Raw genomic sequence first — 111,537 nt, 5'->3', positions numbered from 1 at the left:
GATCCCGGCAATCTACCAAGATGCTGGCACCCCCAGCACTTGTGATGCTGGCCGTGTGTCCACTGTCGCCCCCCACCAATGGCGACGAGGAAGACGGACCCCTGCAGCACAATCTGTTGCCCGCAGGAGAAAGAAAAGGAAGCAGCACCCACTGCCACAAGAAAAGGAGAGAGTGGATGCCCAGTGACCCACCGGCAGACCCTCCCTGGCCGCAGCCGTGTGTGAAGAGGGTGCTTGTGCAGCCGGAGTGCGGGTCAGCCTGCAGCACTGCGGCATCGGCCATCAAGTGTTTTGCCTGCTCCCGCCGAGGGAGAAAGTGCCCAGCTCCGCGATAGCAGCTCCAAACCAGAACACGCATGAAGCAGCATCCGCTGCAAAAGTAAAATGCAGAAGAGGCGGCATCCGCCGCCGGTCAGAAGAAATGTGCCCCAAGAAGAGAGTAGATGCTAAGGGACCTCTGCCGCCTTACAGAGGGAGAGCGCGATGCTGCAGCGTGGGTGGCGCTACCGTAATCAATAAATAAATCTCCTGCCGGAAAGTGGGAGGAAGTAAGGTGCACACCAGTCTTCAAGAGGTCAGATGTTTCTGTACGGTTTTCGCACTATTCTTTTGCAAAGGACCAGGTGTCTCCTGGAACAGCTACAGCGAAGCAGGGCCTCAAGAATCGGTTGGATGATTATACTTGTGATGAGACAAAAGAGCTGAAAAGCAAGGGTTCAGTGGGTACTATGTAACAGTTTTTAATCTAGAGATCATGCTAGACTCAACAGGGACACATTCCATGGAGCATCGATAAGTGGAGGAGTACCTAAGAAGAGCAATAGAGGCACATAAATCCGCGGATTAATAGCTCATAACTCCACCACTAGTGCAGAGCTACCAAAGCCCAATGATAGAAGAAAGTGAAATTAGAGTGTGTATGTGGTTGTGCAAAGTGCAGACACTAGCCACAGTCTACGCATTTGTACATGCGTACATACATGCATGTGTCTGCTTCCACAGCAAGTGTACTGCAATGAGATCTAGTCGCTCAGAGGCTGTGATGGGCCACTATCCTTGATGTGGTTTGCCCTTATATGCCAGTATCCATACATAAGAACATAGTCCTGCTGACGTTGTCAGTAAAAATGCCATGCCACAATAAGAAAACATGTCACGACTGGCTGCACCCATATATGCCAGTATAGCGATATAGGAACGCTCATCATACTGGCTTTAATTTACCCTTGATGCCAGTAAAAATGCAATGCCATGTCAGAAAATAGCTTCAGGCAGGATGCAACCAAATTAGCTAGTCTAGCCAAGTAATAACACTTACCATTCAGTATAAATCCCTTTTGTTTTCCAGTTCAGTCCACTTTATTTCCTCATGCATTCTTCAATTATGTCCCCACTCTTTTGCCTTCTCATTCTGAATCCTGTCTCCCTGTACTGAAATCTTTTTTTTCTCTGTATCCCTCTGTGCATCTCTATCACATCACAACTCAGATAACTTGGTTGGGGAGGGGGGCGCTGTAGCTCTCATAGAAGATGGCCGCCTGATTGTGAACTCCGCTTCGTGGGGCGCCTTCCTGTTTGAATCCTCCTTTGGTGCCCTATTAAAACCTGGGCCAGCCACCCTATTAAATTGCTGCAGGACCCGGGCGTGTGCTGCTCGAACCCCGCGTCCTGAATCAACCCTATCGCAGAGATCCAGTGCTTTGAAATTGGGCCGGGAGCTGGCGCCGTTCTGCCCCGCTCCTCTGCTCCAGAGTCATTTGGCTTGACTCTGAGGATCCGGGGCCTACTGGGGGGAGGGGCACTGTGCGGTGCGGCGTCACCTTCTCCCCACTCCTCGAGGAACCGTTGCGGCCTGTGCGCAGACACCAGCCCCCTGACTGGACCCCGGGGTGCAACCCCAAATGTAGAGCTGTTGCTCCGCCGCCTCTCCCAGGGCGGCGTGCTGCCTATCAGTGCCTCTTGTGGATCCGGAGAGGAGGCTTCCTGTTCTGGGACCGGATTGCGGGACGCTCCCGCTCCTGGCTACTGCGGTGAGTCCCTTCGGGTCCCACCAGACACTCTGCCCATCCGCACTGTAGTGCTGCCGGTGCTGGCACGCGTCGCCTCCCTCCCTGGACTCACGACCGGAACCTGGACCTTCTGTGCCGGGACCCACTGTGGCTGTCGTCACGCTCCGCTGCCCTGCTACCCTGCCAGACGCACAGGGCCCCCGCTCCTAACGCGACCTGGTGGGCCCTGTCGGGGGGGACACAGACTCCTCGGGCGCCGTCATCTATTAACCCGTGCACCACTTAGGTGTTGGCACACGCTGCCCGCTGCTGGCCCTTGGATTGGGACCTCTTCTCTTGGTGTGGATCCTACTGCTCTCCACCGTAGTGCCTGCATGGGGTATTCGCCGTGGTGATACACCTCCCGCTCATTGCGCCACATATATCAGTTGGGACACCACACAGACCATGGTTAGTGGTGCACCAGGCTGGTCCCCCCTACCGCGGCGCGCAGTGACTGGACCCTCTGCTTTACTTGGATATACTGGGATCGAAGACCCCTGCAGTGACTGTCTCCTCGCTGCCTGGCCGTGGGCGTCCTGCTAACCCCTCTGTGGTCCACCACTGCCTTGCTGGGAGCCTTGGCGGACCTCTCCTCCGACACAGGAAGTGGACTCCCCAGTTTGCTCAACCACATCAGTGCCCATAGCTGCTCCTACTTCCACCCCTGTCACGGCACACTGATCTCCGGTTCTTGGCCTTCACCCGTGATCTTCGGGGCGGTCGACACCAGGGGATCCACTCACTGACCACTCAGTGCCCTCACACCACTGCCGGCCAGGGAGAATCCCCCCGGACCTGCGAACTGGCGGGCAGTGGTGACCAGAGACTCCACATCCTATTACAGCACTACTTTCCACTTCAACCCTGTCGTCCTCTGGGCGCCCGAATGCTCTGAATAGCCTGTCCGACCATCCTCTGTGTCCTGCCCTCTGCCTCCCGACCTGCCTCGACACTCCTGCCGCCCGCCCAGGCCTTCGGGCCCACCCTCCGCCTGGTGCCATGACCAAGGGAGCTGGAAAGAAGCAATGCTCAATTAACATTTTCACAAAAACCCCGTTGGGGCCGGTGGGGGAGGTGTCCGGGTAGGAACCATCTAACCCCTCGACCTCGGACCCGGCAGACGCTCAAAAAATGATGGAATACATCCGGGAGGTGTTCACCACGCTCCACAGAGAGCTTGACGACATGAATGGCACTATATCCTCTATCAAGGCTCATATGGAGAGGACCGACGGCCGGGTTGCCGAGATCGAGACACGAGTGAGTACCACCAAGGATAACTTGAGCTCTCTAAGGGCGGAGGTCTCCACACTTTCTGGCCGTGTCGCCGAGGTTGAGAAAAAGAACGAGGACCTCGAATCACGCTGGAGACGTAACAACCTCCGCATTATCGGAGTACCCGAAGATGGCATAAAGGTACCCATGGAGGATTACTTAGAGTGCACTCTACTAAAATTGTTAGACTCCAAAACTCTCCCCATAGTTCGCGATCGAGAGAGCCCACCGTGCCCTCACTGCAAAGCCCAGACCGGGTGCACCACTACGACCCATTATAGGTAGAGTTCTAAACTTCCGTGACCGTGACGCCCTGCTCAGGCCGGCTAGAGCCAAGGGTGAACTCATTCTGGGCGCTGCCAGGATCCATCTATATCCTGATTTCTCGGTGGCAGTCCAACGTGAACGCAAAACCTTCCTGGCAGTAAAGAGGAGGCTTCGAGACCTGCAGGTCAAATACTACATGTTATACCCCGCTAAATTGAGCATTGAACATTCCAACCAGGTCTACTTCTTCACAATCCCTGAGGAGGCCTCCAGATTTATCGATGAACATTTCCCCGGCTGACCCCCTTTTGAAACACACATTGTCAATGTTATGTTTATTGGCTGATTGTTCATGATTTGGGACTCCGACTTGGTACAGAAATGTCTACCCGGTGGATGAGCGTGAGAAGGGGCTGTCTTCCGCCTACTCGAGTTTTTCGGTCTATGACATGTATGTTCTGGTCCTTAGGGCTGGCCTCATAATCCCATGGGAGACTCTCGTAGTTATCACTGAACGCCTCTCTGGTTCAATTTCTCTCCGCAGCGCTCATCCACTGTTGCTAGTTTACTCTATTAGTTGCTGTTAAATTCAGTCACCTTCCTGGTCTAGTTGATTGATTAGGGGGCTACTTCCCCCATACGTGAGAAAATTGTTTCTATATTTTGCGATCATGCCCTTTCCACCCAGGTGGAGTCCTACCCGGGTGGCACAAGATGTCATCACTAGGCACCATGCTTATCCTTAAATTGCCTTCCGGTCCGGAGCACCGCCGCCAGGCCAGCTCACAGGCCCCCCGGCGTTGATGCCATTGGTTTGGATTTGGTTGTTTGGGCATGGGGTTGTCATTCCTCTGTTTGTTTGGGGGCGGGACGTCGGAGGGGGTGGGCGTTGTTGGGTTTTATGTTAAAAAAGGCTTGGTATCCACAGGGGAGGTAGAGTATGGGGCAATATTGTTCAGTTATTATTGCAAGGCTGATCAAATGGTGCACCGATCATGGGGAGCACCACCCCGTTAATCCGTCACTTCTAATGACCACCTCTGGACTGTCAACTGAGGATAACTTGACATTCATGAGTTGGAATGTGCGGGGGCTGGGAAACTATAAGAAGATGAAACAACTACAGCTTCAGGCCAAACGCCATTGGGTCAAAATACTGTTTTTACAAGAAACGCACGCCTACACCGAGTATTGTGAAAGATTTGCCAAAATGTGGGGCCCTCAGAGGTACTTTACTAATTATTCTACCCAAAGCCGGGGAGTTATGACTCTAATTCACAGGAGCCTTAAATGTAACCCCATATCTACACAGATCGACCCCCTGGGCAGATATGTGTTAGTCCATGGTAGTCTGCAGAATAAGGAGGTGGTCCTATTAAACATCTATGGATCCAATATCGACGACCTGGAGTTCTATTCACATCTCACGTCTCTCCTTGACAGCTTCCTGCTAACAATAATCCTCTGGGGAGGTGATTTTAATACGATATTTGACGTAGACCTTGACAGATACGGCTCCAGACCTCGCCGACTTTCCAAAGCAGCCTACACTACACTGTCATCTCTCCCCAGTCTTTCCCTGGTGGACGCATGGAGGCTTCTCTATCCCGACTCCCGCTCCTACTCCTTCTACTCTTCGGTGCATGACTCATATTCCTGAATCGATAGATGGCTAGTGTGTGACATACTTATAAGGAACATATCTCACCTATCGATCCTTCCCAGAACCCTCTCTGTTCATTCACCGGTGACTATTACCCTTTGTTGGGGCCCGGATCGTGACCGCAGCAGACACTGGATAATGAAACCTCACTCTCTCCTCGACCCCGTCTTCAGCTCAGAGCTGGAGACCGCCATTGAGGAGTTCTTCGAAATTAACACCAACACAGTGTCCTCACAGGCCACCCTCTGGGAATCTTTCAAAGCTTATATAAGAGGTATTGCCCTGTCTAAGGAGAACAGCATCCTTAAAACAATTCACAGAAATATTGCTGAAAGCAAAGCTATGCTGTCCGCACTGGAAGCTCAATGCTCGCTACACCAAACTCCGGAACTCCTGGCATCAATCGGTACGGAACTTGACACATTCCGTTTTCTTGCGGACCGCGAACTGAGGTTCCTGGACAGCCCGGGACTTGCGAGGAAATACGGCGAGTGTCAACGCCCAGGCCATCTTCTGGCCAGGCTTCTCCACCGAGAATTTGGTGCCCCTCCCATCCCTGGAGTGGAGAGACCCGATGGTACCCTAGCCACGTCCCTGCAAGATATTAACTCTGAATTCCTCTCTTTCTACGAATCCCTATATGCCAATGCAGACAATGTCCCGACAGGGGAGATCTAGTCTTCCCTAGATAAGCTTCCCCTCTCGATCCTCTCCCCTGAGACCATTGGATGTCTCGAGAATCCATTCACCACCGGGGAATTCTTGGATGCCATAGACTCACTCTCATCAGGGAAATCCCCAGGCTCAGATGGCATTCCCGTTGAATTCTATTAACACTTCAAATCACTCCTACTCCCTCGCCTAATGGCCCTCTGGGAGGAATCAGTGGAGGTAGGTCTGTTTCCCCCTTCGCTCTGTGAAGCCACAATAACCGTTTTGCTGAAGCCCGGTAAACCCCCCACTCAATGCTGCTCTTATAGTCCACTCTCGCTTATCAACGGGTACGCCAAATTACTAGCCCTACGCCTTGCCCCCTACATGCCGCATATCATTCACCCCGATCAAGCGGGATTTATTCCGGGACGCTCCACCTCTCTGAACCTGAGGCGTCTCTTCAACATTATAAGCAGGATTAACCCAAATCTGCATGCAGTAGCAGTGGCACTCGATATGCAAAAAGCCTTCGATTCTGTCTCGTGGGAGAATCTCTGGCGGGTTCTTAAAAAATGCAAATTCTGCCCCGCTTCCTTTCCTGGGTCGGGCTGCTGTACTCCAACCCAGTGGCCAGGGTTCGTACTGAGGACCGATGCTCCCCCCTTTTCCAAATAACTAGGGGCACTAGGCAGGGCTGTCCCTTCTCTCCTCTGGTCTTTGCCATAGAGATGGAACCTTTAGCGGACATAGTATCCCTGTATGCTGATGATGCCCTTCTCTTCATCCGTTCCCCCGACACCAATTTGGCTCCGATATTGGAAGATATCCTTTTTGGACAAGTTTCTGGCCTCAAAGTAAATTGCTCTAAATCTACCCTTTTGCCGCTCACTGCCTGCACACGCCCCCCTCCTGATACCCAGCGATTCACATGGGCCCAGTCAAGCTTTACCTACCTGGGCATAGTAGTGTCTCGCCGATTCGAACAGGTTTTTGAAGAGAACTACCAAAAATACCTCACTAGCCTTACGACAAAAGTCGCTGGAGTAGGCTCCCGATCTCACTTGCCGGCAGGATAGGGATACTAAAAATGGTAGTATTACCCCAGCTTCTGTACAGGTTCGCCAATATCCCCCAGTGGCCGAGCGGCTGGTTCTTCCGGGTGCTGACTCGTACCCTTAATACCTTTCTTTGGCACTCAGACATGGTCCGGCTTAAACTCAAGACCTTGACCATCCCGATGGAGGTTGGCGGCTTCGGTGCTCCTGACTTCCTTAAGTACTGGCTGGTGTCCCAACTCCAATACACTTCACACTTGTTTAAAACATTGGAACCCCCACCTCATGTCAGACTCGAAAAGCTATCGATCAGCGATCGTGATATTTGCTCCCTGGTTATCACGCCCATGCCGAGGGTATTAGACTCACTTGACCCGGCGGCCTCTACTTCTCTGGCCCTATCTAAAACATGGTAATTACTAGGCATCGCCCACCCCTTTCATGGTAACTTTCCACTTTGGAACTTCCTCCCGGAGGTCCCACATGTACCTCCCGTCATCGTTCGCCGGTGGGCAGAGCCTGGATATGAACAACTATGGGACTTCTTCGAACAGGGTAACTTCATAGAGTGGCCAGATCTTCCACTGTCCTTGAAGCGGAGACCATCCGCTTGGCTTCAGTAGTCACCCCTCCGGAAAATCCTTAAACACAAATACCCCAGTTTCCCAGTGCTGCCACCTGATGAACCTGCAGTTACGGAGCTTACCTCTCCCACCCCCATGAGGGGCAAAGTTTCCAGACTCTACACCCTGGTACAGGCTAGATCGGCCCCTACATTTACCAAGTTAAGACATACCTGGGGGGATGACCTTGGTCTCGAAATCACAGATGAACGATGGGCCCGAATGTGTGCATGTATTCATCAGGTATCCTTTAACTCCCGCTTTAAATTGATCCAATTCAAGGTGCACCACAGATACCACTACACCCCGAGCAGACTACACCACATTTCAAATGACTTGTCCCCAAGGTGCCCCAGGTGTGGCTGCGACAACGCTGGCTATATCCACATGATTTGGTCCTGCCCCCGTCTCACTCAATTTTGGAGCGCAGTATGTGCTACTATGTCAGCTATCCTCGATCACCCTATTACCCTATCCCCAATGAGTTGTCTTTTCCATGACTTTTCTGAGCTCCGCTGAGATTCCAAAAACCTGGCTGGACTTTGCATGCCACTTGCTGTACGCTCTATTTTACTCTGCTGGCTTCGGCCTACCACACCCACCCATGCACAGTGGCTCAGGGCGGTCACATGGGCATCGGACACCGAAGAATCCTGGGCTATACAACAGCCAACCCACTAAAGACCCAGAGATGTTTGGTCAAGGTTTCGTTCATACATGGCTCCCATTGATTCTGCCTCGGACTCTACATCTCCAGTCCTCTCCCCCTGCTATTCCCGCACAACCTCCGGAATTGTTCACTCACTGCCCCCACACCCACCTTGGATGTCTGCCACATGTGCACAAACTGGTTTTGAATTTGCTTTATATGTTTGTATTACCTGCATTGCTCTGATTATACTTGTCCTGTATGTAGCTCACCTGTTCCTGTGCTGCCAAGCTAAATAAATAAAAGTAAAAAAATAAATAAAAAAAAGATAACTTGGTGGATGGGACAGAGAGGAAGAGGATGTGGGCAGCGGCAGACCCTAGACGGGCCTGCCACCTCCCCTCACTCACCTAAGTGTGCCAGCACTGAGAGGCAGACACTGTTGCCACCTAGATCCTTTATTACTTTGGGCTATTAGGTGGCACCCACCTATATGCTGAAACTATTGCATTAGAGTCCAGATCGGGGAAAAAGGCATCTGAGGAGGGAACCAAAGCTTGTAAGTGTTGTTTAGTTATTTGCCCACCCATTGACTGCCATGGCCATGTGGCCATTCCCACCCAGTCCTGCCCCTCCAGACCCAAAACTCCTAATTATGGGAACTCTTTGAGTTAACTTTAATCAAGACTTACCATCTAGCTTTGCACTCGAAATGTCTGCCAGTGTTTTTTCAAAGCAGTCTTCTGAGGGCTAATGTCTTAATTGCAGGAGTAAAGTGCCACCGGTGTAATTAAAATGTCGTAACCAAGTCTACATTCACAAGCACCATGCGTGTCCTTCACTGAAGTCTTGATAAAAACATGCATTGACAAAGCCTACTGTGATGGCTTGTGTTTTAAGATTTAAGTATTAGACGTTTGCCGGCACTATTATTAGATACCCAGGTACACACACCATTTTGCTGCTGGTACCATCAGTGGCCAGTTAATACCACTAGGGTGGTGCCTGGCAAGTGCCTTTCCCAGGCCTAGATAAAAGTCCAAACTGTTGGCATTGCCAGTGCTTGTTTAAAAGCAGCAGCACATGGTGCCAAGCAGTCACGTGGTGGTGCTTTGCTATTGGATCGGCCCTCTGTGGCACAACACCAGTGACACATATTCCTGCTAGTGAAGCCAGCTGTAATCCCTGAAAATCGATATTCTGCGGACAGAGATAAAACAGAAGAAAGATTGTGGGAAGTTCGCTCTATACCAGGTGATGAGAATGTGGTGGCAAACGAAAGCCTGACACATTCCTTCTGATTTCTGTGGCGAGGCGAAAGAGGAAACATCCCAAAGTAGAACAGAGATAGAGAATGAAAACAGTTCCCACATACAAAAAACTCCGTGCCGACTCTAACATTAGTGGAACGTTATCGTAAAGGGATGTAGCACAGCCACCAGCAGTCCCTATAGCAGAAACAATCTCGGTCCTGCATCGATTATCACTTTCGATTTCACTGCCGAACCTTTTCTACAAACTAGATTTCATTTGCAGAATTACTGGGCCGAGGGTCGGACGGCACAGATATTACGATGGTGTGTTTTAGGTGAGGGGATGTAGCTCAGTGGTAGAGCGCATGCTTTGCATGTATGAGGCCCCGGGTTCAATCCCCGGCATCTCCAGGTGCATATATTTTTTGGGGTACGCATGAACGCCAACATTTAAAGGATATACTGTTACATCCTCTTTGGGTTTCTGGTAAAGAGGACTATAATTTTATGTCGCATCTCACTACATTGAACATATTCCGTCGCTCACGTTTCAAGACTATCCTTCTTGTGACTAGTTCACATTACCAGACTGGGGCCCTGTCTAGACAACAAACAGCCGGAGCTGCCTCAGCAATACCGCGAATGGGGTTCACAGTAAACAAAACCCCTGGAGAGATGGTGACTGACAAATATAGATAGCATAGAACAAAGTGATCATGGGAAGCAGCAGCAGCAGGCAGGATTGGGCAGGCAAACATTCCACGTGACTTCTCTGAAGTGCCTCGAAGGAGTTCTTTAAAAGGGAAAAATAGAATTCATTAAATGTTTTCTTTAAAAATAGCTGTAAATTATCATAACCTATTCGTTGATGTGTTTTTTTTAAACTTTGTTTCAACGCTCTTAACATGTACATAGTCAAAGTAAAACTGTGCACTTGATTCGCCGCCGTCTGCAAGCAGTAGTACATTCATTTCAGCATACGGCAATACATAACGCCTCACTGTGGCAGTGCACAAGGATCTTATAGCATAGCACAGGCATGTTTTATTGCATGTATGTATTGTGTTTTGTATGGCACAAACCTTGCTGGGGCATAACAGAAAATTTTACATTCGGGGTGACGAAATGACTATTGCTCTGTAGGAGCACAGGGGTGAGTAGTGTCCAAAACACCTACTCAGCCCCAGACTGCTACTAAACCAGCAATGAGCGCAGTCATAAAGGGGAAGCCGACACACCCGACAGGTATACCCCCTATGCCTCTTTTGGTAACTGTGGCAAAGGGCAGTCTAAATTCTTTCTGAGGCGTTTGAGCTGTTACATTTGCACACAAACACCAATAGTATGGTGGTACCAACATGAATAAATGCCCAACCAAGGTTCTACAAAAACAGGAACTTTAGGAAATACGTACAGTGCATACAACAAATTAAAAACAATAAAGACCCACCTCTCTAAAGGAAACGGAGAGAATACACACTATGGGAATAAAGGGGCATTCAGTGTGAAGACAGGGGTGCTGGCCAATGATTTTAGCAGCACATTTCAATGTTCAAGGATATGTCTTTTAAATGGCTAAGAAAGGTGGCTTAAAAGTTACTGAGGTGCCGAGGCAGACAAGGGGGACAAAGATTCTTCAAATGCGCATGTCTATTGTGATTGGGGCTCAGCAGCATCGAGTCAGGCTTATTGGAGCTCTTTCTGGATCGAGTCAGTGTCAAGCCGTTTCAATTGGTGGTCCCACGAGATCATGGGCGCTGAGACAGGTTGAGTCCGCTCGAAGTGCTCAAATGGTACAGTGCAGACTTTTCAAAAATGATTGGCTAGATTGCGCAAGCTGGTCACCCCAAATGTGCCCTTGGGTGGGTTAGATAGTAGAGCTTGCCTCTGCCCTGAAGCCTTCTGTCTTCAGCTCTATGGCAGAGAACTTTGGTATAAACTAACCATTCCCAACACATTTCCAATGAATCCTTCCTCTCCTTCTTCTGAGAATCCAAAGATGAATCAACTGAGGACCACATTTCCTGCCTTTATAAAGGCAACATTCTACAGCAGATTGGCCCAAAACAAGAATGTAGTCAGTGTCCAATCCAGGCTGCTATGACATGTGTACCTTGTCTTCCAATGTCATATATAGAGTGCCTGTGTCTGCAGAGAGTGGGGAGAGGGAAGGATGCGTAGGGAGGCCTGACAGAATCCAAAACAGTAAAACCCCTCTCTTGACCTAAGCCTGATCTCGTGGTACTCTAACTGCACCCACTATCCATGTCTGCATGCTTCAAAATGACTCTGGTGATCGACACCCTAATGTGACAGTGGCTTTGTCATATCAGGGCTGCCGGTGAAACACTCTTTCGCAGGGGACCTCCCGGTAGAGAGTTCCAGTACGCTGATGGGAGGTGTTAACATCTTCAGAGGCATAATAAGAAGAGCTTCCTGGGACAAGGTCCCACATGGATTGCCGGGTGGAGGTCAGAGAGCCGCTACTGGGTGAAGAGTGACCCCCAGAGACAATAATAACCCATCTGGGGGGGAACGATGTGGCACAGCTGGGAAGAAGGCAGCTGCTTAAGGAAATGTGCGCCACGTTCTGGGCATTGAGCGAGGAAGGGGGCGCTTGTGGACTCATATGGCCAGAATCGTGCCCAGATAAATATGGAGGGGTGCAAATTCACACATGGCTGTGGAGAAGTGCCAGAAAAAATGGAATATGGACATGACAAAGTTTTGCAGGGGAGCATGTTTCTCAATGTTTAGGGATGGCCTAATAAATTGGGGTGTACCAGGATACTACGATAAAGATGGGGTTGACCTATCTCAGGTGGGCTCAGACATATTATTGAATTTTAACGACGGATTGAGAGAGCATGGTTTTATTAAAAGAAAAAAAGAAGAAGCAAAGAGGAGGAGGATGGGGGCAGCGAAGGGGCGACAACCCCTTCTGGCCGTTGCGGCCAGTCAAAAGTAGTACAATGTTGAAAAGAGAGCTGATGGCATTAGAATGAGCTGGGTGCTGGAGGACAGAAGTGTTGAAGCACGTACGCTACTGATCGTCTGTGTGGACTTGCATGTTGAATATTAATATTTTGTAAATAATTATGCCTGGGCTTAATTTGTTATGGGCTTCAGGCGAGGATAAATGCCAGGCCAACAGCAGGTTAAAGCTCGGGATGAGGGCATAGCAGCACCCGACGTCATATGTTAGAGAGATGGCACACCCACCCTGAAAGGGGGGCATGAGGGCACCAGGCAATAACATAGTGGAGGGCCAAGGCCCCTCCAACTCCAATTCACAGGGCGGCAAACACAAGGGTCACAAAGCAAAGGTAACCCAGGTGGAGAAAGGCAGCAGGACAGGAAGGGGTGGCTGTCCCGAGGGAGAGGGACTCACGATTGGAAGGGCAAGGTCTTCTTCACACCTTCCAGGTGACTTCAGAGACCCGGGGGCCATTTTGTTTATGTCTTGTCAGCGATGGATGTCACACCAACGATCGAGCAGAGAAACATCCTCTTTACAGAGGAAATGACCATGAGCAATTAGCCCCGTGTTTAGCCTAACACGGCAGGTGGACACATAGGGCTGGAAAAAGAGCAGCCCCCGTTTGCAGTTTCCAGCCCCGGCTGGTGAAAAGAATTAGATAATGTCACTCCCCACAGCCCAAAACCAGAGATACACAATTCGTCCTGAGCGGGAGGTTCAGGAAGGTTGCAGGAGTGAGACCTGGATTTTGGAAACAGTTAAATATTTTCAGCTGCCAGTCCCCAGCCCTGGCCTGCAGGCCCACACCATGTGATCACGGTCCGGCAGGTCTCGCTGGTCTGGGCCTCCTGCATCAGCATGGTGCCCTGGGTCCGCCCAGGCCACCCTCCACCCAGGATGCTCCCGGCATCCACAGTGCCCCCGGCACCTCAAGCCCATGTCCCCATGGGCCATCATGGTCCCGGCCTGCAACAATAGTAAGTTCGGGTGATCCTGGCAAACTACCAAGGTGCTGGCTCCCCCAGCACGTGAGAGGCCGGCAGTGTGTCCACCTGCGGCCCCCCAACAGTTAAGTACATTCCAAATATGTAAATGTCACACATACATAGACTGAAAACTTGGCAGCTGGGCAAGGGGGTGGGGGTGTCCCAAGAATGCTGAATCTCTACTGGAACAAGATGTGGGGCTTTAAGGAGGCTCAGCAGGCATGGTTCAAAGGGAGGCTGGCTCTTTACTGAAACATATGGGGTACGTGCCTGGGATCTTCACTCCGTTTTGAACCAAGCAATGGGTTCTAGTGAGATTGCCTTTGTGCTAGACCAATGGGTGGGCACTGGGGCAGCCTGGTGTACTCGGCAGAAGAGCCAACAACCCAGTCCACCCCAGCAAGAGTCTTTTCAACTATTCCTTACATTATTCCTATTTCATTGTAGTAAGGCCAACACATCATACTGTTGTGTATAATCCACACTCATACAATCATATCAATCTTTCACAAGCTGTAAAATTCGAAATGTTCAGAGACTGTGCTAGATACTAAATTGCCTAATCTCACTTGGAGATATGGTAATTGAGGAGAAAACCCAAGAGTCTTTTCTGAACAGAGCCCAATGCAACAGCCATTTCAAGTCATTTTCCAGAATGGCATCATGACGGCAATGGGGAATTAACATAATTTTCCAGGCCTGTATTCTATGAGTGGTCCAAAGGCAAGAAAGAGTCATGAAATCCCATGCAGGTGAGATGGTAAGGTGCATATGTTAAGGGGTTTCAACCTCTGCTCAGTGCTCCCTGAGGTACTCATTCTCCGTGACAAGCTCTTTACAAAGACATAAGTATAATACAAAGTCCCAATGATTAAGAATTACTGATATCGGGAAAGGGTGCATTAGGCTATCATAAATCTCGTAGTACTGCAGATTTCAGGGCACCTGTGCTTAGCTAAAAATTAGGGGTACCGTGGCACTAAGTGTATGGTTCCATGGTGTAATGGTTAGCACTCTGGACTTTGAATCCAGCGATCCGAGTTCAAATCTCGGTGGAACCTCACATTTTTCACTGAAATGAGACGCTTTTCGGAATCTCAATTTTATTTCCCTTTATTTCATTCATTCCCGCTCCTAGTATTTACAATTCGAATACATCATGAACGAAAGTCGGTCTTAGTTTCGTCTGACTTTATTTTGTTCCGTGTTCTTTACATACTATCACTATAAAAAATGTAATCTGTATTAATTTTGCTACTAAATAGTTTTTAAAATAGTGTTCGTTCATATCACGTTGTGCATATGGACTTCACTATGGAAGATGAAAAGTGAGGATTAAAGAGGCTTTCGCTAAAAGTGTTTCCGCCCGGTTTCGAACCGGGGACCTTTCGCGTGTGAGGCGAACGTGATAACCACTACACTACGGAAACGGAACTGTACGTGTGCTTTTCTTTCCCATTATTATGATAGCGCATGGAAGGGGGTGCTGAAGCACGGCATATCAACACAGTAACATTTTAGCCAGCTGGCTCCTTCCATGCCAGTGAAGTCAGACAGATCATTGTACACTGGATTAAACTTGCGACCAAGATCCCGTTAATATATATGTCTTACTCCATGGACACTCCCCATCTTTTGAAGTTTTAAAGGAATGTATTGTTTCATTTTGAGTGCCCCAAATCAATCCAAAATCCTTTGTAAACGTGGATCTGTCTCCAGTGCTGCATCAACCACCTGTGCCCGCACCTGGCACAGGTGAGTGTCCCTGTATTAGATCACTACCACCACCTATGCACCTCATACCATGCGCCACACACCTGAACGATTTATCAGCAACAGAAGAGATATTGTTTTCCCTGGAAAATGCAATGCCCAGAGAGCCACATGAATTTGAATCACACACCCAAAGAGGACGACACATAGGGGGCCCAGTATGACACAGGGGGCGCAGGATGGCGGCTATAGCACAGCAGTGCACGTGCCAGAGGAAGACAGAGAGAAGCACGTGGATGCGGTGCTTTAAAGACATGCATCCTGTTTGAGCTTCCAGCATCACATAGACTCAATAGACAGCTGTGCGACTGTCTCCCAGGTGTCCTCTGCCATGTGTTGGTTTGGGGCTCTGCCGATGCAATTACCACAGAGCAGCCAGAAGGCACCCCAGTAACTCAGCAGCCCAGGAACGCCATTGGTTGAATGTCATCACTTGTCTCAGAGAAAATGAATATCGTTAGAGGGCTTGAGCATGCGTGTGTGAAGTGTATTTCTGGTTGTGCATATTGTGACCAACCCTACAGATGTATCAACCTGTGACCGATAATGGCATTTTAACGAGTTGGTTGCAAGAGGGTGCCTGGGCAGTATGGCTGTGTGCTGGCCACAGCAGGCCTGAGCAATCTTATGCAAGGGAATTGTCTTTATTATTGTTATTTAGTATTGTGAACACTTTTCCCGCCCAAAAGGAACCAGAGGGCAATTTCCAGAGAAATAGAGAACTGCAACATACACGTACTAAATAATCACAAATACAGTAATTTCTTAATAAATCCAAAACATCCAATTGCAATTCAAGCTGCAGGAGCACTCCTCAAAAAGTCTTTTAAAACATGGTGGACGAGAATTCAGAGTGCACGGTAACAGTGCACAGCACAGGTTCAGATGCGTTCCACACTGCACAAGCCCCCTTAGAAAAGGAAAGGATCCACTTTTTAATGTTTGTTTTTAATAGAGAATCAACGTTTTTCTTCTAGATGACCTGATTACATATAATATGAATTAATCCAAATAGACAGAAACACTGGGCTGAACAGTTGTAAAGTTTTTAAAACAATATAGAGCTTTATTTATCATGTTGCTTGCCCCCCATTGTGACGCAGTGACCAGGAGAAATTTGACCTAACATCCTTAATGCATATACAAGCAGGGCTTCAGTATGTTAGACCGCCTTAGGGGTGCCAGATTTGACTTTGCGTGGAAATACAGAAGATAATTCATACAGTCCACTCTTAATCACACCAGTCCCTGAACTACTGTCCTAAAACCATCTTTAGGCAAAGAGGTGACATACATTTCAGTAGCTGTAGATTTTGTTCATCAGATTAGATAGTGAATACAACATGCTTTGCAAGGGACAGTCTGGGAACACAAAGAAGCCCAGGACTTAACTGTAGAATATATTGGCGCAGAAACAATATGTAAAGTGAACTCTCCCAGGCAGAGCTAAGGGATAGAACAAGAACTGAGTCTTGGAAGGGCTGCGTTTGTCCTCTTCCAGTCTCTAATGTTCTGGGAGGGTTGTTTGAGCTGCCGGATGCTCTCCTCGGTTGACACCATTAGATAAATATGGGCATCTTGCACACACTGCTTCATGAAGAATCCCAGCTGGTCAACCATCATCACCAGTGGCTCCATACATAGAGTTTTACTAACGGCTGACTCCTAGGAAACCTAAGCTGGTGTAGGGCTAGAGGAGAGCTGTTACTCCGCACCCTGACCAGTTCAGACAGCTTTGGCCATAAAGAAGATTAACCAGTCCCTCAAGCTCTTTCACTTCCAATACGGGCAGGAGTATGTCAGTCCAAAAGACATTGGGCCTCATTATGAGTTGGCCGGTAACCCGCCTGAGCCACCGGCCGGCTACCAGCAAACTCACCTTACCATTACCGGTGCCTGAAATCCGTGTGTTACCGGGATATTACGGGTGCCAGCAACGGTGGTAAGTTCCCATTCTCGGGAGTCCCATAGGGGCCCCCCAGTTCAGCATGGTGCCCTGGGTCCACCCAGGCCACCCTCCATCCAGGATGCTCCCGGCATCCACAGTGCGCCCAGGCCCATGTCCCCATGGGCCATTGGGATCCTGTCCTGCAACAACAGAAAGTCTGGGTGATCCCGGCAATCTACCAAGATGCTGGCACCCCCAGCACTTGTGATGCTGGCCGTGTGTCCACTGTCGCCCCCCACCAATGGCGACGAGGAAGACGGACCCCTGCAGCACAATCTGTTGCCCGCAGGAGAAAGAAAAGGAAGCAGCACCCACTGCCACAAGAAAAGGAGAGAGTGGATGCCCAGTGACCCACCGGCAGACCCTCCCTGGCCGCAGCCGTGTGTGAAGAGGGTGCTTGTGCAGCCGGAGTGCGGGTCAGCCTGCAGCACTGCGGCATCGGCCATCAAGTGTTTTGCCTGCTCCCGCCGAGGGAGAAAGTGCCCAGCTCCGCGATAGCAGCTCCAAACCAGAACACGCATGAAGCAGCATCCGCTGCAAAAGTAAAATGCAGAAGAGGCGGCATCCGCCGCCGGTCAGAAGAAATGTGCCCCAAGAAGAGAGTAGATGCTAAGGGACCTCTGCCGCCTTACAGAGGGAGAGCGCGATGCTGCAGCGTGGGTGGCGCTACCGTAATCAATAAATAAATCTCCTGCCGGAAAGTGGGAGGAAGTAAGGTGCACACCAGTCTTCAAGAGGTCAGATGTTTCTGTACGGTTTTCGCACTATTCTTTTGCAAAGGACCAGGTGTCTCCTGGAACAGCTACAGCGAAGCAGGGCCTCAAGAATCGGTTGGATGATTATACTTGTGATGAGACAAAAGAGCTGAAAAGCAAGGGTTCAGTGGGTACTATGTAACAGTTTTTAATCTAGAGATCATGCTAGACTCAACAGGGACACATTCCATGGAGCATCGATAAGTGGAGGAGTACCTAAGAAGAGCAATAGAGGCACATAAATCCGCGGATTAATAGCTCATAACTCCACCACTAGTGCAGAGCTACCAAAGCCCAATGATAGAAGAAAGTGAAATTAGAGTGTGTATGTGGTTGTGCAAAGTGCAGACACTAGCCACAGTCTACGCATTTGTACATGCGTACATACATGCATGTGTCTGCTTCCACAGCAAGTGTACTGCAATGAGATCTAGTCGCTCAGAGGCTGTGATGGGCCACTATCCTTGATGTGGTTTGCCCTTATATGCCAGTATCCATACATAAGAACATAGTCCTGCTGACGTTGTCAGTAAAAATGCCATGCCACAATAAGAAAACATGTCACGACTGGCTGCACCCATATATGCCAGTATAGCGATATAGGAACGCTCATCATACTGGCTTTAATTTACCCTTGATGCCAGTAAAAATGCAATGCCATGTCAGAAAATAGCTTCAGGCAGGATGCAACCAAATTAGCTAGTCTAGCCAAGTAATAACACTTACCATTCAGTATAAATCCCTTTTGTTTTCCAGTTCAGTCCACTTTATTTCCTCATGCATTCTTCAATTATGTCCCCACTCTTTTGCCTTCTCATTCTGAATCCTGTCTCCCTGTACTGAAATCTTTTTTTTCTCTGTATCCCTCTGTGCATCTCTATCACATCACAACTCAGATAACTTGGTTGGGGAGGGGGGCGCTGTAGCTCTCATAGAAGATGGCCGCCTGATTGTGAACTCCGCTTCGTGGGGCGCCTTCCTGTTTGAATCCTCCTTTGGTGCCCTATTAAAACCTGGGCCAGCCACCCTATTAAATTGCTGCAGGACCCGGGCGTGTGCTGCTCGAACCCCGCGTCCTGAATCAACCCTATCGCAGAGATCCAGTGCTTTGAAATTGGGCCGGGAGCTGGCGCCGTTCTGCCCCGCTCCTCTGCTCCAGAGTCATTTGGCTTGACTCTGAGGATCCGGGGCCTACTGGGGGGAGGGGCACTGTGCGGTGCGGCGTCACCTTCTCCCCACTCCTCGAGGAACCGTTGCGGCCTGTGCGCAGACACCAGCCCCCTGACTGGACCCCGGGCTGCAACCCCAAATGTAGAGCTGTTGCTCCGCCGCCTCTCCCAGGGCGGCGTGCTGCCTATCAGTGCCTCTTGTGGATCCGGAGAGGAGGCTTCCTGTTCTGGGACCGGATTGCGGGACGCTCCCGCTCCTGGCTACTGCGGTGAGTCCCTTCGGGTCCCACCAGACACTCTGCCCATCCGCACTGTAGTGCTGCCGGTGCTGGCACGCGTCGCCTCCCTCCCTGGACTCACGACCGGAACCTGGACCTTCTGTGCCGGGACCCACTGTGGCTGTCGTCACGCTCCGCTGCCCTGCTACCCTGCCAGACGCACAGGGCCCCCGCTCCTAACGCGACCTGGTGGGCCCTGTCGGGGGGGACACAGACTCCTCGGGCGCCGTCATCTATTAACCCGTGCACCACTTAGGTGTTGGCACACGCTGCCCGCTGCTGGCCCTTGGATTGGGACCTCTTCTCTTGGTGTGGATCCTACTGCTCTCCACCGTAGTGCCTGCATGGGGTATTCGCCGTGGTGATACACCTCCCGCTCATTGCGCCACATATATCAGTTGGGACACCACACAGACCATGGTTAGTGGTGCACCAGGCTGGTCCCCCCTACCGCGGCGCGCAGTGACTGGACCCTCTGCTTTACTTGGATATACTGGGATCGAAGACCCCTGCAGTGACTGTCTCCTCGCTGCCTGGCCGTGGGCGTCCTGCTAACCCCTCTGTGGTCCACCACTGCCTTGCTGGGAGCCTTGGCGGACCTCTCCTCCGACACAGGAAGTGGACTCCCCAGTTTGCTCAACCACATCAGTGCCCATAGCTGCTCCTACTTCCACCCCTGTCACGGCACACTGATCTCCGGTTCTTGGCCTTCACCCGTGATCTTCGGGGCGGTCGACACCAGGGGATCCACTCACTGACCACTCAGTGCCCTCATACCACTGCCGGCCAGGGAGAATCCCCCCGGACCTGCGAACTGGCGGGCAGTGGTGACCAGAGACTCCACATCCTATTACAGCACTACTTTCCACTTCAACCCTGTCGTCCTCTGGGCGCCCGAATGCTCTGAATAGCCTGTCCGACCATCCTCTGTGTCCTGCCCTCTGCCTCCCGACCTGCCTCGACACTCCTGCCGCCCGCCCAGGCCTTCGGGCCCACCCTCCGCCTGGTGCCATGACCAAGGGAGCTGGAAAGAAGCAATGCTCAATTAACATTTTCACAAAAACCCCGTTGGGGCCGGTGGGGGAGGTGTCCGGGTAGGAACCATCTAACCCCTCGACCTCGGACCCGGCAGACGCTCAAAAAATGATGGAATACATCCGGGAGGTGTTCACCACGCTCCACAGAGAGCTTGACGACATGAATGGCACTATATCCTCTATCAAGGCTCATATGGAGAGGACCGACGGCCGGGTTGCCGAGATCGAGACACGAGTGAGTACCACCAAGGATAACTTGAGCTCTCTAAGGGCGGAGGTCTCCACACTTTCTGGCCGTGTCGCCGAGGTTGAGAAAAAGAACGAGGACCTCGAATCACGCTGGAGACGTAACAACCTCCGCATTATCGGAGTACCCGAAGATGGCATAAAGGTACCCATGGAGGATTACTTAGAGTGCACTCTACTAAAATTGTTAGACTCCAAAACTCTCCCCATAGTTCGCGATCGAGAGAGCCCACCGTGCCCTCACTGCAAAGCCCAGACCGGGTGCACCACTACGACCCATTATAGGTAGAGTTCTAAACTTCCGTGACCGTGACGCCCTGCTCAGGCCGGCTAGAGCCAAGGGTGAACTCATTCTGGGCGCTGCCAGGATCCATCTATATCCTGATTTCTCGGTGGCAGTCCAACGTGAACGCAAAACCTTCCTGGCAGTAAAGAGGAGGCTTCGAGACCTGCAGGTCAAATACTCCATGTTATACCCCGCTAAATTGAGCATTGAACATTCCAACCAGGTCTACTTCTTCACAATCCCTGAGGAGGCCTCCAGATTTATCGATGAACATTTCCCCGGCTGACCCCCTTTTGAAACACACATTGTCAATGTTATGTTTATTGGCTGATTGTTCATGATTTGGGACTCCGACTTGGTACAGAAATGTCTACCCGGTGGATGAGCGTGAGAAGGGGCTGTCTTCCGCCTACTCGAGTTTTTCGGTCTATGACATGTATGTTCTGGTCCTTAGGGCTGGCCTCATAATCCCATGGGAGACTCTCGTAGTTATCACTGAACGCCTCTCTGGTTCAATTTCTCTCCGCAGCGCTCATCCACTGTTGCTAGTTTACTCTATTAGTTGCTGTTAAATTCAGTCACCTTCCTGGTCTAGTTGATTGATTAGGGGGCTACTTCCCCCATACGTGAGAAAATTGTTTCTATATTTTGCGATCATGCCCTTTCCACCCAGGTGGAGTCCTACCCGGGTGGCACAAGATGTCATCACTAGGCACCATGCTTATCCTTAAATTGCCTTCCGGTCCGGAGCACCGCCGCCAGGCCAGCTCACAGGCCCCCCGGCGTTGATGCCATTGGTTTGGATTTGGTTGTTTGGGCATGGGGTTGTCATTCCTCTGTTTGTTTGGGGGCGGGACGTCGGAGGGGGTGGGCGTTGTTGGGTTTTATGTTAAAAAAGGCTTGGTATCCACAGGGGAGGTAGAGTATGGGGCAATATTGTTCAGTTATTATTGCAAGGCTGATCAAATGGTGCACCGATCATGGGGAGCACCACCCCGTTAATCCGTCACTTCTAATGACCACCTCTGGACTGTCAACTGAGGATAACTTGACATTCATGAGTTGGAATGTGCGGGGGCTGGGAAACTATAAGAAGATGAAACAACTACAGCTTCAGGCCAAACGCCATTGGGTCAAAATACTGTTTTTACAAGAAACGCACGCCTACACCGAGTATTGTGAAAGATTTGCCAAAATGTGGGGCCCTCAGAGGTACTTTACTAATTATTCTACCCAAAGCCGGGGAGTTATGACTCTAATTCACAGGAGCCTTAAATGTAACCCCATATCTACACAGATCGACCCCCTGGGCAGATATGTGTTAGTCCATGGTAGTCTGCAGAATAAGGAGGTGGTCCTATTAAACATCTATGGATCCAATATCGACGACCTGGAGTTCTATTCACATCTCACGTCTCTCCTTGACAGCTTCCTGCTAACAATAATCCTCTGGGGAGGTGATTTTAATACGATATTTGACGTAGACCTTGACAGATACGGCTCCAGACCTCGCCGACTTTCCAAAGCAGCCTACACTACACTGTCATCTCTCCCCAGTCTTTCCCTGGTGGACGCATGGAGGCTTCTCTATCCCGACTCCCGCTCCTACTCCTTCTACTCTTCGGTGCATGACTCATATTCCTGAATCGATAGATGGCTAGTGTGTGACATACTTATAAGGAACATATCTCACCTATCGATCCTTCCCAGAACCCTCTCTGTTCATTCACCGGTGACTATTACCCTTTGTTGGGGCCCGGATCGTGACCGCAGCAGACACTGGATAATGAAACCTCACTCTCTCCTCGACCCCGTCTTCAGCTCAGAGCTGGAGACCGCCATTGAGGAGTTCTTCGAAATTAACACCAACACAGTGTCCTCACAGGCCACCCTCTGGGAATCTTTCAAAGCTTATATAAGAGGTATTGCCCTGTCTAAGGAGAACAGCATCCTTAAAACAATTCACAGAAATATTGCTGAAAGCAAAGCCATGCTGTCCGCACTGGAAGCTCAATGCTCGCTACACCAAACTCCGGAACTCCTGGCATCAATCGGTACGGAACTTGACACATTCCGTTTTCTTGCGGACCGCGAACTGAGGTTCCTGGACAGCCCGGGACTTGCGAGGAAATACGGCGAGTGTCAACGCCCAGGCCATCTTCTGGCCAGGCTTCTCCACCGAGAATTTGGTGCCCCTCCCATCCCTGGAGTGGAGAGACCCGATGGTACCCTAGCCACGTCCCTGCAAGATATTAACTCTGAATTCCTCTCTTTCTACGAATCCCTATATGCCAATGCAGACAATGTCCCGACAGGGGAGATCTAGTCTTCCCTAGATAAGCTTCCCCTCTCGATCCTCTCCCCTGAGACCATTGGATGTCTCGAGAATCCATTCACCACCGGGGAATTCTTGGATGCCATAGACTCACTCTCATCAGGGAAATCCCCAGGCTCAGATGGCATTCCCGTTGAATTCTATTAACACTTCAAATCACTCCTACTCCCTCGCCTAATGGCCCTCTGGGAGGAATCAGTGGAGGTAGGTCTGTTTCCCCCTTCGCTCTGTGAAGCCACAATAACCGTTTTGCTGAAGCCCGGTAAACCCCCCACTCAATGCTGCTCTTATAGTCCACTCTCGCTTATCAACGGGTACGCCAAATTACTAGCCCTACGCCTTGCCCCCTACATGCCGCATATCATTCACCCCGATCAAGCGGGATTTATTCCGGGACGCTCCACCTCTCTGAACCTGAGGCGTCTCTTCAACATTATAAGCAGGATTAACCCAAATCTGCATGCAGTAGCAGTGGCACTCGATATGCAAAAAGCCTTCGATTCTGTCTCGTGGGAGAATCTCTGGCGGGTTCTTAAAAAATGCAAATTCTGCCCCGCTTCCTTTCCTGGGTCGGGCTGCTGTACTCCAACCCAGTGGCCAGGGTTCGTACTGAGGACCGATGCTCCCCCCTTTTCCAAATAACTAGGGGCACTAGGCAGGGCTGTCCCTTCTCTCCTCTGGTCTTTGCCATAGAGATGGAACCTTTAGCGGACATAGTATCCCTGTATGCTGATGATGCCCTTCTCTTCATCCGTTCCCCCGACACCAATTTGGCTCCGATATTGGAAGATATCCTTTTTGGACAAGTTTCTGGCCTCAAAGTAAATTGCTCTAAATCTACCCTTTTGCCGCTCACTGCCTGCACACGCCCCCCTCCTGATACCCAGCGATTCACATGGGCCCAGTCAAGCTTTACCTACCTGGGCATAGTAGTGTCTCGCCGATTCGAACAGGTTTTTGAAGAGAACTACCAAAAATACCTCACTAGCCTTACGACAAAAGTCGCTGGAGTAGGCTCCCGATCTCACTTGCCGGCAGGATAGGGATACTAAAAATGGTAGTATTACCCCAGCTTCTGTACAGGTTCGCCAATATCCCCCAGTGGCCGAGCGGCTGGTTCTTCCGGGTGCTGACTCGTACCCTTAATACCTTTCTTTGGCACTCAGACATGGTCCGGCTTAAACTCAAGACCTTGACCATCCCGATGGAGGTTGGCGGCTTCGGTGCTCCTGACTTCCTTAAGTACTGGCTGGTGTCCCAACTCCAATACATTTCACACTTGTTTAAAACATTGGAACCCCCACCTCATGTCAGACTCGAAAAGCTATCGATCAGCGATCGTGATATTTGCTCCCTGGTTATCACGCCCATGCCGAGGGTATTAGACTCACTTGACCCGGCGGCCTCTACTTCTCTGGCCCTATCTAAAACATGGTAATTACTAGGCATCGCCCACCCCTTTCATGGTAACTTTCCACTTTGGAACTTCCTCCCGGAGGTCCCACATGTACCTCCCGTCATCGTTCGCCGGTGGGCAGAGCCTGGATATGAACAACTATGGGACTTCTTCGAACAGGGTAACTTCATAGAGTGGCCAGATCTTCCACTGTCCTTGAAGCGGAGACCATCCGCTTGGCTTCAGTAGTCACCCCTCCGGAAAATCCTTAAACACAAATACCCCAGTTTCCCAGTGCTGCCACCTGATGAACCTGCAGTTACGGAGCTTACCTCTCCCACCCCCATGAGGGGCAAAGTTTCCAGACTCTACACCCTGGTACAGGCTAGATCGGCCCCTACATTTACCAAGTTAAGACATACCTGGGGGGATGACCTTGGTCTCGAAATCACAGATGAACGATGGGCCCGAATGTGTGCATGTATTCATCAGGTATCCTTTAACTCCCGCTTTAAATTGATCCAATTCAAGGTGCACCACAGATACCACTACACCCCGAGCAGACTACACCACATTTCAAATGACTTGTCCCCAAGGTGCCCCAGGTGTGGCTGCGACAACGCTGGCTATATCCACATGATTTGGTCCTGCCCCCGTCTCACTCAATTTTGGAGCGCAGTATGTGCTACTATGTCAGCTATCCTCGATCACCCTATTACCCTATCCCCAATGAGTTGTCTTTTCCATGACTTTTCTGAGCTCCGCTGAGATTCCAAAAACCTGGCTGGACTTTGCATGCCACTTGCTGTACGCTCTATTTTACTCTGCTGGCTTCGGCCTACCACACCCACCCATGCACAGTGGCTCAGGGCGGTCACATGGGCATCGGACACCGAAGAATCCTGGGCTATACAACAGCCAACCCACTAAAGACCCAGAGATGTTTGGTCAAGGTTTCGTTCATACATGGCTCCCATTGATTCTGCCTCGGACTCTACATCTCCAGTCCTCTCCCCCTGCTATTCCCGCACAACCTCCGGAATTGTTCACTCACTGCCCCCACACCCACCTTGGATGTCTGCCACATGTGCACAAACTGGTTTTGAATTTGCTTTATATGTTTGTATTACCTGCATTGCTCTGATTATACTTGTCCTGTATGTAGCTCACCTGTTCCTGTGCTGCCAAGCTAAATAAATAAAAGTAAAAAAATAAATAAAAAAAAGATAACTTGGTGGATGGGACAGAGAGGAAGAGGATGTGGGCAGCGGCAGACCCTAGACGGGCCTGCCACCTCCCCTCACTCACCTAAGTGTGCCAGCACTGAGAGGCAGACACTGTTGCCACCTAGATCCTTTATTACTTTGGGCTATTAGGTGGCACCCACCTATATGCTGAAACTATTGCATTAGAGTCCAGATCGGGGAAAAAGGCATCTGAGGAGGGAACCAAAGCTTGTAAGTGTTGTTTAGTTATTTGCCCACCCATTGACTGCCATGGCCATGTGGCCATTCCCACCCAGTCCTGCCCCTCCAGACCCAAAACTCCTAATTATGGGAACTCTTTGAGTTAACTTTAATCAAGACTTACCATCTAGCTTTGCACTCGAAATGTCTGCCAGTGTTTTTTCAAAGCAGTCTTCTGAGGGCTAATGTCTTAATTGCAGGAGTAAAGTGCCACCGGTGTAATTAAAATGTCGTAACCAAGTCTACATTCACAAGCACCATGCGTGTCCTTCACTGAAGTCTTGATAAAAACATGCATTGACAAAGCCTACTGTGATGGCTTGTGTTTTAAGATTTAAGTATTAGACGTTTGCCGGCACTATTATTAGATACCCAGGTACACACACCATTTTGCTGCTGGTACCATCAGTGGCCAGTTAATACCACTAGGGTGGTGCCTGGCAAGTGCCTTTCCCAGGCCTAGATAAAAGTCCAAACTGTTGGCATTGCCAGTGCTTGTTTAAAAGCAGCAGCACATGGTGCCAAGCAGTCACGTGGTGGTGCTTTGCTATTGGATCGGCCCTCTGTGGCACAACACCAGTGACACATATTCCTGCTAGTGAAGCCAGCTGTAATCCCTGAAAATCGATATTCTGCGGACAGAGATAAAACAGAAGAAAGATTGTGGGAAGTTCGCTCTATACCAGGTGATGAGAATGTGGTGGCAAACGAAAGCCTGACACATTCCTTCTGATTTCTGTGGCGAGGCGAAAGAGGAAACATCCCAAAGTAGAACAGAGATAGAGAATGAAAACAGTTCCCACATACAAAAAACTCCGTGCCGACTCTAACATTAGTGGAACGTTATCGTAAAGGGATGTAGCACAGCCACCAGCAGTCCCTATAGCAGAAACAATCTCGGTCCTGCATCGATTATCACTTTCGATTTCACTGCCGAACCTTTTCTACAAACTAGATTTCATTTGCAGAATTACTGGGCCGAGGGTCGGACGGCACAGATATTACGATGGTGTGTTTTAGGTGAGGGGATGTAGCTCAGTGGTAGAGCGCATGCTTTGCATGTATGAGGCCCCGGGTTCAATCCCCGGCATCTCCAGGTGCATATATTTTTTGGGGTACGCATGAACGCCAACATTTAAAGGATATACTGTTACATCCTCTTTGGGTTTCTGGTAAAGAGGACTATAATTTTATGTCGCATCTCACTACATTGAACATATTCCGTCGCTCACGTTTCAAGACTATCCTTCTTGTGACTAGTTCACATTACCAGACTGGGGCCCTGTCTAGACAACAAACAGCCGGAGCTGCCTCAGCAATACCGCGAATGGGGTTCACAGTAAACAAAACCCCTGGAGAGATGGTGACTGACAAATATAGATAGCATAGAACAAAGTGATCATGGGAAGCAGCAGCAGCAGGCAGGATTGGGCAGGCAAACATTCCACGTGACTTCTCTGAAGTGCCTCGAAGGAGTTCTTTAAAAGGGAAAAATAGAATTCATTAAATGTTTTCTTTAAAAATAGCTGTAAATTATCATAACCTATTCGTTGATGTGTTTTTTTTAAACTTTGTTTCAACGCTCTTAACATGTACATAGTCAAAGTAAAACTGTGCACTTGATTCGCCGCCGTCTGCAAGCAGTAGTACATTCATTTCAGCATACGGCAATACATAACGCCTCACTGTGGCAGTGCACAAGGATCTTATAGCATAGCACAGGCATGTTTTATTGCATGTATGTATTGTGTTTTGTATGGCACAAACCTTGCTGGGGCATAACAGAAAATTTTACATTCGGGGTGACGAAATGACTATTGCTCTGTAGGAGCACAGGGGTGAGTAGTGTCCAAAACACCTACTCAGCCCCAGACTGCTACTAAACCAGCAATGAGCGCAGTCATAAAGGGGAAGCCGACACACCCGACAGGTATACCCCCTATGCCTCTTTTGGTAACTGTGGCAAAGGGCAGTCTAAATTCTTTCTGAGGCGTTTGAGCTGTTACATTTGCACACAAACACCAATAGTATGGTGGTACCAACATGAATAAATGCCCAACCAAGGTTCTACAAAAACAGGAACTTTAGGAAATACGTACAGTGCATACAACAAATTAAAAACAATAAAGACCCACCTCTCTAAAGGAAACGGAGAGAATACACACTATGGGAATAAAGGGGCATTCAGTGTGAAGACAGGGGTGCTGGCCAATGATTTTAGCAGCACATTTCAATGTTCAAGGATATGTCTTTTAAATGGCTAAGAAAGGTGGCTTAAAAGTTACTGAGGTGCCGAGGCAGACAAGGGGGACAAAGATTCTTCAAATGCGCATGTCTATTGTGATTGGGGCTCAGCAGCATCGAGTCAGGCTTATTGGAGCTCTTTCTGGATCGAGTCAGTGTCAAGCCGTTTCAATTGGTGGTCCCACGAGATCATGGGCGCTGAGACAGGTTGAGTCCGCTCGAAGTGCTCAAATGGTACAGTGCAGACTTTTCAAAAATGATTGGCTAGATTGCGCAAGCTGGTCACCCCAAATGTGCCCTTGGGTGGGTTAGATAGTAGAGCTTGCCTCTGCCCTGAAGCCTTCTGTCTTCAGCTCTATGGCAGAGAACTTTGGTATAAACTAACCATTCCCAACACATTTCCAATGAATCCTTCCTCTCCTTCTTCTGAGAATCCAAAGATGAATCAACTGAGGACCACATTTCCTGCCTTTATAAAGGCAACATTCTACAGCAGATTGGCCCAAAACAAGAATGTAGTCAGTGTCCAATCCAGGCTGCTATGACATGTGTACCTTGTCTTCCAATGTCATATATAGAGTGCCTGTGTCTGCAGAGAGTGGGGAGAGGGAAGGATGCGTAGGGAGGCCTGACAGAATCCAAAACAGTAAAACCCCTCTCTTGACCTAAGCCTGATCTCGTGGTACTCTAACTGCACCCACTATCCATGTCTGCATGCTTCAAAATGACTCTGGTGATCGACACCCTAATGTGACAGTGGCTTTGTCATATCAGGGCTGCCGGTGAAACACTCTTTCGCAGGGGACCTCCCGGTAGAGAGTTCCAGTACGCTGATGGGAGGTGTTAACATCTTCAGAGGCATAATAAGAAGAGCTTCCTGGGACAAGGTCCCACATGGATTGCCGGGTGGAGGTCAGAGAGCCGCTACTGGGTGAAGAGTGACCCCCAGAGACAATAATAACCCATCTGGGGGGGAACGATGTGGCACAGCTGGGAAGAAGGCAGCTGCTTAAGGAAATGTGCGCCACGTTCTGGGCATTGAGCGAGGAAGGGGGCGCTTGTGGACTCATATGGCCAGAATCGTGCCCAGATAAATATGGAGGGGTGCAAATTCACACATGGCTGTGGAGAAGTGCCAGAAAAAATGGAATATGGACATGACAAAGTTTTGCAGGGGAGCATGTTTCTCAATGTTTAGGGATGGCCTAATAAATTGGGGTGTACCAGGATACTACGATAAAGATGGGGTTGACCTATCTCAGGTGGGCTCAGACATATTATTGAATTTTAACGACGGATTGAGAGAGCATGGTTTTATTAAAAGAAAAAAAGAAGAAGCAAAGAGGAGGAGGATGGGGGCAGCGAAGGGGCGACAACCCCTTCTGGCCGTTGCGGCCAGTCAAAAGTAGTACAATGTTGAAAAGAGAGCTGATGGCATTAGAATGAGCTGGGTGCTGGAGGACAGAAGTGTTGAAGCACGTACGCTACTGATCGTCTGTGTGGACTTGCATGTTGAATATTAATATTTTGTAAATAATTATGCCTGGGCTTAATTTGTTATGGGCTTCAGGCGAGGATAAATGCCAGGCCAACAGCAGGTTAAAGCTCGGGATGAGGGCATAGCAGCACCCGACGTCATATGTTAGAGAGATGGCACACCCACCCTGAAAGGGGGGCATGAGGGCACCAGGCAATAACATAGTGGAGGGCCAAGGCCCCTCCAACTCCAATTCACAGGGCGGCAAACACAAGGGTCACAAAGCAAAGGTAACCCAGGTGGAGAAAGGCAGCAGGACAGGAAGGGGTGGCTGTCCCGAGGGAGAGGGACTCACGATTGGAAGGGCAAGGTCTTCTTCACACCTTCCAGGTGACTTCAGAGACCCGGGGGCCATTTTGTTTATGTCTTGTCAGCGATGGATGTCACACCAACGATCGAGCAGAGAAACATCCTCTTTACAGAGGAAATGACCATGAGCAATTAGCCCCGTGTTTAGCCTAACACGGCAGGTGGACACATAGGGCTGGAAAAAGAGCAGCCCCCGTTTGCAGTTTCCAGCCCCGGCTGGTGAAAAGAATTAGATAATGTCACTCCCCACAGCCCAAAACCAGAGATACACAATTCGTCCTGAGCGGGAGGTTCAGGAAGGTTGCAGGAGTGAGACCTGGATTTTGGAAACAGTTAAATATTTTCAGCTGCCAGTCCCCAGCCCTGGCCTGCAGGCCCACACCATGTGATCACGGTCCGGCAGGTCTCGCTGGTCTGGGCCTCCTGCATCAGCATGGTGCCCTGGGTCCGCCCAGGCCACCCTCCACCCAGGATGCTCCCGGCATCCACAGTGCCCCCGGCACCTCAAGCCCATGTCCCCATGGGCCATCATGGTCCCGGCCTGCAACAATAGTAAGTTCGGGTGATCCTGGCAAACTACCAAGGTGCTGGCTCCCCCAGCACGTGAGAGGCCGGCAGTGTGTCCACCTGCGGCCCCCCAACAGTTAAGTACATTCCAAATATGTAAATGTCACACATACATAGACTGAAAACTTGGCAGCTGGGCAAGGGGGTGGGGGTGTCCCAAGAATGCTGAATCTCTACTGGAACAAGATGTGGGGCTTTAAGGAGGCTCAGCAGGCATGGTTCAAAGGGAGGCTGGCTCTTTACTGAAACATATGGGGTACGTGCCTGGGATCTTCACTCCGTTTTGAACCAAGCAATGGGTTCTAGTGAGATTGCCTTTGTGCTAGACCAATGGGTGGGCACTGGGGCAGCCTGGTGTACTCGGCAGAAGAGCCAACAACCCAGTCCACCCCAGCAAGAGTCTTTTCAACTATTCCTTACATTATTCCTATTTCATTGTAGTAAGGCCAACACATCATACTGTTGTGTATAATCCACACTCATACAATCATATCAATCTTTCACAAGCTGTAAAATTCGAAATGTTCAGAGACTGTGCTAGATACTAAATTGCCTAATCTCACTTGGAGATATGGTAATTGAGGAGAAAACCCAAGAGTCTTTTCTGAACAGAGCCCAATGCAACAGCCATTTCAAGTCATTTTCCAGAATGGCATCATGACGGCAATGGGGAATTAACATAATTTTCCAGGCCTGTATTCTATGAGTGGTCCAAAGGCAAGAAAGAGTCATGAAATCCCATGCAGGTGAGATGGTAAGGTGCATATGTTAAGGGGTTTCAACCTCTGCTCAGTGCTCCCTGAGGTACTCATTCTCCGTGACAAGCTCTTTACAAAGACATAAGTATAATACAAAGTCCCAATGATTAAGAATTACTGATATCGGGAAAGGGTGCATTAGGCTATCATAAATCTCGTAGTACTGCAGATTTCAGGGCACCTGTGCTTAGCTAAAAATTAGGGGTACCGTGGCACTAAGTGTATGGTTCCATGGTGTAATGGTTAGCACTCTGGACTTTGAATCCAGCGATCCGAGTTCAAATCTCGGTGGAACCTCACATTTTTCACTGAAATGAGACGCTTTTCGGAATCTCAATTTTATTTCCCTTTATTTCATTCATTCCCGCTCCTAGTATTTACAATTCGAATACATCATGAACGAAAGTCGGTCTTAGTTTCGTCTGACTTTATTTTGTTCCGTGTTCTTTACATACTATCACTATAAAAAATGTAATCTGTATTAATTTTGCTACTAAATAGTTTTTAAAATAGTGTTCGTTCATATCACGTTGTGCATATGGACTTCACTATGGAAGATGAAAAGTGAGGATTAAAGAGGCTTTCGCTAAAAGTGTTTCCGCCCGGTTTCGAACCGGGGACCTTTCGCGTGTGAGGCGAACGTGATAACCACTACACTACGGAAACGGAACTGTACGTGTGCTTTTCTTTCCCATTATTATGATAGCGCATGGAAGGGGGTGCTGAAGCACGGCATATCAACACAGTAACATTTTAGCCAGCTGGCTCCTTCCATGCCAGTGAAGTCAGACAGATCATTGTACACTGGATTAAACTTGCGACCAAGATCCCGTTAATATATATGTCTTACTCCATGGACACTCCCCATCTTTTGAAGTTTTAAAGGAATGTATTGTTTCATTTTGAGTGCCCCAAATCAATCCAAAATCCTTTGTAAACGTGGATCTGTCTCCAGTGCTGCATCAACCACCTGTGCCCGCACCTGGCACAGGTGAGTGTCCCTGTATTAGATCACTACCACCACCTATGCACCTCATACCATGCGCCACACACCTGAACGATTTATCAGCAACAGAAGAGATATTGTTTTCCCTGGAAAATGCAATGCCCAGAGAGCCACATGAATTTGAATCACACACCCAAAGAGGACGACACATAGGGGGCCCAGTATGACACAGGGGGCGCAGGATGGCGGCTATAGCACAGCAGTGCACGTGCCAGAGGAAGACAGAGAGAAGCACGTGGATGCGGTGCTTTAAAGACATGCATCCTGTTTGAGCTTCCAGCATCACATAGACTCAATAGACAGCTGTGTGACTGTCTCCCAGGTGTCCTCTGCCATGTGTTGGTTTGGGGCTCTGCCGATGCAATTACCACAGAGCAGCCAGAAGGCACCCCAGTAACTCAGCAGCCCAGGAACGCCATTGGTTGAATGTCATCACTTGTCTCAGAGAAAATGAATATCGTTAGAGGGCTTGAGCATGCGTGTGTGAAGTGTATTTCTGGTTGTGCATATTGTGACCAACCCTACAGATGTATCAACCTGTGACCGATAATGGCATTTTAACGAGTTGGTTGCAAGAGGGTGCCTGGGCAGTATGGCTGTGTGCTGGCCACAGCAGGCCTGAGCAATCTTATGCAAGGGAATTGTCTTTATTATTGTTATTTAGTATTGTGAACACTTTTCCCGCCCAAAAGGAACCAGAGGGCAATTTCCAGAGAAATAGAGAACTGCAACATACACGTACTAAATAATCACAAATACAGTAATTTCTTAATAAATCCAAAACATCCAATTGCAATTCAAGCTGCAGGAGCACTCCTCAAAAAGTCTTTTAAAACATGGTGGACGAGAATTCAGAGTGCACGGTAACAGTGCACAGCACAGGTTCAGATGCGTTCCACACTGCACAAGCCCCCTTAGAAAAGGAAAGGATCCACTTTTTAATGTTTGTTTTTAATAGAGAATCAACGTTTTTCTTCTAGATGACCTGATTACATATAATATGAATTAATCCAAATAGACAGAAACACTGGGCTGAACAGTTGTAAAGTTTTTAAAACAATATAGAGCTTTATTTATCATGTTGCTTGCCCCCCATTGTGACGCAGTGACCAGGAGAAATTTGACCTAACATCCTTAATGCATATACAAGCAGGGCTTCAGTATGTTAGACCGCCTTAGGGGTGCCAGATTTGACTTTGCGTGGAAATACAGAAGATAATTCATACAGTCCACTCTTAATCACACCAGTCCCTGAACTACTGTCCTAAAACCATCTTTAGGCAAAGAGGTGACATACATTTCAGTAGCTGTAGATTTTGTTCATCAGATTAGATAGTGAATACAACATGCTTTGCAAGGGACAGTCTGGGAACACAAAGAAGCCCAGGACTTAACTGTAGAATATATTGGCGCAGAAACAATATGTAAAGTGAACTCTCCCAGGCAGAGCTAAGGGATAGAACAAGAACTGAGTCTTGGAAGGGCTGCGTTTGTCCTCTTCCAGTCTCTAATGTTCTGGGAGGGTTGTTTGAGCTGCCGGATGCTCTCCTCGGTTGACACCATTAGATAAATATGGGCATCTTGCACACACTGCTTCATGAAGAATCCCAGCTGGTCAACCATCATCACCAGTGGCTCCATACATAGAGTTTTACTAACGGCTGACTCCTAGGAAACCTAAGCTGGTGTAGGGCTAGAGGAGAGCTGTTACTCCGCACCCTGACCAGTTCAGACAGCTTTGGCCATAAAGAAGATTAACCAGTCCCTCAAGCTCTTTCACTTCCAATACGGGCAGGAGTATGTCAGTCCAAAAGACATTGGGCCTCATTATGAGTTGGCCGGTAACCCGCCTGAGCCACCGGCCGGCTACCAGCAAACTCACCTTACCATTACCGGTGCCTGAAATCCGTGTGTTACCGGGATATTACGGGTGCCAGCAACGGTGGTAAGTTCCCATTCTCGGGAGTCCCATAGGGGCCCCCCAGTTCAGCATGGTGCCCTGGGTCCACCCAGGCCACCCTCCATCCAGGATGCTCCCGGCATCCACAGTGCGCCCAGGCCCATGTCCCCATGGGCCATTGGGATCCTGTCCTGCAACAACAGAAAGTCTGGGTGATCCCGGCAATCTACCAAGATGCTGGCACCCCCAGCACTTGTGATGCTGGCCGTGTGTCCACTGTCGCCCCCCACCAATGGCGACGAGGAAGACGGACCCCTGCAGCACAATCTGTTGCCCGCAGGAGAAAGAAAAGGAAGCAGCACCCACTGCCACAAGAAAAGGAGAGAGTGGATGCCCAGTGACCCACCGGCAGACCCTCCCTGGCCGCAGCCGTGTGTGAAGAGGGTGCTTGTGCAGCCGGAGTGCGGGTCAGCCTGCAGCACTGCGGCATCGGCCATCAAGTGTTTTGCCTGCTCCCGCCGAGGGAGAAAGTGCCCAGCTCCGCGATAGCAGCTCCAAACCAGAACACGCATGAAGCAGCATCCGCTGCAAAAGTAAAATGCAGAAGAGGCGGCATCCGCCGCCGGTCAGAAGAAATGTGCCCCAAGAAGAGAGTAGATGCTAAGGGACCTCTGCCGCCTTACAGAGGGAGAGCGCGATGCTGCAGCGTGGGTGGCGCTACCGTAATCAATAAATAAATCTCCTGCCGGAAAGTGGGAGGAAGTAAGGTGCACACCAGTCTTCAAGAGGTCAGATGTTTCTGTACGGTTTTCGCACTATTCTTTTGCAAAGGACCAGGTGTCTCCTGGAACAGCTACAGCGAAGCAGGGCCTCAAGAATCGGTTGGATGATTATACTTGTGATGAGACAAAAGAGCTGAAAAGCAAGGGTTCAGTGGGTACTATGTAACAGTTTTTAATCTAGAGATCATGCTAGACTCAACAGGGACACATTCCATGGAGCATCGATAAGTGGAGGAGTACCTAAGAAGAGCAATAGAGGCACATAAATCCGCGGATTAATAGCTCATAACTCCACCACTAGTGCAGAGCTACCAAAGCCCAATGATAGAAGAAAGTGAAATTAGAGTGTGTATGTGGTTGTGCAAAGTGCAGACACTAGCCACAGTCTACGCATTTGTACATGCGTACATACATGCATGTGTCTGCTTCCACAGCAAGTGTACTGCAATGAGATCTAGTCGCTCAGAGGCTGTGATGGGCCACTATCCTTGATGTGGTTTGCCCTTATATGCCAGTATCCATACATAAGAACATAGTCCTGCTGACGTTGTCAGTAAAAATGCCATGCCACAATAAGAAAACATGTCACGACTGGCTGCACCCATATATGCCAGTATAGCGATATAGGAACGCTCATCATACTGGCTTTAATTTACCCTTGATGCCAGTAAAAATGCAATGCCATGTCAGAAAATAGCTTCAGGCAGGATGCAACCAAATTAGCTAGTCTAGCCAAGTAATAACACTTACCATTCAGTATAAATCCCTTTTGTTTTCCAGTTCAGTCCACTTTATTTCCTCATGCATTCTTCAATTATGTCCCCACTCTTTTGCCTTCTCATTCTGAATCCTGTCTCCCTGTACTGAAATCTTTTTTTTCTCTGTATCCCTCTGTGCATCTCTATCACATCACAACTCAGATAACTTGGTTGGGGAGGGGGGCGCTGTAGCTCTCATAGAAGATGGCCGCCTGATTGTGAACTCCGCTTCGTGGGGCGCCTTCCTGTTTGAATCCTCCTTTGGTGCCCTATTAAAACCTGGGCCAGCCACCCTATTAAATTGCTGCAGGACCCGGGCGTGTGCTGCTCGAACCCCGCGTCCTGAATCAACCCTATCGCAGAGATCCAGTGCTTTGAAATTAGGCCGGGAGCTGGCGCCGTTCTGCCCCGCTCCTCTGCTCCAGAGTCATTTGGCTTGACTCTGAGGATCCGGGGCCTACTGGGGGGAGGGGCACTGTGCGGTGCGGCGTCACCTTCTCCCCACTCCTCGAGGAACCGTTGCGGCCTGTGCGCAGACACCAGCCCCCTGACTGGACCCCGGGGTGCAACCCCAAATGTAGAGCTGTTGCTCCGCCGCCTCTCCCAGGGCGGCGTGCTGCCTATCAGTGCCTCTTGTGGATCCGGAGAGGAGGCTTCCTGTTCTGGGACCGGATTGCAGGACGCTCCCGCTCCTGGCTACTGCGGTGAGTCCCTTCGGGTCCCACCAGACACTCTGCCCATCCGCACTGTAGTGCTGCCGGTGCTGGCACGCGTCGCCTCCCTCCCTGGACTCACGACCGGAACCTGGACCTTCTGTGCCGGGACCCACTGTGGCTGTCGTCACGCTCCGCTGCCCTGCTACCCTGCCAGACGCACAGGGCCCCCGCTCCTAACGCGACCTGGTGGGCCCTGTCGGGGGGGACACAGACTCCTCGGGCGCCGTCATCTATTAACCCGTGCACCACTTAGGTGTTGGCACACGCTGCCCGCTGCTGGCCCTTGGATTGGGACCTCTTCTCTTGGTGTGGATCCTACTGCTCTCCACCGTAGTGCCTGCATGGGGTATTCGCCGTGGTGATACACCTCCCGCTCATTGCGCCACATATATCAGTTGGGACACCACACAGACCATGGTTAGTGGTGCACCAGGCTGGTCCCCCCTACCGCGGCGCGCAGTGACTGGACCCTCTGCTTTACTTGGATATACTGGGATCGAAGACCCCTGCAGTGACTGTCTCCTCGCTGCCTGGCCGTGGGCGTCCTGCTAACCCCTCTGTGGTCCACCACTGCCTTGCTGGGAGCCTTGGCGGACCTCTCCTCCGACACAGGAAGTGGACTCCCCAGTTTGCTCAACCACATCAGTGCCCATAGCTGCTCCTACTTCCACCCCTGTCACGGCACACTGATCTCCGGTTCTTGGCCTTCACCCGTGATCTTCGGGGCGGTCGACACCAGGGGATCCACTCACTGACCACTCAGTGCCCTCACACCACTGCCGGCCAGGGAGAATCCCCCCGGACCTGCGAACTGGCGGGCAGTGGTGACCAGAGACTCCACATCCTATTACAGCACTACTTTCCACTTCAACCCTGTCGTCCTCTGGGCGCCCGAATGCTCTGAATAGCCTGTCCGACCATCCTCTGTGTCCTGCCCTCTGCCTCCCGACCTGCCTCGACACTCCTGCCGCCCGCCCAGGCCTTCGGGCCCACCCTCCGCCTGGTGCCATGACCAAGGGAGCTGGAAAGAAGCAATGCTCAATTAACATTTTCACAAAAACCCCGTTGGGGCCGGTGGGGGAGGTGTCCGGGTAGGAACCATCTAACCCCTCGACCTCGGACCCGGCAGACGCTCAAAAAATGATGGAATACATCCGGGAGGTGTTCACCACGCTCCACAGAGAGCTTGACGACATGAATGGCACTATATCCTCTATCAAGGCTCATATGGAGAGGACCGACGGCCGGGTTGCCGAGATCGAGACACGAGTGAGTACCACCAAGGATAACTTGAGCTCTCTAAGGGCGGAGGTCTCCACACTTTCTGGCCGTGTCGCCGAGGTTGAGAAAAAGAACGAGGACCTCGAATCACGCTGGAGACGTAACAACCTCCGCATTATCGGAGTACCCGAAGATGGCATAAAGGTACCCATGGAGGATTACTTAGAGTGCACTCTACTAAAATTGTTAGACTCCAAAACTCTCCCCATAGTTCGCGATCGAGAGAGCCCACCGTGCCCTCACTGCAAAGCCCAGACCGGGTGCACCACTACGACCCATTATAGGTAGAGTTCTAAACTTCCGTGACCGTGACGCCCTGCTCAGGCCGGCTAGAGCCAAGGGTGAACTCATTCTGGGCGCTGCCAGGATCCATCTATATCCTGATTTCTCGGTGGCAGTCCAACGTGAACGCAAAACCTTCCTGGCAGTAAAGAGGAGGCTTCGAGACCTGCAGGTCAAATACTCCATGTTATACCCCGCTAAATTGAGCATTGAACATTCCAACCAGGTCTACTTCTTCACAATCCCTGAGGAGGCCTCCAGATTTATCGATGAACATTTCCCCGGCTGACCCCCTTTTGAAACACACATTGTCAATGTTATGTTTATTGGCTGATTGTTCATGATTTGGGACTCCGACTTGGTACAGAAATGTCTACCCGGTGGATGAGCGTGAGAAGGGGCTGTCTTCCGCCTACTCGAGTTTTTCGGTCTATGACATGTATGTTCTGGTCCTTAGGGCTGGCCTCATAATCCCATGGGAGACTCTCGTAGTTATCACTGAACGCCTCTCTGGTTCAATTTCTCTCCGCAGCGCTCATCCACTGTTGCTAGTTTACTCTATTAGTTGCTGTTAAATTCAGTCACCTTCCTGGTCTAGTTGATTGATTAGGGGGCTACTTCCCCCATACGTGAGAAAATTGTTTCTATATTTTGCGATCATGCCCTTTCCACCCAGGTGGAGTCCTACCCGGGTGGCACAAGATGTCATCACTAGGCACCATGCTTATCCTTAAATTGCCTTCCGGTCCGGAGCACCGCCGCCAGGCCAGCTCACAGGCCCCCCGGCGTTGATGCCATTGGTTTGGATTTGGTTGTTTGGGCATGGGGTTGTCATTCCTCTGTTTGTTTGGGGGCGGGACGTCGGAGGGCGTGGGCGTTGTTGGGTTTTATGTTAAAAAAGGCTTGGTATCCACAGGGGAGGTAGAGTATGGGGCAATATTGTTCAGTTATTATTGCAAGGCTGATCAAATGGTGCACCGATCATGGGGAGCACCACCCCGTTAATCCGTCACTTCTAATGACCACCTCTGGACTGTCAACTGAGGATAACTTGACATTCATGAGTTGGAATGTGCGGGGGCTGGGAAACTATAAGAAGATGAAACAACTACAGCTTCAGGCCAAACGCCATTGGGTCAAAATACTGTTTTTACAAGAAACGCACGCCTACACCGAGTATTGTGAAAGATTTGCCAAAATGTGGGGCCCTCAGAGGTACTTTACTAATTATTCTACCCAAAGCCGGGGAGTTATGACTCTAATTCACAGGAGCCTTAAATGTAACCCCATATCTACACAGATCGACCCCCTGGGCAGATATGTGTTAGTCCATGGTAGTCTGCAGAATAAGGAGGTGGTCCTATTAAACATCTATGGATCCAATATCGACGACCTGGAGTTCTATTCACATCTCACGTCTCTCCTTGACAGCTTCCTGCTAACAATAATCCTCTGGGGAGGTGATTTTAATACGATATTTGACGTAGACCTTGACAGATACGGCTCCAGACCTCGCCGACTTTCCAAAGCAGCCTACACTACACTGTCATCTCTCCCCAGTCTTTCCCTGGTGGACGCATGGAGGCTTCTCTATCCCGACTCCCGCTCCTACTCCTTCTACTCTTCGGTGCATGACTCATATTCCTGAATCGATAGATGGCTAGTGTGTGACATACTTATAAGGAACATATCTCACCTATCGATCCTTCCCAGAACCCTCTCTGTTCATTCACCGGTGACTATTACCCTTTGTTGGGGCCCGGATCGTGACCGCAGCAGACACTGGATAATGAAACCTCACTCTCTCCTCGACCCCGTCTTCAGCTCAGAGCTGGAGACCGCCATTGAGGAGTTCTTCGAAATTAACACCAACACAGTGTCCTCACAGGCCACCCTCTGGGAATCTTTCAAAGCTTATATAAGAGGTATTGCCCTGTCTAAGGAGAACAGCATCCTTAAAACAATTCACAGAAATATTGCTGAAAGCAAAGCCATGCTGTCCGCACTGGAAGCTCAATGCTCGCTACACCAAACTCCGGAACTCCTGGCATCAATCGGTACGGAACTTGACACATTCCGTTTTCTTGCGGACCGCGAACTGAGGTTCCTGGACAGCCCGGGACTTGCGAGGAAATACGGCGAGTGTCAACGCCCAGGCCATCTTCTGGCCAGGCTTCTCCACCGAGAATTTGGTGCCCCTCCCATCCCTGGAGTGGAGAGACCCGATGGTACCCTAGCCACGTCCCTGCAAGATATTAACTCTGAATTCCTCTCTTTCTACGAATCCCTATATGCCAATGCAGACAATGTCCCGACAGGGGAGATCTAGTCTTCCCTAGATAAGCTTCCCCTCTCGATCCTCTCCCCTGAGACCATTGGATGTCTCGAGAATCCATTCACCACCGGGGAATTCTTGGATGCCATAGACTCACTCTCATCAGGGAAATCCCCAGGCTCAGATGGCATTCCCGTTGAATTCTATTAACACTTCAAATCACTCCTACTCCCTCGCCTAATGGCCCTCTGGGAGGAATCAGTGGAGGTAGGTCTGTTTCCCCCTTCGCTCTGTGAAGCCACAATAACCGTTTTGCTGAAGCCCGGTAAACCCCCCACTCAATGCTGCTCTTATAGTCCACTCTCGCTTATCAACGGGTACGCCAAATTACTAGCCCTACGCCTTGCCCCCTACATGCCGCATATCATTCACCCCGATCAAGCGGGATTTATTCCGGGACGCTCCACCTCTCTGAACCTGAGGCGTCTCTTCAACATTATAAGCAGGATTAACCCAAATCTGCATGCAGTAGCAGTGGCACTCGATATGCAAAAAGCCTTCGATTCTGTCTCGTGGGAGAATCTCTGGCGGGTTCTTAAAAAATGCAAATTCTGCCCCGCTTCCTTTCCTGGGTCGGGCTGCTGTACTCCAACCCAGTGGCCAGGGTTCGTACTGAGGACCGATGCTCCCCCCTTTTCCAAATAACTAGGGGCACTAGGCAGGGCTGTCCCTTCTCTCCTCTGGTCTTTGCCATAGAGATGGAACCTTTAGCGGACATAGTATCCCTGTATGCTGATGATGCCCTTCTCTTCATCCGTTCCCCCGACACCAATTTGGCTCCGATATTGGAAGATATCCTTTTTGGACAAGTTTCTGGCCTCAAAGTAAATTGCTCTAAATCTACCCTTTTGCCGCTCACTGCCTGCACACGCCCCCCTCCTGATACCCAGCGATTCACATGGGCCCAGTCAAGCTTTACCTACCTGGGCATAGTAGTGTCTCGCCGATTCGAACAGGTTTTTGAAGAGAACTACCAAAAATACCTCACTAGCCTTACGACAAAAGTCGCTGGAGTAGGCTCCCGATCTCACTTGCCGGCAGGATAGGGATACTAAAAATGGTAGTATTACCCCAGCTTCTGTACAGGTTCGCCAATATCCCCCAGTGGCCGAGCGGCTGGTTCTTCCGGGTGCTGACTCGTACCCTTAATACCTTTCTTTGGCACTCAGACATGGTCCGGCTTAAACTCAAGACCTTGACCATCCCGATGGAGGTTGGCGGCTTCGGTGCTCCTGACTTCCTTAAGTACTGGCTGGTGTCCCAACTCCAATACACTTCACACTTGTTTAAAACATTGGAACCCCCACCTCATGTCAGACTCGAAAAGCTATCGATCAGCGATCGTGATATTTGCTCCCTGGTTATCACGCCCATGCCGAGGGTATTAGACTCACTTGACCCGGCGGCCTCTACTTCTCTGGCCCTATCTAAAACATGGTAATTACTAGGCATCGCCCACCCCTTTCATGGTAACTTTCCACTTTGGAACTTCCTCCCGGAGGTCCCACATGTACCTCCCGTCATCGTTCGCCGGTGGGCAGAGCCTGGATATGAACAACTATGGGACTTCTTCGAACAGGGTAACTTCATAGAGTGGCCAGATCTTCCACTGTCCTTGAAGCGGAGACCATCCGCTTGGCTTCAGTAGTCACCCCTCCGGAAAATCCTTAAACACAAATACCCCAGTTTCCCAGTGCTGCCACCTGATGAACCTGCAGTTACGGAGCTTACCTCTCCCACCCCCATGAGGGGCAAAGTTTCCAGACTCTACACCCTGGTACAGGCTAGATCGGCCCCTACATTTACCAAGTTAAGACATACCTGGGGGGATGACCTTGGTCTCGAAATCACAGATGAACGATGGGCCCGAATGTGTGCATGTATTCATCAGGTATCCTTTAACTCCCGCTTTAAATTGATCCAATTCAAGGTGCACCACAGATACCACTACACCCCGAGCAGACTACACCACATTTCAAATGACTTGTCCCCAAGGTGCCCCAGGTGTGGCTGCGACAACGCTGGCTATATCCACATGATTTGGTCCTGCCCCCGTCTCACTCAATTTTGGAGCGCAGTATGTGCTACTATGTCAGCTATCCTCGATCACCCTATTACCCTATCCCCAATGAGTTGTCTTTTCCATGACTTTTCTGAGCTCCGCTGAGATTCCAAAAACCTGGCTGGACTTTGCATGCCACTTGCTGTACGCTCTATTTTACTCTGCTGGCTTCGGCCTACCACACCCACCCATGCACAGTGGCTCAGGGCGGTCACATGGGCATCGGACACCGAAGAATCCTGGGCTATACAACAGCCAACCCACTAAAGACCCAGAGATGTTTGGTCAAGGTTTCGTTCATACATGGCTCCCATTGATTCTGCCTCGGACTCTACATCTCCAGTCCTCTCCCCCTGCTATTCCCGCACAACCTCCGGAATTGTTCACTCACTGCCCCCACACCCACCTTGGATGTCTGCCACATGTGCACAAACTGGTTTTGAATTTGCTTTATATGTTTGTATTACCTGCATTGCTCTGATTATACTTGTCCTGTATGTAGCTCACCTGTTCCTGTGCTGCCAAGCTAAATAAATAAAAGTAAAAAAATAAATAAAAAAAAGATAACTTGGTGGATGGGACAGAGAGGAAGAGGATGTGGGCAGCGGCAGACCCTAGACGGGCCTGCCACCTCCCCTCACTCACCTAAGTGTGCCAGCACTGAGAGGCAGACACTGTTGCCACCTAGATCCTTTATTACTTTGGGCTATTAGGTGGCACCCACCTATATGCTGAAACTATTGCATTAGAGTCCAGATCGGGGAAAAAGGCATCTGAGGAGGGAACCAAAGCTTGTAAGTGTTGTTTAGTTATTTGCCCACCCATTGACTGCCATGGCCATGTGGCCATTCCCACCCAGTCCTGCCCCTCCAGACCCAAAACTCCTAATTATGGGAACTCTTTGAGTTAACTTTAATCAAGACTTACCATCTAGCTTTGCACTCGAAATGTCTGCCAGTGTTTTTTCAAAGCAGTCTTCTGAGGGCTAATGTCTTAATTGCAGGAGTAAAGTGCCACCGGTGTAATTAAAATGTCGTAACCAAGTCTACATTCACAAGCACCATGCGTGTCCTTCACTGAAGTCTTGATAAAAACATGCATTGACAAAGCCTACTGTGATGGCTTGTGTTTTAAGATTTAAGTATTAGACGTTTGCCGGCACTATTATTAGATACCCAGGTACACACACCATTTTGCTGCTGGTACCATCAGTGGCCAGTTAATACCACTAGGGTGGTGCCTGGCAAGTGCCTTTCCCAGGCCTAGATAAAAGTCCAAACTGTTGGCATTGCCAGTGCTTGTTTAAAAGCAGCAGCACATGGTGCCAAGCAGTCACGTGGTGGTGCTTTGCTATTGGATCGGCCCTCTGTGGCACAACACCAGTGACACATATTCCTGCTAGTGAAGCCAGCTGTAATCCCTGAAAATCGATATTCTGCGGACAGAGATAAAACAGAAGAAAGATTGTGGGAAGTTCGCTCTATACCAGGTGATGAGAATGTGGTGGCAAACGAAAGCCTGACACATTCCTTCTGATTTCTGTGGCGAGGCGAAAGAGGAAACATCCCAAAGTAGAACAGAGATAGAGAATGAAAACAGTTCCCACATACAAAAAACTCCGTGCCGACTCTAACATTAGTGGAACGTTATCGTAAAGGGATGTAGCACAGCCACCAGCAGTCCCTATAGCAGAAACAATCTCGGTCCTGCATCGATTATCACTTTCGATTTCACTGCCGAACCTTTTCTACAAACTAGATTTCATTTGCAGAATTACTGGGCCGAGGGTCGGACGGCACAGATATTACGATGGTGTGTTTTAGGTGAGGGGATGTAGCTCAGTGGTAGAGCGCATGCTTTGCATGTATGAGGCCCCGGGTTCAATCCCCGGCATCTCCAGGTGCATATATTTTTTGGGGTACGCATGAACGCCAACATTTAAAGGATATACTGTTACATCCTCTTTGGGTTTCTGGTAAAGAGGACTATAATTTTATGTCGCATCTCACTACATTGAACATATTCCGTCGCTCACGTTTCAAGACTATCCTTCTTGTGACTAGTTCACATTACCAGACTGGGGCCCTGTCTAGACAACAAACAGCCGGAGCTGCCTCAGCAATACCGCGAATGGGGTTCACAGTAAACAAAACCCCTGGAGAGATGGTGACTGACAAATATAGATAGCATAGAACAAAGTGATCATGGGAAGCAGCAGCAGCAGGCAGGATTGGGCAGGCAAACATTCCACGTGACTTCTCTGAAGTGCCTCGAAGGAGTTCTTTAAAAGGGAAAAATAGAATTCATTAAATGTTTTCTTTAAAAATAGCTGTAAATTATCATAACCTATTCGTTGATGTGTTTTTTTTAAACTTTGTTTCAACGCTCTTAACATGTACATAGTCAAAGTAAAACTGTGCACTTGATTCGCCGCCGTCTGCAAGCAGTAGTACATTCATTTCAGCATACGGCAATACATAACGCCTCACTGTGGCAGTGCACAAGGATCTTATAGCATAGCACAGGCATGTTTTATTGCATGTATGTATTGTGTTTTGTATGGCACAAACCTTGCTGGGGCATAACAGAAAATTTTACATTCGGGGTGACGAAATGACTATTGCTCTGTAGGAGCACAGGGGTGAGTAGTGTCCAAAACACCTACTCAGCCCCAGACTGCTACTAAACCAGCAATGAGCGCAGTCATAAAGGGGAAGCCGACACACCCGACAGGTATACCCCCTATGCCTCTTTTGGTAACTGTGGCAAAGGGCAGTCTAAATTCTTTCTGAGGCGTTTGAGCTGTTACATTTGCACACAAACACCAATAGTATGGTGGTACCAACATGAATAAATGCCCAACCAAGGTTCTACAAAAACAGGAACTTTAGGAAATACGTACAGTGCATACAACAAATTAAAAACAATAAAGACCCACCTCTCTAAAGGAAACGGAGAGAATACACACTATGGGAATAAAGGGGCATTCAGTGTGAAGACAGGGGTGCTGGCCAATGATTTTAGCAGCACATTTCAATGTTCAAGGATATGTCTTTTAAATGGCTAAGAAAGGTGGCTTAAAAGTTACTGAGGTGCCGAGGCAGACAAGGGGGACAAAGATTCTTCAAATGCGCATGTCTATTGTGATTGGGGCTCAGCAGCATCGAGTCAGGCTTATTGGAGCTCTTTCTGGATCGAGTCAGTGTCAAGCCGTTTCAATTGGTGGTCCCACGAGATCATGGGCGCTGAGACAGGTTGAGTCCGCTCGAAGTGCTCAAATGGTACAGTGCAGACTTTTCAAAAATGATTGGCTAGATTGCGCAAGCTGGTCACCCCAAATGTGCCCTTGGGTGGGTTAGATAGTAGAGCTTGCCTCTGCCCTGAAGCCTTCTGTCTTCAGCTCTATGGCAGAGAACTTTGGTATAAACTAACCATTCCCAACACATTTCCAATGAATCCTTCCTCTCCTTCTTCTGAGAATCCAAAGATGAATCAACTGAGGACCACATTTCCTGCCTTTATAAAGGCAACATTCTACAGCAGATTGGCCCAAAACAAGAATGTAGTCAGTGTCCAATCCAGGCTGCTATGACATGTGTACCTTGTCTTCCAATGTCATATATAGAGTGCCTGTGTCTGCAGAGAGTGGGGAGAGGGAAGGATGCGTAGGGAGGCCTGACAGAATCCAAAACAGTAAAACCCCTCTCTTGACCTAAGCCTGATCTCGTGGTACTCTAACTGCACCCACTATCCATGTCTGCATGCTTCAAAATGACTCTGGTGATCGACACCCTAATGTGACAGTGGCTTTGTCATATCAGGGCTGCCGGTGAAACACTCTTTCGCAGGGGACCTCCCGGTAGAGAGTTCCAGTACGCTGATGGGAGGTGTTAACATCTTCAGAGGCATAATAAGAAGAGCTTCCTGGGACAAGGTCCCACATGGATTGCCGGGTGGAGGTCAGAGAGCCGCTACTGGGTGAAGAGTGACCCCCAGAGACAATAATAACCCATCTGGGGGGGAACGATGTGGCACAGCTGGGAAGAAGGCAGCTGCTTAAGGAAATGTGCGCCACGTTCTGGGCATTGAGCGAGGAAGGGGGCGCTTGTGGACTCATATGGCCAGAATCGTGCCCAGATAAATATGGAGGGGTGCAAATTCACACATGGCTGTGGAGAAGTGCCAGAAAAAATGGAATATGGACATGACAAAGTTTTGCAGGGGAGCATGTTTCTCAATGTTTAGGGATGGCCTAATAAATTGGGGTGTACCAGGATACTACGATAAAGATGGGGTTGACCTATCTCAGGTGGGCTCAGACATATTATTGAATTTTAACGACGGATTGAGAGAGCATGGTTTTATTAAAAGAAAAAAAGAAGAAGCAAAGAGGAGGAGGATGGGGGCAGCGAAGGGGCGACAACCCCTTCTGGCCGTTGCGGCCAGTCAAAAGTAGTACAATGTTGAAAAGAGAGCTGATGGCATTAGAATGAGCTGGGTGCTGGAGGACAGAAGTGTTGAAGCACGTACGCTACTGATCGTCTGTGTGGACTTGCATGTTGAATATTAATATTTTGTAAATAATTATGCCTGGGCTTAATTTGTTATGGGCTTCAGGCGAGGATAAATGCCAGGCCAACAGCAGGTTAAAGCTCGGGATGAGGGCATAGCAGCACCCGACGTCATATGTTAGAGAGATGGCACACCCACCCTGAAAGGGGGGCATGAGGGCACCAGGCAATAACATAGTGGAGGGCCAAGGCCCCTCCAACTCCAATTCACAGGGCGGCAAACACAAGGGTCACAAAGCAAAGGTAACCCAGGTGGAGAAAGGCAGCAGGACAGGAAGGGGTGGCTGTCCCGAGGGAGAGGGACTCACGATTGGAAGGGCAAGGTCTTCTTCACACCTTCCAGGTGACTTCAGAGACCCGGGGGCCATTTTGTTTATGTCTTGTCAGCGATGGATGTCACACCAACGATCGAGCAGAGAAACATCCTCTTTACAGAGGAAATGACCATGAGCAATTAGCCCCGTGTTTAGCCTAACACGGCAGGTGGACACATAGGGCTGGAAAAAGAGCAGCCCCCGTTTGCAGTTTCCAGCCCCGGCTGGTGAAAAGAATTAGATAATGTCACTCCCCACAGCCCAAAACCAGAGATACACAATTCGTCCTGAGCGGGAGGTTCAGGAAGGTTGCAGGAGTGAGACCTGGATTTTGGAAACAGTTAAATATTTTCAGCTGCCAGTCCCCAGCCCTGGCCTGCAGGCCCACACCATGTGATCACGGTCCGGCAGGTCTCGCTGGTCTGGGCCTCCTGCATCAGCATGGTGCCCTGGGTCCGCCCAGGCCACCCTCCACCCAGGATGCTCCCGGCATCCACAGTGCCCCCGGCACCTCAAGCCCATGTCCCCATGGGCCATCATGGTCCCGGCCTGCAACAATAGTAAGTTCGGGTGATCCTGGCAAACTACCAAGGTGCTGGCTCCCCCAGCACGTGAGAGGCCGGCAGTGTGTCCACCTGCGGCCCCCCAACAGTTAAGTACATTCCAAATATGTAAATGTCACACATACATAGACTGAAAACTTGGCAGCTGGGCAAGGGGGTGGGGGTGTCCCAAGAATGCTGAATCTCTACTGGAACAAGATGTGGGGCTTTAAGGAGGCTCAGCAGGCATGGTTCAAAGGGAGGCTGGCTCTTTACTGAAACATATGGGGTACGTGCCTGGGATCTTCACTCCGTTTTGAACCAAGCAATGGGTTCTAGTGAGATTGCCTTTGTGCTAGACCAATGGGTGGGCACTGGGGCAGCCTGGTGTACTCGGCAGAAGAGCCAACAACCCAGTCCACCCCAGCAAGAGTCTTTTCAACTATTCCTTACATTATTCCTATTTCATTGTAGTAAGGCCAACACATCATACTGTTGTGTATAATCCACACTCATACAATCATATCAATCTTTCACAAGCTGTAAAATTCGAAATGTTCAGAGACTGTGCTAGATACTAAATTGCCTAATCTCACTTGGAGATATGGTAATTGAGGAGAAAACCCAAGAGTCTTTTCTGAACAGAGCCCAATGCAACAGCCATTTCAAGTCATTTTCCAGAATGGCATCATGACGGCAATGGGGAATTAACATAATTTTCCAGGCCTGTATTCTATGAGTGGTCCAAAGGCAAGAAAGAGTCATGAAATCCCATGCAGGTGAGATGGTAAGGTGCATATGTTAAGGGGTTTCAACCTCTGCTCAGTGCTCCCTGAGGTACTCATTCTCCGTGACAAGCTCTTTACAAAGACATAAGTATAATACAAAGTCCCAATGATTAAGAATTACTGATATCGGGAAAGGGTGCATTAGGCTATCATAAATCTCGTAGTACTGCAGATTTCAGGGCACCTGTGCTTAGCTAAAAATTAGGGGTACCGTGGCACTAAGTGTATGGTTCCATGGTGTAATGGTTAGCACTCTGGACTTTGAATCCAGCGATCCGAGTTCAAATCTCGGTGGAACCTCACATTTTTCACTGAAATGAGACGCTTTTCGGAATCTCAATTTTATTTCCCTTTATTTCATTCATTCCCGCTCCTAGTATTTACAATTCGAATACATCATGAACGAAAGTCGGTCTTAGTTTCGTCTGACTTTATTTTGTTCCGTGTTCTTTACATACTATCACTATAAAAAATGTAATCTGTATTAATTTTGCTACTAAATAGTTTTTAAAATAGTGTTCGTTCATATCACGTTGTGCATATGGACTTCACTATGGAAGATGAAAAGTGAGGATTAAAGAGGCTTTCGCTAAAAGTGTTTCCGCCCGGTTTCGAACCGGGGACCTTTCGCGTGTGAGGCGAACGTGATAACCACTACACTACGGAAACGGAACTGTACGTGTGCTTTTCTTTCCCATTATTATGATAGCGCATGGAAGGGGGTGCTGAAGCACGGCATATCAACACAGTAACATTTTAGCCAGCTGGCTCCTTCCATGCCAGTGAAGTCAGACAGATCATTGTACACTGGATTAAACTTGCGACCAAGATCCCGTTAATATATATGTCTTACTCCATGGACACTCCCCATCTTTTGAAGTTTTAAAGGAATGTATTGTTTCATTTTGAGTGCCCCAAATCAATCCAAAATCCTTTGTAAACGTGGATCTGTCTCCAGTGCTGCATCAACCACCTGTGCCCGCACCTGGCACAGGTGAGTGTCCCTGTATTAGATCACTACCACCACCTATGCACCTCATACCATGCGCCACACACCTGAACGATTTATCAGCAACAGAAGAGATATTGTTTTCCCTGGAAAATGCAATGCCCAGAGAGCCACATGAATTTGAATCACACACCCAAAGAGGACGACACATAGGGGGCCCAGTATGACACAGGGGGCGCAGGATGGCGGCTATAGCACAGCAGTGCACGTGCCAGAGGAAGACAGAGAGAAGCACGTGGATGCGGTGCTTTAAAGACATGCATCCTGTTTGAGCTTCCAGCATCACATAGACTCAATAGACAGCTGTGTGACTGTCTCCCAGGTGTCCTCTGCCATGTGTTGGTTTGGGGCTCTGCCGATGCAATTACCACAGAGCAGCCAGAAGGCACCCCAGTAACTCAGCAGCCCAGGAACGCCATTGGTTGAATGTCATCACTTGTCTCAGAGAAAATGAATATCGTTAGAGGGCTTGAGCATGCGTGTGTGAAGTGTATTTCTGGTTGTGCATATTGTGACCAACCCTACAGATGTATCAACCTGTGACCGATAATGGCATTTTAACGAGTTGGTTGCAAGAGGGTGCCTGGGCAGTATGGCTGTGTGCTGGCCACAGCAGGCCTGAGCAATCTTATGCAAGGGAATTGTCTTTATTATTGTTATTTAGTATTGTGAACACTTTTCCCGCCCAAAAGGAACCAGAGGGCAATTTCCAGAGAAATAGAGAACTGCAACATACACGTACTAAATAATCACAAATACAGTAATTTCTTAATAAATCCAAAACATCCAATTGCAATTCAAGCTGCAGGAGCACTCCTCAAAAAGTCTTTTAAAACATGGTGGACGAGAATTCAGAGTGCACGGTAACAGTGCACAGCACAGGTTCAGATGCGTTCCACACTGCACAAGCCCCCTTAGAAAAGGAAAGGATCCACTTTTTAATGTTTGTTTTTAATAGAGAATCAACGTTTTTCTTCTAGATGACCTGATTACATATAATATGAATTAATCCAAATAGACAGAAACACTGGGCTGAACAGTTGTAAAGTTTTTAAAACAATATAGAGCTTTATTTATCATGTTGCTTGCCCCCCATTGTGACGCAGTGACCAGGAGAAATTTGACCTAACATCCTTAATGCATATACAAGCAGGGCTTCAGTATGTTAGACCGCCTTAGGGGTGCCAGATTTGACTTTGCGTGGAAATACAGAAGATAATTCATACAGTCCACTCTTAATCACACCAGTCCCTGAACTACTGTCCTAAAACCATCTTTAGGCAAAGAGGTGACATACATTTCAGTAGCTGTAGATTTTGTTCATCAGATTAGATAGTGAATACAACATGCTTTGCAAGGGACAGTCTGGGAACACAAAGAAGCCCAGGACTTAACTGTAGAATATATTGGCGCAGAAACAATATGTAAAGTGAACTCTCCCAGGCAGAGCTAAGGGATAGAACAAGAACTGAGTCTTGGAAGGGCTGCGTTTGTCCTCTTCCAGTCTCTAATGTTCTGGGAGGGTTGTTTGAGCTGCCGGATGCTCTCCTCGGTTGACACCATTAGATAAATATGGGCATCTTGCACACACTGCTTCATGAAGAATCCCAGCTGGTCAACCATCATCACCAGTGGCTCCATACATAGAGTTTTACTAACGGCTGACTCCTAGGAAACCTAAGCTGGTGTAGGGCTAGAGGAGAGCTGTTACTCCGCACCCTGACCAGTTCAGACAGCTTTGGCCATAAAGAAGATTAACCAGTCCCTCAAGCTCTTTCACTTCCAATACGGGCAGGAGTATGTCAGTCCAAAAGACATTGGGCCTCATTATGAGTTGGCCGGTAACCCGCCTGAGCCACCGGCCGGCTACCAGCAAACTCACCTTACCATTACCGGTGCCTGAAATCCGTGTGTTACCGGGATATTACGGGTGCCAGCAACGGTGGTAAGTTCCCATTCTCGGGAGTCCCATAGGGGCCCCCCAGTTCAGCATGGTGCCCTGGGTCCACCCAGGCCACCCTCCATCCAGGATGCTCCCGGCATCCACAGTGCGCCCAGGCCCATGTCCCCATGGGCCATTGGGATCCTGTCCTGCAACAACAGAAAGTCTGGGTGATCCCGGCAATCTACCAAGATGCTGGCACCCCCAGCACTTGTGATGCTGGCCGTGTGTCCACTGTCGCCCCCCACCAATGGCGACGAGGAAGACGGACCCCTGCAGCACAATCTGTTGCCCGCAGGAGAAAGAAAAGGAAGCAGCACCCACTGCCACAAGAAAAGGAGAGAGTGGATGCCCAGTGACCCACCGGCAGACCCTCCCTGGCCGCAGCCGTGTGTGAAGAGGGTGCTTGTGCAGCCGGAGTGCGGGTCAGCCTGCAGCACTGCGGCATCGGCCATCAAGTGTTTTGCCTGCTCCCGCCGAGGGAGAAAGTGCCCAGCTCCGCGATAGCAGCTCCAAACCAGAACACGCATGAAGCAGCATCCGCTGCAAAAGTAAAATGCAGAAGAGGCGGCATCCGCCGCCGGTCAGAAGAAATGTGCCCCAAGAAGAGAGTAGATGCTAAGGGACCTCTGCCGCCTTACAGAGGGAGAGCGCGATGCTGCAGCGTGGGTGGCGCTACCGTAATCAATAAATAAATCTCCTGCCGGAAAGTGGGAGGAAGTAAGGTGCACACCAGTCTTCAAGAGGTCAGATGTTTCTGTACGGTTTTCGCACTATTCTTTTGCAAAGGACCAGGTGTCTCCTGGAACAGCTACAGCGAAGCAGGGCCTCAAGAATCGGTTGGATGATTATACTTGTGATGAGACAAAAGAGCTGAAAAGCAAGGGTTCAGTGGGTACTATGTAACAGTTTTTAATCTAGAGATCATGCTAGACTCAACAGGGACACATTCCATGGAGCATCGATAAGTGGAGGAGTACCTAAGAAGAGCAATAGAGGCACATAAATCCGCGGATTAATAGCTCATAACTCCACCACTAGTGCAGAGCTACCAAAGCCCAATGATAGAAGAAAGTGAAATTAGAGTGTGTATGTGGTTGTGCAAAGTGCAGACACTAGCCACAGTCTACGCATTTGTACATGCGTACATACATGCATGTGTCTGCTTCCACAGCAAGTGTACTGCAATGAGATCTAGTCGCTCAGAGGCTGTGATGGGCCACTATCCTTGATGTGGTTTGCCCTTATATGCCAGTATCCATACATAAGAACATAGTCCTGCTGACGTTGTCAGTAAAAATGCCATGCCACAATAAGAAAACATGTCACGACTGGCTGCACCCATATATGCCAGTATAGCGATATAGGAACGCTCATCATACTGGCTTTAATTTACCCTTGATGCCAGTAAAAATGCAATGCCATGTCAGAAAATAGCTTCAGGCAGGATGCAACCAAATTAGCTAGTCTAGCCAAGTAATAACACTTACCATTCAGTATAAATCCCTTTTGTTTTCCAGTTCAGTCCACTTTATTTCCTCATGCATTCTTCAATTATGTCCCCACTCTTTTGCCTTCTCATTCTGAATCCTGTCTCCCTGTACTGAAATCTTTTTTTTCTCTGTATCCCTCTGTGCATCTCTATCACATCACAACTCAGATAACTTGGTTGGGGAGGGGGGCGCTGTAGCTCTCATAGAAGATGGCCGCCTGATTGTGAACTCCGCTTTGTGGGGCGCCTTCCTGTTTGAATCCTCCTTTGGTGCCCTATTAAAACCTGGGCCAGCCACCCTATTAAATTGCTGCAGGACCCGGGCGTGTGCTGCTCGAACCCCGCGTCCTGAATCAACCCTATCGCAGAGATCCAGTGCTTTGAAATTGGGCCGGGAGCTGGCGCCGTTCTGCCCCGCTCCTCTGCTCCAGAGTCATTTGGCTTGACTCTGAGGATCCGGGGCCTACTGGGGGGAGGGGCACTGTGCGGTGCGGCGTCACCTTCTCCCCACTCCTCGAGGAACCGTTGCGGCCTGTGCGCAGACACCAGCCCCCTGACTGGACCCCGGGGTGCAACCCCAAATGTAGAGCTGTTGCTCCGCCGCCTCTCCCAGGGCGGCGTGCTGCCTATCAGTGCCTCTTGTGGATCCGGAGAGGAGGCTTCCTGTTCTGGGACCGGATTGCGGGACGCTCCCGCTCCTGGCTACTGCGGTGAGTCCCTTCGGGTCCCACCAGACACTCTGCCCATCCGCACTGTAGTGCTGCCGGTGCTGGCACGCGTCGCCTCCCTCCCTGGACTCACGACCGGAACCTGGACCTTCTGTGCCGGGACCCACTGTGGCTGTCGTCACGCTCCGCTGCCCTGCTACCCTGCCAGACGCACAGGGCCCCCGCTCCTAACGCGACCTGGTGGGCCCTGTCGGGGGGGACACAGACTCCTCGGGCGCCGTCATCTATTAACCCGTGCACCACTTAGGTGTTGGCACACGCTGCCCGCTGCTGGCCCTTGGATTGGGACCTCTTCTCTTGGTGTGGATCCTACTGCTCTCCACCGTAGTGCCTGCATGGGGTATTCGCCGTGGTGATACACCTCCCGCTCATTGCGCCACATATATCAGTTGGGACACCACACAGACCATGGTTAGTGGTGCACCAGGCTGGTCCCCCCTACCGCGGCGCGCAGTGACTGGACCCTCTGCTTTACTTGGATATACTGGGATCGAAGACCCCTGCAGTGACTGTCTCCTCGCTGCCTGGCCGTGGGCGTCCTGCTAACCCCTCTGTGGTCCACCACTGCCTTGCTGGGAGCCTTGGCGGACCTCTCCTCCGACACAGGAAGTGGACTCCCCAGTTTGCTCAACCACATCAGTGCCCATAGCTGCTCCTACTTCCACCCCTGTCACGGCACACTGATCTCCGGTTCTTGGCCTTCACCCGTGATCTTCGGGGCGGTCGACACCAGGGGATCCACTCACTGACCACTCAGTGCCCTCACACCACTGCCGGCCAGGGAGATCCCCCCCGGACCTGCGAACTGGCGGGCAGTGGTGACCAGAGACTCCACATCCTATTACAGCACTACTTTCCACTTCAACCCTGTCGTCCTCTGGGCGCCCGAATGCTCTGAATAGCCTGTCCGACCATCCTCTGTGTCCTGCCCTCTGCCTCCCGACCTGCCTCGACACTCCTGCCGCCCGCCCAGGCCTTCGGGCCCACCCTCCGCCTGGTGCCATGACCAAGGGAGCTGGAAAGAAGCAATGCTCAATTAACATTTTCACAAAAACCCCGTTGGGGCCGGTGGGGGAGGTGTCCGGGTAGGAACCATCTAACCCCTCGACCTCGGACCCGGCAGACGCTCAAAAAATGATGGAATACATCCGGGAGGTGTTCACCACGCTCCACAGAGAGCTTGACGACATGAATGGCACTATATCCTCTATCAAGGCTCATATGGAGAGGACCGACGGCCGGGTTGCCGAGATCGAGACACGAGTGAGTACCACCAAGGATAACTTGAGCTCTCTAAGGGCGGAGGTCTCCACACTTTCTGGCCGTGTCGCCGAGGTTGAGAAAAAGAACGAGGACCTCGAATCACGCTGGAGACGTAACAACCTCCGCATTATCGGAGTACCCGAAGATGGCATAAAGGTACCCATGGAGGATTACTTAGAGTGCACTCTACTAAAATTGTTAGACTCCAAAACTCTCCCCATAGTTCGCGATCGAGAGAGCCCACCGTGCCCTCACTGCAAAGCCCAGACCGGGTGCACCACTACGACCCATTATAGGTAGAGTTCTAAACTTCCGTGACCGTGACGCCCTGCTCAGGCCGGCTAGAGCCAAGGGTGAACTCATTCTGGGCGCTGCCAGGATCCATCTATATCCTGATTTCTCGGTGGCAGTCCAACGTGAACGCAAAACCTTCCTGGCAGTAAAGAGGAGGCTTCGAGACCTGCAGGTCAAATACTCCATGTTATACCCCGCTAAATTGAGCATTGAACATTCCAACCAGGTCTACTTCTTCACAATCCCTGAGGAGGCCTCCAGATTTATCGATGAACATTTCCCCGGCTGACCCCCTTTTGAAACACACATTGTCAATGTTATGTTTATTGGCTGATTGTTCATGATTTGGGACTCCGACTTGGTACAGAAATGTCTACCCGGTGGATGAGCGTGAGAAGGGGCTGTCTTCCGCCTACTCGAGTTTTTCGGTCTATGACATGTATGTTCTGGTCCTTAGGGCTGGCCTCATAATCCCATGGGAGACTCTCGTAGTTATCACTGAACGCCTCTCTGGTTCAATTTCTCTCCGCAGCGCTCATCCACTGTTGCTAGTTTACTCTATTAGTTGCTGTTAAATTCAGTCACCTTCCTGGTCTAGTTGATTGATTAGGGGGCTACTTCCCCCATACGTGAGAAAATTGTTTCTATATTTTGCGATCATGCCCTTTCCACCCAGGTGGAGTCCTACCCGGGTGGCACAAGATGTCATCACTAGGCACCATGCTTATCCTTAAATTGCCTTCCGGTCCGGAGCACCGCCGCCAGGCCAGCTCACAGGCCCCCCGGCGTTGATGCCATTGGTTTGGATTTGGTTGTTTGGGCATGGGGTTGTCATTCCTCTGTTTGTTTGGGGGCGGGACGTCGGAGGGGGTGGGCGTTGTTGGGTTTTATGTTAAAAAAGGCTTGGTATCCACAGGGGAGGTAGAGTATGGGGCAATATTGTTCAGTTATTATTGCAAGGCTGATCAAATGGTGCACCGATCATGGGGAGCACCACCCCGTTAATCCGTCACTTCTAATGACCACCTCTGGACTGTCAACTGAGGATAACTTGACATTCATGAGTTGGAATGTGCGGGGGCTGGGAAACTATAAGAAGATGAAACAACTACAGCTTCAGGCCAAACGCCATTGGGTCAAAATACTGTTTTTACAAGAAACGCACGCCTACACCGAGTATTGTGAAAGATTTGCCAAAATGTGGGGCCCTCAGAGGTACTTTACTAATTATTCTACCCAAAGCCGGGGAGTTATGACTCTAATTCACAGGAGCCTTAAATTTAACCCCATATCTACACAGATCGACCCCCTGGGCAGATATGTGTTAGTCCATGGTAGTCTGCAGAATAAGGAGGTGGTCCTATTAAACATCTATGGATCCAATATCGACGACCTGGAGTTCTATTCACATCTCACGTCTCTCCTTGACAGCTTCCTGCTAACAATAATCCTCTGGGGAGGTGATTTTAATACGATATTTGACGTAGACCTTGACAGATACGGCTCCAGACCTCGCCGACTTTCCAAAGCAGCCTACACTACACTGTCATCTCTCCCCAGTCTTTCCCTGGTGGACGCATGGAGGCTTCTCTATCCCGACTCCCGCTCCTACTCCTTCTACTCTTCGGTGCATGACTCATATTCCTGAATCGATAGATGGCTAGTGTGTGACATACTTATAAGGAACATATCTCACCTATCGATCCTTCCCAGAACCCTCTCTGTTCATTCACCGGTGACTATTACCCTTTGTTGGGGCCCGGATCGTGACCGCAGCAGACACTGGATAATGAAACCTCACTCTCTCCTCGACCCCGTCTTCAGCTCAGAGCTGGAGACCGCCATTGAGGAGTTCTTCGAAATTAACACCAACACAGTGTCCTCACAGGCCACCCTCTGGGAATCTTTCAAAGCTTATATAAGAGGTATTGCCCTGTCTAAGGAGAACAGCATCCTTAAAACAATTCACAGAAATATTGCTGAAAGCAAAGCCATGCTGTCCGCACTGGAAGCTCAATGCTCGCTACACCAAACTCCGGAACTCCTGGCATCAATCGGTACGGAACTTGACACATTCCGTTTTCTTGCGGACCGCGAACTGAGGTTCCTGGACAGCCCGGGACTTGCGAGGAAATACGGCGAGTGTCAACGCCCAGGCCATCTTCTGGCCAGGCTTCTCCACCGAGAATTTGGTGCCCCTCCCATCCCTGGAGTGGAGAGACCCGATGGTACCCTAGCCACGTCCCTGCAAGATATTAACTCTGAATTCCTCTCTTTCTACGAATCCCTATATGCCAATGCAGACAATGTCCCGACAGGGGAGATCTAGTCTTCCCTAGATAAGCTTCCCCTCTCGATCCTCTCCCCTGAGACCATTGGATGTCTCGAGAATCCATTCACCACCGGGGAATTCTTGGATGCCATAGACTCACTCTCATCAGGGAAATCCCCAGGCTCAGATGGCATTCCCGTTGAATTCTATTAACACTTCAAATCACTCCTACTCCCTCGCCTAATGGCCCTCTGGGAGGAATCAGTGGAGGTAGGTCTGTTTCCCCCTTCGCTCTGTGAAGCCACAATAACCGTTTTGCTGAAGCCCGGTAAACCCCCCACTCAATGCTGCTCTTATAGTCCACTCTCGCTTATCAACGGGTACGCCAAATTACTAGCCCTACGCCTTGCCCCCTACATGCCGCATATCATTCACCCCGATCAAGCGGGATTTATTCCGGGACGCTCCACCTCTCTGAACCTGAGGCGTCTCTTCAACATTATAAGCAGGATTAACCCAAATCTGCATGCAGTAGCAGTGGCACTCGATATGCAAAAAGCCTTCGATTCTGTCTCGTGGGAGAATCTCTGGCGGGTTCTTAAAAAATGCAAATTCTGCCCCGCTTCCTTTCCTGGGTCGGGCTGCTGTACTCCAACCCAGTGGCCAGGGTTCGTACTGAGGACCGATGCTCCCCCCTTTTCCAAATAACTAGGGGCACTAGGCAGGGCTGTCCCTTCTCTCCTCTGGTCTTTGCCATAGAGATGGAACCTTTAGCGGACATAGTATCCCTGTATGCTGATGATGCCCTTCTCTTCATCCGTTCCCCCGACACCAATTTGGCTCCGATATTGGAAGATATCCTTTTTGGACAAGTTTCTGGCCTCAAAGTAAATTGCTCTAAATCTACCCTTTTGCCGCTCACTGCCTGCACACGCCCCCCTCCTGATACCCAGCGATTCACATGGGCCCAGTCAAGCTTTACCTACCTGGGCATAGTAGTGTCTCGCCGATTCGAACAGGTTTTTGAAGAGAACTACCAAAAATACCTCACTAGCCTTACGACAAAAGTCGCTGGAGTAGGCTCCCGATCTCACTTGCCGGCAGGATAGGGATACTAAAAATGGTAGTATTACCCCAGCTTCTGTACAGGTTCGCCAATATCCCCCAGTGGCCGAGCGGCTGGTTCTTCCGGGTGCTGACTCGTACCCTTAATACCTTTCTTTGGCACTCAGACATGGTCCGGCTTAAACTCAAGACCTTGACCATCCCGATGGAGGTTGGCGGCTTCGGTGCTCCTGACTTCCTTAAGTACTGGCTGGTGTCCCAACTCCAATACACTTCACACTTGTTTAAAACATTGGACCCCCCACCTCATGTCAGACTCGAAAAGCTATCGATCAGCGATCGTGATATTTGCTCCCTGGTTATCACGCCCATGCCGAGGGTATTAGACTCACTTGACCCGGCGACCTCTACTTCTCTGGCCCTATCTAAAACATGGTAATTACTAGGCATCGCCCACCCCTTTCATGGTAACTTTCCACTTTGGAACTTCCTCCCGGAGGTCCCACATGTACCTCCCGTCATCGTTCGCCGGTGGGCAGAGCCTGGATATGAACAACTATGGGACTTCTTCGAACAGGGTAACTTCATAGAGTGGCCAGATCTTCCACTGTCCTTGAAGCGGAGACCATCCGCTTGGCTTCAGTAGTCACCCCTCCGGAAAATCCTTAAACACAAATACCCCAGTTTCCCAGTGCTGCCACCTGATGAACCTGCAGTTACGGAGCTTACCTCTCCCACCCCCATGAGGGGCAAAGTTTCCAGACTCTACACCCTGGTACAGGCTAGATCGGCCCCTACATTTACCAAGTTAAGACATACCTGGGGGGATGACCTTGGTCTCGAAATCACAGATGAACGATGGGCCCGAATGTGTGCATGTATTCATCAGGTATCCTTTAACTCCCGCTTTAAATTGATCCAATTCAAGGTGCACCACAGATACCACTACACCCCGAGCAGACTACACCACATTTCAAATGACTTGTCCCCAAGGTGCCCCAGGTGTGGCTGCGACAACGCTGGCTATATCCACATGATTTGGTCCTGCCCCCGTCTCACTCAATTTTGGAGCGCAGTATGTGCTACTATGTCAGCTATCCTCGATCACCCTATTACCCTATCCCCAATGAGTTGTCTTTTCCATGACTTTTCTGAGCTCCGCTGAGATTCCAAAAACCTGGCTGGACTTTGCATGCCACTTGCTGTACGCTCTATTTTACTCTGCTGGCTTCGGCCTACCACACCCACCCATGCACAGTGGCTCAGGGCGGTCACATGGGCATCGGACACCGAAGAATCCTGGGCTATACAACAGCCAACCCACTAAAGACCCAGAGATGTTTGGTCAAGGTTTCGTTTATACATGGCTCCCATTGATTCTGCCTCGGACTCTACATCTCCAGTCCTCTCCCCCTGCTATTCCCGCACAACCTCCGGAATTGTTCACTCACTGCCCCCACACCCACCTTGGATGTCTGCCACATGTGCACAAACTGGTTTTGAATTTGCTTTATATGTTTGTATTACCTGCATTGCTCTGATTATACTTGTCCTGTATGTAGCTCACCTGTTCCTGTGCTGCCAAGCTAAATAAATAAAAGTAAAAAAATAAATAAAAAAAAGATAACTTGGTGGATGGGACAGAGAGGAAGAGGATGTGGGCAGCGGCAGACCCTAGACGGGCCTGCCACCTCCCCTCACTCACCTAAGTGTGCCAGCACTGAGAGGCAGACACTGTTGCCACCTAGATCCTTTATTACTTTGGGCTATTAGGTGGCACCCACCTATATGCTGAAACTATTGCATTAGAGTCCAGATCGGGGAAAAAGGCATCTGAGGAGGGAACCAAAGCTTGTAAGTGTTGTTTAGTTATTTGCCCACCCATTGACTGCCATGGCCATGTGGCCATTCCCACCCAGTCCTGCCCCTCCAGACCCAAAACTCCTAATTATGGGAACTCTTTGAGTTAACTTTAATCAAGACTTACCATCTAGCTTTGCACTCGAAATGTCTGCCAGTGTTTTTTCAAAGCAGTCTTCTGAGGGCTAATGTCTTAATTGCAGGAGTAAAGTGCCACCGGTGTAATTAAAATGTCGTAACCAAGTCTACATTCACAAGCACCATGCGTGTCCTTCACTGAAGTCTTGATAAAAACATGCATTGACAAAGCCTACTGTGATGGCTTGTGTTTTAAGATTTAAGTATTAGACGTTTGCCGGCACTATTATTAGATACCCAGGTACACACACCATTTTGCTGCTGGTACCATCAGTGGCCAGTTAATACCACTAGGGTGGTGCCTGGCAAGTGCCTTTCCCAGGCCTAGATAAAAGTCCAAACTGTTGGCATTGCCAGTGCTTGTTTAAAAGCAGCAGCACATGGTGCCAAGCAGTCACGTGGTGGTGCTTTGCTATTGGATCGGCCCTCTGTGGCACAACACCAGTGACACATATTCCTGCTAGTGAAGCCAGCTGTAATCCCTGAAAATCGATATTCTGCGGACAGAGATAAAACAGAAGAAAGATTGTGGGAAGTTCGCTCTATACCAGGTGATGAGAATGTGGTGGCAAACGAAAGCCTGACACATTCCTTCTGATTTCTGTGGCGAGGCGAAAGAGGAAACATCCCAAAGTAGAACAGAGATAGAGAATGAAAACAGTTCCCACATACAAAAAACTCCGTGCCGACTCTAACATTAGTGGAACGTTATCGTAAAGGGATGTAGCACAGCCACCAGCAGTCCCTATAGCAGAAACAATCTCGGTCCTGCATCGATTATCACTTTCGATTTCACTGCCGAACCTTTTCTACAAACTAGATTTCATTTGCAGAATTACTGGGCCGAGGGTCGGACGGCACAGATATTACGATGGTGTGTTTTAGGTGAGGGGATGTAGCTCAGTGGTAGAGCGCATGCTTTGCATGTATGAGGCCCCGGGTTCAATCCCCGGCATCTCCAGGTGCATATATTTTTTGGGGTACGCATGAACGCCAACATTTAAAGGATATACTGTTACATCCTCTTTGGGTTTCTGGTAAAGAGGACTATAATTTTATGTCGCATCTCACTACATTGAACATATTCCGTCGCTCACGTTTCAAGACTATCCTTCTTGTGACTAGTTCACATTACCAGACTGGGGCCCTGTCTAGACAACAAACAGCCGGAGCTGCCTCAGCAATACCGCGAATGGGGTTCACAGTAAACAAAACCCCTGGAGAGATGGTGACTGACAAATATAGATAGCATAGAACAAAGTGATCATGGGAAGCAGCAGCAGCAGGCAGGATTGGGCAGGCAAACATTCCACGTGACTTCTCTGAAGTGCCTCGAAGGAGTTCTTTAAAAGGGAAAAATAGAATTCATTAAATGTTTTCTTTAAAAATAGCTGTAAATTATCATAACCTATTCGTTGATGTGTTTTTTTTAAACTTTGTTTCAACGCTCTTAACATGTACATAGTCAAAGTAAAACTGTGCACTTGATTCGCCGCCGTCTGCAAGCAGTAGTACATTCATTTCAGCATACGGCAATACATAACGCCTCACTGTGGCAGTGCACAAGGATCTTATAGCATAGCACAGGCATGTTTTATTGCATGTATGTATTGTGTTTTGTATGGCACAAACCTTGCTGGGGCATAACAGAAAATTTTACATTCGGGGTGACGAAATGACTATTGCTCTGTAGGAGCACAGGGGTGAGTAGTGTCCAAAACACCTACTCAGCCCCAGACTGCTACTAAACCAGCAATGAGCGCAGTCATAAAGGGGAAGCCGACACACCCGACAGGTATACCCCCTATGCCTCTTTTGGTAACTGTGGCAAAGGGCAGTCTAAATTCTTTCTGAGGCGTTTGAGCTGTTACATTTGCACACAAACACCAATAGTATGGTGGTACCAACATGAATAAATGCCCAACCAAGGTTCTACAAAAACAGGAACTTTAGGAAATACGTACAGTGCATACAACAAATTAAAAACAATAAAGACCCACCTCTCTAAAGGAAACGGAGAGAATACACACTATGGGAATAAAGGGGCATTCAGTGTGAAGACAGGGGTGCTGGCCAATGATTTTAGCAGCACATTTCAATGTTCAAGGATATGTCTTTTAAATGGCTAAGAAAGGTGGCTTAAAAGTTACTGAGGTGCCGAGGCAGACAAGGGGGACAAAGATTCTTCAAATGCGCATGTCTATTGTGATTGGGGCTCAGCAGCATCGAGTCAGGCTTATTGGAGCTCTTTCTGGATCGAGTCAGTGTCAAGCCGTTTCAATTGGTGGTCCCACGAGATCATGGGCGCTGAGACAGGTTGAGTCCGCTCGAAGTGCTCAAATGGTACAGTGCAGACTTTTCAAAAATGATTGGCTAGATTGCGCAAGCTGGTCACCCCAAATGTGCCCTTGGGTGGGTTAGATAGTAGAGCTTGCCTCTGCCCTGAAGCCTTCTGTCTTCAGCTCTATGGCAGAGAACTTTGGTATAAACTAACCATTCCCAACACATTTCCAATGAATCCTTCCTCTCCTTCTTCTGAGAATCCAAAGATGAATCAACTGAGGACCACATTTCCTGCCTTTATAAAGGCAACATTCTACAGCAGATTGGCCCAAAACAAGAATGTAGTCAGTGTCCAATCCAGGCTGCTATGACATGTGTACCTTGTCTTCCAATGTCATATATAGAGTGCCTGTGTCTGCAGAGAGTGGGGAGAGGGAAGGATGCGTAGGGAGGCCTGACAGAATCCAAAACAGTAAAACCCCTCTCTTGACCTAAGCCTGATCTCGTGGTACTCTAACTGCACCCACTATCCATGTCTGCATGCTTCAAAATGACTCTGGTGATCGACACCCTAATGTGACAGTGGCTTTGTCATATCAGGGCTGCCGGTGAAACACTCTTTCGCAGGGGACCTCCCGGTAGAGAGTTCCAGTACGCTGATGGGAGGTGTTAACATCTTCAGAGGCATAATAAGAAGAGCTTCCTGGGACAAGGTCCCACATGGATTGCCGGGTGGAGGTCAGAGAGCCGCTACTGGGTGAAGAGTGACCCCCAGAGACAATAATAACCCATCTGGGGGGGAACGATGTGGCACAGCTGGGAAGAAGGCAGCTGCTTAAGGAAATGTGCGCCACGTTCTGGGCATTGAGCGAGGAAGAGGGCGCTTGTGGACTCATATGGCCAGAATCGTGCCCAGATAAATATGGAGGGGTGCAAATTCACACATGGCTGTGGAGAAGTGCCAGAAAAAATGGAATATGGACATGACAAAGTTTTGCAGGGGAGCATGTTTCTCAATGTTTAGGGATGGCCTAATAAATTGGGGTGTACCAGGATACTACGATAAAGATGGGGTTGACCTATCTCAGGTGGGCTCAGACATATTATTGAATTTTAACGACGGATTGAGAGAGCATGGTTTTATTAAAAGAAAAAAAGAAGAAGCAAAGAGGAGGAGGATGGGGGCAGCGAAGGGGCGACAACCCCTTCTGGCCGTTGCGGCCAGTCAAAAGTAGTACAATGTTGAAAAGAGAGCTGATGGCATTAGAATGAGCTGGGTGCTGGAGGACAGAAGTGTTGAAGCACGTACGCTACTGATCGTCTGTGTGGACTTGCATGTTGAATATTAATATTTTGTAAATAATTATGCCTGGGCTTAATTTGTTATGGGCTTCAGGCGAGGATAAATGCCAGGCCAACAGCAGGTTAAAGCTCGGGATGAGGGCATAGCAGCACCCGACGTCATATGTTAGAGAGATGGCACACCCACCCTGAAAGGGGGGCATGAGGGCACCAGGCAATAACATGGTGGAGGGCCAAGGCCCCTCCAACTCCAATTCACAGGGCGGCAAACACAAGGGTCACAAAGCAAAGGTAACCCAGGTGGAGAAAGGCAGCAGGACAGGAAGGGGTGGCTGTCCCGAGGGAGAGGGACTCACGATTGGAAGGGCAAGGTCTTCTTCACACCTTCCAGGTGACTTCAGAGACCCGGGGGCCATTTTGTTTATGTCTTGTCAGCGATGGATGTCACACCAACGATCGAGCAGAGAAACATCCTCTTTACAGAGGAAATGACCATGAGCAATTAGCCCCGTGTTTAGCCTAACACGGCAGGTGGACACATAGGGCTGGAAAAAGAGCAGCCCCCGTTTGCAGTTTCCAGCCCCGGCTGGTGAAAAGAATTAGATAATGTCACTCCCCACAGCCCAAAACCAGAGATACACAATTCGTCCTGAGCGGGAGGTTCAGGAAGGTTGCAGGAGTGAGACCTGGATTTTGGAAACAGTTAAATATTTTCAGCTGCCAGTCCCCAGCCCTGGCCTGCAGGCCCACACCATGTGATCACGGTCCGGCAGGTCTCGCTGGTCTGGGCCTCCTGCATCAGCATGGTGCCCTGGGTCCGCCCAGGCCACCCTCCACCCAGGATGCTCCCGGCATCCACAGTGCCCCCGGCACCTCAAGCCCATGTCCCCATGGGCCATCATGGTCCCGGCCTGCAACAATAGTAAGTTCGGGTGATCCTGGCAAACTACCAAGGTGCTGGCTCCCCCAGCACGTGAGAGGCCGGCAGTGTGTCCACCTGCGGCCCCCCAACAGTTAAGTACATTCCAAATATGTAAATGTCACACATACATAGACTGAAAACTTGGCAGCTGGGCAAGGGGGTGGGGGTGTCCCAAGAATGCTGAATCTCTACTGGAACAAGATGTGGGGCTTTAAGGAGGCTCAGCAGGCATGGTTCAAAGGGAGGCTGGCTCTTTACTGAAACATATGGGGTACGTGCCTGGGATCTTCACTCCGTTTTGAACCAAGCAATGGGTTCTAGTGAGATTGCCTTTGTGCTAGACCAATGGGTGGGCACTGGGGCAGCCTGGTGTACTCGGCAGAAGAGCCAACAACCCAGTCCACCCCAGCAAGAGTCTTTTCAACTATTCCTTACATTATTCCTATTTCATTGTAGTAAGGCCAACACATCATACTGTTGTGTATAATCCACACTCATACAATCATATCAATCTTTCACAAGCTGTAAAATTCGAAATGTTCAGAGACTGTGCTAGATACTAAATTGCCTAATCTCACTTGGAGATATGGTAATTGAGGAGAAAACCCAAGAGTCTTTTCTGAACAGAGCCCAATGCAACAGCCATTTCAAGTCATTTTCCAGAATGGCATCATGACGGCAATGGGGAATTAACATAATTTTCCAGGCCTGTATTCTATGAGTGGTCCAAAGGCAAGAAAGAGTCATGAAATCCCATGCAGGTGAGATGGTAAGGTGCATATGTTAAGGGGTTTCAACCTCTGCTCAGTGCTCCCTGAGGTACTCATTCTCCGTGACAAGCTCTTTACAAAGACATAAGTATAATACAAAGTCCCAATGATTAAGAATTACTGATATCGGGAAAGGGTGCATTAGGCTATCATAAATCTCGTAGTACTGCAGATTTCAGGGCACCTGTGCTTAGCTAAAAATTAGGGGTACCGTGACACTAAGTGTATGGTTCCATGGTGTAATGGTTAGCACTCTGGACTTTGAATCCAGCGATCCGAGTTCAAATCTCGGTGGAACCTCACATTTTTCACTGAAATGAGACGCTTTTCGGAATCTCAATTTTATTTCCCTTTATTTCATTCATTCCCGCTCCTAGTATTTACAATTCGAATACATCATGAACGAAAGTCGGTCTTAGTTTCGTCTGACTTTATTTTGTTCCGTGTTCTTTACATACTATCACTATAAAAAATGTAATCTGTATTAATTTTGCTACTAAATAGTTTTTAAAATAGTGTTCGTTCATATCACGTTGTGCATATGGACTTCACTATGGAAGATGAAAAGTGAGGATTAAAGAGGCTTTCGCTAAAAGTGTTTCCGCCCGGTTTCGAACCGGGGACCTTTCGCGTGTGAGGCGAACGTGATAACCACTACACTACGGAAACGGAACTGTACGTGTGCTTTTCTTTCCCATTATTATGATAGCGCATGGAAGGGGGTGCTGAAGCACGGCATATCAACACAGTAACATTTAAGCCAGCTGGCTCCTTCCATGCCAGTGAAGTCAGACAGATCATTGTACACTGGATTAAACTTGCGACCAAGATCCCGTTAATATATATGTCTTACTCCATGGACACTCCCCATCTTTTGAAGTTTTAAAGGAATGTATTGTTTCATTTTGAGTGCCCCAAATCAATCCAAAATCCTTTGTAAACGTGGATCTGTCTCCAGTGCTGCATCAACCACCTGTGCCCGCACCTGGCACAGGTGAGTGTCCCTGTATTAGATCACTACCACCACCTCTGCACCTCATACCATGCGCCACACACCTGAACGATTTATCAGCAACAGAAGAGATATTGTTTTCCCTGGAAAATGCAATGCCCAGAGAGCCACATGAATTTGAATCACACACCCAAAGAGGACGACACATAGGGGGCCCAGTATGACACAGGGGGCGCAGGATGGCGGCTATAGCACAGCAGTGCACGTGCCAGAGGAAGACAGAGAGAAGCACGTGGATGCGGTGCTTTAAAGACATGCATCCTGTTTGAGCTTCCAGCATCACATAGACTCAATAGACAGCTGTGTGACTGTCTCCCAGGTGTCCTCTGCCATGTGTTGGTTTGGGGCTCTGCCGATGCAATTACCACAGAGCAGCCAGAAGGCACCCCAGTAACTCAGCAGCCCAGGAACGCCATTGGTTGAATGTCATCACTTATCTCAGAGAAAATGAATATCGTTAGAGGGCTTGAGCATGCGTGTGTGAAGTGTATTTCTGGTTGTGCATATTGTGACCAACCCTACAGATGTATCAACCTGTGACCGATAATGGCATTTTAACGAGTTGGTTGCAAGAGGGTGCCTGGGCAGTATGGCTGTGTGCTGGCCACAGCAGGCCTGAGCAATCTTATGCAAGGGAATTGTCTTTATTATTGTTATTTAGTATTGTGAACACTTTTCCCGCCCAAAAGGAACCAGAGGGCAATTTCCAGAGAAATAGAGAACTGCAACATACACGTACTAAATAATCACAAATACAGTAATTTCTTAATAAATCCAAAACATCCAATTGCAATTCAAGCTGCAGGAGCACTCCTCAAAAAGTCTTTTAAAACATGGTGGACGAGAATTCAGAGTGCACGGTAACAGTGCACAGCACAGGTTCAGATGCGTTCCACACTGCACAAGCCCCCTTAGAAAAGGAAAGGATCCACTTTTTAATGTTTGTTTTTAATAGAGAATCAACGTTTTTCTTCTAGATGACCTGATTACATATAATATGAATTAATCCAAATAGACAGAAACACTGGGCTGAACAGTTGTAAAGTTTTTAAAACAATATAGAGCTTTATTTATCATGTTGCTTGCCCCCCATTGTGACGCAGTGACCAGGAGAAATTTGACCTAACATCCTTAATGCATATACAAGCAGGGCTTCAGTATGTTAGACCGCCTTAGGGGTGCCAGATTTGACTTTGCGTGGAAATACAGAAGATAATTCATACAGTCCACTCTTAATCACACCAGTCCCTGAACTACTGTCCTAAAACCATCTTTAGGCAAAGAGGTGACATACATTTCAGTAGCTGTAGATTTTGTTCATCAGATTAGATAGTGAATACAACATGCTTTGCAAGGGACAGTCTGGGAACACAAAGAAGCCCAGGACTTAACTGTAGAATATATTGGCGCAGAAACAATATGTAAAGTGAACTCTCCCAGGCAGAGCTAAGGGATAGAACAAGAACTGAGTCTTGGAAGGGCTGCGTTTGTCCTCTTCCAGTCTCTAATGTTCTGGGAGGGTTGTTTGAGCTGCCGGATGCTCTCCTCGGTTGACACCATTAGATAAATATGGGCATCTTGCACACACTGCTTCATGAAGAATCCCAGCTGGTCAACCATCATCACCAGTGGCTCCATACATAGAGTTTTACTAACGGCTGACTCCTAGGAAACCTAAGCTGGTGTAGGGCTAGAGGAGAGCTGTTACTCCGCACCCTGACCAGTTCAGACAGCTTTGGCCATAAAGAAGATTAACCAGTCCCTCAAGCTCTTTCACTTCCAATACGGGCAGGAGTATGTCAGTCCAAAAGACATTGGGCCTCATTATGAGTTGGCCGGTAACCCGCCTGAGCCACCGGCCGGCTACCAGCAAACTCACCTTACCATTACCGGTGCCTGAAATCCGTGTGTTACCGGGATATTACGGGTGCCAGCAACGGTGGTAAGTTCCCATTCTCGGGAGTCCCATAGGGGCCCCCCAGTTCAGCATGGTGCCCTGGGTCCACCCAGGCCACCCTCCATCCAGGATGCTCCCGGCATCCACAGTGCGCCCAGGCCCATGTCCCCATGGGCCATTGGGATCCTGTCCTGCAACAACAGAAAGTCTGGGTGATCCCGGCAATCTACCAAGATGCTGGCACCCCCAGCACTTGTGATGCTGGCCGTGTGTCCACTGTCGCCCCCCACCAATGGCGACGAGGAAGACGGACCCCTGCAGCACAATCTGTTGCCCGCAGGAGAAAGAAAAGGAAGCAGCACCCACTGCCACAAGAAAAGGAGAGAGTGAATGCCCAGTGACCCACCGGCAGACCCTCCCTGGCCGCAGCCGTGTGTGAAGAGGGTGCTTGTGCAGCCGGAGTGCGGGTCAGCCTGCAGCACTGAGGCATCGGCCATCAAGTGTTTTGCCTGCTCCCGCCGAGGGAGAAAGTGCCCAGCTCCGCGATAGCAGCTCCAAACCAGAACACGCATGAAGCAGCATCCGCTGCAAAAGTAAAATGCAGAAGAGGCGGCATCCGCCGCCGGTCAGAAGAAATGTGCCCCAAGAAGAGAGTAGATGCTAAGGGACCTCTGCCGCCTTACAGAGGGAGAGCGCGATGCTGCAGCGTGGGTGGCGCTACCGTAATCAATAAATAAATCTCCTGCCGGAAAGTGGGAGGAAGTAAGGTGCACACCAGTCTTCAAGAGGTCAGATGTTTCTGTACGGTTTTCGCACTATTCTTTTGCAAAGGACCAGGTGTCTCCTGGAACAGCTACAGCGAAGCAGGGCCTCAAGAATCGGTTGGATGATTATACTTGTGATGAGACAAAAGAGCTGAAAAGCAAGGGTTCAGTGGGTACTATGTAACAGTTTTTAATCTAGAGATCATGCTAGACTCAACAGGGACACATTCCATGGAGCATCGATAAGTGGAGGAGTACCTAAGAAGAGCAATAGAGGCACATAAATCCGCGGATTAATAGCTCATAACTCCACCACTAGTGCAGAGCTACCAAAGCCCAATGATAGAAGAAAGTGAAATTAGAGTGTGTATGTGGTTGTGCAAAGTGCAGACACTAGCCACAGTCTACGCATTTGTACATGCGTACATACATGCATGTGTCTGCTTCCACAGCAAGTGTACTGCAATGAGATCTAGTCGCTCAGAGGCTGTGATGGGCCACTATCCTTGATGTGGTTTGCCCTTATATGCCAGTATCCATACATAAGAACATAGTCCTGCTGACGTTGTCAGTAAAAATGCCATGCCACAATAAGAAAACATGTCACGACTGGCTGCACCCATATATGCCAGTATAGCGATATAGGAACGCTCATCATACTGGCTTTAATTTACCCTTGATGCCAGTAAAAATGCAATGCCATGTCAGAAAATAGCTTCAGGCAGGATGCAACCAAATTAGCTAGTCTAGCCAAGTAATAACACTTACCATTCAGTATAAATCCCTTTTGTTTTCCAGTTCAGTCCACTTTATTTCCTCATGCATTCTTCAATTATGTCCCCACTCTTTTGCCTTCTCATTCTGAATCCTGTCTCCCTGTACTGAAATCTTTTTTTTCTCTGTATCCCTCTGTGCATCTCTATCACATCACAACTCAGATAACTTGGTTGGGGAGGGGGGCGCTGTAGCTCTCATAGAAGATGGCCGCCTGATTGTGAACTCCGCTTCGTGGGGCGCCTTCCTGTTTGAATCCTCCTTTGGTGCCCTATTAAAACCTGGGCCAGCCACCCTATTAAATTGCTGCAGGACCCGGGCGTGTGCTGCTCGAACCCCGCGTCCTGAATCAACCCTATCGCAGAGATCCAGTGCTTTGAAATTGGGCCGGGAGCTGGCGCCGTTCTGCCCCGCTCCTCTGCTCCAGAGTCATTTGGCTTGACTCTGAGGATCCGGGGCCTACTGGGGGGAGGGGCACTGTGCGGTGCGGCGTCACCTTCTCCCCACTCCTCGAGGAACCGTTGCGGCCTGTGCGCAGACACCAGCCCCCTGACTGGACCCCGGGGTGCAACCCCAAATGTAGAGCTGTTGCTCCGCCGCCTCTCCCAGGGCGGCGTGCTGCCTATCAGTGCCTCTTGTGGATCCGGAGAGGAGGCTTCCTGTTCTGGGACCGGATTGCGGGACGCTCCCGCTCCTGGCTACTGCGGTGAGTCCCTTCGGGTCCCACCAGACACTCTGCCCATCCGCACTGTAGTGCTGCCGGTGCTGGCACGCGTCGCCTCCCTCCCTGGACTCACGACCGGAACCTGGACCTTCTGTGCCGGGACCCACTGTGGCTGTCGTCACGCTCCGCTGCCCTGCTACCCTGCCAGACGCACAGGGCCCCCGCTCCTAACGCGACCTGGTGGGCCCTGTCGGGGGGGACACAGACTCCTCGGGCGCCGTCATCTATTAACCCGTGCACCACTTAGGTGTTGGCACACGCTGCCCGCTGCTGGCCCTTGGATTGGGACCTCTTCTCTTGGTGTGGATCCTACTGCTCTCCACCGTAGTGCCTGCATGGGGTATTCGCCGTGGTGATACACCTCCCGCTCATTGCGCCACATATATCAGTTGGGACACCACACAGACCATGGTTAGTGGTGCACCAGGCTGGTCCCCCCTACCGCGGCGCGCAGTGACTGGACCCTCTGCTTTACTTGGATATACTGGGATCGAAGACCACTGCAGTGACTGTCTCCTCGCTGCCTGGCCGTGGGCGTCCTGCTAACCCCTCTGTGGTCCACCACTGCCTTGCTGGGAGCCTTGGCGGACCTCTCCTCCGACACAGGAAGTGGACTCCCCAGTTTGCTCAACCACATCAGTGCCCATAGCTGCTCCTACTTCCACCCCTGTCACGGCACACTGATCTCCGGTTCTTGGCCTTCACCCGTGATCTTCGGGGCGGTCGACACCAGGGGATCCACTCACTGACCACTCAGTGCCCTCATACCACTGCCGGCCAGGGAGATCCCCCCCGGACCTGCGAACTGGCGGGCAGTGGTGACCAGAGACTCCACATCCTATTACAGCACTACTTTCCACTTCAACCCTGTCGTCCTCTGGGCGCCCGAATGCTCTGAATAGCCTGTCCGACCATCCTCTGTGTCCTGCCCTCTGCCTCCCGACCTGCCTCGACACTCCTGCCGCCCGCCCAGGCCTTCGGGCCCACCCTCCGCCTGGTGCCATGACCAAGGGAGCTGGAAAGAAGCAATGCTCAATTAACATTTTCACAAAAACCCCGTTGGGGCCGGTGGGGGAGGTGTCCGGGTAGGAACCATCTAACCCCTCGACCTCGGACCCGGCAGACGCTCAAAAAATGATGGAATACATCCGGGAGGTGTTCACCACGCTCCACAGAGAGCTTGACGACATGAATGGCACTATATCCTCTATCAAGGCTCATATGGAGAGGACCGACGGCCGGGTTGCCGAGATCGAGACACGAGTGAGTACCACCAAGGATAACTTGAGCTCTCTAAGGGCGGAGGTCTCCACACTTTCTGGCCGTGTCGCCGAGGTTGAGAAAAAGAACGAGGACCTCGAATCACGCTGGAGACGTAACAACCTCCGCATTATCGGAGTACCCGAAGATGGCATAAAGGTACCCATGGAGGATTACTTAGAGTGCACTCTACTAAAATTGTTAGACTCCAAAACTCTCCCCATAGTTCGCGATCGAGAGAGCCCACCGTGCCCTCACTGCAAAGCCCAGACCGGGTGCACCACTACGACCCATTATAGGTAGAGTTCTAAACTTCTGTGACCGTGACGCCCTGCTCAGGCCGGCTAGAGCCAAGGGTGAACTCATTCTGGGCGCTGCCAGGATCCATCTATATCCTGATTTCTCGGTGGCAGTCCAACGTGAACGCAAAACCTTCCTGGCAGTAAAGAGGAGGCTTCGAGACCTGCAGGTCAAATACTCCATGTTATACCCCGCTAAATTGAGCATTGAACATTCCAACCAGGTCTACTTCTTCACAATCCCTGAGGAGGCCTCCAGATTTATCGATGAACATTTCCCCGGCTGACCCCCTTTTGAAACACACATTGTCAATGTTATGTTTATTGGCTGATTGTTCATGATTTGGGACTCCGACTTGGTACAGAAATGTCTACCCGGTGGATGAGCGTGAGAAGGGGCTGTCTTCCGCCTACTCGAGTTTTTCGGTCTATGACATGTATGTTCTGGTCCTTAGGGCTGGCCTCATAATCCCATGGGAGACTCTCGTAGTTATCACTGAACGCCTCTCTGGTTCAATTTCTCTCCGCAGCGCTCATCCACTGTTGCTAGTTTACTCTATTAGTTGCTGTTAAATTCAGTCACCTTCCTGGTCTAGTTGATTGATTAGGGGGCTACTTCCCCCATACGTGAGAAAATTGTTTCTATATTTTGCGATCATGCCCTTTCCACCCAGGTGGAGTCCTACCCGGGTGGCACAAGATGTCATCACTAGGCACCATGCTTATCCTTAAATTGCCTTCCGGTCCGGAGCACCGCCGCCAGGCCAGCTCACAGGCCCCCCGGCGTTGATGCCATTGGTTTGGATTTGGTTGTTTGGGCATGGGGTTGTCATTCCTCTGTTTGTTTGGGGGCGGGACGTCGGAGGGGGTGGGCGTTGTTGGGTTTTATGTTAAAAAAGGCTTGGTATCCACAGGGGAGGTAGAGTATGGGGCAATATTGTTCAGTTATTATTGCAAGGCTGATCAAATGGTGCACCGATCATGGGGAGCACCACCCCGTTAATCCGTCACTTCTAATGACCACCTCTGGACTGTCAACTGAGGATAACTTGACATTCATGAGTTGGAATGTGCGGGGGCTGGGAAACTATAAGAAGATGAAACAACTACAGCTTCAGGCCAAACGCCATTGGGTCAAAATACTGTTTTTACAAGAAACGCACGCCTACACCGAGTATTGTGAAAGATTTGCCAAAATGTGGGGCCCTCAGAGGTACTTTACTAATTATTCTACCCAAAGCCGGGGAGTTATGACTCTAATTCACAGGAGCCTTAAATTTAACCCCATATCTACACAGATCGACCCCCTGGGCAGATATGTGTTAGTCCATGGTAGTCTGCAGAATAAGGAGGTGGTCCTATTAAACATCTATGGATCCAATATCGACGACCTGGAGTTCTATTCACATCTCACGTCTCTCCTTGACAGCTTCCTGCTAACAATAATCCTCTGGGGAGGTGATTTTAATACGATATTTGACGTAGACCTTGACAGATACGGCTCCAGACCTCGCCGACTTTCCAAAGCAGCCTACACTACACTGTCATCTCTCCCCAGTCTTTCCCTGGTGGACGCATGGAGGCTTCTCTATCCCGACTCCCGCTCCTACTCCTTCTACTCTTCGGTGCATGACTCATATTCCTGAATCGATAGATGGCTAGTGTGTGACATACTTATAAGGAACATATCTCACCTATCGATCCTTCCCAGAACCCTCTCTGTTCATTCACCGGTGACTATTACCCTTTGTTGGGGCCCAGATCGTGACCGCAGCAGACACTGGATAATGAAACCTCACTCTCTCCTCGACCCCGTCTTCAGCTCAGAGCTGGAGACCGCCATTGAGGAGTTCTTCGAAATTAACACCAACACAGTGTCCTCACAGGCCACCCTCTGGGAATCTTTCAAAGCTTATATAAGAGGTATTGCCCTGTCTAAGGAGAACAGCATCCTTAAAACAATTCACAGAAATATTGCTGAAAGCAAAGCCATGCTGTCCGCACTGGAAGCTCAATGCTCGCTACACCAAACTCCGGAACTCCTGGCATCAATCGGTACGGAACTTGACACATTCCGTTTTCTTGCGGACCGCGAACTGAGGTTCCTGGACAGCCCGGGACTTGCGAGGAAATACGGCGAGTGTCAACGCCCAGGCCATCTTCTGGCCAGGCTTCTCCACCGAGAATTTGGTGCCCCTCCCATCCCTGGAGTGGAGAGACCCGATGGTACCCTAGCCACGTCCCTGCAAGATATTAACTCTGAATTCCTCTCTTTCTACGAATCCCTATATGCCAATGCAGACAATGTCCCGACAGGGGAGATCTAGTCTTCCCTAGATAAGCTTCCCCTCTCGATCCTCTCCCCTGAGACCATTGGATGTCTCGAGAATCCATTCACCACCGGGGAATTCTTGGATGCCATAGACTCACTCTCATCAGGGAAATCCCCAGGCTCAGATGGCATTCCCGTTGAATTCTATTAACACTTCAAATCACTCCTACTCCCTCGCCTAATGGCCCTCTGGGAGGAATCAGTGGAGGTAGGTCTGTTTCCCCCTTCGCTCTGTGAAGCCACAATAACCGTTTTGCTGAAGCCCGGTAAACCCCCCACTCAATGCTGCTCTTATAGTCCACTCTCGCTTATCAACGGGTACGCCAAATTACTAGCCCTACGCCTTGCCCCCTACATGCCGCATATCATTCACCCCGATCAAGCGGGATTTATTCCGGGACGCTCCACCTCTCTGAACCTGAGGCGTCTCTTCAACATTATAAGCAGGATTAACCCAAATCTGCATGCAGTAGCAGTGGCACTCGATATGCAAAAAGCCTTCGATTCTGTCTCGTGGGAGAATCTCTGGCGGGTTCTTAAAAAATGCAAATTCTGCCCCGCTTCCTTTCCTGGGTCGGGCTGCTGTACTCCAACCCAGTGGCCAGGGTTCGTACTGAGGACCGATGCTCCCCCCTTTTCCAAATAACTAGGGGCACTAGGCAGGGCTGTCCCTTCTCTCCTCTGGTCTTTGCCATAGAGATGGAACCTTTCGCGGACATAGTATCCCTGTATGCTGATGATGCCCTTCTCTTCATCCGTTCCCCCGACACCAATTTGGCTCCGATATTGGAAGATATCCTTTTTGGACAAGTTTCTGGCCTCAAAGTAAATTGCTCTAAATCTACCCTTTTGCCGCTCACTGCCTGCACACGCCCCCCTCCTGATACCCAGCGATTCACATGGGCCCAGTCAAGCTTTACCTACCTGGGCATAGTAGTGTCTCGCCGATTCGAACAGGTTTTTGAAGAGAACTACCAAAAATACCTCACTAGCCTTACGACAAAAGTCGCTGGAGTAGGCTCCCGATCTCACTTGCCGGCAGGATAGGGATACTAAAAATGGTAGTATTTCCCCAGCTTCTGTACAGGTTCGCCAATATCCCCCAGTGGCCGAGCGGCTGGTTCTTCCGGGTGCTGACTCGTACCCTTAATACCTTTCTTTGGCACTCAGACATGGTCCGGCTTAAACTCAAGACCTTGACCATCCCGATGGAGGTTGGCGGCTTCGGTGCTCCTGACTTCCTTAAGTACTGGCTGGTGTCCCAACTCCAATACACTTCACACTTGTTTAAAACATTGGACCCCCCACCTCATGTCAGACTCGAAAAGCTATCGATCAGCGATCGTGATATTTGCTCCCTGGTTATCACGCCCATGCCGAGGGTATTAGACTCACTTGACCCGGCGGCCTCTACTTCTCTGGCCCTATCTAAAACATGGTAATTACTAGGCATCGCCCACCCCTTTCATGGTAACTTTCCACTTTGGAACTTCCTCCCGGAGGTCCCACATGTACCTCCCGTCATCGTTCGCCGGTGGGCAGAGCCTGGATATGAACAACTATGGGACTTCTTCGAACAGGGTAACTTCATAGAGTGGCCAGATCTTCCACTGTCCTTGAAGCGGAGACCATCGCTTGGCTTCAGTAGTCACCCCTCCGGAAAATCCTTAAACACAAATACCCCAGTTTCCCAGTGCTGCCACCTGATGAACCTGCAGTTACGGAGCTTACCTCTCCCACCCCCATGAGGGGCAAAGTTTCCAGACTCTACACCCTGGTACAGGCTAGATCGGCCCCTACATTTACCAAGTTAAGACATACCTGGGGGGATGACCTTGGTCTCGAAATCACAGATGAACGATGGGCCCGAATGTGTGCATGTATTCATCAGGTATCCTTTAACTCCCGCTTTAAATTGATCCAATTCAAGGTGCACCACAGATACCACTACACCCCGAGCAGACTACACCACATTTCAAATGACTTGTCCCCAAGGTGCCCCAGGTGTGGCTGCGACAACGCTGGCTATATCCACATGATTTGGTCCTGCCCCCGTCTCACTCAATTTTGGAGCGCAGTATGTGCTACTATGTCAGCTATCCTCGATCACCCTATTACCCTATCCCCAATGAGTTGTCTTTTCCATGACTTTTCTGAGCTCCGCTGAGATTCCAAAAACCTGGCTGGACTTTGCATGCCACTTGCTGTACGCTCTATTTTACTCTGCTGGCTTCGGCCTACCACACCCACCCATGCACAGTGGCTCAGGGCGGTCACATGGGCATCGGACACCGAAGAATCCTGGGCTATACAACAGCCAACCCACTAAAGACCCAGAGATGTTTGGTCAAGGTTTCGTTCATACATGGCTCCCATTGATTCTGCCTCGGACTCTACATCTCCAGTCCTCTCCCCCTGCTATTCCCGCACAACCTCCGGAATTGTTCACTCACTGCCCCCACACCCACCTTGGATGTCTGCCACATGTGCACAAACTGGTTTTGAATTTGCTTTATATGTTTGTATTACCTGCATTGCTCTGATTATACTTGTCCTGTATGTAGCTCACCTGTTCCTGTGCTGCCAAGCTAAATAAATAAAAGTAAAAAAATAAATAAAAAAAAGATAACTTGGTGGATGGGACAGAGAGGAAGAGGATGTGGGCAGCGGCAGACCCTAGACGGGCCTGCCACCTCCCCTCACTCACCTAAGTGTGCCAGCACTGAGAGGCAGACACTGTTGCCACCTAGATCCTTTATTACTTTGGGCTATTAGGTGGCACCCACCTATATGCTGAAACTATTGCATTAGAGTCCAGATCGGGGAAAAAGGCATCTGAGGAGGGAACCAAAGCTTGTAAGTGTTGTTTAGTTATTTGCCCACCCATTGACTGCCATGGCCATGTGGCCATTCCCACCCAGTCCTGCCCCTCCAGACCCAAAACTCCTAATTATGGGAACTCTTTGAGTTAACTTTAATCAAGACTTACCATCTAGCTTTGCACTCGAAATGTCTGCCAGTGTTTTTTCAAAGCAGTCTTCTGAGGGCTAATGTCTTAATTGCAGGAGTAAAGTGCCACCGGTGTAATTAAAATGTCGTAACCAAGTCTACATTCACAAGCACCATGCGTGTCCTTCACTGAAGTCTTGATAAAAACATGCATTGACAAAGCCTACTGTGATGGCTTGTGTTTTAAGATTTAAGTATTAGACGTTTGCCGGCACTATTATTAGATACCCAGGTACACACACCATTTTGCTGCTGGTACCATCAGTGGCCAGTTAATACCACTAGGGTGGTGCCTGGCAAGTGCCTTTCCCAGGCCTAGATAAAAGTCCAAACTGTTGGCATTGCCAGTGCTTGTTTAAAAGCAGCAGCACATGGTGCCAAGCAGTCACGTGGTGGTGCTTTGCTATTGGATCGGCCCTCTGTGGCACAACACCAGTGACACATATTCCTGCTAGTGAAGCCAGCTGTAATCCCTGAAAATCGATATTCTGCGGACAGAGATAAAACAGAAGAAAGATTGTGGGAAGTTCGCTCTATACCAGGTGATGAGAATGTGGTGGCAAACGAAAGCCTGACACATTCCTTCTGATTTCTGTGGCGAGGCGAAAGAGGAAACATCCCAAAGTAGAACAGAGATAGAGAATGAAAACAGTTCCCACATACAAAAAACTCCGTGCCGACTCTAACATTAGTGGAACGTTATCGTAAAGGGATGTAGCACAGCCACCAGCAGTCCCTATAGCAGAAACAATCTCGGTCCTGCATCGATTATCACTTTCGATTTCACTGCCGAACCTTTTCTACAAACTAGATTTCATTTGCAGAATTACTGGGCCGAGGGTCGGACGGCACAGATATTACGATGGTGTGTTTTACGTGAGGGGATGTAGCTCAGTGGTAGAGCGCATGCTTTGCATGTATGAGGCCCCGGGTTCAATCCCCGGCATCTCCAGGTGCATATATTTTTTGGGGTACGCATGAACGCCAACATTTAAAGGATATACTGTTACATCCTCTTTGGGTTTCTGGTAAAGAGGACTATAATTTTATGTCGCATCTCACTACATTGAACATATTCCGTCGCTCACGTTTCAAGACTATCCTTCTTGTGACTAGTTCACATTACCAGACTGGGGCCCTGTCTAGACAACAAACAGCCGGAGCTGCCTCAGCAATACCGCGAATGGGGTTCACAGTAAACAAAACCCCTGGAGAGATGGTGACTGACAAATATAGATAGCATAGAACAAAGTGATCATGGGAAGCAGCAGCAGCAGGCAGGATTGGGCAGGCAAACATTCCACGTGACTTCTCTGAAGTGCCTCGAAGGAGTTCTTTAAAAGGGAAAAATAGAATTCATTAAATGTTTTCTTTAAAAATAGCTGTAAATTATCATAACCTATTCGTTGATGTGTTTTTTTTAAACTTTGTTTCAACGCTCTTAACATGTACATAGTCAAAGTAAAACTGTGCACTTGATTCGCCGCCGTCTGCAAGCAGTAGTACATTCATTTCAGCATACGGCAATACATAACGCCTCACTGTGGCAGTGCACAAGGATCTTATAGCATAGCACAGGCATGTTTTATTGCATGTATGTATTGTGTTTTGTATGGCACAAACCTTGCTGGGGCATAACAGAAAATTTTACATTCGGGGTGACGAAATGACTATTGCTCTGTAGGAGCACAGGGGTGAGTAGTGTCCAAAACACCTACTCAGCCCCAGACTGCTACTAAACCAGCAATGAGCGCAGTCATAAAGGGGAAGCCGACACACCCGACAGGTATACCCCCTATGCCTCTTTTGGTAACTGTGGCAAAGGGCAGTCTAAATTCTTTCTGAGGCGTTTGAGCTGTTACATTTGCACACAAACACCAATAGTATGGTGGTACCAACATGAATAAATGCCCAACCAAGGTTCTACAAAAACAGGAACTTTAGGAAATACGTACAGTGCATACAACAAATTAAAAACAATAAAGACCCACCTCTCTAAAGGAAACGGAGAGAATACACACTATGGGAATAAAGGGGCATTCAGTGTGAAGACAGGGGTGCTGGCCAATGATTTTAGCAGCACATTTCAATGTTCAAGGATATGTCTTTTAAATGGCTAAGAAAGGTGGCTTAAAAGTTACTGAGGTGCCGAGGCAGACAAGGGGGACAAAGATTCTTCAAATGCGCATGTCTATTGTGATTGGGGCTCAGCAGCATCGAGTCAGGCTTATTGGAGCTCTTTCTGGATCGAGTCAGTGTCAAGCCGTTTCAATTGGTGGTCCCACGAGATCATGGGCGCTGAGACAGGTTGAGTCCGCTCGAAGTGCTCAAATGGTACAGTGCAGACTTTTCAAAAATGATTGGCTAGATTGCGCAAGCTGGTCACCCCAAATGTGCCCTTGGGTGGGTTAGAGAGTAGAGCTTGCCTCTGCCCTGAAGCCTTCTGTCTTCAGCTCTATGGCAGAGAACTTTGGTATAAACTAACCATTCCCAACACATTTCCAATGAATCCTTCCTCTCCTTCTTCTGAGAATCCAAAGATGAATCAACTGAGGACCACATTTCCTGCCTTTATAAAGGCAACATTCTACAGCAGATTGGCCCAAAACAAGAATGTAGTCAGTGTCCAATCCAGGCTGCTATGACATGTGTACCTTGTCTTCCAATGTCATATATAGAGTGCCTGTGTCTGCAGAGAGTGGGGAGAGGGAAGGATGCGTAGGGAGGCCTGACAGAATCCAAAACAGTAAAACCCCTCTCTTGACCTAAGCCTGATCTCGTGGTACTCTAACTGCACCCACTATCCATGTCTGCATGCTTCAAAATGACTCTGGTGATCGACACCCTAATGTGACAGTGGCTTTGTCATATCAGGGCTGCCGGTGAAACACTCTTTCGCAGGGGACCTCCCGGTAGAGAGTTCCAGTACGCTGATGGGAGGTGTTAACATCTTCAGAGGCATAATAAGAAGAGCTTCCTGGGACAAGGTCCCACATGGATTGCCGGGTGGAGGTCAGAGAGCCGCTACTGGGTGAAGAGTGACCCCCAGAGACAATAATAACCCATCTGGGGGGGAACGATGTGGCACAGCTGGGAAGAAGGCAGCTGCTTAAGGAAATGTGCGCCACGTTCTGGGCATTGAGCGAGGAAGGGGGCGCTTGTGGACTCATATGGCCAGAATCGTGCCCAGATAAATATGGAGGGGTGCAAATTCACACATGGCTGTGGAGAAGTGCCAGAAAAAATGGAATATGGACATGACAAAGTTTTGCAGGGGAGCATGTTTCTCAATGTTTAGGGATGGCCTAATAAATTGGGGTGTACCAGGATACTACGATAAAGATGGGGTTGACCTATCTCAGGTGGGCTCAGACATATTATTGAATTTTAACGACGGATTGAGAGAGCATGGTTTTATTAAAAGAAAAAAAGAAGAAGCAAAGAGGAGGAGGATGGGGGCAGCGAAGGGGCGACAACCCCTTCTGGCCGTTGCGGCCAGTCAAAAGTAGTACAATGTTGAAAAGAGAGCTGATGGCATTAGAATGAGCTGGGTGCTGGAGGACAGAAGTGTTGAAGCACGTACGCTACTGATCGTCTGTGTGGACTTGCATGTTGAATATTAATATTTTGTAAATAATTATGCCTGGGCTTAATTTGTTATGGGCTTCAGGCGAGGATAAATGCCAGGCCAACAGCAGGTTAAAGCTCGGGATGAGGGCATAGCAGCACCCGACGTCATATGTTAGAGAGATGGCACACCCACCCTGAAAGGGGGGCATGAGGGCACCAGGCAATAACATGGTGGAGGGCCAAGGCCCCTCCAACTCCAATTCACAGGGCGGCAAACACAAGGGTCACAAAGCAAAGGTAACCCAGGTGGAGAAAGGCAGCAGGACAGGAAGGGGTGGCTGTCCCGAGGGAGAGGGACTCACGATTGGAAGGGCAAGGTCTTCTTCACACCTTCCAGGTGACTTCAGAGACCCGGGGGCCATTTTGTTTATGTCTTGTCAGCGATGGATGTCACACCAACGATCGAGCAGAGAAACATCCTCTTTACAGAGGAAATGACCATGAGCAATTAGCCCCGTGTTTAGCCTAACACGGCAGGTGGACACATAGGGCTGGAAAAAGAGCAGCCCCCGTTTGCAGTTTCCAGCCCCGGCTGGTGAAAAGAATTAGATAATGTCACTCCCCACAGCCCAAAACCAGAGATACACAATTCGTCCTGAGCGGGAGGTTCAGGAAGGTTGCAGGAGTGAGACCTGGATTTTGGAAACAGTTAAATATTTTCAGCTGCCAGTCCCCAGCCCTGGCCTGCAGGCCCACACCATGTGATCACGGTCCGGCAGGTCTCGCTGGTCTGGGCCTCCTGCATCAGCATGGTGCCCTGGGTCCGCCCAGGCCACCCTCCACCCAGGATGCTCCCGGCATCCACAGTGCCCCGGCACCTCAAGCCCATGTCCCCATGGGCCATCATGGTCCCGGCCTGCAACAATAGTAAGTTCGGGTGATCCTGGCAAACTACCAAGGTGCTGGCTCCCCCAGCACGTGAGAGGCCGGCAGTGTGTCCACCTGCGGCCCCCCAACAGTTAAGTACATTCCAAATATGTAAATGTCACACATACATAGACTGAAAACTTGGCAGCTGGGCAAGGGGGTGGGGGTGTCCCAAGAATGCTGAATCTCTACTGGAACAAGATGTGGGGCTTTAAGGAGGCTCAGCAGGCATGGTTCAAAGGGAGGCTGGCTCTTTACTGAAACATATGGGGTACGTGCCTGGGATCTTCACTCCGTTTTGAACCAAGCAATGGGTTCTAGTGAGATTGCCTTTGTGCTAGACCAATGGGTGGGCACTGGGGCAGCCTGGTGTACTCGGCAGAAGAGCCAACAACCCAGTCCACCCCAGCAAGAGTCTTTTCAACTATTCCTTACATTATTCCTATTTCATTGTAGTAAGGCCAACACATCATACTGTTGTGTATAATCCACACTCATACAATCATATCAATCTTTCACAAGCTGTAAAATTCGAAATGTTCAGAGACTGTGCTAGATACTAAATTGCCTAATCTCACTTGGAGATATGGTAATTGAGGAGAAAACCCAAGAGTCTTTTCTGAACAGAGCCCAATGCAACAGCCATTTCAAGTCATTTTCCAGAATGGCATCATGACGGCAATGGGGAATTAACATAATTTTCCAGGCCTGTATTCTATGAGTGGTCCAAAGGCAAGAAAGAGTCATGAAATCCCATGCAGGTGAGATGGTAAGGTGCATATGTTAAGGGGTTTCAACCTCTGCTCAGTGCTCCCTGAGGTACTCATTCTCCGTGACAAGCTCTTTACAAAGACATAAGTATAATACAAAGTCCCAATGATTAAGAATTACTGATATCGGGAAAGGGTGCATTAGGCTATCATAAATCTCGTAGTACTGCAGATTTCAGGGCACCTGTGCTTAGCTAAAAATTAGGGGTACCGTGACACTAAGTGTATGGTTCCATGGTGTAATGGTTAGCACTCTGGACTTTGAATCCAGCGATCCGAGTTCAAATCTCGGTGGAACCTCACATTTTTCACTGAAATGAGACGCTTTTCGGAATCTCAATTTTATTTCCCTTTATTTCATTCATTCCCGCTCCTAGTATTTACAATTCGAATACATCATGAACGAAAGTCGGTCTTAGTTTCGTCTGACTTTATTTTGTTCCGTGTTCTTTACATACTATCACTATAAAAAATGTAATCTGTATTAATTTTGCTACTAAATAGTTTTTAAAATAGTGTTCGTTCATATCACGTTGTGCATATGGACTTCACTATGGAAGATGAAAAGTGAGGATTAAAGAGGCTTTCGCTAAAAGTGTTTCCGCCCGGTTTCGAACCGGGGACCTTTCGCGTGTGAGGCGAACGTGATAACCACTACACTACGGAAACGGAACTGTACGTGTGCTTTTCTTTCCCATTATTATGATAGCGCATGGAAGGGGGTGCTGAAGCACGGCATATCAACACAGTAACATTTAAGCCAGCTGGCTCCTTCCATGCCAGTGAAGTCAGACAGATCATTGTACACTGGATTAAACTTGCGACCAAGATCCCGTTAATATATATGTCTTACTCCATGGACACTCCCCATCTTTTGAAGTTTTAAAGGAATGTATTGTTTCATTTTGAGTGCCCCAAATCAATCCAAAATCCTTTGTAAACGTGGATCTGTCTCCAGTGCTGCATCAACCACCTGTGCCCGCACCTGGCACAGGTGAGTGTCCCTGTATTAGATCACTACCACCACCTATGCACCTCATACCATGCGCCACACACCTGAACGATTTATCAGCAACAGAAGAGATATTGTTTTCCCTGGAAAATGCAATGCCCAGAGAGCCACATGAATTTGAATCACACACCCAAAGAGGACGACACATAGGGGGCCCAGTATGACACAGGGGGCGCAGGATGGCGGCTATAGCACAGCAGTGCACGTGCCAGAGGAAGACAGAGAGAAGCACGTGGATGCGGTGCTTTAAAGACATGCATCCTGTTTGAGCTTCCAGCATCACATAGACTCAATAGACAGCTGTGTGACTGTCTCCCAGGTGTCCTCTGCCATGTGTTGGTTTGGGGCTCTGCCGATGCAATTACCACAGAGCAGCCAGAAGGCACCCCAGTAACTCAGCAGCCCAGGAACGCCATTGGTTGAATGTCATCACTTATCTCAGAGAAAATGAATATCGTTAGAGGGCTTGAGCATGCGTGTGTGAAGTGTATTTCTGGTTGTGCATATTGTGACCAACCCTACAGATGTATCAACCTGTGACCGATAATGGCATTTTAACGAGTTGGTTGCAAGAGGGTGCCTGGGCAGTATGGCTGTGTGCTGGCCACAGCAGGCCTGAGCAATCTTATGCAAGGGAATTGTCTTTATTATTGTTATTTAGTATTGTGAACACTTTTCCCGCCCAAAAGGAACCAGAGGGCAATTTCCAGAGAAATAGAGAACTGCAACATACACGTACTAAATAATCACAAATACAGTAATTTCTTAATAAATCCAAAACATCCAATTGCAATTCAAGCTGCAGGAGCACTCCTCAAAAAGTCTTTTAAAACATGGTGGACGAGAATTCAGAGTGCACGGTAACAGTGCACAGCACAGGTTCAGATGCGTTCCACACTGCACAAGCCCCCTTAGAAAAGGAAAGGATCCACTTTTTAATGTTTGTTTTTAATAGAGAATCAACGTTTTTCTTCTAGATGACCTGATTACATATAATATGAATTAATCCAAATAGACAGAAACACTGGGCTGAACAGTTGTAAAGTTTTTAAAACAATATAGAGCTTTATTTATCATGTTGCTTGCCCCCCATTGTGACGCAGTGACCAGGAGAAATTTGACCTAACATCCTTAATGCATATACAAGCAGGGCTTCAGTATGTTAGACCGCCTTAGGGGTGCCAGATTTGACTTTGCGTGGAAATACAGAAGATAATTCATACAGTCCACTCTTAATCACACCAGTCCCTGAACTACTGTCCTAAAACCATCTTTAGGCAAAGAGGTGCCATACATTTCAGTAGCTGTAGATTTTGTTCATCAGATTAGATAGTGAATACAACATGCTTTGCAAGGGACAGTCTGGGAACACAAAGAAGCCCAGGACTTAACTGTAGAATATATTGGCGCAGAAACAATATGTAAAGTGAACTCTCCCAGGCAGAGCTAAGGGATAGAACAAGAACTGAGTCTTGGAAGGGCTGCGTTTGTCCTCTTCCAGTCTCTAATGTTCTGGGAGGGTTGTTTGAGCTGCCGGATGCTCTCCTCGGTTGACACCATTAGATAAATATGGGCATCTTGCACACACTGCTTCATGAAGAATCCCAGCTGGTCAACCATCATCACCAGTGGCTCCATACATAGAGTTTTACTAACGGCTGACTCCTAGGAAACCTAAGCTGGTGTAGGGCTAGAGGAGAGCTGTTACTCCGCACCCTGACCAGTTCAGACAGCTTTGGCCATAAAGAAGATTAACCAGTCCCTCAAGCTCTTTCACTTCCAATACGGGCAGGAGTATGTCAGTCCAAAAGACATTGGGCCTCATTATGAGTTGGCCGGTAACCCGCCTGAGCCACCGGCCGGCTACCAGCAAACTCACCTTACCATTACCGGTGCCTGAAATCCGTGTGTTACCGGGATATTACGGGTGCCAGCAACGGTGGTAAGTTCCCATTCTCGGGAGTCCCATAGGGGCCCCCCAGTTCAGCATGGTGCCCTGGGTCCACCCAGGCCACCCTCCATCCAGGATGCTCCCGGCATCCACAGTGCGCCCAGGCCCATGTCCCCATGGGCCATTGGGATCCTGTCCTGCAACAACAGAAAGTCTGGGTGATCCCGGCAATCTACCAAGATGCTGGCACCCCCAGCACTTGTGATGCTGGCCGTGTGTCCACTGTCGCCCCCCACCAATGGCGACGAGGAAGACGGACCCCTGCAGCACAATCTGTTGCCCGCAGGAGAAAGAAAAGGAAGCAGCACCCACTGCCACAAGAAAAGGAGAGAGTGGATGCCCAGTGACCCACCGGCAGACCCTCCCTGGCCGCAGCCGTGTGTGAAGAGGGTGCTTGTGCAGCCGGAGTGCGGGTCAGCCTGCAGCACTGCGGCATCGGCCATCAAGTGTTTTGCCTGCTCCCGCCGAGGGAGAAAGTGCCCAGCTCCGCGATAGCAGCTCCAAACCAGAACACGCATGAAGCAGCATCCGCTGCAAAAGTAAAATGCAGAAGAGGCGGCATCCGCCGCCGGTCAGAAGAAATGTGCCCCAAGAAGAGAGTAGATGCTAAGGGACCTCTGCCGCCTTACAGAGGGAGAGCGCGATGCTGCAGCGTGGGTGGCGCTACCGTAATCAATAAATAAATCTCCTGCCGGAAAGTGGGAGGAAGTAAGGTGCACACCAGTCTTCAAGAGGTCAGATGTTTCTGTACGGTTTTCGCACTATTCTTTTGCAAAGGACCAGGTGTCTCCTGGAACAGCTACAGCGAAGCAGGGCCTCAAGAATCGGTTGGATGATTATACTTGTGATGAGACAAAAGAGCTGAAAAGCAAGGGTTCAGTGGGTACTATGTAACAGTTTTTAATCTAGAGATCATGCTAGACTCAACAGGGACACATTCCATGGAGCATCGATAAGTGGAGGAGTACCTAAGAAGAGCAATAGAGGCACATAAATCCGCGGATTAATAGCTCATAACTCCACCACTAGTGCAGAGCTACCAAAGCCCAATGATAGAAGAAAGTGAAATTAGAGTGTGTATGTGGTTGTGCAAAGTGCAGACACTAGCCACAGTCTACGCATTTGTACATGCGTACATACATGCATGTGTCTGCTTCCACAGCAAGTGTACTGCAATGAGATCTAGTCGCTCAGAGGCTGTGATGGGCCACTATCCTTGATGTGGTTTGCCCTTATATGCCAGTATCCATACATAAGAACATAGTCCTGCTGACGTTGTCAGTAAAAATGCCATGCCACAATAAGAAAACATGTCACGACTGGCTGCACCCATATATGCCAGTATAGCGATATAGGAACGCTCATCATACTGGCTTTAATTTACCCTTGATGCCAGTAAAAATGCAATGCCATGTCAGAAAATAGCTTCAGGCAGGATGCAACCAAATTAGCTAGTCTAGCCAAGTAATAACACTTACCATTCAGTATAAATCCCTTTTGTTTTCCAGTTCAGTCCACTTTATTTCCTCATGCATTCTTCAATTATGTCCCCACTCTTTTGCCTTCTCATTCTGAATCCTGTCTCCCTGTACTGAAATCTTTTTTTTCTCTGTATCCCTCTGTGCATCTCTATCACATCACAACTCAGATAACTTGGTTGGGGAGGGGGGCGCTGTAGCTCTCATAGAAGATGGCCGCCTGATTGTGAACTCCGCTTCGTGGGGCGCCTTCCTGTTTGAATCCTCCTTTGGTGCCCTATTAAAACCTGGGCCAGCCACCCTATTAAATTGCTGCAGGACCCGGGCGTGTGCTGCTCGAACCCCGCGTCCTGAATCAACCCTATCGCAGAGATCCAGTGCTTTGAAATTGGGCCGGGAGCTGGCGCCGTTCTGCCCCGCTCCTCTGCTCCAGAGTCATTTGGCTTGACTCTGAGGATCCGGGGCCTACTGGGGGGAGGGGCACTGTGCGGTGCGGCGTCACCTTCTCCCCACTCCTCGAGGAACCGTTGCGGCCTGTGCGCAGACACCAGCCCCCTGACTGGACCCCGGGGTGCAACCCCAAATGTAGAGCTGTTGCTCCGCCGCCTCTCCCAGGGCGGCGTGCTGCCTATCAGTGCCTCTTGTGGATCCGGAGAGGAGGCTTCCTGTTCTGGGACCGGATTGCGGGACGCTCCCGCTCCTGGCTACTGCGGTGAGTCCCTTCGGGTCCCACCAGACACTCTGCCCATCCGCACTGTAGTGCTGCCGGTGCTGGCACGCGTCGCCTCCCTCCCTGGACTCACGACCGGAACCTGGACCTTCTGTGCCGGGACCCACTGTGGCTGTCGTCACGCTCCGCTGCCCTGCTACCCTGCCAGACGCACAGGGCCCCCGCTCCTAACGCGACCTGGTGGGCCCTGTCGGGGGGGACACAGACTCCTCGGGCGCCGTCATCTATTAACCCGTGCACCACTTAGGTGTTGGCACACGCTGCCCGCTGCTGGCCCTTGGATTGGGACCTCTTCTCTTGGTGTGGATCCTACTGCTCTCCACCGTAGTGCCTGCATGGGGTATTCGCCGTGGTGATACACCTCCCGCTCATTGCGCCACATATATCAGTTGGGACACCACACAGACCATGGTTAGTGGTGCACCAGGCTGGTCCCCCCTACCGCGGCGCGCAGTGACTGGACCCTCTGCTTTACTTGGATATACTGGGATCGAAGACCCCTGCAGTGACTGTCTCCTCGCTGCCTGGCCGTGGGCGTCCTGCTAACCCCTCTGTGGTCCACCACTGCCTTGCTGGGAGCCTTGGCGGACCTCTCCTCCGACACAGGAAGTGGACTCCCCAGTTTGCTCAACCACATCAGTGCCCATAGCTGCTCCTACTTCCACCCCTGTCACGGCACACTGATCTCCGGTTCTTGGCCTTCACCCGTGATCTTCGGGGCGGTCGACACCAGGGGATCCACTCACTGACCACTCAGTGCCCTCATACCACTGCCGGCCAGGGAGATCCCCCCCGGACCTGCGAACTGGCGGGCAGTGGTGACCAGAGACTCCACATCCTATTACAGCACTACTTTCCACTTCAACCCTGTCGTCCTCTGGGCGCCCGAATGCTCTGAATAGCCTGTCCGACCATCCTCTGTGTCCTGCCCTCTGCCTCCCGACCTGCCTCGACACTCCTGCCGCCCGCCCAGGCCTTCGGGCCCACCCTCCGCCTGGTGCCATGACCAAGGGAGCTGGAAAGAAGCAATGCTCAATTAACATTTTCACAAAAACCCCGTTGGGGCCGGTGGGGGAGGTGTCCGGGTAGGAACCATCTAACCCCTCGACCTCGGACCCGGCAGACGCTCAAAAAATGATGGAATACATCCGGGAGGTGTTCACCACGCTCCACAGAGAGCTTGACGACATGAATGGCACTATATCCTCTATCAAGGCTCATATGGAGAGGACCGACGGCCGGGTTGCCGAGATCGAGACACGAGTGAGTACCACCAAGGATAACTTGAGCTCTCTAAGGGCGGAGGTCTCCACACTTTCTGGCCGTGTCGCCGAGGTTGAGAAAAAGAACGAGGACCTCGAATCACGCTGGAGACGTAACAACCTCCGCATTATCGGAGTACCCGAAGATGGCATAAAGGTACCCATGGAGGATTACTTAGAGTGCACTCTACTAAAATTGTTAGACTCCAAAACTCTCCCCATAGTTCGCGATCGAGAGAGCCCACCGTGCCCTCACTGCAAAGCCCAGACCGGGTGCACCACTACGACCCATTATAGGTAGAGTTCTAAACTTCCGTGACCGTGACGCCCTGCTCAGGCCGGCTAGAGCCAAGGGTGAACTCATTCTGGGCGCTGCCAGGATCCATCTATATCCTGATTTCTCGGTGGCAGTCCAACGTGAACGCAAAACCTTCCTGGCAGTAAAGAGGAGGCTTCGAGACCTGCAGGTCAAATACTCCATGTTATACCCCGCTAAATTGAGCATTGAACATTCCAACCAGGTCTACTTCTTCACAATCCCTGAGGAGGCCTCCAGATTTATCGATGAACATTTCCCCGGCTGACCCCCTTTTGAAACACACATTGTCAATGTTATGTTTATTGGCTGATTGTTCATGATTTGGGACTCCGACTTGGTACAGAAATGTCTACCCGGTGGATGAGCGTGAGAAGGGGCTGTCTTCCGCCTACTCGAGTTTTTCGGTCTATGACATGTATGTTCTGGTCCTTAGGGCTGGCCTCATAATCCCATGGGAGACTCTCGTAGTTATCACTGAACGCCTCTCTGGTTCAATTTCTCTCCGCAGCGCTCATCCACTGTTGCTAGTTTACTCTATTAGTTGCTGTTAAATTCAGTCACCTTCCTGGTCTAGTTGATTGATTAGGGGGCTACTTCCCCCATACGTGAGAAAATTGTTTCTATATTTTGCGATCATGCCCTTTCCACCCAGGTGGAGTCCTACCCGGGTGGCACAAGATGTCATCACTAGGCACCATGCTTATCCTTAAATTGCCTTCCGGTCCGGAGCACCGCCGCCAGGCCAGCTCACAGGCCCCCCGGCGTTGATGCCATTGGTTTGGATTTGGTTGTTTGGGCATGGGGTTGTCATTCCTCTGTTTGTTTGGGGGCGGGACGTCGGAGGGGGTGGGCGTTGTTGGGTTTTATGTTAAAAAAGGCTTGGTATCCACAGGGGAGGTAGAGTATGGGGCAATATTGTTCAGTTATTATTGCAAGGCTGATCAAATGGTGCACCGATCATGGGGAGCACCACCCCGTTAATCCGTCACTTCTAATGACCACCTCTGAACTGTCAACTGAGGATAACTTGACATTCATGAGTTGGAATGTGCGGGGGCTGGGAAACTATAAGAAGATGAAACAACTACAGCTTCAGGCCAAACGCCATTGGGTCAAAATACTGTTTTTACAAGAAACGCACGCCTACACCGAGTATTGTGAAAGATTTGCCAAAATGTGGGGCCCTCAGAGGTACTTTACTAATTATTCTACCCAAAGCCGGGGAGTTATCACTCTAATTCACAGGAGCCTTAAATTTAACCCCATATCTACACAGATCGACCCCCTGGGCAGATATGTGTTAGTCCATGGTAGTCTGCAGAATAAGGAGGTGGTCCTATTAAACATCTATGGATCCAATATCGACGACCTGGAGTTCTATTCACATCTCACGTCTCTCCTTGACAGCTTCCTGCTAACAATAATCCTCTGGGGAGGTGATTTTAATACGATATTTGACGTAGACCTTGACAGATACGGCTCCAGACCTCGCCGACTTTCCAAAGCAGCCTACACTACACTGTCATCTCTCCCCAGTCTTTCCCTGGTGGACGCATGGAGGCTTCTCTATCCCGACTCCCGCTCCTACTCCTTCTACTCTTCGGTGCATGACTCATATTCCTGAATCGATAGATGGCTAGTGTGTGACATACTTATAAGGAACATATCTCACCTATCGATCCTTCCCAGAACCCTCTCTGTTCATTCACCGGTGACTATTACCCTTTGTTGGGGCCCGGATCGTGACCGCAGCAGACACTGGATAATGAAACCTCACTCTCTCCTCGACCCCGTCTTCAGCTCAGAGCTGGAGACCGCCATTGAGGAGTTCTTCGAAATTAACACCAACACAGTGTCCTCACAGGCCACCCTCTGGGAATCTTTCAAAGCTTATATAAGAGGTATTGCCCTGTCTAAGGAGAACAGCATCCTTAAAACAATTCACAGAAATATTGCTGAAAGCAAAGCCATGCTGTCCGCACTGGAAGCTCAATGCTCGCTACACCAAACTCCGGAACTCCTGGCATCAATCGGTACGGAACTTGACACATTCCGTTTTCTTGCGGACCGCGAACTGAGGTTCCTGGACAGCCCGGGACTTGCGAGGAAATACGGCGAGTGTCAACGCCCAGGCCATCTTCTGGCCAGGCTTCTCCACCGAGAATTTGGTGCCCCTCCCATCCCTGGAGTGGAGAGACCCGATGGTACCCTAGCCACGTCCCTGCAAGATATTAACTCTGAATTCCTCTCTTTCTACGAATCCCTATATGCCAATGCAGACAATGTCCCGACAGGGGAGATCTAGTCTTCCCTAGATAAGCTTCCCCTCTCGATCCTCTCCCCTGAGACCATTGGATGTCTCGAGAATCCATTCACCACCGGGGAATTCTTGGATGCCATAGACTCACTCTCATCAGGGAAATCCCCAGGCTCAGATGGCATTCCCGTTGAATTCTATTAACACTTCAAATCACTCCTACTCCCTCGCCTAATGGCCCTCTGGGAGGAATCAGTGGAGGTAGGTCTGTTTCCCCCTTCGCTCTGTGAAGCCACAATAACCGTTTTGCTGAAGCCCGGTAAACCCCCCACTCAATGCTGCTCTTATAGTCCACTCTCGCTTATCAACGGGTACGCCAAATTACTAGCCCTACGCCTTGCCCCCTACATGCCGCATATCATTCACCCCGATCAAGCGGGATTTATTCCGGGACGCTCCACCTCTCTGAACCTGAGGCGTCTCTTCAACATTATAAGCAGGATTAACCCAAATCTGCATGCAGTAGCAGTGGCACTCGATATGCAAAAAGCCTTCGATTCTGTCTCGTGGGAGAATCTCTGGCGGGTTCTTAAAAAATGCAAATTCTGCCCCGCTTCCTTTCCTGGGTCGGGCTGCTGTACTCCAACCCAGTGGCCAGGGTTCGTACTGAGGACCGATGCTCCCCCCTTTTCCAAATAACTAGGGGCACTAGGCAGGGCTGTCCCTTCTCTCCTCTGGTCTTTGCCATAGAGATGGAACCTTTCGCGGACATAGTATCCCTGTATGCTGATGATGCCCTTCTCTTCATCCGTTCCCCCGACACCAATTTGGCTCCGATATTGGAAGATATCCTTTTTGGACAAGTTTCTGGCCTCAAAGTAAATTGCTCTAAATCTACCCTTTTGCCGCTCACTGCCTGCACACGCCCCCCTCCTGATACCCAGCGATTCACATGGGCCCAGTCAAGCTTTACCTACCTGGGCATAGTAGTGTCTCGCCGATTCGAACAGGTTTTTGAAGAGAACTACCAAAAATACCTCACTAGCCTTACGACAAAAGTCGCTGGAGTAGGCTCCCGATCTCACTTGCCGGCAGGATAGGGATACTAAAAATGGTAGTATTACCCCAGCTTCTGTACAGGTTCGCCAATATCCCCCAGTGGCCGAGCGGCTGGTTCTTCCGGGTGCTGACTCGTACCCTTAATACCTTTCTTTGGCACTCAGACATGGTCCGGCTTAAACTCAAGACCTTGACCATCCCGATGGAGGTTGGCGGCTTCGGTGCTCCTGACTTCCTTAAGTACTGGCTGGTGTCCCAACTCCAATACACTTCACACTTGTTTAAAACATTGGACCCCCCACCTCATGTCAGACTCGAAAAGCTATCGATCAGCGATCGTGATATTTGCTCCCTGGTTATCACGCCCATGCCGAGGGTATTAGACTCACTTGACCCGGCGGCCTCTACTTCTCTGGCCCTATCTAAAACATGGTAATTACTAGGCATCGCCCACCCCTTTCATGGTAACTTTCCACTTTGGAACTTCCTCCCGGAGGTCCCACATGTACCTCCCGTCATCGTTCGCCGGTGGGCAGAGCCTGGATATGAACAACTATGGGACTTCTTCGAACAGGGTAACTTCATAGAGTGGCCAGATCTTCCACTGTCCTTGAAGCGGAGACCATCCGCTTGGCTTCAGTAGTCACCCCTCCGGAAAATCCTTAAACACAAATACCCCAGTTTCCCAGTGCTGCCACCTGATGAACCTGCAGTTACGGAGCTTACCTCTCCCACCCCCATGAGGGGCAAAGTTTCCAGACTCTACACCCTGGTACAGGCTAGATCGGCCCCTACATTTACCAAGTTAAGACATACCTGGGGGGATGACCTTGGTCTCGAAATCACAGATGAACGATGGGCCCGAATGTGTGCATGTATTCATCAGGTATCCTTTAACTCCCGCTTTAAATTGATCCAATTCAAGGTGCACCACAGATACCACTACACCCCGAGCAGACTACACCACATTTCAAATGACTTGTCCCCAAGGTGCCCCAGGTGTGGCTGCGACAACGCTGGCTATATCCACATGATTTGGTCCTGCCCCCGTCTCACTCAATTTTGGAGCGCAGTATGTGCTACTATGTCAGCTATCCTCGATCACCCTATTACCCTATCCCCAATGAGTTGTCTTTTCCATGACTTTTCTGAGCTCCGCTGAGATTCCAAAAACCTGGCTGGACTTTGCATGCCACTTGCTGTACGCTCTATTTTACTCTGCTGGCTTCGGCCTACCACACCCACCCATGCACAGTGGCTCAGGGCGGTCACATGGGCATCGGACACCGAAGAATCCTGGGCTATACAACAGCCAACCCACTAAAGACCCAGAGATGTTTGGTCAAGGTTTCGTTCATACATGGCTCCCATTGATTCTGCCTCGGACTCTACATCTCCAGTCCTCTCCCCCTGCTATTCCCGCACAACCTCCGGAATTGTTCACTCACTGCCCCCACACCCACCTTGGATGTCTGCCACATGTGCACAAACTGGTTTTGAATTTGCTTTATATGTTTGTATTACCTGCATTGCTCTGATTATACTTGTCCTGTATGTAGCTCACCTGTTCCTGTGCTGCCAAGCTAAATAAATAAAAGTAAAAAAATAAATAAAAAAAAGATAACTTGGTGGATGGGACAGAGAGGAAGAGGATGTGGGCAGCGGCAGACCCTAGACGGGCCTGCCACCTCCCCTCACTCACCTAAGTGTGCCAGCACTGAGAGGCAGACACTGTTGCCACCTAGATCCTTTATTACTTTGGGCTATTAGGTGGCACCCACCTATATGCTGAAACTATTGCATTAGAGTCCAGATCGGGGAAAAAGGCATCTGAGGAGGGAACCAAAGCTTGTAAGTGTTGTTTAGTTATTTGCCCACCCATTGACTGCCATGGCCATGTGGCCATTCCCACCCAGTCCTGCCCCTCCAGACCCAAAACTCCTAATTATGGGAACTCTTTGAGTTAACTTTAATCAAGACTTACCATCTAGCTTTGCACTCGAAATGTCTGCCAGTGTTTTTTCAAAGCAGTCTTCTGAGGGCTAATGTCTTAATTGCAGGAGTAAAGTGCCACCGGTGTAATTAAAATGTCGTAACCAAGTCTACATTCACAAGCACCATGCGTGTCCTTCACTGAAGTCTTGATAAAAACATGCATTGACAAAGCCTACTGTGATGGCTTGTGTTTTAAGATTTAAGTATTAGACGTTTGCCGGCACTATTATTAGATACCCAGGTACACACACCATTTTGCTGCTGGTACCATCAGTGGCCAGTTAATACCACTAGGGTGGTGCCTGGCAAGTGCCTTTCCCAGGCCTAGATAAAAGTCCAAACTGTTGGCATTGCCAGTGCTTGTTTAAAAGCAGCAGCACATGGTGCCAAGCAGTCACGTGGTGGTGCTTTGCTATTGGATCGGCCCTCTGTGGCACAACACCAGTGACACATATTCCTGCTAGTGAAGCCAGCTGTAATCCCTGAAAATCGATATTCTGCGGACAGAGATAAAACAGAAGAAAGATTGTGGGAAGTTCGCTCTATACCAGGTGATGAGAATGTGGTGGCAAACGAAAGCCTGACACATTCCTTCTGATTTCTGTGGCGAGGCGAAAGAGGAAACATCCCAAAGTAGAACAGAGATAGAGAATGAAAACAGTTCCCACATACAAAAAACTCCGTGCCGACTCTAACATTAGTGGAACGTTATCGTAAAGGGATGTAGCACAGCCACCAGCAGTCCCTATAGCAGAAACAATCTCGGTCCTGCATCGATTATCACTTTCGATTTCACTGCCGAACCTTTTCTACAAACTAGATTTCATTTGCAGAATTACTGGGCCGAGGGTCGGACGGCACAGATATTACGATGGTGTGTTTTAGGTGAGGGGATGTAGCTCAGTGGTAGAGCGCATGCTTTGCATGTATGAGGCCCCGGGTTCAATCCCCGGCATCTCCAGGTGCATATATTTTTTGGGGTACGCATGAACGCCAACATTTAAAGGATATACTGTTACATCCTCTTTGGGTTTCTGGTAAAGAGGACTATAATTTTATGTCGCATCTCACTACATTGAACATATTCCGTCGCTCACGTTTCAAGACTATCCTTCTTGTGACTAGTTCACATTACCAGACTGGGGCCCTGTCTAGACAACAAACAGCCGGAGCTGCCTCAGCAATACCGCGAATGGGGTTCACAGTAAACAAAACCCCTGGAGAGATGGTGACTGACAAATATAGATAGCATAGAACAAAGTGATCATGGGAAGCAGCAGCAGCAGGCAGGATTGGGCAGGCAAACATTCCACGTGACTTCTCTGAAGTGCCTCGAAGGAGTTCTTTAAAAGGGAAAAATAGAATTCATTAAATGTTTTCTTTAAAAATAGCTGTAAATTATCATAACCTATTCGTTGATGTGTTTTTTTTAAACTTTGTTTCAACGCTCTTAACATGTACATAGTCAAAGTAAAACTGTGCACTTGATTCGCCGCCGTCTGCAAGCAGTAGTACATTCATTTCAGCATACGGCAATACATAACGCCTCACTGTGGCAGTGCACAAGGATCTTATAGCATAGCACAGGCATGTTTTATTGCATGTATGTATTGTGTTTTGTATGGCACAAACCTTGCTGGGGCATAACAGAAAATTTTACATTCGGGGTGACGAAATGACTATTGCTCTGTAGGAGCACAGGGGTGAGTAGTGTCCAAAACACCTACTCAGCCCCAGACTGCTACTAAACCAGCAATGAGCGCAGTCATAAAGGGGAAGCCGACACACCCGACAGGTATACCCCCTATGCCTCTTTTGGTAACTGTGGCAAAGGGCAGTCTAAATTCTTTCTGAGGCGTTTGAGCTGTTACATTTGCACACAAACACCAATAGTATGGTGGTACCAACATGAATAAATGCCCAACCAAGGTTCTACAAAAACAGGAACTTTAGGAAATACGTACAGTGCATACAACAAATTAAAAACAATAAAGACCCACCTCTCTAAAGGAAACGGAGAGAATACACACTATGGGAATAAAGGGGCATTCAGTGTGAAGACAGGGGTGCTGGCCAATGATTTTAGCAGCACATTTCAATGTTCAAGGATATGTCTTTTAAATGGCTAAGAAAGGTGGCTTAAAAGTTACTGAGGTGCCGAGGCAGACAAGGGGGACAAAGATTCTTCAAATGCGCATGTCTATTGTGATTGGGGCTCAGCAGCATCGAGTCAGGCTTATTGGAGCTCTTTCTGGATCGAGTCAGTGTCAAGCCGTTTCAATTGGTGGTCCCACGAGATCATGGGCGCTGAGACAGGTTGAGTCCGCTCGAAGTGCTCAAATGGTACAGTGCAGACTTTTCAAAAATGATTGGCTAGATTGCGCAAGCTGGTCACCCCAAATGTGCCCTTGGGTGGGTTAGAGAGTAGAGCTTGCCTCTGCCCTGAAGCCTTCTGTCTTCAGCTCTATGGCAGAGAACTTTGGTATAAACTAACCATTCCCAACACATTTCCAATGAATCCTTCCTCTCCTTCTTCTGAGAATCCAAAGATGAATCAACTGAGGACCACATTTCCTGCCTTTATAAAGGCAACATTCTACAGCAGATTGGCCCAAAACAAGAATGTAGTCAGTGTCCAATCCAGGCTGCTATGACATGTGTACCTTGTCTTCCAATGTCATATATAGAGTGCCTGTGTCTGCAGAGAGTGGGGAGAGGGAAGGATGCGTAGGGAGGCCTGACAGAATCCAAAACAGTAAAACCCCTCTCTTGACCTAAGCCTGATCTCGTGGTACTCTAACTGCACCCACTATCCATGTCTGCATGCTTCAAAATGACTCTGGTGATCGACACCCTAATGTGACAGTGGCTTTGTCATATCAGGGCTGCCGGTGAAACACTCTTTCGCAGGGGACCTCCCGGTAGAGAGTTCCAGTACGCTGATGGGAGGTGTTAACATCTTCAGAGGCATAATAAGAAGAGCTTCCTGGGACAAGGTCCCACATGGATTGCCGGGTGGAGGTCAGAGAGCCGCTACTGGGTGAAGAGTGACCCCCAGAGACAATAATAACCCATCTGGGGGGGAACGATGTGGCACAGCTGGGAAGAAGGCAGCTGCTTAAGGAAATGTGCGCCACGTTCTGGGCATTGAGCGAGGAAGGGGGCGCTTGTGGACTCATATGGCCAGAATCGTGCCCAGATAAATATGGAGGGGTGCAAATTCACACATGGCTGTGGAGAAGTGCCAGAAAAAATGGAATATGGACATGACAAAGTTTTGCAGGGGAGCATGTTTCTCAATGTTTAGGGATGGCCTAATAAATTGGGGTGTACCAGGATACTACGATAAAGATGGGGTTGACCTATCTCAGGTGGGCTCAGACATATTATTGAATTTTAACGACGGATTGAGAGAGCATGGTTTTATTAAAAGAAAAAAAGAAGAAGCAAAGAGGAGGAGGATGGGGGCAGCGAAGGGGCGACAACCCCTTCTGGCCGTTGCGGCCAGTCAAAAGTAGTACAATGTTGAAAAGAGAGCTGATGGCATTAGAATGAGCTGGGTGCTGGAGGACAGAAGTGTTGAAGCACGTACGCTACTGATCGTCTGTGTGGACTTGCATGTTGAATATTAATATTTTGTAAATAATTATGCCTGGGCTTAATTTGTTATGGGCTTCAGGCGAGGATAAATGCCAGGCCAACAGCAGGTTAAAGCTCGGGATGAGGGCATAGCAGCACCCGACGTCATATGTTAGAGAGATGGCACACCCACCCTGAAAGGGGGGCATGAGGGCACCAGGCAATAACATGGTGGAGGGCCAAGGCCCCTCCAACTCCAATTCACAGGGCGGCAAACACAAGGGTCACAAAGCAAAGGTAACCCAGGTGGAGAAAGGCAGCAGGACAGGAAGGGGTGGCTGTCCCGAGGGAGAGGGACTCACGATTGGAAGGGCAAGGTCTTCTTCACACCTTCCAGGTGACTTCAGAGACCCGGGGGCCATTTTGTTTATGTCTTGTCAGCGATGGATGTCACACCAACGATCGAGCAGAGAAACATCCTCTTTACAGAGGAAATGACCATGAGCAATTAGCCCCGTGTTTAGCCTAACACGGCAGGTGGACACATAGGGCTGGAAAAAGAGCAGCCCCCGTTTGCAGTTTCCAGCCCCGGCTGGTGAAAAGAATTAGATAATGTCACTCCCCACAGCCCAAAACCAGAGATACACAATTCGTCCTGAGCGGGAGGTTCAGGAAGGTTGCAGGAGTGAGACCTGGATTTTGGAAACAGTTAAATATTTTCAGCTGCCAGTCCCCAGCCCTGGCCTGCAGGCCCACACCATGTGATCACGGTCCGGCAGGTCTCGCTGGTCTGGGCCTCCTGCATCAGCATGGTGCCCTGGGTCCGCCCAGGCCACCCTCCACCCAGGATGCTCCCGGCATCCACAGTGCCCCGGCACCTCAAGCCCATGTCCCCATGGGCCATCATGGTCCCGGCCTGCAACAATAGTAAGTTCGGGTGATCCTGGCAAACTACCAAGGTGCTGGCTCCCCCAGCACGTGAGAGGCCGGCAGTGTGTCCACCTGCGGCCCCCCAACAGTTAAGTACATTCCAAATATGTAAATGTCACACATACATAGACTGAAAACTTGGCAGCTGGGCAAGGGGGTGGGGGTGTCCCAAGAATGCTGAATCTCTACTGGAACAAGATGTGGGGCTTTAAGGAGGCTCAGCAGGCATGGTTCAAAGGGAGGCTGGCTCTTTACTGAAACATATGGGGTACGTGCCTGGGATCTTCACTCCGTTTTGAACCAAGCAATGGGTTCTAGTGAGATTGCCTTTGTGCTAGACCAATGGGTGGGCACTGGGGCAGCCTGGTGTACTCGGCAGAAGAGCCAACAACCCAGTCCACCCCAGCAAGAGTCTTTTCAACTATTCCTTACATTATTCCTATTTCATTGTAGTAAGGCCAACACATCATACTGTTGTGTATAATCCACACTCATACAATCATATCAATCTTTCACAAGCTGTAAAATTCGAAATGTTCAGAGACTGTGCTAGATACTAAATTGCCTAATCTCACTTGGAGATATGGTAATTGAGGAGAAAACCCAAGAGTCTTTTCTGAACAGAGCCCAATGCAACAGCCATTTCAAGTCATTTTCCAGAATGGCATCATGACGGCAATGGGGAATTAACATAATTTTCCAGGCCTGTATTCTATGAGTGGTCCAAAGGCAAGAAAGAGTCATGAAATCCCATGCAGGTGAGATGGTAAGGTGCATATGTTAAGGGGTTTCAACCTCTGCTCAGTGCTCCCTGAGGTACTCATTCTCCGTGACAAGCTCTTTACAAAGACATAAGTATAATACAAAGTCCCAATGATTAAGAATTACTGATATCGGGAAAGGGTGCATTAGGCTATCATAAATCTCGTAGTACTGCAGATTTCAGGGCACCTGTGCTTAGCTAAAAATTAGGGGTACCGTGACACTAAGTGTATGGTTCCATGGTGTAATGGTTAGCACTCTGGACTTTGAATCCAGCGATCCGAGTTCAAATCTCGGTGGAACCTCACATTTTTCACTGAAATGAGACGCTTTTCGGAATCTCAATTTTATTTCCCTTTATTTCATTCATTCCCGCTCCTAGTATTTACAATTCGAATACATCATGAACGAAAGTCGGTCTTAGTTTCGTCTGACTTTATTTTGTTCCGTGTTCTTTACATACTATCACTATAAAAAATGTAATCTGTATTAATTTTGCTACTAAATAGTTTTTAAAATAGTGTTCGTTCATATCACGTTGTGCATATGGACTTCACTATGGAAGATGAAAAGTGAGGATTAAAGAGGCTTTCGCTAAAAGTGTTTCCGCCCGGTTTCGAACCGGGGACCTTTCGCGTGTGAGGCGAACGTGATAACCACTACACTACGGAAACGGAACTGTACGTGTGCTTTTCTTTCCCATTATTATGATAGCGCATGGAAGGGGGTGCTGAAGCACGGCATATCAACACAGTAACATTTAAGCCAGCTGGCTCCTTCCATGCCAGTGAAGTCAGACAGATCATTGTACACTGGATTAAACTTGCGACCAAGATCCCGTTAATATATATGTCTTACTCCATGGACACTCCCCATCTTTTGAAGTTTTAAAGGAATGTATTGTTTCATTTTGAGTGCCCCAAATCAATCCAAAATCCTTTGTAAACGTGGATCTGTCTCCAGTGCTGCATCAACCACCTGTGCCCGCACCTGGCACAGGTGAGTGTCCCTGTATTAGATCACTACCACCACCTATGCACCTCATACCATGCGCCACACACCTGAACGATTTATCAGCAACAGAAGAGATATTGTTTTCCCTGGAAAATGCAATGCCCAGAGAGCCACATGAATTTGAATCACACACCCAAAGAGGACGACACATAGGGGGCCCAGTATGACACAGGGGGCGCAGGATGGCGGCTATAGCACAGCAGTGCACGTGCCAGAGGAAGACAGAGAGAAGCACGTGGATGCGGTGCTTTAAAGACATGCATCCTGTTTGAGCTTCCAGCATCACATAGACTCAATAGACAGCTGTGTGACTGTCTCCCAGGTGTCCTCTGCCATGTGTTGGTTTGGGGCTCTGCCGATGCAATTACCACAGAGCAGCCAGAAGGCACCCCAGTAACTCAGCAGCCCAGGAACGCCATTGGTTGAATGTCATCACTTATCTCAGAGAAAATGAATATCGTTAGAGGGCTTGAGCATGCGTGTGTGAAGTGTATTTCTGGTTGTGCATATTGTGACCAACCCTACAGATGTATCAACCTGTGACCGATAATGGCATTTTAACGAGTTGGTTGCAAGAGGGTGCCTGGGCAGTATGGCTGTGTGCTGGCCACAGCAGGCCTGAGCAATCTTATGCAAGGGAATTGTCTTTATTATTGTTATTTAGTATTGTGAACACTTTTCCCGCCCAAAAGGAACCAGAGGGCAATTTCCAGAGAAATAGAGAACTGCAACATACACGTACTAAATAATCACAAATACAGTAATTTCTTAATAAATCCAAAACATCCAATTGCAATTCAAGCTGCAGGAGCACTCCTCAAAAAGTCTTTTAAAACATGGTGGACGAGAATTCAGAGTGCACGGTAACAGTGCACAGCACAGGTTCAGATGCGTTCCACACTGCACAAGCCCCCTTAGAAAAGGAAAGGATCCACTTTTTAATGTTTGTTTTTAATAGAGAATCAACGTTTTTCTTCTAGATGACCTGATTACATATAATATGAATTAATCCAAATAGACAGAAACACTGGGCTGAACAGTTGTAAAGTTTTTAAAACAATATAGAGCTTTATTTATCATGTTGCTTGCCCCCCATTGTGACGCAGTGACCAGGAGAAATTTGACCTAACATCCTTAATGCATATACAAGCAGGGCTTCAGTATGTTAGACCGCCTTAGGGGTGCCAGATTTGACTTTGCGTGGAAATACAGAAGATAATTCATACAGTCCACTCTTAATCACACCAGTCCCTGAACTACTGTCCTAAAACCATCTTTAGGCAAAGAGGTGCCATACATTTCAGTAGCTGTAGATTTTGTTCATCAGATTAGATAGTGAATACAACATGCTTTGCAAGGGACAGTCTGGGAACACAAAGAAGCCCAGGACTTAACTGTAGAATATATTGGCGCAGAAACAATATGTAAAGTGAACTCTCCCAGGCAGAGCTAAGGGATAGAACAAGAACTGAGTCTTGGAAGGGCTGCGTTTGTCCTCTTCCAGTCTCTAATGTTCTGGGAGGGTTGTTTGAGCTGCCGGATGCTCTCCTCGGTTGACACCATTAGATAAATATGGGCATCTTGCACACACTGCTTCATGAAGAATCCCAGCTGGTCAACCATCATCACCAGTGGCTCCATACATAGAGTTTTACTAACGGCTGACTCCTAGGAAACCTAAGCTGGTGTAGGGCTAGAGGAGAGCTGTTACTCCGCACCCTGACCAGTTCAGACAGCTTTGGCCATAAAGAAGATTAACCAGTCCCTCAAGCTCTTTCACTTCCAATACGGGCAGGAGTATGTCAGTCCAAAAGACATTGGGCCTCATTATGAGTTGGCCGGTAACCCGCCTGAGCCACCGGCCGGCTACCAGCAAACTCACCTTACCATTACCGGTGCCTGAAATCCGTGTGTTACCGGGATATTACGGGTGCCAGCAACGGTGGTAAGTTCCCATTCTCGGGAGTCCCATAGGGGCCCCCCAGTTCAGCATGGTGCCCTGGGTCCACCCAGGCCACCCTCCATCCAGGATGCTCCCGGCATCCACAGTGCGCCCAGGCCCATGTCCCCATGGGCCATTGGGATCCTGTCCTGCAACAACAGAAAGTCTGGGTGATCCCGGCAATCTACCAAGATGCTGGCACCCCCAGCACTTGTGATGCTGGCCGTGTGTCCACTGTCGCCCCCCACCAATGGCGACGAGGAAGACGGACCCCTGCAGCACAATCTGTTGCCCGCAGGAGAAAGAAAAGGAAGCAGCACCCACTGCCACAAGAAAAGGAGAGAGTGGATGCCCAGTGACCCACCGGCAGACCCTCCCTGGCCGCAGCCGTGTGTGAAGAGGGTGCTTGTGCAGCCGGAGTGCGGGTCAGCCTGCAGCACTGCGGCATCGGCCATCAAGTGTTTTGCCTGCTCCCGCCGAGGGAGAAAGTGCCCAGCTCCGCGATAGCAGCTCCAAACCAGAACACGCATGAAGCAGCATCCGCTGCAAAAGTAAAATGCAGAAGAGGCGGCATCCGCCGCCGGTCAGAAGAAATGTGCCCCAAGAAGAGAGTAGATGCTAAGGGACCTCTGCCGCCTTACAGAGGGAGAGCGCGATGCTGCAGCGTGGGTGGCGCTACCGTAATCAATAAATAAATCTCCTGCCGGAAAGTGGGAGGAAGTAAGGTGCACACCAGTCTTCAAGAGGTCAGATGTTTCTGTACGGTTTTCGCACTATTCTTTTGCAAAGGACCAGGTGTCTCCTGGAACAGCTACAGCGAAGCAGGGCCTCAAGAATCGGTTGGATGATTATACTTGTGATGAGACAAAAGAGCTGAAAAGCAAGGGTTCAGTGGGTACTATGTAACAGTTTTTAATCTAGAGATCATGCTAGACTCAACAGGGACACATTCCATGGAGCATCGATAAGTGGAGGAGTACCTAAGAAGAGCAATAGAGGCACATAAATCCGCGGATTAATAGCTCATAACTCCACCACTAGTGCAGAGCTACCAAAGCCCAATGATAGAAGAAAGTGAAATTAGAGTGTGTATGTGGTTGTGCAAAGTGCAGACACTAGCCACAGTCTACGCATTTGTACATGCGTACATACATGCATGTGTCTGCTTCCACAGCAAGTGTACTGCAATGAGATCTAGTCGCTCAGAGGCTGTGATGGGCCACTATCCTTGATGTGGTTTGCCCTTATATGCCAGTATCCATACATAAGAACATAGTCCTGCTGACGTTGTCAGTAAAAATGCCATGCCACAATAAGAAAACATGTCACGACTGGCTGCACCCATATATGCCAGTATAGCGATATAGGAACGCTCATCATACTGGCTTTAATTTACCCTTGATGCCAGTAAAAATGCAATGCCATGTCAGAAAATAGCTTCAGGCAGGATGCAACCAAATTAGCTAGTCTAGCCAAGTAATAACACTTACCATTCAGTATAAATCCCTTTTGTTTTCCAGTTCAGTCCACTTTATTTCCTCATGCATTCTTCAATTATGTCCCCACTCTTTTGCCTTCTCATTCTGAATCCTGTCTCCCTGTACTGAAATCTTTTTTTTCTCTGTATCCCTCTGTGCATCTCTATCACATCACAACTCAGATAACTTGGTTGGGGAGGGGGGCGCTGTAGCTCTCATAGAAGATGGCCGCCTGATTGTGAACTCCGCTTCGTGGGGCGCCTTCCTGTTTGAATCCTCCTTTGGTGCCCTATTAAAACCTGGGCCAGCCACCCTATTAAATTGCTGCAGGACCCGGGCGTGTGCTGCTCGAACCCCGCGTCCTGAATCAACCCTATCGCAGAGATCCAGTGCTTTGAAATTGGGCCGGGAGCTGGCGCCGTTCTGCCCCGCTCCTCTGCTCCAGAGTCATTTGGCTTGACTCTGAGGATCCGGGGCCTACTGGGGGGAGGGGCACTGTGCGGTGCGGCGTCACCTTCTCCCCACTCCTCGAGGAACCGTTGCGGCCTGTGCGCAGACACCAGCCCCCTGACTGGACCCCGGGGTGCAACCCCAAATGTAGAGCTGTTGCTCCGCCGCCTCTCCCAGGGCGGCGTGCTGCCTATCAGTGCCTCTTGTGGATCCGGAGAGGAGGCTTCCTGTTCTGGGACCGGATTGCGGGACGCTCCCGCTCCTGGCTACTGCGGTGAGTCCCTTCGGGTCCCACCAGACACTCTGCCCATCCGCACTGTAGTGCTGCCGGTGCTGGCACGCGTCGCCTCCCTCCCTGGACTCACGACCGGAACCTGGACCTTCTGTGCCGGGACCCACTGTGGCTGTCGTCACGCTCCGCTGCCCTGCTACCCTGCCAGACGCACAGGGCCCCCGCTCCTAACGCGACCTGGTGGGCCCTGTCGGGGGGGACACAGACTCCTCGGGCGCCGTCATCTATTAACCCGTGCACCACTTAGGTGTTGGCACACGCTGCCCGCTGCTGGCCCTTGGATTGGGACCTCTTCTCTTGGTGTGGATCCTACTGCTCTCCACCGTAGTGCCTGCATGGGGTATTCGCCGTGGTGATACACCTCCCGCTCATTGCGCCACATATATCAGTTGGGACACCACACAGACCATGGTTAGTGGTGCACCAGGCTGGTCCCCCCTACCGCGGCGCGCAGTGACTGGACCCTCTGCTTTACTTGGATATACTGGGATCGAAGACCCCTGCAGTGACTGTCTCCTCGCTGCCTGGCCGTGGGCGTCCTGCTAACCCCTCTGTGGTCCACCACTGCCTTGCTGGGAGCCTTGGCGGACCTCTCCTCCGACACAGGAAGTGGACTCCCCAGTTTGCTCAACCACATCAGTGCCCATAGCTGCTCCTACTTCCACCCCTGTCACGGCACACTGATCTCCGGTTCTTGGCCTTCACCCGTGATCTTCGGGGCGGTCGACACCAGGGGATCCACTCACTGACCACTCAGTGCCCTCATACCACTGCCGGCCAGGGAGATCCCCCCCGGACCTGCGAACTGGCGGGCAGTGGTGACCAGAGACTCCACATCCTATTACAGCACTACTTTCCACTTCAACCCTGTCGTCCTCTGGGCGCCCGAATGCTCTGAATAGCCTGTCCGACCATCCTCTGTGTCCTGCCCTCTGCCTCCCGACCTGCCTCGACACTCCTGCCGCCCGCCCAGGCCTTCGGGCCCACCCTCCGCCTGGTGCCATGACCAAGGGAGCTGGAAAGAAGCAATGCTCAATTAACATTTTCACAAAAACCCCGTTGGGGCCGGTGGGGGAGGTGTCCGGGTAGGAACCATCTAACCCCTCGACCTCGGACCCAGCAGACGCTCAAAAAATGATGGAATACATCCGGGAGGTGTTCACCACGCTCCACAGAGAGCTTGACGACATGAATGGCACTATATCCTCTATCAAGGCTCATATGGAGAGGACCGACGGCCGGGTTGCCGAGATCGAGACACGAGTGAGTACCACCAAGGATAACTTGAGCTCTCTAAGGGCGGAGGTCTCCACACTTTCTGGCCGTGTCGCCGAGGTTGAGAAAAAGAACGAGGACCTCGAATCACGCTGGAGACGTAACAACCTCCGCATTATCGGAGTACCCGAAGATGGCATAAAGGTACCCATGGAGGATTACTTAGAGTGCACTCTACTAAAATTGTTAGACTCCAAAACTCTCCCCATAGTTCGCGATCGAGAGAGCCCACCGTGCCCTCACTGCAAAGCCCAGACCGGGTGCACCACTACGACCCATTATAGGTAGAGTTCTAAACTTCCGTGACCGTGACGCCCTGCTCAGGCCGGCTAGAGCCAAGGGTGAACTCATTCTGGGCGCTGCCAGGATCCATCTATATCCTGATTTCTCGGTGGCAGTCCAACGTGAACGCAAAACCTTCCTGGCAGTAAAGAGGAGGCTTCGAGACCTGCAGGTCAAATACTCCATGTTATACCCCGCTAAATTGAGCATTGAACATTCCAACCAGGTCTACTTCTTCACAATCCCTGAGGAGGCCTCCAGATTTATCGATGAACATTTCCCCGGCTGACCCCCTTTTGAAACACACATTGTCAATGTTATGTTTATTGGCTGATTGTTCATGATTTGGGACTCCGACTTGGTACAGAAATGTCTACCCGGTGGATGAGCGTGAGAAGGGGCTGTCTTCCGCCTACTCGAGTTTTTCGGTCTATGACATGTATGTTCTGGTCCTTAGGGCTGGCCTCATAATCCCATGGGAGACTCTCGTAGTTATCACTGAACGCCTCTCTGGTTCAATTTCTCTCCGCAGCGCTCATCCACTGTTGCTAGTTTACTCTATTAGTTGCTGTTAAATTCAGTCACCTTCCTGGTCTAGTTGATTGATTAGGGGGCTACTTCCCCCATACGTGAGAAAATTGTTTCTATATTTTGCGATCATGCCCTTTCCACCCAGGTGGAGTCCTACCCGGGTGGCACAAGATGTCATCACTAGGCACCATGCTTATCCTTAAATTGCCTTCCGGTCCGGAGCACCGCCGCCAGGCCAGCTCACAGGCCCCCCGGCGTTGATGCCATTGGTTTGGATTTGGTTGTTTGGGCATGGGGTTGTCATTCCTCTGTTTGTTTGGGGGCGGGACGTCGGAGGGGGTGGGCGTTGTTGGGTTTTATGTTAAAAAAGGCTTGGTATCCACAGGGGAGGTAGAGTATGGGGCAATATTGTTCAGTTATTATTGCAAGGCTGATCAAATGGTGCACCGATCATGGGGAGCACCACCCCGTTAATCCGTCACTTCTAATGACCACCTCTGGACTGTCAACTGAGGATAACTTGACATTCATGAGTTGGAATGTGCGGGGGCTGGGAAACTATAAGAAGATGAAACAACTACAGCTTCAGGCCAAACGCCATTGGGTCAAAATACTGTTTTTACAAGAAACGCACGCCTACACCGAGTATTGTGAAAGATTTGCCAAAATGTGGGGCCCTCAGAGGTACTTTACTAATTATTCTACCCAAATCCGGGGAGTTATGACTCTAATTCACAGGAGCCTTAAATTTAACCCCATATCTACACAGATCGACCCCCTGGGCAGATATGTGTTAGTCCATGGTAGTCTGCAGAATAAGGAGGTGGTCCTATTAAACATCTATGGATCCAATATCGACGACCTGGAGTTCTATTCACATCTCACGTCTCTCCTTGACAGCTTCCTGCTAACAATAATCCTCTGGGGAGGTGATTTTAATACGATATTTGACGTAGACCTTGACAGATACGGCTCCAGACCTCGCCGACTTTCCAAAGCAGCCTACACTACACTGTCATCTCTCCCCAGTCTTTCCCTGGTGGACGCATGGAGGCTTCTCTATCCCGACTCCCGCTCCTACTCCTTCTACTCTTCGGTGCATGACTCATATTCCTGAATCGATAGATGGCTAGTGTGTGACATACTTATAAGGAACATATCTCACCTATCGATCCTTCCCAGAACCCTCTCTGTTCATTCACCGGTGACTATTACCCTTTGTTGGGGCCCGGATCGTGACCGCAGCAGACACTGGATAATGAAACCTCACTCTCTCCTCGACCCCGTCTTCAGCTCAGAGCTGGAGACCGCCATTGAGGAGTTCTTCGAAATTAACACCAACACAGTGTCCTCACAGGCCACCCTCTGGGAATCTTTCAAAGCTTATATAAGAGGTATTGCCCTGTCTAAGGAGAACAGCATCCTTAAAACAATTCACAGAAATATTGCTGAAAGCAAAGCCATGCTGTCCGCACTGGAAGCTCAATGCTCGCTACACCAAACTCCGGAACTCCTGGCATCAATCGGTACGGAACTTGACACATTCCGTTTTCTTGCGGACCGCGAACTGAGGTTCCTGGACAGCCCGGGACTTGCGAGGAAATACGGCGAGTGTCAACGCCCAGGCCATCTTCTGGCCAGGCTTCTCCACCGAGAATTTGGTGCCCCTCCCATCCCTGGAGTGGAGAGACCCGATGGTACCCTAGCCACGTCCCTGCAAGATATTAACTCTGAATTCCTCTCTTTCTACGAATCCCTATATGCCAATGCAGACAATGTCCCGACAGGGGAGATCTAGTCTTCCCTAGATAAGCTTCCCCTCTCGATCCTCTCCCCTGAGACCATTGGATGTCTCGAGAATCCATTCACCACCGGGGAATTCTTGGATGCCATAGACTCACTCTCATCAGGGAAATCCCCAGGCTCAGATGGCATTCCCGTTGAATTCTATTAACACTTCAAATCACTCCTACTCCCTCGCCTAATGGCCCTCTGGGAGGAATCAGTGGAGGTAGGTCTGTTTCCCCCTTCGCTCTGTGAAGCCACAATAACCGTTTTGCTGAAGCCCGGTAAACCCCCCACTCAATGCTGCTCTTATAGTCCACTCTCGCTTATCAACGGGTACGCCAAATTACTAGCCCTACGCCTTGCCCCCTACATGCCGCATATCATTCACCCCGATCAAGCGGGATTTATTCCGGGACGCTCCACCTCTCTGAACCTGAGGCGTCTCTTCAACATTATAAGCAGGATTAACCCAAATCTGCATGCAGTAGCAGTGGCACTCGATATGCAAAAAGCCTTCGATTCTGTCTCGTGGGAGAATCTCTGGCGGGTTCTTAAAAAATGCAAATTCTGCCCCGCTTCCTTTCCTGGGTCGGGCTGCTGTACTCCAACCCAGTGGCCAGGGTTCGTACTGAGGACCGATGCTCCCCCCTTTTCCAAATAACTAGGGGCACTAGGCAGGGCTGTCCCTTCTCTCCTCTGGTCTTTGCCATAGAGATGGAACCTTTCGCGGACATAGTATCCCTGTATGCTGATGATGCCCTTCTCTTCATCCGTTCCCCCGACACCAATTTGGCTCCGATATTGGAAGATATCCTTTTTGGACAAGTTTCTGGCCTCAAAGTAAATTGCTCTAAATCTACCCTTTTGCCGCTCACTGCCTGCACACGCCCCCCTCCTGATACCCAGCGATTCACATGGGCCCAGTCAAGCTTTACCTACCTGGGCATAGTAGTGTCTCGCCGATTCGAACAGGTTTTTGAAGAGAACTACCAAAAATACCTCACTAGCCTTACGACAAAAGTCGCTGGAGTAGGCTCCCGATCTCACTTGCCGGCAGGATAGGGATACTAAAAATGGTAGTATTACCCCAGCTTCTGTACAGGTTCGCCAATATCCCCCAGTGGCCGAGCGGCTGGTTCTTCCGGGTGCTGACTCGTACCCTTAATACCTTTCTTTGGCACTCAGACATGGTCCGGCTTAAACTCAAGACCTTGACCATCCCGATGGAGGTTGGCGGCTTCGGTGCTCCTGACTTCCTTAAGTACTGGCTGGTGTCCCAACTCCAATACACTTCACACTTGTTTAAAACATTGGACCCCCCACCTCATGTCAGACTCGAAAAGCTATCGATCAGCGATCGTGATATTTGCTCCCTGGTTATCACGCCCATGCCGAGGGTATTAGACTCACTTGACCCGGCGGCCTCTACTTCTCTGGCCCTATCTAAAACATGGTAATTACTAGGCATCGCCCACCCCTTTCATGGTAACTTTCCACTTTGGAACTTCCTCCCGGAGGTCCCACATGTACCTCCCGTCATCGTTCGCCGGTGGGCAGAGCCTGGATATGAACAACT

The 111,537-nt window shown here is 49.7% G+C and overlaps 18 non-coding genes across 18 annotated transcripts; 12 read left to right on the top strand and 6 right to left on the bottom strand.

The window, feature by feature from the left end:
• Positions 1-9,829: 9,829 nt before the first annotated feature.
• Positions 9,830-9,901, top strand: TRNAA-UGC (transfer RNA alanine (anticodon UGC)). Its single transcript has one exon. It is a non-coding gene; the product is annotated as a tRNA-Ala (tRNA).
• Positions 9,902-14,445: 4,544 nt separating this feature from the next.
• On the top strand, positions 14,446-14,517 carry TRNAQ-UUG (transfer RNA glutamine (anticodon UUG)). The gene has a single exon. It is a non-coding gene; the product is annotated as a tRNA-Gln (tRNA).
• A 296-nt stretch (positions 14,518-14,813) lies between these two features.
• On the bottom strand, positions 14,814-14,886 carry TRNAV-CAC (transfer RNA valine (anticodon CAC)). The gene has a single exon. It is a non-coding gene; the product is annotated as a tRNA-Val (tRNA).
• A 12,283-nt stretch (positions 14,887-27,169) lies between these two features.
• Positions 27,170-27,241, top strand: TRNAA-UGC (transfer RNA alanine (anticodon UGC)). Its single transcript has one exon. It is a non-coding gene; the product is annotated as a tRNA-Ala (tRNA).
• A 4,544-nt stretch (positions 27,242-31,785) lies between these two features.
• TRNAQ-UUG (transfer RNA glutamine (anticodon UUG)) lies at positions 31,786-31,857 on the top strand. Its single transcript has one exon. It is a non-coding gene; the product is annotated as a tRNA-Gln (tRNA).
• Positions 31,858-32,153: 296 nt separating this feature from the next.
• TRNAV-CAC (transfer RNA valine (anticodon CAC)) lies at positions 32,154-32,226 on the bottom strand. Its single transcript has one exon. It is a non-coding gene; the product is annotated as a tRNA-Val (tRNA).
• Positions 32,227-44,509: 12,283 nt separating this feature from the next.
• On the top strand, positions 44,510-44,581 carry TRNAA-UGC (transfer RNA alanine (anticodon UGC)). The gene has a single exon. It is a non-coding gene; the product is annotated as a tRNA-Ala (tRNA).
• A 4,544-nt stretch (positions 44,582-49,125) lies between these two features.
• Positions 49,126-49,197, top strand: TRNAQ-UUG (transfer RNA glutamine (anticodon UUG)). Its single transcript has one exon. It is a non-coding gene; the product is annotated as a tRNA-Gln (tRNA).
• Positions 49,198-49,493: 296 nt separating this feature from the next.
• On the bottom strand, positions 49,494-49,566 carry TRNAV-CAC (transfer RNA valine (anticodon CAC)). Its single transcript has one exon. It is a non-coding gene; the product is annotated as a tRNA-Val (tRNA).
• Positions 49,567-61,849: 12,283 nt separating this feature from the next.
• Positions 61,850-61,921, top strand: TRNAA-UGC (transfer RNA alanine (anticodon UGC)). Its single transcript has one exon. It is a non-coding gene; the product is annotated as a tRNA-Ala (tRNA).
• Positions 61,922-66,465: 4,544 nt separating this feature from the next.
• On the top strand, positions 66,466-66,537 carry TRNAQ-UUG (transfer RNA glutamine (anticodon UUG)). The gene has a single exon. It is a non-coding gene; the product is annotated as a tRNA-Gln (tRNA).
• Positions 66,538-66,833: 296 nt separating this feature from the next.
• TRNAV-CAC (transfer RNA valine (anticodon CAC)) lies at positions 66,834-66,906 on the bottom strand. Its single transcript has one exon. It is a non-coding gene; the product is annotated as a tRNA-Val (tRNA).
• Positions 66,907-79,188: 12,282 nt separating this feature from the next.
• Positions 79,189-79,260, top strand: TRNAA-UGC (transfer RNA alanine (anticodon UGC)). Its single transcript has one exon. It is a non-coding gene; the product is annotated as a tRNA-Ala (tRNA).
• A 4,543-nt stretch (positions 79,261-83,803) lies between these two features.
• TRNAQ-UUG (transfer RNA glutamine (anticodon UUG)) lies at positions 83,804-83,875 on the top strand. The gene has a single exon. It is a non-coding gene; the product is annotated as a tRNA-Gln (tRNA).
• A 296-nt stretch (positions 83,876-84,171) lies between these two features.
• TRNAV-CAC (transfer RNA valine (anticodon CAC)) lies at positions 84,172-84,244 on the bottom strand. Its single transcript has one exon. It is a non-coding gene; the product is annotated as a tRNA-Val (tRNA).
• A 12,283-nt stretch (positions 84,245-96,527) lies between these two features.
• TRNAA-UGC (transfer RNA alanine (anticodon UGC)) lies at positions 96,528-96,599 on the top strand. Its single transcript has one exon. It is a non-coding gene; the product is annotated as a tRNA-Ala (tRNA).
• Positions 96,600-101,142: 4,543 nt separating this feature from the next.
• TRNAQ-UUG (transfer RNA glutamine (anticodon UUG)) lies at positions 101,143-101,214 on the top strand. Its single transcript has one exon. It is a non-coding gene; the product is annotated as a tRNA-Gln (tRNA).
• Positions 101,215-101,510: 296 nt separating this feature from the next.
• On the bottom strand, positions 101,511-101,583 carry TRNAV-CAC (transfer RNA valine (anticodon CAC)). Its single transcript has one exon. It is a non-coding gene; the product is annotated as a tRNA-Val (tRNA).
• Between the last annotated feature and the right edge of the window lie 9,954 nt (positions 101,584-111,537).

The sequence above is a fragment of the Ambystoma mexicanum genome, assembly GCF_040938575.1.
Source record: "Ambystoma mexicanum isolate Mex_15411 chromosome 12 unlocalized genomic scaffold, UKY_AmexF1_1 Mex_chr12_unloc.2, whole genome shotgun sequence".
Classification (NCBI taxonomy): Eukaryota; Metazoa; Chordata; class Amphibia; order Caudata; family Ambystomatidae; genus Ambystoma; species Ambystoma mexicanum.
This window is presented reverse-complemented; position numbering and strand designations above follow the sequence as displayed.